At 36.7% G+C, this 144,179-nt stretch overlaps 5 protein-coding genes and 1 long non-coding RNA gene across 26 annotated transcripts; 1 reads left to right on the top strand and 5 right to left on the bottom strand.

The window, feature by feature from the left end:
- Nucleotides 1-2,554: 2,554 nt before the first annotated feature.
- LOC106080344 (uncharacterized) lies at nt 2,555-13,586 on the bottom strand. Of its 2 annotated transcripts, XM_056041503.1 has the most exons (7): nt 13,257-13,394; nt 12,560-12,687; nt 11,540-11,647; nt 10,929-11,121; nt 9,883-9,931; nt 8,432-8,485; nt 2,555-7,847 (listed from the first exon to the last, which is right to left on the bottom strand). In XM_056041503.1, exons 3-7 carry the CDS (start codon nt 11,545-11,547, stop codon nt 6,868-6,870), a joined length of 1,284 nt encoding a protein of 427 aa, XP_055897478.1. In that variant the 5' UTR covers nt 11,548-11,647; nt 12,560-12,687; nt 13,257-13,394; the 3' UTR covers nt 2,555-6,867. The 2 variants fall into 2 exon arrangements, with proteins under 2 accessions (XP_055897478.1, XP_055897477.1); XM_056041502.1 differs by lacking the exon at nt 11,540-11,647 and having other exon boundaries at nt 13,331-13,586.
- Nucleotides 13,587-22,985: 9,399 nt separating this feature from the next.
- Nucleotides 22,986-29,398, bottom strand: LOC129928129 (uncharacterized). Its single transcript, XR_008779745.1, has 2 exons — nt 26,778-29,398; nt 22,986-23,800 (listed from the first exon to the last, which is right to left on the bottom strand). It is a non-coding gene; the product is annotated as an uncharacterized LOC129928129 (long non-coding RNA).
- A 12,084-nt stretch (nt 29,399-41,482) lies between these two features.
- LOC106067841 (uncharacterized) lies at nt 41,483-53,223 on the bottom strand. Of its 5 annotated transcripts, none has more exons than XM_056040871.1 (8): nt 52,845-53,215; nt 48,870-48,939; nt 48,656-48,754; nt 47,800-47,927; nt 45,478-45,679; nt 43,845-43,893; nt 43,688-43,741; nt 41,483-43,075 (listed from the first exon to the last, which is right to left on the bottom strand). In XM_056040871.1, the coding sequence occupies exons 3-8, from the start codon at nt 48,752-48,754 to the stop codon at nt 42,093-42,095; spliced, it is 1,515 nt and encodes a 504-aa protein (XP_055896846.1). In that variant the 5' UTR covers nt 48,870-48,939; nt 52,845-53,215; the 3' UTR covers nt 41,483-42,092. The 5 variants fall into 5 exon arrangements, with proteins under 5 accessions (XP_055896846.1, XP_055896844.1, XP_055896848.1 ...); XM_056040869.1 differs by having other exon boundaries at nt 48,870-49,051; nt 52,845-53,214; XM_056040873.1 differs by lacking the exon at nt 47,800-47,927 and having other exon boundaries at nt 48,870-49,051; nt 52,845-53,223.
- A 9,702-nt stretch (nt 53,224-62,925) lies between these two features.
- LOC106072546 (choline transporter-like protein 2) lies at nt 62,926-98,788 on the bottom strand. 3 transcript variants are annotated; one of them, XM_056040867.1, is made up of 24 exons: nt 98,445-98,788; nt 97,528-97,689; nt 96,497-96,545; nt 95,171-95,244; nt 83,697-83,775; nt 83,502-83,589; nt 82,704-82,841; nt 78,786-78,849; nt 73,872-74,016; nt 72,832-72,915; nt 72,324-72,436; nt 71,742-71,873; nt 71,510-71,609; nt 69,818-69,910; nt 69,499-69,601; nt 68,510-68,559; nt 68,165-68,341; nt 67,832-67,960; nt 67,074-67,143; nt 66,911-66,984; nt 66,603-66,673; nt 66,342-66,436; nt 63,556-63,640; nt 62,926-63,431 (listed from the first exon to the last, which is right to left on the bottom strand). In XM_056040867.1, exons 2-24 carry the CDS (start codon nt 97,583-97,585, stop codon nt 63,244-63,246), a joined length of 2,259 nt encoding a protein of 752 aa, XP_055896842.1. In that variant the 5' UTR covers nt 97,586-97,689; nt 98,445-98,788; the 3' UTR covers nt 62,926-63,243. The 3 variants fall into 3 exon arrangements, with proteins under 3 accessions (XP_055896842.1, XP_055896841.1, XP_055896843.1); XM_056040866.1 differs by having other exon boundaries at nt 97,528-97,686; nt 98,445-98,787; XM_056040868.1 differs by lacking the exons at nt 96,497-96,545; nt 97,528-97,689; nt 98,445-98,788 and having other exon boundaries at nt 83,692-83,775; nt 95,171-95,186.
- A 2,386-nt stretch (nt 98,789-101,174) lies between these two features.
- Nucleotides 101,175-123,042, bottom strand: LOC106072545 (multivesicular body subunit 12B-like). Of its 3 annotated transcripts, none has more exons than XM_056040653.1 (10): nt 122,835-123,042; nt 119,623-119,701; nt 112,564-112,674; nt 112,176-112,266; nt 111,202-111,334; nt 110,663-110,752; nt 105,768-105,910; nt 105,275-105,336; nt 104,886-104,936; nt 101,175-103,938 (listed from the first exon to the last, which is right to left on the bottom strand). In XM_056040653.1, exons 2-10 carry the CDS (start codon nt 119,689-119,691, stop codon nt 103,855-103,857), a joined length of 834 nt encoding a protein of 277 aa, XP_055896628.1. In that variant the 5' UTR covers nt 119,692-119,701; nt 122,835-123,042; the 3' UTR covers nt 101,175-103,854. The 3 variants fall into 3 exon arrangements, with proteins under 3 accessions (XP_055896628.1, XP_055896630.1, XP_055896629.1); XM_056040655.1 differs by lacking the exon at nt 122,835-123,042 and adding an exon at nt 121,659-121,788; XM_056040654.1 differs by lacking the exon at nt 122,835-123,042 and adding an exon at nt 121,668-121,788.
- Nucleotides 123,043-126,835: 3,793 nt separating this feature from the next.
- On the top strand, nt 126,836-139,805 carry LOC106059585 (torsin-1A-interacting protein 2-like). 12 transcript variants are annotated; one of them, XM_056040649.1, is made up of 3 exons: nt 133,700-133,833; nt 135,811-135,944; nt 138,002-139,805. In XM_056040649.1, exons 2-3 carry the CDS (start codon nt 135,889-135,891, stop codon nt 138,684-138,686), a joined length of 741 nt encoding a protein of 246 aa, XP_055896624.1. In that variant the 5' UTR covers nt 133,700-133,833; nt 135,811-135,888; the 3' UTR covers nt 138,687-139,805. The 12 variants fall into 12 exon arrangements, with proteins under 12 accessions (XP_055896622.1, XP_055896617.1, XP_055896624.1 ...); XM_056040648.1 differs by lacking the exon at nt 133,700-133,833 and adding an exon at nt 133,987-134,191; XM_056040647.1 differs by lacking the exons at nt 133,700-133,833; nt 135,811-135,944 and adding an exon at nt 126,836-126,859 and having other exon boundaries at nt 137,405-139,805.
- The last annotated feature ends 4,374 nt before the right edge of the window (nt 139,806-144,179 follow it).

Raw genomic sequence — 144,179 nt, 5'->3', positions numbered from 1 at the left:
TTTGTCCATTTTCAATGGTGTTTTCCTCTGCTCCTAAAGCAGTTGGAACCATGTTCTCTGCAGATGTCTCCATGTCACCCCTAGAAGCCACTGAGTGTTGGGAGAAACCTGGCGAAGTCTCACTGTTACCAGGAGCCAATTAAACAAAACATGCATATTCTGGGGTACCTACAGTGCATTATGCTGCTAGTTAAAAAAAATTAGTTCAAAAACCAAATCTGTTATTTATCTGCACTTTATTAATGGAGCCCAGCGACTGGTAGAAATGTGTAACCACCCTTGGCTACGCTCATATACTTTGGTGACTGTGGTTTGCTTTAGATTTTATATCGAAAAGGGAAGTTTTATTGTCAAAACCTTCTGTGGAAAGAGAGGGGGGGGGGTAACTAAAAAATTTCTGGAGGGGCTTTTTAAACGCTCATAGTATTTGGTAGCTGCAGTTTGCTTGAGAATAATATTGAAGAGAGGGGTTTTAACATCAAAACTCTCTGTAGGGGAGTTTTAAACTCAAAACCATATGGAAGGGGTTTAAACTTAAAGCACTCTGTAGGGGGGTTAAAATCAAAACCTCCCTTGGTTGCGCTGGGGCGAGTGGTGGTTTAACATTAAAATCTCATCTAAACTCATCAAAATTAAAGCAAAAATCAGTCACGAAATCCCATCATATTTAGTCAGTGGCGTCACTAGGGTCGGTGTCACCCGGTGCGGTTAGATCAGGGTGTCCCCCCCCCACTAGCGGATCCAGAGCTTTTGAGTGGGGGGGGGGCGATTTTTTTTTCAAACCCTTACACTAACGCCAAGTAAACCCTAACCCTATGTATATACGCACATACACTATATATAAATATAAAAATATATAAATGATAATATAAAATTTTGTTTCTCAACCTTCTGCAAATAAAAAAAAATATACAGTGGTCTTTCTATTGACAGCCAGGAGGTTTACTTGCATTATTCACTGCAGAAATGTATTCTTCTGACATCTACAGCTCAATATTACAGCGCTACCCCACGCAGAAGATACGAAGTCTTTATCTTTCAATATTTTAACTTTTTAAACATTGATAATGTCATTTCACTGGGTTAATATTCTAAATTTGATTGACAACTATAATGAACAGAAAAATTTTAAATTATACCCATGTAAAATAATTTGAATTGTTTCACCCTCTCCCCATCGGTCAGGACGTCACGCCCTCATGAGAGAACGTCGGCCCCCTTCCCAAGGGGTGCCCCCCCCCATCACAGCTTGAGGAACTGCAGTAGTTCATGCGAGTTTGTAATTGACTTGTTGTCCTAAGATCATCCTCATCTTTAGAAAGACGTCTTGAAGCGGGCCTGTTTAGTTCACACAAAAAACGTCAATAGTACGATGGTACGTTAGAAATTGGTTTGTGTGCCGTAATAACGGGGTAGAATCACGTGGTTGAAGAGGCATTAATATGTTTTCATTAAAGAACCTTTGGAATCGATCTTGCTGCTAACGTGGAAAAGTTTTACTTGGACGATAAAACGATGTCACATAATTAATAATCTAATTTCTCTAAAAATTTAGTAATAAAGTCTCTTTCGCCTAATTAATACTAAAATATAAAATAACTACAATGCAAATACAATGTTTGTTCTTTAAAAAAAAAAAACTGCCTTTGCGTCCGTCTTGTTATTACGTAACTTTTTGGACATTTTTACCAAATAAAATAAAATATATATAATAAGGTCTAAAACAGAATATATACATTAGTACAGTAGATATGCCTAGACGTATTAGGGTATATATCTTGAGTTTTTTTTTTAAATCTGCTAGTTTTTGCCGATATTCAACTTTTCCATGCGGCTTTTATTTTCTAGTTTTTCCACAATATTCAATTTTTTTTTTACATTTGGGTGTCACTCGGTGCGGACCACCCCCCACCCCCTAGTGAAGCCACTGTATTTAGATAGTAGATAAAAAGATCAACACTACATATGGCCGATGCTTAACAGGCTGGGTTACAAATAAAGCTACAGATAACACTTTTAAACATTTTTTTTTGCTTTTGTGTAGCGCAACATCCATGCTTGTAGTGCTCTCAGACCGCTAAGGTCTAATTTCTTTTGTTGTCCAGTGGAAGGTAGGTAAACTAGGGGAAGGTTTCCGTGCTGCATTTAGGCGCTCAGTTTATTTGAACTCGAGCTCACTTGATAGGTAGCAAAGTGGTCGCAACTCAGCCACACATGCAGCATTTTTTTACTAGAAAAATAGAGATTTATTGACATACATTGGACATTAAACCTTTAATCTCTCAACTGATCAGTGTCCACCTTCAACCTTGCAACAATTAGCAACTGTGTCCATTCATAGGTAATAATAATACATATGTGAGCAGGTCAGGAGGCGCTGAAAGACCTTTTCTCTGCTCAACATTAAATTTTATAACAGTAGGCAGATGTTAGCGCTACTGGGTGGGTTTCATATGTGACACCTCAGTCTACGACCAAGGGGTTAGAGTCACCTAAGCAACCAGACAACTAGACTAAACTAGCTAAAGCAAAATAACGAAACTTTAGTTTAGGATAAATAAGACCAAACGAAACTTTATTTACACGAAATCAAATAATAATAAAATATTATATATACACTAAACACTACAACTGAACCCAGCAACTAACTAAAACCCTCTAAATCTACGCCACTACCAAACACCAACAAACTAACCAAACCAACTAACACAAACTGATAAAACCAACTATCTAACTAAATCACTACAACTACTACACTAGACCTAGATCTACACAAACACACTACAATAAACTAGTCTAGATCTACAATATTCTACTATTACAACCAACCCATAAATCATAAGTAAAACTAAAACAAGAACATCTTAGACTTAGTTAGTACCTCTATTACTCAGACTAAGTTCACTAACTCACTAAGCCGACTAAGGCAACACTACAAAAACAAAATAAAAATAACACTAGATAGATTTCCTAGATCTACAAAAGCAATAACAATAGTAGTAATAAATGCCGCAGAGGTTATAGTAGCAGAGTAATAGCAGCTTAAAGCAGCTATAACACAGCAGTTATATTCAGCAGCAATAATAGCCTGCAATACATAAATGCAAAACTATAAATACAAAATCATATATTCTACTAGATCTAGAGCATGAACAACATAATTCATATCAGGCAGGGCTGGGCGCCGCCATTTTTAATACAGCATGTTGGAAACAACTGCCAACTAGAAAATAAAACTAAATTAAAATATATCTAGCATATTTACACACGGTGTGACATAGATCTAGTAAAAGAAAACATAAAATATTTCTACACTTACAGGCCATCCCCGGTACAGAAATATAACAATAATTAAATTATCATACGCCAGATCACTAAGATCATCAACTGTCACATAGACAGTGATATACTTTACCAGGGGCGTAACTAGGGATTTGGGGGCCCGGGGGGCATTGACCTCTTTGGGGGCCCCTTGCATTTTGACATTCGACATATGACATGAGATAATGTACGCAAAAATATATAAGCCCCAAATCAAATTGGTTCAGTATATCAGTAAACTTAACAAAAAGTAATCATTAAGACTCTTTTAATGAATAATACCGTTGTTTATTAGTTAAATAATGCACAAGTGACAAATCTAAATTGATATCGCTTCACGTCGTGCATTCTGTGCAGCAAAGACATCTATAACATCAACTACATCGATACTTTCTAGTATTTGTGACTTCACTGACATTAAAACCATGATAAGCCTTTCTTGCGTCATTGTGCTCCTGAGATTCTTTTTGATGAGCTTGAGCTTTGAGAATGATCTCTCACATGACGTAATGGAAGTGGCCTGAGTTAGCGGTATTCGGAGGAGGTTGCAAAGTCTGAGCACACGTAATTCCCATATGAAGCCTGTTTTCTCAATATGTCTATTGGTGATTGTATTACTGTTTGTTGATGAAAAGTGCTCGTGCATCAATGACATCATTGAAAAAGCGATTTTACATTTATTTCATCATACAAACAGGAAAAGTAGCACAGTTTGTAACAAGCGTGTCTTCTAACACGTGTCTTGGTTCAAGAAGAAACCCAAAGATATCCATTTTCTTTCCAGCCTTTGGAATCTGCCCTTCATCTCCATATGAAATCTGTCCAGCACTTCTGTCGCAACACGTTTGAATTGCAGTTGTATTGACAGTCCTACATTAGAACTCAACTTCCCATCAAGTCTTTTCTTTCATATGGTTGTTTTGATTACAGGGAATCCATAGTATTCACTACCTTCTTTTGCTTTTTCGATGGATTGGGTTTTTGTCAGTTTCTCATCATTTTGCAGACAGCATGAAAGGGTTCTAATTTCTTTAGCAGATTCTCGAAACTTTTGTAGTTTCTTCCGAACTATATTAATTGGGCACAGGAGCTTTGACCAGAATTCAAGATAGGCAAAAAATTCGTAATTTTCCACTGCATGAAGAAGATTCTGTGCTAATATTATATGGCATAACGTCATTGTTGGTTGTTTATGTTTTATTCGAAAGCAAAAGGATTCAGAGTATACAAAAGTGGGAAAGATCCATATCTCGTTATGCTCGAGTATAGAAATACTCCGATAAGTGGACTGCCGTATTCACCATCACAACTGCTGACGAGTAGAAGACTCAGGGAATCATTCCAACTGATCCCAAACTATTGAAACCATCGGTAGCTGAAAATGCGGAGACATTACTCAACGAACGACAGACGAAAAGCTAAGTGAAATACGATGCAAAAGCAAGACTACCTAAAGATTATTCTGTCGGAGAGTTCGTCTAGGTCAAACATGGCAGAAAGCAGTTGTCATTAAAAAAAATTCAGCATCCAGATCTTACATCATAAAGACAAACAATGGAATAACATACAGAAGAAATCAACGCTTTTTAAATAAGAGTTTCGATGAAGACATTTCTGGGTACTATGATACCGATGAAGACAATGAACTGCAAACTGTTGCTACAAACGAAACAGACAGTTATACACCAACGTCTAGAGAACTTGTTCAGTCAAAACAACCAGAAGTGGACTAATTGTTAAAGTTCCTAGTAGACAGTGCCGGTCGCAGTGGGCGCCGCGCTTTCATAGGCCCAGCGCTAATTCCAAGTGTACATTATTAAATTAAACAATTGAAACGTATATAAAATAACAGGGTTTTCGCGACCTCCTGATTTTTCAGGGCCTCCAGGAAATCTCATGAAAAGGCAAAATATACGATAAAGTCCTGATTTTTTGTTGAATTTATTCAAATCTCCTGAAGAATAGACGAAATTGACGTTTTGGGGTGCCAATGAATAAAAAGTGGCATTGCGAGCTTTTATTTGATAAAAACTTATTGCAAAGACGAAAGTATGCCTATTTTCTAATTCAAAAAATAATAATTTTGACATTATGCTTATCCCTACCCAGACTAGGCCCACGCGATCCGTTTCGCATAGGGCCCCGCAAATGCTAGGGCCGGCCCTGCTAGTAGATATCACTATTAAGAACTTTAAAAGGAAGGGTGTGATAATAACTTCAATAGGAAGGATGTATTAATATTATATGATATTACCTCATTATTTTTTGATTATGTTTTGTGCGAAAGCAAAAGGATTAGATGGAAATAAAAAGAGAGAGTTTCCATTGGATTGAGGAAAGATGAATAAAGGGGTAATAACTCGAGTGTGAAGTTTAATTCTGAAATTATAGACGCCAAACCCGAATAATGGACAATTTTAGCATTGTTAAGAATAACTTTTATTTATACTCGATTCTGTAAATTTTGCTTCAAGGTTAATTAGTGTAGCCATATAATACTCGCCATTTAGATCTATTATTAGTAAAGGTAACAAGATACCTGGAATTCGCTGTATATCATGCAGTTTTATTCGTGGCAACAAAGTTTAAACTGGAAGAAGCATTTCATTTTTATAAACTGATCTCTGCGGCAAAAATATCTTTAAAATATCTAGGTTTAGTCTTTGTGATAAATTTAATCCATAAATGTTGATTAAAAAAAGACACCCGTTGACACTAATTATCAATCAAATATATTAATTTATGTATTTACAAATAAATTTCGGACACCCGTTTGGGGGCCCCCCTAGGTGGGGGCCCGGGGGGATTTTAAAATTCTCCCCCCCATCCCCCCCTTAGTTACGCCACTGTACTTTACTGACCGCTGGTCAACTGTACAAGATGTAGCATGGATTTAACTAATTATACTACCCGCCCTAACCCATATAACAAAAAGTGGAAGTACAAATATTAATTCTGGCCCTAACCTATAAAAATAGAAAAATAAAATTACATTAAAAATAGCTAAAATTACATATAAGAATAGCTCTGGGAGCGCAAGCTCACACATAGATCATAAACACTTCCTATATTCTGTACACCAAAAAAAGAACAACTGCTAAATATTTATAGTTGTATACCATTTATGAAAATATCCAATTATGATAGCATAATAAACACTACTAAAGTTACACTATGATAGTGTTTATAATTAATAGTAACAACTATTCGTTAGTCAGTACATAATTTCAATTAATATTTTTATGTTAAACAATAAAAACACAATCAACGACATCTTCATTACAGTAAAACAAGAAAAACCTAATAAACAAACCTTTGTTAACAATTTCTTTTCCTTGTTCGAGATACCAAACAAATACACAATTAGCAAAAGTTAATTTTTAAAAATTGATTCTTGGATTGTCTGGTAAAAGAAATAATTGTGCGAAATTTCATCTTGATCCTAGATTGGATACAAACTTTGACCAGAATGACAGAGTGAGTTTATATAAGTTTTGTAGAAAAAAAAAGTTGCAATTTGAATTAACAGAAAATCCTGGCTCAAAGTTATTTTCTAAAAGCTCCAACACTGCTATAGTTGTGTCCACAATCTAAGCACCCATTATGAATATGAGATGTAGCAAAGCCAACAAAATAGATGTGGGCCCCACTGCTTCCTGGACATGTGCATGTATCGTATGTTAACTTGGTTAAATCAAAGTTATCATTCATTGAGCCAACTTTAAAATTGCCTTCCCACTGACCTATAGAGACTTGCTTGATGCAACCATGAGGATGGGAGACTATAAATGTTAATCTGTTGTTAGATTTGTTCATGTATTTTGTGTAGACTTTGTTCCAAAGAGCTGTCCTTTTCTCTGTCATGGTGGAGAGTTTGTTACCAAGGACGACGTCACAAGTGACATATTTCATTCTGCACCTATCGCTTTCGACGTGAGCAAACTCAACCTTGACATTGTCCAAAATGAGCTTCGGGCTATTCCGCTCGTCGAAAAATAATCTGCAAGAGGTGTGTTGGCCCTCGATGTCATCAAAAACTACATGAGTAGCTGTGTGTATGGTGACCTCCCACCAGATGGTGCTGGGCTTGCTTGAGTGCTGACAGTTTTGACATGGGCATGTTTTGTAGTCTACATCATATTTGTTTCCGGTAACGGCGCCATGTCTTCTGCCTAATGAGTTGTAGCCACATCCTTCTTCGTAAATTAACACATCCAGTTGTCCGGTGCCGGACCTCAAGTTGACGTTACCTCCCATGTTGAAGAAAGGGTATTTTACGCTGGATTGTGGGAAAAACTCTGGTCTGTGCGGGCTGATCAGAGTTACACTCACTCTTACCGTCAGGTCAGCTACAGCTTTGATCAGTTCATAAAGTTCATTGTCCTGGTAATCGTCAGGTAAATGTTGTATGCTTAATTTGTTCAAAGGAATAAATCGTGTGTGACCTGGATTCTTCACACAGTTATTGTACAGTTTATGTAGGTTACTCTCTTGCTCACCTTCAGACATCTGGCATTCGTGTTGACCTGGTCATAATGTTAGGTTTCTTATTAGTTTAAATAAATACAATTTATTGTAATTAAAGTCTAATAAAAACTTAAATACATAACCTCTTTTCTGAAAAATATATAAAAACCCATCTTTTTATGAAAAAATAAATAAAAACCTGTATTCTCTAAAAAAATAATTAAAAACATTATATTCTGAAAAATATTACACTACAGGATGGTATAATTTTATTTTTCAAAGTTCATTTTTAATTTTTGAATTCTAAACTCGACAGACTAAGGGACAATAGAAAACTAAACAGCGACTTTTTCTCACGGGCTCTCTGACTCTTAGCGTCTCTCCAGCTCTCTTTTGTTCAGTTTGTCTTTTTATCTTTGTCTCACTCTATCCATGTCTCTCTCTCTCTCTCTCTCGTTCTCTCTTATGTTAATGTCTTACAATTCTTGTCTCTGTCTCGCCTTGACTCTCATTTTTTTTACTCCCAAGACGTCTGTCTCCTTTTCTGTTTCTCTGAGTACGAAATACTATTTTGTCTAAGAAAGATGACAAACTATATTGTGCAACACAGACTTGAAGCTCCATTTGATATTGATAGACTTACCATATGTATGACTTAAATCTTGCTGATTTACTTTCGTTGGAATGTTGGCACCATCTAGTGACAGAAAGTTTTGATCTTATCAGACAACAAAAGCTAACAATGACATTTCTTCTACATCTACTTTACCTACAAAACAGATGTGCAGATAATGTTCCAAAGCTCAAAGACAAACTGTTTGTATTTTTCCTTTATAAGTTTTTCAGGCTATTCTAATAATTTCACAAACCAACTGCAACGCTAGCAGAAACTATTAAATAATTAGATGATAGAGCACTACACAGTCACACTCTGGACAGTCAATGCAGCAACATGTTCTATTAGAAAAACAATCACAATAATATGATGATCAACTGTATGAGCTGAGATAATGATAAATACTTGACAAAAAAAAAGTAGAGAGCAATAATATCTAAAAAGAGCCATAACTTACAAATACAAATGTTTACAAACTAATTGAATAGTTAGAAAGGCTCATAGATACAGGCACATTTGTTATTCAATATACTAATACATGTTTGTACAAGTAACCTTTTTTTCCCTTGTTACAATCATGGAAGGGATTTTCTGAACCAGGAAAACCAAATGTTTATTATTTGCTATGCTAACATTTGTAGTAATATTAAGTCAGAATTCTTAACTTTACTGTGAAGTCTATCGTTCTATCCCATTGTTCTAATGTAACATACATTGCATTAGATCTTATGCTTCAAGCAATGTTCTCATATCTGTGGATTCACGCTAACACAGGAGTGTTGGAGTAGGCCAACTATGAATAGGGATGGCTGCCTGGTCGTGCGGTTTGCACAGCGCGCTGGACTGTCGTTCAGATTTATCGATAGTCACGGGTTCAAACTCTGCCCGCTCCTATCCCCCGACGTCTGCGGGTGGACTAGGAAGTAAACTATCTTCAACTCTGAAGGAACATCCGAAACATGTAAAACATTTTAAAAACATTTTACAGGGAAGGTTTTAAGAGTCAACCGAGAGGAAAAATCTGAAGCCGTTGTCACCGCATAGTACTGTATTCTGTTGAACCTGCGACACTGCTGATACAAAACTGCATTGGGTATTTGCAGTTGCAGATTAAAACTTCTGTTGTGGGCCGCATAGTTTCGATCATATATAAAATGTCCCTGCTTTCGTTTCATCATCTACAAGAGGAATCATAGTTGATCTACGACTGAAGGACGCCAGCAACAAAACAGGAAATTTTAACAAAGAGTTTTGGCTATAGATAATTGGTAATGTGAATTTTTATACACTTTAAAGAAATGGTAGTTAGAAGATACTAAATTTGATGAAGCTGCAAAAAACAAAACAAAAACAAACAAACAACAAAGGATCCAACAAAGAAAGAAACAAACAGGAGAGACCTACAAATACAATACAATTGGACGAGTCGAATTTTGTTGACAATATAGTAAAAGCAAAATCTATATTACTATCTTTACCTGATACATGACTATATTTGTCATGAGAACAATTCTTGACACTCTTGCCCTGGAACAATATACAAAATTAGTGCTACCAAAGGTTCAGTGGAGGCAATATTTAAATTGTATTCATAGGTCTAGAGGTGATCTTGTTTTTAGTTTAAGAAAACAAACTAATAATAATTAAATAATGTTGTTCAAGCGTTTTAGGTAAGTGTTTCTCAAAGTAGACTTAGATCTATGTTGCGAGCTCTCCTTGGGTGTCACGAAGTGCTGAAAGAAGGGCACATTGTATTTTTAGAGGTTGGGGATGGCGCCAATAATAAAACTTTGAAAAACATCGCAATAGGTCTACACTCTATAGTGCGTTGTAGATAGGTCTACACTCTAGAGTGCGTTGTATATAGGTCTACACTCTATAGTACGTTGTAGATAGGTCTACAGTCTATAGTGCGTTGTAGATAGGTCTACACTCTAGAGTGCGTTGTAGATAGGTCTACACTCTATAGTGCGTTGTAGATAGGTCTACACTCTATAGTGCGTTGTAGATAGGTCTACACTCTATAGTACGTTGTAGATAGGTCTACACTCTAAAGTGCGTTGTAGATAGGTCTACACTCTATAGTGCGTTGTAGACCTTTAATCTTGATGCTGAATATGAAATCCATCGGTTTCAATTATTTTAAAGAATGTTACATCTACTGGATTTTGCTTGTTTATATATTATAAAAAGAAGTTAGGTAGTGACACTATTTTGAAGTTATTATTTTGAGTTAGGCAATACATTCTATTGTTATATGAGAACATTCTATTATCGAGTAGGCCTACATTTTATTTACTGTATTACTTTGTAATGCTCAGAGCACCAATTATGCTCGCTACGCTTTTCTGTCAGACAGTATAAAAGTTCATAACTCTAATTATACGAAATGAAAAAAAAAAAGAAATTGAGAATGTTAATGTGATGTACATATTTTTTATTGCTAAGTAATTTCATATTTGTTGCTATATATTATTTGCTATTCTATAGTTTGTAGTAGTGCCTATATGTTGCTTAGACCTACGTTTTTTAAGCGCTCTATTTCCATTTTAGCGTGTTTGTTGTTTGGTTCAAGTTCCAAAACACGCTGGAAGTCTCTAACAGCTTCTTCTAGTTTCTCTAAGGCAAGCCTGGCTGTAGCACGTCTTAAGTAACTCTTAACAAATAATGGAGCCCCAGTAAGTGAGAGTGTACAGTCTGACTCACATTCCGCATACCTAAAGACAAATATATTGTTGACAAGGTAATAGTGATACAAACATTAACTAAATATAAAATAGACTTATAGGTAAGAGATCTAATATGCATTACAATTCTCATAAGAGAAATTTAGTTGGAAGTATTGGGGTCAGAGGTTTAAACAGGGTTTTAGGAAACACTATTATATATAAAGGACTAATCCCGATGTAGACTATAAGCAGTATGGAAATAGTCTCACAGATCCCCCCCCCCCCCCCACCAACCCTTGTCCAGAAGATATTGGCTTATGACATGCTATAAGAACAAGAAGACATGCTAGACAAAAAGCTAACATAATAATACCAATAATAAAAAGGTTAATAATAATAATAACATATGCTGTAGCTTGACATAATCTTAGCAATCCTGACCTGGTATGGGCGCGATGTGACGTACTTAAGCATCCAAGTATTTCATTGCGTGTTTATAAATAGCGTATCTAGAGGATACTGGCAGACTTTCTTGTTGATCAGTAGCCTAGCACGGTACCCGTGAGTCAGGGCTCTAGAAAGTAAGAAGGACTTAGAACTTAGAAGGACTATGAAACTTAAAATGATAAGTGTAACCAAATGAAGATTAACTATTTATAGATCTTTGTTTCACCTGTCTTTATACAAGTAATAATAAGTGTTAATTTTTGAATGGACTCAGTGAGCACCTGAGATGAAATCTGATTGGGAACAGAGCTGGAAGGACTAATCCTCAGTAATGCTCTGGCAAGAAACCGGGCCGTACCTGACTTAATGCCTCGTAGCCCCCATACATGTCGAGTGACTACTAAAACACGCCCTCCCTTAGCTCTCGGAGCTATGGACACTCGTATACGATTTGCGACACTGTTTTCACGCTCTCTCCACATTGACAGCATCGGGAGTCATAACCGGGCAAATTATGCCCCAATAGGACAGTATTTCGTCCTACATTGCGCTATAATTGCTTGGTCTGACCTCCTCAACCGCCACCACAGATCGTCGCGATCTGGGAGTAGCATGCGCTGTCAGACACCAAGTGCCCTGTCGAATTCCTCTCAGGACATCAACACTTCTCATGAGTGCTCAGATTTCTGCCGTAGCTAGTAAAAACGTGCTTCGAGGTGAGTGGCTGCCAAAGCTCCAGTGGGCAACGTATCAGTCATTGCACTGTGTTTACTAAGCCACTGATATAGACTTCTTGTTAGGTTATATGTAGATTTACTTCTAGACTTCTTGTTAGGTTATATGTAGATTTACTTCTAGACTTCTTGTTAGGTTATATGTAGATTTACTTATAGACTTCTTGTTAGGTTATATGTAGATTTACTTATAGACTTCTTGTTAGGTTATATGTAGATTTACTTATAGACTTCTTGTTAGGTTATATGTAGATTTACTTATAGACTTCTTGTTAGGCTATGTGTAGATTTATTAATAGACTTACTTGTTTAGCTTAAGAAAAGCCTGCGCTCTATTAGTAAGTAGAAGCGAATTAGTAGGATCCAACCTTAAACCTTTACTGTAAGCTTCAATGGCTTGTTCAAGTTGACCAAGCTTATAGAATTCATTTCCCTGGATGAAATCAATGATAAATAGAAAGGATGAAAACAAAAGAAATGTACAATTTAAGATATTCTGTTTAGATTTCATTGATGTGTATGTTTCTTGTTTACATGACAGACAAATGAGCCCGGCGTGGTTGTAGATGGAGCTGGTAGTCGAGTGGTATAGCGCATGACTTCCGAACGGAGGGGTAGAGAGTTCGAATCACGGTGAAGACAGGGCTTTTATACGATGGAATTATAGAGAAGCCCATGAGCCCAACTAACTTTTATAACCACTCTATATTCGATATAGGAAAAAGTCAAGGCGCTTCGTCGGTATTCTGGTCACGTGACACCCTTGTTGGCCGTAGACAAATTTGGGGTTTAAATATTCTGCCCCGTGGTTCGCAAAGTTTGAAAGGGAAACTTTATTTCTTTATGCCATTTTTAAACAGTCCCTATTCAAGCAATATTTGAGAGATCTCTTCAGTAAAAAAGGACCCAAAATATGGTTAGAAAATATTATTTTTAGATTTTAAACAAAAAATTAGATTAAGGTAAAAAAAGACGTTATTTATTTTAATGGTAATGGCTCACTTTGTAGATGTCAAACCGAAATGGTGATCCCACATCTAAAACCCCAACGAACAAATGTATTGGCAAACCTTCACCTTGTTTTTCTCTTCACACAGCAGAGTCTGCCAATCTTCTCTGTGCTCTGTGGGAAACATTTTGACCAGGTGGTCACTTTCTAGTTTGTCCACTTCCTCTTATAGCTGGTCACACAGTCTATAATGAAAGAGAAGCAATGTCAAACCTTGACATCTTAAATCTTTCAAGAAACCAACCTGCCCATTACGACTATTATCAGATCCACGTTACCAATACAATGTTGGCTTGCATGTTAGGACTTAACTCTTGTAACATAATATCGGGAATTTCATGTCAAGCGTAAATCCTGTGTAAGTTCTAAAATTGAAAAAGGGAAATTCAGCCAATATTGTTGGTAAACGGCCGGCCTTTCTCCCCTGACATTGACACTATATAAGATTCTAACTCCTCTTTATAAATGAAACGCTTTGAAGTCTACTGAAGTATCAGGAATGATTCATTTGGCAATATTTCAGTGAGACAGATCAATTTTCTTTATTTGTCAATAGTTGAATATGAGCTTGTCATTTCAAACCCTGATATAACATTTCATTTATGCTAATACACGCTGACTTCAAGCAATGCACAAACACTGGCTTAGAAATTACAAACGATGTACAGCAATACAAATCAATGGCTCGTCTTCTGTACCTACTAGCAATGGCCAATCTTATTGATTTCAATTCACAAGCAAAAAACATTTTTTTCACTAGCTCTATAGCTATAGATGTTAAATTTGTATATTTCTAATGACATTCTATTCTATTCTTATCTAATGTGTCACCCTTTTTGTCATGTAAATACAAATAAATATATGAAATATTGTTAATGTCATACTTTTTACAATTATATGATGGATTAGAGGATGAAAAAACAAGCGAATGAGATGACCTGGCGATGAAATGACCTGGCGATGAAATGATCAAGAATGAAATTACTGGGGGTGAAGTGACCGCAGATGAATAGACCTGGAACCGCAAAAAGACGAAGCTGTTATATTCTTTTAAATCTTCTTTTATTACTCTTCTTCTTTTGCTAAGGTGTTTAAAGCTAAATAACGGAAAAAGTAAAAAAACATTTTACCAAAAGAAAACAAAATTTAACTGTTAAAATTATATAAATCTTTAGAAAGATTACAGTATTTTACGTGAGCTGACAATATTAAGAAATGGACTGGCCTGTCATCAAATAACATTCTAATCGAGGCAACATACAACAAGGTATAAAAAATGACGGCTGATAGATCATCTATGGTACCCCAATGGTTAAACGGAAAAAGAGACATTGAAAATAAAGGGACGATAATACTTTTAAAAATTGGCCTCTACATATTGTTAAATTTGAGATTTACTCTTGCCATTTGCAGTTATCAAAATAGATATGAAGTTAATATGATTATTTTACATATAATTGAATATATCATCAAAATATTGATGAATTTTTTGTTTATACAGGTTTTTGCAGGCTTTCCCTTCTAAATGTAATACATCTTCTTGACTGGCTCCATGTTCATAACAAAAAAAAAAAAAACAAGTTTACAAAGACAGTTTGTGTGGAAACAACTCAAAATCGGCCCCCGAAGTGGTCCACCCAGGCAGGTAAAAAGGCAGGTTACAATATTTTCAGAAAGAACATCAGAATGAAAGAAAAATGACAGAGAAGAATGGAGAAAGAAGGTTAACAGATCTTGTGTGGTGCCTTAGTGGTCCAGCAGACGAAAGGATAGGTAAAAGTGAATGTGAAGTTAAATAAGAACCTTACCTAACTGATGTCTTATAATGAATATCTAATTGTGCTAATTGCTACAACTTGTCACCGTGATTTCGTAGTCAACCAGACGCTGACCCACTGACGTCACAATACTGCCAACATCTGCAATAATAAAGTTAGACCTCAGCTGATCCCAACTGATGTGTTACGGCCCTGACACTCAACACCGTCGACGATCGCCCATCTAACAATGACACTCAAGACTGTGCTATATATTTCTGAGACAACAAGCGACGCCCACACTGGCAAAGAATCGAGCTCCCTTACATACAACTTCAATACTGGCACCCTATAAACGAAATAAATACAAAATACAACATCTATTCCAAAACTAGAAACAGCGACAACCTTCACATATAACATACAATAAGAGATATCACCACGAAGTAACTCACCCTAAACAAAGGTCCGAAAATCCTACTGAATAATACAAGTCCAAGAAACTAGTACAGACTAATAATCTTTTACGGACTAACACACCGTCCCTTTCAACCAAATTCAGAGGGTGAACTGTCTCAGGACAACGAAAGACCAATAAATGTCACCGGACTTTGTGACGTAGCAAAAACAATTCAAAACAAAACTAGAAGGCACTCTCGCCCCGAGTTGGGGGAAAACAAAAGACACTTGTCTAAACTACGTGACACATACTAAATAGATTTTTCTTTTAAAAAAAATAAACATTTCTTTTTTGTGTACATGTAGTAATTAGTATGACAGAACTTATCTAACTTAGCAATACAAATAAAAACAAGGTTACAAAAGACAGTTTGTGTGGAAACACAAACTCAAAATCGGCCCCCGAAGTGGTCCACCCAGGCAGGTTTCAATATTTTCAGAAAGAACATCCGAATGAAATTACATCAAAGACAAATGAGAGATAAGAATGGAGAAAAAAGGTTAACAGATCTTGTGTAGTGCCCCAACGGTCCCGCAGATCAAAGGATAGGTGAAAGTGAATGTAAAGTTAGATGTGAACCTGGCCTAACTAGTTCCCCTTTCAGACCTTGTGGTCTATAGGGCAGATGATGTAAAGTTCATCTGTTTTTGTGGCCTACGGTTAACGAGGGTGTCATGTAGCTAGCACAACGACCAACAGCCTTTACTCTTCCCCAACTAATGTCAGGTACCCATTAGAGCTGAGTGGACTCAGAGGCGCCCAAAGATTCCAAAGTTGAAAATCCCAGTCTTCACCAGGATTCGAACCCGAGACTACCGGTTCGGCAGCCAAGCGCTTTACCGCTCAGCCACCGCGCCTTTCCTGGCCTAACTGATGTCTTATAATTGATTTAATTGTTTTGAAAAGGCTCAACCTCTTATTCGTATCTCAAATAAAAAAAAAATTTCACAAAAATTAATTTTACATGATTACTATTCTTTTTAAATTAGGTCTAACTTGTAATGCATACTAATTAGCTTTTTCTCTTAAAAAAACTGCTTGCATAACTGATTTTAAAAATTAGATTTTTCGCTTTCAGAAAAAAAAAAGTAGCCGTTGCATCAGAACTTTGAATGGTCTAAAATATTGTGATGTCCCATTTTCAATATCTTTTCTAGTTTACGAAATCTAAACGGGACGGACGGACAGACGGACAGACATTTCGCACAAAACTAATAGCGTCTTTTCCCCTTTCGGGGGCCGCTAAAAATTGATTTGACGAAAATCTAAAACCATTTGCATAAATGTGTTAAAAATATGGTAGATAGTCATCTGCCTCACTAAAGAGCCTCCTGTGTTTTTTACTAATAATAGTGAATAGTTGTAAAAGTGGAGTATTTTATGCAAAAAAAAATAAAAAATGCTTGCATAAGTGATTTAAAAAATTAGATTTCTCGATTTCAGAAAAGAAAAAAGCAGCCGTTGAATCAGAACTTTGAATGGTCTAAAATATTAAGATGTCGGATTTTCACTACCTTTTCTAGTTTTCGAGATTTAAACAAGACGGACGGACGGACAGACATTCCACACAAAACTAATAGCGTCTTTTCCCCTTTCGGGGGCCGCTAAAAAATAGAAGCTATTTTTTTAAAAATAATTTATTCTTTTTTTTTTTTTAACATGTCAGTGTTATGAATAAAGAATTGTTTGTAAGTAAAATAACACATTGCATATAGAAAAAAAATTCTTTAGGTTAGAAATTGGCTTTTTAATGGATCTAAATTATTTTTGGATTACAGTTTAGACAAATCTAAAAAAAACTTTTTAAATTTAAAGAATGCGTAACTCCGTAAGGCATTGAAAAAATAATATGGTTATTAGGCTATTATTATTTCCAGTTACTTGACTTTAAAATGCAAGTTTTTTTTTTGTTAAGCTTTACGTTTAGATTCTATTTACATTAGTTTAGAAAGAGATCTAATTTTCTTCTACTAATAACTTTTAATACTAAAGAAAGAGCAGAAAAAAATAAAATCTTCGCTAGAATCTTGACTTACATAACAATAATCATAACATATTAACATGTCTTTCATTTAGAAGATTAAGAATCGGTGCAGTTTCGGAACGATGTCTCTAACACAGCAGTTCCTTTTCTAAAAGTAGCTAATGTATCCAAAGGAGCGTCAAGAGCTGATACAGTTTAGAATCACCGGCCTCAAAGAATCTGCCAGAATAAAGCAGTGTGTTCTGCAGTGTGTTCTGCCAGTTGCCTAGTGCCAGTAGTGGTCGTTGGCTTTTGTTTTTTCCTCAGAGTTAACTCCCAAGTTTTTCCCACACGTAAAACTGCTAGGAAATAGGTGTACGCGCATATAGAATAAACTAACCTGATACAAAAAAATTTTGCCTGGTAAATGTAGATAACACTCTATTAATAGGCAACATTAAAGATTCCGTCCATATTGGAAAATTTTCAAAAATTGTCTTCCGGTTTGTTTGTTTTTTGACGGAAGTTCGCATGTTCAAATTTTTATACAAATGTTTGTTGTTATTACGAAATAAAATAATTTCATTGAAGGTTTAAAAATATTTAAAATACAAATTTATCTTGCTTGATTAAATCCTTGACCTTTACTTACTTAGACTTTGGTCCTCCCGAGCCGTTCGGCGCATTGGGCGGCAAGCTGTCTCCATAATGATCTGTCACTGGCAATGTCTGAAGCCTCCTCCCACCTGGTGTCCTCTGTTCTGAGGTCCTCCATGAAGGTGTGTCGCCAGGTAATACGAGGACGTCCCTGTTTGCGCTTTCCTCGTTTTGGCTTCCATGTTATCGCAAGTCTTGGTGTGCGTAATTCATCTTGACGTAGAACATGTCCCGCAAACCTCATGCGACGCTCAGTCACAACCTCACTAAGTGTTCGACTCCCAGTTCGGCATAGGATTTCCTTGTTTGAGATTCGGTCTGTGTTACTGACTCCCAAAATCCGTCTCAGCCATCTCTGTTGAGCCACATTTAGTCTTTTCTCAATTTTGACAGATGACTTCCACGTCTAACATGCATATGTAGCAGTTGGAATGACGATTGTGTTGAGAAGGTGTATTTTTGTCTCGAGTCCAATGGCTTGGCTAGTCCAAATAGGCTGCAGCCTTTGGAAAATGCTCCCTGCCTTTCCTATTCGGCACGCTACATCATGGTAAGCATCTCCATCATTTGTTATGATGCTGCCAAGGTACGTGAACTTGTCCAGCTCTTCAAGCTTTGACTCGCCAAGTCTGACGGGGACACCCTTTGCCTTATATCCCACTCGCATAATTTTAGTCTTATCCAAGTTTATGCGGAGGCCAATTTTGGGTGCCTCTCTGTCTAGACTCTCCGCCATTTCTTGAATGCATTTATTTGTAGCCCGAGTAGTGCAACATCATCAGCAAAGTCCAAGTCCGTCAATCGGAGTTGTTCATGCCATGGAATACCAAAGGCAGTCTGGTTCATTGCTCTCCTCATTATGTAGTCGATGGCTAGGAGGAAAAGGAAGGGAGATAAGATGCACCCCTGTCTCACACCTGTCTCGATTGTAAAAAACTCTGTTGTTCCCTCTTCTGTTTTAATGCAGCAACTAGACTGACTGTAAAGGTGTAGGATCTGGACGAATTTTTCTGGGATACCGTATTCTCTAACTATTTTCCATAGTGATTCTCGGTGGACACTATCAAACGCTTTTTTGAAGTCCACGAAACTGATCGTTAGCCGTTGTTGGTACTCAAGACTTTGTTCTATGATATTTCGTAAAACGAAAATCTGCTCTGTACATGATCTGCCTCTTCAGAAACCTGCTTGTTCTTCTCTGAGCCTTTCATCTACAGACTGTTGAAGCCGTCTCAACAAAACAGTCCTTGACCTTTAAAATGATGTTAATTATTTTAAATGTAATTAGAGTTAAATTAATGAAGAAAAGAACATAAAATGTGTTTACATATATAGTAAAAAAAGTAACATTGTTACAAGTGGTTGAACAACCCGATGAGTAGTGCGCTAGCAAAAATATGCGATACCGAGATAGCGGGCTAGTCTAAGGCGATACCGAGATAGCGGGCTACTCTAAGGCGATACCGAGATAGTGGGCTACTCTAAGGCGATACCGAGATAGTGGGCTACTCTAAGGCGATACCGAGATAGCGGGCTACTCTAAGGCGATACCGAGATAGTGGGCTACTCTAAGGCGATACCAAGATAGCGGGCTACTCTAAGGAGATACCGAGATAGCGGGCTACTCTAAGGCGACACCGAGATAGTGGGCTACTCTAAGGCGACACCGAGATAGTGGTCTACTCTAAGGCGATACCGAGATAGCTGGCTACTCTAAGGCGATACCGAGATAGCGGGCTACTCTAAGGCGATACCGAGATAGCGGGCTACTCTAAGGCGATACCGAGATAGCGGGCTACTCTAAGGCGATACCGAGATAGCGGGCTACTCTAAGGCGATACCGAGATAGCGGGCTACTCTAAGGCGATACCGAGATAGCGGGCTACTCTAAGGCGATACCGAGATAGCGGCTACTCTAAGGCGATACCGAGATAGCGGGCTACTCTAAGGAGATACCGAGATAGCGGGCTACTCTACGGCGATACCGAGATAGCGGGCTTCTCTAAGGCGATACCGAGATAGCGGGCTACTCTAAGGCGATAAGGAGATAGCGGGCTACTCTAAGGCGATACCGAGATAGCGGGCTACTCTAAGGAGATACCGAGATAGCGGGCTACTCTAAGGCGACACCGAGATAGCGGGTTACTCTAAGGCGACACCGAGATAGCGGGCTACTCTAAGGAGATACCGAGATAGCGGGCTACTCTAAGGCGACACCGAGATAGCGGGCTACTCTAAGGAGATACCGAGATAGCGGGCTACTCTAAAGAGATACCGAGATAGCGGGCTACTCTAAGGAGATACCGAGATAGCGGGCTACTCTAAGGAGATACCGAGATAGCGGGCTACTCTAAGGAGATACCGAGATAGCGGGCTACTCTAAGGAGATACCGAGATAGCGGGCTACTCTAAGGAGATACCGAGATAGTGGGCTACTCTAAGGAGACACCGAGATAGCGGGCTACTCTAAGGAGATACCGAGATAGTGGGCTACTCTAAGGGGACACCGAGATAGCGGGCTACTCTAAGGAGATACCGAGATAGCGGGATACTCTAAGGCGATACCGAGATAGCGGGCTACTCTAAGGAGATACCGAGATAGCGGGCTACTCTAAGGCGATACCGAGATAGTGAGCTACTCTAAGGAGACACCGAGATAGCGGGCTACTCTAAGGAGATACCGAGATAGCGGGCTACTCTAAGGCGATACCGAGATAGCGGGCTACTCTAAGGCGATACCGAGATAGTGGGCTACTCTAAGGAGATACCGAGATAGCGGGCTACTCTAAGGAGATACCGAGATAGCGGGCTACTCTAAGGCGATACCGAGATAGTGGGCTACTCTAAGGCGATACCGAGATAGCGGGCTACTCTAAGGCGATACCGAGATAGTGGGCTACTCTAAGGCGATACCGAGATAGTGGGCTACTCTAAGGCGATACCGAGATAGTGGGCTACTCTAAGGAGATACCGAGATAGTGGGCTACTCTAAGGCGATACCGAGATAGTGGGCTACTCTAAGGCGATACCGAGATAGCGGGCTACTCTAAGGCGATACCGAGATAGTGGGCTACTCTAAGGAGACACCGAGATAGCGGGCTACTCTAAGGAGATACCGAGATAGCGGCTACTCTAAGGCGATACCGAGATAGTGGGCTGCTCTAAGGCGATACCGAGATAGTGGGCTACTCTAAGGCGATACCGAGATAGCGGGCTACTCTAAGGCGATACCGAGATAGTGGGCTACTCTAAGGAGATACCGAGATAGTGGGCTACTCTAAGGCGATACCGAGATAGTGGGCTACTCTAAGGCGATACCGAGATAGCGGGCTACTCTAAGGCGATACCGAGATAGTGGGCTACTCTAAGGAGATACCGAGATAGTGGGCTACTCTAAGGCGATACCGAGATAGCTGGCTACTCTAAGGCGATACCGAGATAGTGGGCTACTCTAAGGCGATACCGAGATAGTGGGCTACTCTAAGGCGATACCGAGATAGTGGGCTACTCTAAGGCGATACCGAGATAGTGGGCTACTCTAAGGAGATACCGAGATAGTGGGCTACTCTAAGGCGATACCGAGATAGTGGGCTACTCTAAGGCGATACCGAGATAGTGGGCTACTCTAAGGAGATACCGAGATAGTGGGCTACTCAAAGGCGATACCGAGATAGCGGGCTACTCGAATCTCGGAACGATAAACTTCTTTTTTCTTTTTTAAATTTTAAATAAAATCCATTAAAAGTAAAAAAAAAATGTATTGTCATTCTTATAACGATGCGGACTTTTATGTTAGTTTTTCTTTTTTTTTTTAATGAAAAAAAAAGGTTTCAGCTATCTTTACTAATGCATTTTTTTTATAATTGTGAATATTTTTTTTACAAGCTCTATGGTCGTGTAATATGCGATCTAAACTGTCGAACGTTTTTCTCTGGAGCCGTGATCTAATAATGTTAAAAAACAGTAAAGTTAGTCTGTCAGACCTTGCAATCTATAAGGCAGATAATGTAAAGGTCATCTGTTTCTTTGGTTAACAGTTAACGAGCAGGGTGTCACGTGGCCAGCACAACGACCAACCACCTTTTCTTTCCTAAACCAAACTCAAGTACCATTAGAGCTGGGTGGACTCAGGGGCACCCTAGAAATCCCGAATGTCAAAGTCCCAGTCTTCACCGAGATTCGAACCCAGAACCTCACGTTCAGAAGCCAAGCGTTTAACCACTCAGCTACCGCATTCCCTGATCAAATGATGTCCGCCTCCATTTACCATAGTCTTTCTAGAATATTTTAATTTTTAAATCTTAATGCGAAATATGAAAATCATCTAACAAAACATTCTTCATTTTATCATTTATCAATATAAAAAATATTTATTTTATGGCCGCCGGAAGGTTTGGTTGTTTTTACCTAAATCAGCAGTTCAGCAAGTAGGCAGGCTGGGCTACATAGCTTTGATCTGCAGCCAGTCTAGGAGACGGAAACTTCGATATAACACCTACGTATATCTTTTGTTCACAGCAGTCTTAGGCGTCAGTGCTACTGTGGACTGCATTTAGTTTAAAGAGTGGTATTGGTATATCAGGTGTACACTGTATAGTAACATTGTTGACACAGCATATAGTTTTTACACGGCAGGTCCTTCGCCTTTGACATGAAAACTTTTTTAAGGTCCTATCTCCTCTACACAAATGAAACGCATCAATGACTACAAAAGTGTCGGGAATTGCTTCATTTGGCCTTTTTTTTTTTAAACAGATCAGTGAGTTTTCGGAATTCGGTATAAACGCAAGAGTATACTATTTAGACTTATCTTAAAATCAATATTTAAAAGATTCTACATATAAAGTCACAACTATCTTAGAAAAAAACAACTTTTCTACCAGTGGAAGATTTAAGTTTTCTTTTGTCTGTCTACGCCTGTCTTCTGCAAAATCTATAATTTTATAAATACATGTAGATTAAAATGTTCTTCTTAAAGAAATTTGTTGTTTTTACTGGATGCAAGTAAGTATTTGGTCTTCATCAAGTTTATAGAATACATTTTGAAGTAAGATTTAAGCAATAAAAATCCGGTAAGAAACCATTGTAATTTCATCATAGAAATGATTATAAACAAAAGAGCAAGGCTGTAATAAAGCTTCTCCTTCGTCATAAAATATGCATATTTATCATTTCCTATAAACTCGAAGATAATTGTAAAGTCCACACAAGTCATTTTTTACTTTGGTATTCGCCTTAGGTCTCTGAATTTTAAATAGACTTGCGTCAGTGCGAAATCGTATGTCAACTTTAACGCATTCTTTGCAAAAGGCATCTTTCAGCACTGTAGTGAACATAGACCTGAATAGTGTTGGAGCCAACACACAGCCCTACTTCAAAGTTTTAGACAACGTTTCGCCTTTGTTTTAAAATATTGTCTTGGTAAAGATAATTCTCTTTTTCTTAAATTTATTGTAGAGTCATTTAACTTTATGATAAATCACAATTCATAATGTTTTTTTAATATTATTTCTTCACTGATGAGAGAAGTATGTGATTTTCTTAAGGCAGACATTGAAAGTTCTCGTTTTTAAAGTGTCTAGGTAGAAATTTGTTGAGTTGTAAACAAAGCTGTTTTAGTCCTCTTTTATTCTTTTATTGTAGGCTAATGTCTTTGCTCTTCTTTTGTTGTAGGTGTTTCAAAGATTGAAAGTTAAATAACTGAAAAAGTAAAAAAAAAAAGAATTAAAAAAAAAGAAACAAAAATAAAGTGTTATAGTTGTATAAAACTTTAGAAGGAGTAGAGTATTTTTACGCAAGATGACAATATAGAAATGGACAGGCCTGTCATTAAATAACATTCAAACATAACGACGCCTCATGATCCAGTGGCGTAGCAAGGTACCTGTGGGCCAGGGTTCAAGTATGTATTGATGGGACCCTCTCCCCCCTCTCCTTTGACAAATATGTTGTGTGACAAAGAAATTGAGTAGTTTGTATGTATCGGTGCATTTACTAACAGACATTCCTATGCAAGTTCATGAACACAGCTGACAAACAAAATTTAAGACCATGTTTAAGTACCGTTGAGCACAGTGAACATAATGCGCAATCGGCAACTTTTGTTGAAATATGATACTGTCCACTCATATTGAAAAACCATCATTGCCTTGGTATGGTTAGTAATTTAAAGAAAAATGTCGATATTTTATTACTTAAGAGTATTAGTTCAGTCAATTCTGCAGACTCTTGGTTATCACAAATATGAAAACCTACAAATGACTCGCTGATTGCAATTTCTTTGGGTAGTTCGTCATTGGAGTTTACAAAACATGTTCAGAAAATATTGCAAATTGAATAATTTTTTAAATTCTCTTTGAGTGCTGTCAACCATGATAGTGTAAATGACGCAGATTGGATCTCCTTTACCGGGCTTTAGGTATTTTGATAAAATTGCATTGCCCAACAGCTCGAGGTAAAGGGTTGTGTTTTTTATTTTCTTAAGAATGTGTGTACTGCCTGGACATTTTCGTTGTTACTTGTGCCACCTAAACGATACTCTTTGCGATGACCACTAAACAAAAGGTTGTTGCATGCTTAAGTCAAAACTAACGTTCACTATGCGATGAGTTACTTTTAGTCACTAATTGTCAACTTCTTCAATGTGGTCCTTGTCACCCACCGTTCTCAGTCGTTCATGTTGTCTGTATGTTTGGCAAGATTGTTGATGAAGTGAAGTCATTAGTAGGCTTTTTTTTTTGGCGATTCGGTTGGAAAACAAACAACATTGATGCTGTCTCAGGGCATAAACCCGAGACCATCGAGACCATACGAACGACTTTCCAGTGCACGTACCAGACAAAGAAACAGCCATTCAAGTGAAAGACACTATTTCATGATAAATGTAGTTATAGCTGTATCTTAAATTTTATTGTTATTAACATCCTAGCCTATTCTGTCACGAGAAGTAGCATAAAAAGTCAACATCTTTAAGTAACGTTTCCCTAAGTAACAAACAGAATATGTTGTTTCTTTTGTTTGTTTAATATCTTTTTTAAAATCTAAATCTAGATTTATGGTAATAGAAAAACTTTAAAAAAAAAATAGAAGAAAGGTCATACTATCAACGGTTTTATTATTATAGAGGAAGAACGAATGGGAGTATGGGACCCAACCATCACCACCAACGTACCGTCACCACATTACAATAAACCTGATGAAAGCAGTTTCTTACTATGAATCTAGGTGAAAACATGGGTTAATGTTTAGATGTTAATATAAAGTTTTATATGACGTTTAGGATATTTTAAGAAAAAAAACTTTTAGAACCATTTTTTACAAAATTGAAGTGTAGAGCAGGACACAATTGGTCATTAGTCATGGGACCAGGCGATATGAAACCTCTACGCGCCATGCATTGCCGTATTTGTAGAGCTCAATTGGCCTTAAGCTATTTTAGATTGGGGCCCCATATAAGTCAATATATTGTGTGTAACTACTAAATATTTCTTGGAGGCCCTAAGCTAGAGATTATGTTGCATAGATGTAAATCCGGCCCTACCCCCATGGTTGTTACACCATCGTGTTTGGGCCCCCTATATGGTCGTGGGCCCTGGTTCATTGAACTCCTTCGCGCCATGGATGCTACGCCACTGGCCCCATCTGTAAAACAAAAAAAGAGACGTCAAAAATAAAACGACGATAATACTTTAAAAAAATCGGTCCACATATTGTTAAATTTGAGATGTTTAAAGGTAAAATGTACTCTTTGCTATTTCCAGTTACGGAAATGAATATAACGTTACTATGATTATTTTTACAAATAACTGAATATATCACCAAATATTGACGATTTTTTTTTTTTTACACAGAAATTTTGAAATTATCAATGATAAAACTTTTGCATGCTCTCTTCTAAATGTAATACATCGATGTCTTTATGACTGGCTCAATTTCCATACGAAAAAAATTAGACTTTGTGTTTACTTTTAACTAATTTAACTTTTTGTCTCATGTCAGTGTTATTAATAAAAAAATTGTTTGTAAGTTTAGTAACACAATGCATATAGAAAAAATATTTCAAATCTATAGATTAGAAAATGGCTTTTGAATGGATCTAATTTATATTTAGACTACAGTTTAGACAAATCTAAAAAACGTTCAAATTCAAAGAATACGCAGGACATTGAAAAAGTAATCTTATTAAAATTAAAATATTTAGTGCATTTTTAGTTACTGGACTTTAAAATGCACGTTTTTTTTTAAAACTTTAAATACGTCGTGACATAAAGAATAGATTTACAATAGTTTAGAAAGAGATCTAATTTTCTTCTACTAATAACTTTTAATACTAAAGAAAGAATAGAAAACATTAAAATTTTCGCTGGAATCTAGACTTACATATTAACATGTCTTCCATTTAGAAGATTAAGAATCGGTGCAGTTTCGGAACGATGTCTCTTACACAGCAGTTCCTTTTTTTCTAAAATTAGCTAATGTATCCAAAGCAGAGTCAAGAGCCAATACTGTTTTGGAATCACCGGCCTCAAAGAATCTGCCAAAATAAAACATTGTGTTCTGCCAGTTCAGCCAGTTAGTGGTCGTTAGATTTTTTTTTCTCAGGGTTAACTCCCCAAGTTTTTCCCATGTGTGGGTATAACAGCTAGAAAACATATACGCGCATATAGAATAAACTAACCTGATACAAAAGCAATGAGGAAAAAAACACATTTTACATGGTAAATGTAGATAACACTGTATTAATAGGCAACATTAAAGATTGCGTCCATATTGGAACATTTTCAGAAATGTCTTCCGCTTTTTTTTTTGACGGAAGTTCGCATGTTCAAAATTTTATAAAAATGTTTGTTGTTTTACGAAATTAAATAACTTCCTTGAAGGTTTAAAAAAAAATTTAAAATAAAAATTTATTTTGCTTAATTAAATCCGAGACCTTTAAAATGATTTTAATTATTTTAAATCATGTAGAGTTAAATTATCAAAGAAATAAACATAAAATGAGTTTACATATATAGTAAAAATTCTGATACCTTTACAAGTGGTTAACAGACCCGATGAGTAGTGCGCTAGCAAAAATATGCGATACCGAGATAGCGGGCTACTCTAAGGCGACAGTAATCGATCGAAACCCGGACCGCCCACTTTGTTTTTCTTTTTTTTAAATTTTAAATAAAATCCATTAAAAGTAAAAAAAAATGTATTAATTTTCTTACAATGATGCGGAAATTTATCTTAGTTTTTATTTTATTTTTTTAATGAAAAAAAAAAGGTTTCAGCTATCTTTACTAATGCATTTTTTGATAATTGTGAGTATTTTTTTTACAAGCTCTATGGTCGTGTAATATGCGATCTGGACTGTCGAACGTTTTTCTCTGGAGCCGTGATCTAATTATGTTAAAAAACAATAAAGTTACTCTGTTAGACCTTGCAATCTATAAGGCAGATAATGTTAAGGTCATCTGTTTCTTTGGTTAACAGTTAACGAGCAGGGTGTCACGTGGCCATCACAACGACCAACCACCTTTTCTTTCCTAAACCAAACTCAAGTACCATTAGAGCTGGGTGGACTCAGGGGCACCCTAGAAATCCCGAATGACAAAATTTCAGTCTTTACCGAGATTCGAACCTAGAACCTCATGTTCAGAAGCCAAGCGCTTAACCACTCAGCTACCGCATTCCCTGATCAAATGATGTCCGCCTCCATTTACCATAGTCTTTCTAGAATATTTTAATTTTTAAATCTTAATGCGAAATATGAAAATCATCTAACAAAACATTCTTCATTTTATCATTTATCAATATAAAAAATATTTATTTTATGGCCGCCGGAAGGTTTGGTTGTTTTTACCTAAATCAGCAGTTCAGCAAGTAGGCAGGCTGGGCTACATAGCTTTGATCTGCAGCCAGTCTAGGAGACGGAAACTTCGATATAACACCTACGTATATCTTTTGTTCACAGCAGTCTTAGGCGTCAGTGCTACTGTGGACTGCATTTAGTTTAAAGAGTGGTATTGGTATATCAGGTGTACACTGTATAGTAACATTGTTGACACAGCATATAGTTTTTACACGGCAGGTCCTTCGCCTTTGACATGAAAACTTTTTTAAGGTCCTATCTCCTCTACACAAATGAAACGCATCAATGACTACAAAAGTGTCGGGAATTGCTTCATTTGGCCTTTTTTTTTTTAAACAGATCAGTGAGTTTTCGGAATTCGGTATAAACGCAAGAGTATACTATTTAGACTTATCTTAAAATCAATATTTAAAAGATTCTACATATAAAGTCACAACTATCTTAGAAAAAAACAACTTTTCTACCAGTGGAAGATTTAAGTTTTCTTTTGTCTGTCTACGCCTGTCTTCTGCAAAATCTATAATTTTATAAATACATGTAGATTAAAATGTTCTTCTTAAAGAAATTTGTTGTTTTTACTGGATGCAAGTAAGTATTTGGTCTTCATCAAGTTTATAGAATACATTTTGAAGTAAGATTTAAGCAATAAAAATCCGGTAAGAAACCATTGTAATTTCATCATAGAAATGATTATAAACAAAAGAGCAAGGCTGTATATAAAGCTTCTCCTTCGTCATAAAATGTGCATATTTATCATTTCCTATAAACTCGAAGATGGTTGTAAAGTCCACACAAGTCATTTTTTACTTTGGTATTCGCCTTAGGTCTCTGAATTTTAAATAGACTTGCGTCAGTGCGTCAACGCATTCTTTGCAAAAGGCATCTTTCAGCACTGTAGTGAACATAGACCTGAATAGTGTTGGAGCCAACACACAGCCCTACTTCAAAGTTTTAGACAACGTTTCGCCTTTGTTTTAAAAGAAACAGAAGCCAAGCGCTTAACCACTCACTGAGTTCCCTGATCAAATAATGTCCGCCTCCATTTACCATTGTCTTTCTAGAATATTTTAATTTTTAAATCTTAAGGAATATCCGAAATATGAAAATAATCTAACAAGACATTCCTCATTTTATCATTTATTAATATAGTGGTTATTTATTTCATGGCTACCGGAAGCTTTGGTTGTTTTTACCTAAATCAGCAGTTCAGCAAGTAGGCAGGCTGGCCTCTGTAGCTTTGATCTGCAGCCAGTCTAGGAGACGGAAACTTCGATATAACACCTACGACTATCTGTTGTTTACAGCAGTCATTTAGCGTCTGTGCTACTGTGGACTGCATTTAGTTTAAAGAGTGGTATTGGTCTGCACGAGCCAATTATCACTTCAAAAATACTGTGCCAGGCTGGAGGCAATGCAGTAATTTACTTGCACCCCGAAATGAAATTCCCCCCCCCCCCCCCGCGCAGGGTGGGGTCAGAATTTAGTGACTGATATTTTGCTTTGATTTTGTTTTTTTTTTGGTGAGAATTTAATACTAAACCATCACTTGCACAGCCAAGGGGGTTTCGAGTTTAAAACCCCTACCAGCGGATCTTGAGTTTAAAACCCCCTACCAGGGGGGTTTTTAGAACCCCCTACCAGGGTTTTTTTTAGTTTAAAACCCCCTACCAGGGGGATTTGAGTTTAAAACCCCCTACCAGGGGGTTTTGCAGTTAAATGCTTCTCTTCTATAAAACAAAACAAAAAAATGCAAACGACAATCCCCAAATTCCAAGAGCACAGTTAAGGAAGATTTTGATTTTAAAGCTCCCTCCAAAATTTACAATAAACCCCCTCTTCAATAAAAAAAAGTAAATTACGCACTCAAAATGTTATGAGCGTAGCTAAATGGGTTTTGACTCAGTTTTGAGTTTAAACACCCCTTCAGCGGGGTTTGAAGGCAAAAAATACCTCTTTAATATTAAAAGCAAAGGAAATTATACACTCAAAATGTTATGAGCGTAGCTAAATGGGTTTCTATTTTAAACTCTTCTCCAGTGGGGTTTGAAGCTAAAAAATACCTCTACAATATAAAAAAAAAGCAAATTACACACTCTAAAATCTATGAGTGTAGCCAAAGGGGTTTTGAGTTTAAACCCCCCGCTAGCGGGGTTTGAAGCTAAAAAATACATCTTCAATGTAAGAAAAAAGCAAATTACACACTAAAATTATTTGAGCATAGCCAAGCCAATTGGGGGTTTTTAGTTTAAATCCCTCTCCTAAAGATGGCTTTTTTTTATTTACCCCCCTCTGATGGTTTTGAGTTTAAAATCCCCCTACAGAGCGTTTTGAGGTGGAAAACCTTCAATATTATTCTAAAGCAAACTACTGTTACTAAATTCTATGACCGTAGCTAAATGGGGTTTTGAATTTAAAAAAAACAAACTCCAGAGATTTTTTAGTTTAAAACCCCTAACAGATGATTTTGACGATAAAACTCTTCCCGTTTCGATATAAAATATAAAGCAAACTACAGTCACTTAATTCCAAGAACGTATTCAAGAGAGGTTACACATTTCTACCGGTGGCGGGGCTCCATTAATTTAGTGCAGTGAATAGTCATCTGCCGAAATTGAAAAACACTAAATGTGGCTCAATAAAGATAGCTAAGACAGATCTTAAGAGTCAGTTATAGAGATCGGGTCTAAATCAAGGAAATCCTATGCCGAATTAGGAGTCAACCCCTTAGTAAGATTGTGACAGAGCGTCGCATGAGGTTTGCCGGACATGTTCTCCGACAAAATGAATTACGCATAAGAGGAGTTGCGATGACATTCTAGTTCAACTTGGCGCCACACATTCATGGAGGTCCTCAGAGCAAGTGGAAAGTGGACATTACCAGTGACAGATTTTTGTGGAAACAGCTTGCCGCCAAATGCGCCGAACAGCGCGGGAGTGTCTAAGTCAGTAAGAATAGCACATTAGGTTTTTTAATAGCAGGAAAATGCACTGTAGATACCTCAGAATATGCATTTTGTTAGCTTTCAATACCAGAAATAGTGCTCGGCGGCGGGGCGGATTTTTCCACTAACTCCAGGAAGAACCTATACTAGGGCACAATAAACGTCTTCAGAAAGAATGAAGGGTCAGAATGTAATAAAGATTTTATACACACACACACAAACATACATATAAATAATTTTTTTTCGGGGAGGATTTCCCCCCCCCCCCCCAAAAAAAAAATCCTAGCTACACCCATGCGCTAATAGATCTGCGTGCGGTACTATCAGTGACGTTTTGTATAACGCAATTCAGTCTAAATTACAATAGCCTGTTGTCATTGTTTCATTAGAATATATATGTAATAAATCATATTACATTTTAAGAATGAGGATGTTGTATACTGAAATCTATAGATATTATATAGTGTTCGGATAATAATAATAAGGCTTGTTCGGATAATATGAATAGTTGTTTAATTGACATTAAATTTTAAAATTGACTTTTTGTTTTTCCTTTTTTTTTTTTTGTTACAGCCATGATTTATTTTTATTAGTCAGATACTTTTTGACCATTTTAGGCGACTATTTCGCCTTATATCTAATCTAGGCTAAAACTATGACCAAAACACTACACACACGACTATTTTGTCTAATCTGCGTTACCAAGAGAATCTTCAGCCATGGAACTATAGTAATCATCTAGTCAAATGTAGTGATCTACTAGTACTAGATCTAGATGTAGAGTCTAGTAGTAGAGAGAGTAGGCCTATCTGTCATATCGTGATCAGTAGGTGGCTGAAGTTTTATAAATCTATTCCATGACAAAAACCCTGGCTAGATTTAGATCTACTGTTCTAGACATCTAGATCTAACTAGAATTAAACTAGAAAACTGAAGTAGCTTTCTGGATCTAGAACTAGAATCTATATATTACTAATATTAGACCTAGTTGCGTCAAACGCTTAATTTTTGATTGTTGTTTTTAATAAATGCACATAAAATACATTGTATTTTGGCAATAAAAATACCCAGTTGGTAGTCAAGTAATTCTAATAATTAATTAATGAATGACTCTATCAGTATTTGTTTTAGATCTATCAGATTCATATGACTTATTATTTATACTTATTTTATATCATTCGTCCAAGAAAATCTAGCTCTAGATCTATTTCATTTTAGATTAGGCTATAGTTTTTTTTTTGTTTTTTTTTTGTCATTTTATTTAGGCTACAATATTATCAAGATTAACTTTTTCTTTGTTTCCCACGAGACGTGTATGCCTATAGCCTAGTCCTTTCGATAATAAAAAAAAAAAAACGATTAGAAATGCGTAGCTTGGAGTGTCAAAACTGTATTAGGCCTCCTATTTTTATTTCGTGCAATTTAGTATATCGTAACAAATACGCATTTAGCGGAACGGTAGACAGGTCTTCATCCAGATTTAGTGTAAATAAACCAAACACAGAAACACTGAAAGATTGTATTTTCGGAATTTAGATTCTATTTTTTGGAAAATAAGTGTCATTTTATAGGGTGATCGAAAAAAATAACTTTTGTGACGATCTCTTATTCAGGGAAATTGTATCTATTTTATCAGATTGTCAGAAAATGGATAAAGTTTTTACAGATCTAATAAAATATAGTGTGGGGAAGTTTTACTCTCAATGAAGGTCAATCCAAGTGGCTCTCGGAGTAAATTTCTTCTTTGGCATCCTCATCGATTTTTCAAAATGGTATGATGCGCGAAAAAAGATGCGCGACGGCACTTCGACTCTCTTTGTCTTTGTAAAAAACTCGAAGCTGGTGTTCCATTAGTAGGCTATAGTTCCATGCTTTAGCTAACTCGGGAAATATGCTATTAGCAATGTTTTAATTAACTATGTGTTGGTGGGTGATATGTTGGTTGATGTAGATTTGATATTTTGATGAAAGAATAATTTTTTAAAATGTGTTTAAAAATTATTGTGCTTATTACATTGCTCTTTTTAGCTTGCAAAATTTATGGAAACTGGAACCTGTGATTCTCAAAAAGGCTCGAACAATTTTCCTAGAACTTTGACAGATGATGTATATGTTTGGGAATAGAATAAGTAGCTAATTGGCCACACTGGGAAACTCTAGTTTAACAATTATAATTATTTGAAATATTATCTTTTGAAATTAAATTTGGTCTTGAAATTGTTAATCCTGAACAAACACGTCAGCGGGTTTTTCCCCATGTAGACTGTATTCATTTAAAGAGTTAAATCCATAAATAGACATTCAAGAACATTTTGCGCACCGTCTTCTAAGTCTGGATCTTTAGTCTTATCATTAGAACATTATAATCTCTGTAGATTTATACAGTCCCTTAAGAATTTGGGGGGGGGGGGGGTCGGGAGCCGGGACAGGGGCGGAATACAAAATGTTTTACTTTTAAAATCTGTCTTACATAAATTATTAAGAGCAATGCAATCGGTGCGACCCTTTATGACGCCACTGTGTTTATATATATATATTCTAGTCCAAACTCCAAACCTACGGAGTTATAGTAGTTATATATGGTAACTTCAAGATAATAATAATAAGGCTCGTCTTCGAGTCCGAAGATTGGTGAGGGGTGCAGTATTTCCCGTGGCTGCGCAGCCCCAGCTGTGACCTACATATTTTGCCACATCCACGGCAAGCATAACCATTGTCCGCAGGTGATCGATTTAAATTTTCTTTTCGCCGTCTGCGTTTGTCTTAGGCAGCGGATTTTCTTTTGGTCTCAAATGTGTATCCCGCGGCCTTCGTGAGTGACCTCCAGGTGTCTCGTTTGAGGCCGCATGCAACCAGGTGCTCTCTTTTATGTCAGCCAAGGAAAGTTGACGCCTAAACTGGTCTTTGAAGTGTTTCCGTGGGACGCCTCTGTTACGTCGACCACCTTTTTGCTCACAAAAAAAAAACTGCCTTTGGCATACGTTCGTCTCCCTTACGGGATACGTGCCCTACCCAGCGTAGCTGCCGGGCAATAAGAAGTCCCTCTATACTGTCCATACCGGCGTCAACAAGGACATCGCTGTTTGTAATGCGGCATGTCCATGATGGAGTGCAAGCATCTTTGGTGGAAGCGCTCAAGAAGTCTTAGTTGTTTTCTGTAGTGTCCATGTCTCAGAGCCATACAGAAGGGTTGAGACAACCACCACCTGGTAGATATTGATTTTTGTAGGCAGGTGGAGCGATTTGTTCCGCTAAACTCTCTCCTGAAGGCGTACAAAAGCGCTACTGGCCCTGGACAGACGGTTATCATTTTCCCTTGAAAGTGAGGCGTCATTTGACACTATACTACCTAGATATGTGAAGTGGTCTACCACGTTAAGGGGCTGTCCGTTTACGGTGATCCTTGGGGCGGAGTATGTTTTATTGGGCGACTTCTGGAACATGACTTCTGTTTTCTAGAGGTTTATAGATAGACCGAAAGAGGCGGCAGCGTATGCAAATTCGTTTACCGCGTTCTGTAGGTCATGTTCATTGTGAACTAGCAGGGCGCAATCATCGGCACAGAGAAGCTCCGTTATGACCATCTCCTTTGTTCTTGTATGGGAGTAATCGCTGCCTCATTTGACCCAGCATTACCGCAAAGAAGATAGCGAATAGAGTAGGAGCAAGTTCACAGCCCTGCTTCACGCCATTTTCTATTGGGAAGTGATCAGAAAGGAAACCATTGTGTCTGATTTGGCCTCTTTGTCCACATGAAACTGATTGAGAATTGATAGGAACGTAGGTAAGCATCCCAGCCTGGCCAAAATCTTACACAAACTATCGCGACTGATCGTGTCGAAAGCCTTGGTAAGGTCCACAAAGGCAGGGTATAGGTTTAAGTTCTGCTCTTTGCATTTTTCTTGTAGTTGTCGCAGAACAAATATCATGTCAAATGTACCTCTATCGGCTCAGAAACCACATTGGCTCTCAGACCTCAGATATGACCTCGTCCACTAAAAAGTGGGTTAGTCGGTCGAGCAAAACTCGAGCAAAGATCTTTCCTGCTACTGACAGAAGTGTAATGCCTCGATAGTTGGAGCAGTTAGACTTGTCACCCCTTTTTGTATAGGGATATGATAACGGAATCTCAAAGTTCAGGTGGGAACACACACTTCTCCCAGCATAGAGCGAACAAGTCTGTTAGCCTCAAGGTTAGGGCGACACCACCCATTTTAAATATTTCAGCAGGAAGTTCATCAGAGCCAGGTGCCTTGCGTTTTTTGAGTTTAGATATTGCTGTCTCAATTTCTTCAGATGTCGGTGGGTCGTTGAGTTACTCTCTCATATTTTTCTGAGGGACATTTGCCAGCGAGTCCTCCGATACGTGCCTTTTATCACCAAACAGCATGCTGTAGGGTTCTGTCCAGCGATTTAGTATGTCCGCCTTGATAGTAAATAGGGTAGAACCATCGGATGATCTTAGCGGTGCTGTAGTCTAGTAAGTTGGGCCATAGGCACATCGAAGCGACTCATAGAAACAGCATGTGTCACCAGTGACAGCATGTCTCTGTATGTTTACTAACAGCTCAAGCCACCAATTATTTTTTAGTTCCCTGACCTTTTACTGCAGATACTGAAATAATTAATTACATATTGATAAATAATAAAATGGAACAATGTTTTAATGGACGTTTTTCATATTTCGGATATTCCTTAAGATTTAAAAATTCTAAACTCCCCAAAGACGATGTGGAATTACGGCGAGCTTTATTCGATCACGGGTAAAAAAAAAAAGTTCGACAGTCCAGATGACTTACTACTTTACTACACGACCATACAGTCAGGAAAAAAAAATACTCATAATTATTCAAAACTTGAATCAGTTAATATAGTAACATTTTTTTTTATTAAAAAAATTGAGAAAAATTTACACAAACTCCCATAATAGAGATAAATACTGCTTCGCATTTAATTTAAAAAAAGAACTTATTAAAAACACAGCAATGTATGTACGTCATTTATAAAACATTTTTTTTTCTATTTATGGATTTAGTTTCAAAGTAAAAAAAGAAAAAAGAAGTGGACGTTCCGGGTTTCGAACGAATACCGTCGCCTTAGAGTAGCCCGCTATCTCGGTATCGCCTTAGAGTAGCCCGCTATCTCGGTGTCTCCTTAGAGTAGCCCGCTATCTCGGTATCGCCTTAGAGTAGCCCGCTATCTCGGTGTCGACTTAGAGTAGCCCACTATCTCGGTATCGCCTTAGAGTAGCCCGCTATCTCGGTGTCGCCTTAGAGTAGCCCGCTATCTCGGTATCGCCTTAGAGTAGCCCGCTATCTCGGTATCGCCTTAGAGTAGCCCACTATCTCGGTATCGCTTTAGAGTAGCCCGCTATCTCGGTATCGCCTTAGAGTAGCCCGCTATATCGGTATCGCCTTAGAGTAGCCCGCTATCTCGGTATCGCCTTAGAGTAGCCAGCTATCTCGGTATCGCCTTAGAGTAGCCCACTATCTCGGTATCGCCTTAGAGTAGACCACTATCTCGGTATCGCCTTAGAGTAGCCCACTATCTCGGTATCGCCTTAGAGTAGCCCACTATCTCGGTATCGCCTTAGAGTAAGTAGCCCGCTATCTCGGTATCGCCTTAGAGTAGCCCACTATCTCGGTATCGCTTTAGAGTAGCCCACTATCTCGGTATCGCCTTAGAGTAGCCCACTATCTCGGTAAAAAAAGAAAAAAGAAGTGGACGTTCCGGGTTTCGAACGAATACCGTCGCCTTAGAGTAGCCCGCTATCTCGGTATCGCCTTAGAGTAGCCCGCTATCTCGGTGTCTCCTTAGAGTAGCCCGCTATCTCGGTGTCGCCTTAGAGTAGCCCACTATCTCGGTATCGCCTTAGAGTAGCCCGCTATCTCGGTGTCGCCTTAGAGTAGCCCGCTATCTCGGTATCGCCTTAGAGTAGCCCGCTATCTCGGTATCGCCTTAGAGTAGCCCACTATCTCGGTATCGCCTTAGAGTAGCCCACTATCTCGGTATCGCCTTAGAGTAGCCCGCTATCTCGGTATCGCCTAGTTTTGCTAGCGCACTACTCATCGAGTCTGTCAACCACTTGTAGCAATGTAACATTTTTTACTATAAATTTAAACACATTTTATGTTCTTTTCTTCATTAATTTAATTCTAATAGGGTTTGTTGCTGAAAATAAAATTTATATATGTGTCAGCAGTGGCGTAACTAAGGGGGGGCGGAGGGGGGGGAGAATTTTAAAATCCCCCCGGGCCCCCACCTAGGGGGGGCCCCCAAATGGGTGTCCGAAATTTATTTGTAAATACATAAATTAATATATTGATTGACAAATAGTTTCGAAGGGTGTCTTTTTTTTTTCAACATTTATGGATTAAATTTTTCACAAAGACTAAACCTAGATCTAGGTCTATCAGTACGTTGACTTTGTTGACATTTTAAAAATATTTTTCCCACAGAGATCAAATTTTTTTTAAAGTTAGTTTTACATTTTAAACTTTGTTGCCACGAATAAAACTGCATGACATACAGCGAATTCCAGGTATCTTGTTACCTTTACTAATAATAGATCTAAATGGCGAGTATTTTATGGCTACACTAATTAACCTTGAAGCACAATTTAGAGAATCGAGTATAACAGATCCAAAAGTTATTCTTAATAATGCTAGAATAGTCCATTATTCGGGTTTGGCGTCTATAATTTCAGAATTAAACTTCACACTCGAGTTATTATCCCTCTATTCATCTTTCCTCAATCCAATGGAAACTCTATTTTTATTTCCATCTAGTCCTTTTGCTTTCGCACAAAACATAAACAACAAACAATGACGTAATATCATATAATATTAGCACATCCTTCCTTTTGAAGTTATTATCACACCCTTCCTTTTAAAGTTCTTAAATTTGCGGGGCCCTATGCGAAACGGATCGCGCGGGGCCTAGTCTGGGTAGGGATGAGCATAATGTCAAAATTATTTTTTTTAATTAGAAAATAGGCCTACTTTCGTCTTTGCAATACATTTTTATCAAATGAAAGCTCGCAATGCCACTTTTTTTTATAGGCAGCCCAAAATGTCAATTTCTTCTATTCTTCAGGAGATTTGAATAAATTCAAAAAAAGTTCAGGACTTTATCGTATATTTAGCCTTTTCATGAGATTTCCTGGAGGCCCTGGAAAATCAGGAGGTCGCGAAAACCCTGTTTTTTTATATACGTTATAGTGGTTTAATTTAATAATGTACACTTAGAATTAGCGCGGGTCCTATGAAAGCGCGGGGCCCACTGCGACCGCATAGGCTGCAGTGGCCTAAGGCCGGCCCTGTCTACTAGGAACTTTAACAATTCGTCCACTCCTGGTTGTCTTGACTGGCACAAGTTCTCTAGACGTTGGTCTATAACTGTCTGTTTCGTTTGTTCCAACAGTTTGCAGTTCATTGTCTTCATCGGTATCATAGTACCCAGAGATGTCTTCATCGAAACTCTTATTCAAAAAGCGTTGATTTCTTCTGTATGTTTTTCCGTTTGTCCGTTTGTCTTTATGATGTAAGATATGGGTGCTGAATGTTTTTTATGACAACTGCTTTCTGCCATGTTTGACCTAGACGAACTCTCCGACAGAATAATCTTTAGGTAGTCTTGCTTTTGCATTGTAATTCACTTTGCTTTTCATCTGTCGTTCGTTGAGTAATGTCTCTGCATTTTCAGCTACCGATTCAGTTGGAATGATTCCCTGAGTTTTCTACTCGTCAGCAGTTGTGATTGTGAATATGGCAGTCCACTTTTCGGAGTATTTCTATACTCGAGAATAACGAGATATGGATCTTTCCCACTTTTGTATGCTCTGAATCCTTTGCTTGCGCACAAAACATAAACAACCAACAATGACGTAATACCATATAATATTAGCACAGAATCTTCTTCATGCAGTGGAAAATTAAGAATTTTTTGCCTATCTTGAATTCTGGTCAAAGCTCTTGCGCCCAATTAATATAGTTCAGAAGAAACTACAAAAGTCTGGACTGCATATACGGGAAGCTGCTAAAGAAATTAGTACCCATTCATGCTTTCTGCAGAATGATGAGAAATTGACAAAAACCCAATCCATCGATAAAGCAAAAGAAGGTAGTGAATACTATGGATTCCCTGTAATCAAAACAACCAGAAGAAAGAAAAGACTTAATGGGAAGTTGAGTTCTAATGTAGGACTGTCAATAGAACTGCAATTCAAACGTGTTGCGACAGAAGTGCTGGACAGATTTCATATGGAGATGAAGGGCAGATTCCAAAGGCTGGAAAGAAAATGGATACCTTTGGGTTTCTTCTTGAACCTAGACACCTGTTAGATGAAGACCAGCTTATGACAAACTGTGCTACTTTTCCCTTTTTTGTATGATGAAATAAATGGCAAATCGCTTTTTCAATGATGTCAATGATGCACGAGCACTTTTCATCAACAAACCAGTAATACAATCACCAATAGACATATTGAAGAAACAGGCTTCATATGGTAATTACGTGTGCTCAAACTTTGCAACCTCCTCCGATTACTGCTAACTCAGGCCACTTCCATTACGTCATGTGAGAGATCATTCTCAAAGCTCAAGTTCATCAAAAGCTATCTCAGGAGCACAATGACACAAGAAAGGCTTATCATGGCTTTAATGTCAGTGAAGTCACAAATACTAGAAAGTATCGATGTAGTTGATGTTATAGATGTCTTTGCTGCACAGAATGCACGACGTGAAGCGATATCAATTTAGATTTGTCACTTGTGCATTATTTAACTAATAAACAAAGGTATTATTCATTAAAAGAGTCTTGATTACTTTTTGTTAAATTTACTGATATACTGAACCAATTTGATTTGGGGCTTATATATTTTTGCGTACATTATTCCATGTCATATGTCGAATGTCAAAATGCAAGGGGCCCCCAAAGAGGTCAATCCCCCCGGGCCCCCAAATCCCTAGTTACGCCCCTGTGTGTCAGACGCGAATAGCCCAATTTTCAGTAAAAGAAATTACAAAAAGTCATTTCTCTATAGAAGAAGTTACGAAGGCTATATAAAATACAACCACAGACCTATATATACTACAATAAATATAGGTTTTTGATTGCTAGTTACGATTTATTTAGGTAGGTGCTGTTTTACTATTACATACCAAGTATTAGAGTTTAGAAAAACCCAGGTTTGTTTCTTGTGCAACGCTATTAGCTAACACCTCATATCATCTCTCCATTAGTATATTTAGATCTATAATCTAATTCTAGTCTAGATCTATATATAAAAATATAATAGATCTAGTAATAGTATAGATTCTTTCTTGAGACTAGATTGCCGAGTCGAGCCTATGCTATGCCTATAGTCAGTTTTTATTAGAAAAAAGTCTAGATATTAATAAAGACTAAAGTTTTTAAATTATTAGATTATTAGAATTAATTAGATATAGACATAGACATAAGACATAGATCTAATAATACTGTAATACGTTTACTATACTCTATACTTAATCTACTAAACTAGAGATCTATCTATAGATCTATCTATAATATAGTCAATCTAGATCTATACAATATTCATTATAATACTTCTACTTATAATGACTTATTTAATAAGTTAGTACTTAGATCTATTATAGTTTATTAATAGATTTACTTTTCAATGCCTAGACCTAAAAATAAAATTGCAAATGATATCTATAATGACTGATTTTTTTTTATTTTAATAATAATAGGCCTATTAAATCTAGGTCTAGACTCTACTTAAATCTAGTCTAAAATAATGACTGTCTAAGACTCTAGATGATTGAGAAGTTCACATAGAGGTGTTTTTAATAATACGGCATGTCGGCTGAAAGTATATAAAGTTCTTTTTATTTTGTAAAAATAAAAAAGAGGCTCCTGTACTCAGTGATAGATTGTCTAACTTTCAACTAATAATAAATTAACAATTAACTAAATATACTAATGGAGAGATGATATGAGGTGTTAGCTAATAGCGTTGCACAAGAAACAAACCTGGGTTTTTCTAAACTCTAATACTTGGTATGTAATAGTAAAACAGCACCTACCTAAATAAATCGTAACTAGCAATCAAAAACCTATATTTATTGTAGTATATATAGGTCTGTGGTTGTATTTTATATAGCCTTCGTAACTTCTTCTATAGAGAAATGACTTTTGTAATTTCCTTAACTGAAAATTGGGCTATTCGCGTCTGACACATGTATAATTTTTATGTTCAGCAACAAACCCTATTAAAATCATTTTAAAGGTCAAGGATTTAATCAAGCAAAATTAATTTGTATTTTAAATATTTTAAAAACTTTAATGAAGTTATTTTATTTCGTAATAACAACAAACATTTGTATAAAAATTTGAACATGCCAACTTCTGTAAAAAAAAACCGGAAGACAATTTCTGAAAATTTTCCACTATGGACGCAATCTTTAATGTTGCCTATTAATAGAGTGTTATCTACATTTACCATGTAAAATGTGTTGTTTTTTTCTCTTTGCTTTTGTATCAGGTTAGTTTATTCTATGCGATAGTCCTTTCAAGAATGTTATAATCCTTTCAAGAATGTTATAATCCTTTCAAGAATGTTATAATCCTTTCAAGAATGTTATAATCCTTTCAAGAATGTTATAATCCTTTCAAGAATGTTATAATCCTTTCAAGAACGTGATAGTCTTTTTAAAACCCAATGATAGATCTAGATCTAGTTCTCTAGCAAAAGTTTAATTTATTTCTCTTTTACTTTGAAAAACACCCGAAGACGTGTAGTCCGTTCCAACATACATATTAACTTAAAATAGAAAATAGCCAAATTTAAATTTGTTTCTTTTTTATTACTTTGAAAAATTATAAAGTTCAAACTAGATTGTTTATCGTGTAGCCAACGAGCTACTTATTCTATTCTCAGCGATATACATCAATCAATTATTTCTAGGATAATCTATAAAGCTGTTTTAAAAATCCTAGTACTGGTTCCGCCCTCCACCCATCCTCCAGGTTCCATGAAGTTCTGACTTGAATAGAGGTACTGTGCAAAGTGCCACAAAGCCTATCAATTACAAAGTATATAGTTTGTTCATTCTTCTATATTCTGTACACCGAATACAACAAAAAGCATGCTATTTATGGATTCGCCTTCATTAATGAAAATGTCCCAACCATTTTGAAGAGCTCCACACTACTTTCTGAATAAATCCACACTGCTGTAGTTCAGTTTAGAATGCATTGCGCCGTTATGAACATGCCCAGTGCCTATTCCAACACAATGGATTCTGGCGCCACTACTCCCTGGGCATGTACTGGTTGTGTACGTAAACTTGGTACGATCAAATTTGTCGTTGTAGTCGCATTCTTCCACTCTGTAGTTGTCCACCCAACGACCGATGCTGACGTATTTAGAGCAGCCGTGAGGGTGGGAAACAATCAAGTTGACTTTATCACTGGTTCTCTGGGAGAACTTGTTCCACACTTCGTTACCGAGGTCAAACAAGCGTCTGACCAGGTCGTACAGCCTCGGTCCGAGCTTGGTATCGCACGTCACGTGTTTTAACCTGATGTTGTCGTTGCCGATGTTGACGTAATCCATCGTGACCTTGTCGATAATGACCTTGGGGCTGTCTTTGTCGTCGAAGAACAGTCTGCAGGTAGTTCGGCTGGCCTCAATGTCATCGAAGACGACATGCGTCGCCGTATTGACGAAGATCTCCCACCAGACTTTGCTGGCATTGCCTGACTGTTTGCATTTCTCACAGGGACAGGAAACGTAATCTGTGGTGAGCTGGTCTCCTGTCAATTGACTGGATCCACTTCCACGTGCATCGCACCCAAGTCCATCTCGGTACTCGTAGACGCTTATAAGCCCACTTCCGGATCTCGTGCTAGCGTTTCCTCCCTTGTTGTAAAAGGGATACTGGACATGGGTGTTTGGGAAAAACTGAGGTCTAAAGGGACTGACCATGTTGACACTCACTCTGACCGTCAGGTCAGCTGCTACTTTAATGAAGTTGTAAAGATCTTGATCACGATAATCTGCTGGTAGGTGATCAATCTTGAATTGCTTGATAGGGATAAAATCAAGATGGCCTGGATTTTTCTTGCATTTGTTAAATAATTTGTGTAGATCAGCCTCTTCACCTTCCGAGATTTGACATTCGTGTTCACCTGTCAACGTTTGAGATACTTTGAACTAATTTATATAAAGCAAATAATAATCAAAAACATTAACATGTGCGATGTGTGTAATACTCATTAATTCAGGTTGTTGTTGATGTGTTGTTGTTGTTTCAATGTGCTCTTCCATTTAGGCTTCCTCTTTCCATCCTCTGAGTGAGAAACAAGTTGATCATGTAAGAATCGTGAGAGACAGAGAGTCGGAGAGAGAGAGGGAGTGAAAAAGAGAGACAGAGAAATGAGAGAAACAGAAAGTGAGGCAGAGAGAGACAAAAGACATAAAGACAGAGATAGAGAGTGACAAAGAGTCAGAGAGAGACAGACAGAGAAAGAGAGAGAACGAGAGAGAGATTATTAACGGGGTGCATAAGATGGAATCATTAGGTGATGGACACAAAAGACAGTGTCTTGTATACTTGCTCAACACAAAAGTTGTAGCCTACGAGAAGACGTCACAGAAGTCAAGCACAACGACAATAGGAACATTTAAATAGAAATCTCAAGAGTTTTTAAAATTATGATTTATGTTACACACAGTCTATCAATGATTTCTTCTCCTGGACAATCTAGTGACCGATGTTACATACTGATGATGATACGTACCATAAGTGTGGCTTATATCTACAGTGTCGCCTGGTGGCTGGTCCTGTGTGTCTTCTGAAACAAAAAGTTGATTATATGTTCAATTTTAAAAAATGACTTTTCTTTCGTATTTTTCAATGTTAATGCTAGTAATTATAATAAATGAACATAATATTACTTGTGGATGGTTTCAATGATTCATCCTCTGGATACTGGAGTAACAGTTCCTAAGGATTGACACAATTTAAGTTTTATATTAGATTAGAATAGTTGGTCTATTTATAGAATTTGATCAATACAAAAGTTTATCAAAGTGAATTTCAGAATTTCACTGATAGTTAAATTAGGTATCAAATAAGTACATGACATAATCTACAAGACAAATTATTTGACAGAAAAATGATATAACTGATAGAAACAAGATATGACTGATTGAAACAAGATATGACTGACATAAACAAGATATGACTGACAGAATCAAGATATGCCTGATAGAAACAAGATATGACTGATAGAAACAAGATATGACTGACATATATATATAGTTCGTCCATCGTGGTTCGATGATGACCACTTTGTCATCCAGGGGGCTGAGGGCTTTGCACTGGGGTTTTATGCCTCCTCATGTGGCTGGTGAGACCTATGTGAGCCCGGAATGTTCGGCCGCACACTGGGCAGGTTATTCCAGCTGGAGCTAGTGTCGTTTGTCTTGCTTTTCTTTTCTGGCGTTTTTCTTCTGCCAGCGTTGTTCATTTTTCCTCAGCAACCTGTGTTCCAATTTTCACAGCGCGACGCCATGATGCTCTGTCATGTGCCTCTGTCTCCCAGGTGCCAGGGTCTATGCTGAACGCCTTCAGAGAAGCTTTGAGGGTATCCCTGAAGCGCTTTCTTTGCCCACCTTGCGAGCGCTTTCCTTCGCTTAGTTGGCCATACAAGAGTCGTTTAGGGATGCGGTGGTCTTCCATTCTGTAGACGTGACCTGCCCATCGCAGCTGGGACTGCATCAGGATTGTGTGGATGCTTTGCAGACACGCTCTTCGAAGGACTTCTGTATCTGGTATTTTGTCTTGCCATTTGACATTTAGTATTTTTCTGACTGACATAAACAAAATATGACTGATAGAAACAAGATATGACTGTTGAAGCAAGATATGACTGATAGAAACAAGATATGACTGACATAAACAAGATATGACTGACATAAACATGATATGACTGATATAAACAAGATATGACTGACATAAACAAGATATGACTGACAGTTATATCTTGTTTATGTCATAACAATATATCATATCTTGTTTATGTCATAACAAGATATGACTGACAGAAACAAGATATGACTGACAGAAACAAGATATGACTGATAGAAACCTGATATGACTGATAAATTATTTTTACGTATTATAACCACTCCTTTTTTTTTGTGTTTTTGTTGTTGTTTTTAAGGGTGGGAGTACTATTAGCAAGAAATAGTTTTTGAATGATGCATTTTTTACGAAAAAAAAGTCTTACATAATAAATTTAAAAAACAAAACGGCAAAATATAAAATCGGATTCTTAATAACTCTCTACACCACATGACAGACAGATGCAGAAACAGACAACACAAAACTAATTGCGGCTTTTCCCCTTGCAGTGGCCACTGAAAAAATGAACAAAATAAAAAAAAAAAAAAGAAGCGACGAATTGATCAATTGAATAATATAAGTTATAACGTCAAGTAACAACGCACTTTTAATTTTCATGATCTGATTGATGGGAAAAAATGTGCTGTTCATGTCTCTGTGACAATAAATGTTGAGCTTCACCTTTTCAATAAGTTGTATCAAGTGCAGTTTATCCTGAGCTTGTTTATTGTTTGGCTCTAGTATCAAAACACGCTTCAAGTCTACCTCGGCAGCATCCAGTTGACCCAGATTGAATCTGGCCGTGGCACGTCTCAAATAAGACTTGACATTCAGGGGATCATAGGAGAGTGATAATGTACAGTCTGTCTCACTCTCTGGGTATCTGAAAATATATAGAAGAGTGATAATGTGTACAGTCTGTCTCACTCTCTGGGTATCTGAAAATATATAGAAGAGTGATAATGTGTACTGTCTGTCTCACTCTCTGGGTATCTGAAAATAAATAGAAGAGTGATAATGTACAGTCTGTCTCACTCTCTGGGTATCTGAAAATATATAGGAGAGTGATAATGTACAGTCTGTCTCACTTTCTGGGTATCTGAAAATATATAGAAGAGTGATAATGTGTACAGTCTGTCTCACTCTCTGGGTATCTGAAAATATATAGGAGAGTGATAATGTGTACTGTCTGTCTCACTCTCTGGGTATCTGAAAATATATAGGAGAGTGATAATGTACAGTCTGTCTCACTCTCTGGGTATCTGAAAATATATAGGAGAGTGATAATGTGTACTGTCTGTCTCACTCTCTGGGTATCTGAAAATATATAGAAGAGTGATAATGTGAACAGTCTGTCTCACTCTTTGGGTATCTGAAAATATATAGGAGAGTGATAATGTGTACAGTCTGTCTCACTCTCTGGGTATCTGAAAATATATAGGAGAGTGATAATGTGTACTGTCTGTCTCACTCTCTGGGTATCTGAAAATATATAGGAGAGTGATAATGTACAGTCTGTCTCACTCTCTGGGTATCTGAAAATATATAGGAGAGTGATAATGTGTACTGTCTGTCTCTCTCTCTGGGTATCTGAAAATATAGAGGAGGATATAAATAGGTCAATTGTTTTTGTTATTGTTTTTTGTTGTTGTTTTTACATGTTTCGAATGTTTCTTCAGAATTGAGGATGATTACATCTTGGCCCGAAACCTCCCGTAGGGCGTTGATTGGTTGCGGCGGTTTGGACCCTCGAGACGACAGCCCAGAGCGCATACCATTATTGGGATCAGATTAACTACTTTTAAGTGATAACAGATTAACTTGTTATTTAGAGTGATAAGATGTTCGTTTAGTGTTATCAACAATGAAAATTATTCTGTACAAATCCTGAATCTCCTCGAATGACCATATGGAATGACGTTGGGCAGGTTTTGAACTTGAGACCATCTCCATGTCAGTCCAACATGCATACACCACATGACCATATACACCACATGACCAGGCAGAATTAATGGATTCTATGACATTGTTTGGTAAAAAAAAAAGCTAATCATGAGTAAATCAAGTTTTTAATCGCTTAAGACTTCATTATGCCCAAACTACGTCCCGCGAGCCATAACCGGCTCGTAACTATCCGGCCCATGGACAGTTAATAGTGAAGCCGCAGAGGTCAGTTCCAATGTTTCTACCTCGTTCGAATTGTTATGTCGCAGCGTTCAGTTGACTAGATCAATAAATGAGATGAACTGTGCAGTGGTTTCTCTTAAAGCAGCTCTCCATACAGTTTTCTTTCTATTGGGGTGTTATGGGGCCAATGTCTTGTTCGGACTTATTGATAAAGAATGCAGTTTTTAAGATGGTCAGCATTCTCTGGTGACACTCCACAAGGGCAGATTTCGCAAGTTCCCATTTTTAACCTTCCGTAGAGCATTCAGCTCCAATGGTAAAAAGTTTCAAAATGTTTTTTTCCTATTGCCCATTCTCGGATTAAGTTGAAACTTTACACAATTATTTATTGTACCTGTCAAATCATGAATCAATCAAAACAATTAACCAATTAGTTAATTAATTTTTTGTGATTAATTATTTTGTTAAATATCGAAATAAGGGGAATAAATGCTACTTAATGAGAGATGTGGATGTATATATGGATGTAAACTCCTTATAACGTTTTGACACGTTCTGTCTCACACTTCCTATTCTAGGATCAAATTAAAATATTGCATAAATATTCTTAGTCGATGACGAAACACGAATCGATCCAAAAATTAACCAATTAATTAATCAATTAGAACGAATTATGTATTTTGTTTTATATAGCAGAAAGGGAGCTAAACCCTGCCCCTTTCAGATTACTGACGTTAATAAGCTGTTCTTTCCCTTTGATAAGCTTTGTTTTGAAAAAAAATAATTTTCTTTTGCTTGTTTCAATGATACGGCCCGTCACACACTTCACTAATTTGGCCCTCGGAAAAAGTCTGGCATTTAAACATGGAAACTTACTTCTCTAGCTTTATATAGGCCTGAGCTCTGTTAGAAAGAAGAACAGCATTCGTTGGATCATACTGTAAACCTTTGCTGTATGACTCTATGGCTTGGTCAAACTGATTGTTTGTGTAGAAAAGATTTCCCTTGAAGGACAAAAAAACTATTTATAAATATGAAAATAAGACTCAAGTGTATTGGGCTACACACTTAGCCGTAATAAAGCCAGACATTTGGTTGGAAACGATTCTGCTGGAGATTGTGATAGCAACGTGACATCCTCATTATTATTTGGTTCAAGAAACAGATCAACTTGACGTTGACTGCCTCAATCCTAGGTAGTAAGATTGTAATATTTGAAGGTGAGTTTTTAATTCTAGTGATATAAAAACAGCGAGTTCATTTCACATTCATCTGTTTTTTGGTCCCCGACGTCTAAATATTGTAGGCTACAGCAGGGGCGGACTGGCCAAATGGGCATTTGAGCAAATGCCCAGTATGCCGGCACCGATGGGCCGCTTGCAATGATAGTAAATGACTTTATTTCTGTCTACCAAATATCTAATCAATGAAAGTTCCTCTCTACCACATCGACAACAAGATCCCTACATGCGCACGGAAACAATGATTTAGGTTCGATATTCTAAAGAAGGCTTTGCTCTTTGAGAAGATCATACGTAAGGAAGACACGTGACAATGAACTCCTTTCCAACTTATTTGTACACTCGTAACAGTTAACAAAACATTATTCTCAACTAAAATACCAGACACATTCTTTAATCTTCAGCAGATATCTAAACAAAAATAGCAACTATTTTACTTTAATTTATATTTAGTGAATAATTATATGCATATATTAGCAATGTTGTCAAACCTTAGTTTTCTCATGAATTGCTAGTTTTTGTCTCTCCTGTTTCCCCTCGTCTGCCAAGTGATCCCTTGAAAGATCTTGTTTTGTCTCTGTTTGGTCCATCTATAAATAATGACAGAATGATATATGTGGGAACTGTTTCTTTTGTAATGCGCTTTCTGTGTTACTAAAACCTATAAATAAGACCCAGCACGCCAAAAAGTTTAGATCTAAATACCTGCTACTTAACAGCTATGTTTCAAGAGTAGCAGAACACAATACAGTCAGCTGTTGACAATAATGGCAAGCTGTGTAGACAAGAAATGAGTGTGAGTCCTACGTACACGTCAGTTTGTTGATGTGTTGTTTGATGCTCGGTGTGTTGACTGTGACAGGGCTGTATTGATTACGTTGGAAGTGCTAGACAAAAAGCAAAGGTATCGAGATCAACGAACCGTGTCCGAGTGTTTCACCAACACAGTATAGAGGTTTGTGTCATGTGTAGATGAATTCTATCTAGTTGAGATGTTTATATAACTTCACAAATACACACATCTATAACGTACGACTATTAGAAGTATCAGTTGATTACATATGTTATAGTTTATTTATTGTTTTGTATTGATTACATATGTTATCGTTTATTTATTGTTTTGTATTGATTACATATGTTATCGTTTATTTATTGTTTTGTATTGATTACATATGTTATCGTTTATTTATTGTTTTGTATTGATTACATATGTTATAGTTTGTTTATTGTTTTGTAGTGATTACATATGTTATAGTTTATTTATTGTTTTGTATTGATTACATATGTTATCGTTTATTTATTGTTTTGTATTGATTACATAGGTTATAGTTTATTTATTGTTTTGTATTGATTACATATGTTATAGTTTGTTTATTGTTTTGTATTGATTACATAGGTTATAGTTTATTTATTGTTTTGTATTGATTACATAGGTTATAGTTTATTTATTGTTTTGTATTGATTACATATGTTATAGTTTGTTTATTGTTTTGTATTGATTACATATGTTATAGTTTATTTATTGTTTTGTATTGATTACATAGGTTATAGTTTATTTATTGTTTTGTATTGATTACATAGGTTATAGTTTATTTATTGTTTTGTAGTGATTACATATGTTATAGTTTATTTATTGTTTTGTATTGATTACATAGGTTATAGTTTATTTATTGTTTTGTATTGATTACATATGTTATAGTTTATTTATTGTTTTGTATTGATTACATAGGTTATAGTTTATTTATTGTTTTGTATTGATTACATATGTTATAGTTTATTTATTGTTTTGTATTGATTGCATATGTTATAGTTTATTTATTGTTTTGTATTGATTACATAGGTTATAGTTTATTTATTGTTTTGTATTGATTACATAGGTTATAGTTTATTTATTGTTTTGTATTGATTGCATATGTTATAGTTTATTTATTGTTTTGTAGTGATTACATAGGTTATAGTTTATTTATTGTTTTGTATTGATTACATAGGTTATAGTTTATTTATTGTTTTGTATTGATTATATAGGTTATAGTTTATTTATTGTTTTGTATTGATTACATATGTTATAGTTTATTTATTGTTTTGTATTCATTACGTATGTTATAGTTTATTTATTGTTTTGTATTGATTACATATGTTATAGTTTATTTATTGTTTTGTATTGATTACATAGGGTATAGTTTATTTATTGTTTTGTATTGATTGCATATGTTATAGTTTATTTATTGTTTTGTAGTGATTACATAGGTTATAGTTTATTTATTGTTTTGTATTGATTACATATGTTATAGTTTATTTATTGTTTTGTATTGATTACATATGTTATAGTTTATTTATTGTTTTGTATTGATTACATATGTTATAGTTTGTTTATTGTTTTGTATTGATTACATAGGTTATAGTTTATTTATTGTTTAGTATTGATTACATATGTTATAGTTTATTTATTGTTTTGTATTGATTACATATGTTATAGTTTGTTTATTGTTTTGTATTGATTACATATGTTATAGTTTATTTATTGTTTTGTATTGATTACATATGTTATAGTTTATTTATTGTTTTGTATTGATTACATATGTTATAGTTTGTTTATTGTTTTGTATTGATTACATATGTTATAGTTTATTTATTGTTTTGTATTGATTACATATGTTATAGTTTATTTATTGTTTTGTATTGATTACATATGTTATAGTTTGTTTATTGTTTTGTAGTGATTACATATGTTATAGTTTATTTATTGTTTTGTATTGATTACATAGGTTATAGTTTGTTTATTGTTTTGTATTGATTACATATGTTATAGTTTATTTATTGTTTTGTATTGATTACATATGTTATAGTTTATTTATTGTTTTGTATTGATTACATATGTTATAGTTTATTTATTGTTTTGTATTGATTACATATGTTATCGTTTATTTATTGTTTTGTATTGATTACATATGTTATAGTTTATTTATTGTTTTGTATTGATTACATATGTTATAGTTTATTTATTGTTTTGTATTGATTACATATGTTATCGTTTATTTATTGTTTTGTATTGATTACATATGTTATAGTTTATTTATTGTTTTGTATTGATTACATATGTTATAGTTTATTTATTGTTTTGTATTGATTACATAGGTTATAGTTTATTTATTGTTTTGTATTGATTACATATGTTATAGTTTATGTATTGTTTTGTATTGATTACATATGTTATAGTTTATTTATTGTTTTGTATTGATTACATAGGTTATAGTTTATTTATTGTTTTGTATTGATTACATATGTTATAGTTTATTTATTGTTTTGTATTGATTACATATGTTATAGTTTATTTATTGTTTTGTATTGATTACATAGGTTATAGTTTATTTATTGTTTTGTATTGATAGCGCTATCTCCGGATGGTTATGGAACTAGAAAGTTACTTGAGACAATATTGAGTGAGGTCAATGTGTGGTTTAAAAGCAGCTTTTGGAAGCACCAAAGAACAAGAAGTAAAGTAATCAAAATGTGGAACAAAAATGTTTCACCAACTACAACTGCTACCAACCCTCGCCTCCTTCCTACATAGTTTCTATTGCCTAGTGACCGAGTCTAAAGAAAACTGTAAAAGTATCTATTGCCTAGTGACCGAGTCTAAAGAAAACTGTAAAAGTATCTATTGCCTAGTGACCGAGTCTAAAGAAAACTGTAAAAGTATCTATTGCCTAGTGACCGAGTCTAAAGAAAACTGTAAAAGTATCTATTCCCTAGTGACCGAGTCTAGAGAAAACTGTTAAAAGTATCTATTGCCTAGTGACCGAGTCTAAAGAAAACTGTTAAAAGTATCTATTGCCTAGTGACCGAGTCTAAAGAAAACTGTTAAAAGTATCTATTGCCTAGTGACCGAGTCTAAAGAAAACTGTTAAAAGTATCTATTGCCTAGTGGAGTCTAAAGAAAACTGTTAAAAGTATCTATTGCCTAGTGACCGAGTCTAAAGAAAACTGTAAAAGTATCTATTGCCTAGTGACCGAGTCTAAAGAAAACTGTAAAAGTATCTATTCCCTAGTGACCGAGTCTAGAGAAAACTGTTAAAAGTATCTATTGCCTAGTGGAGTCTAAAGAAAACTGTAAAAAAAAAAAAACCGGTTGGTTACCCAATGTTTGATCTATAACGAACAAATATACAAACAAAGAATTACATAACTCTAAATAATTTAAATACGTCATTGTAAGTAGCTGTAAAAACCGTAAGAATTATAACAAACGAATATCCACATTTGATTAGAGTAACACCATGAGTAAAATCCCTAAACGTAGAGACACTTCAGGAGAGAAGAATAGAAGTAAAGTAGCTTTAATACATAAAACACTGAACCTATAATCTTCAAATAGAAAACCTAATAAAATACCCAGAAGGAACAAAAATAAAGGCACATTTCTTATTCCATATGCTAGGATACACTTGTACAAGTGGTCCTTCTTCACTAGCACTATTAGAGCATGTAATGGGTTGCATGAATCAGCCAGGAAAACCAACGACTTGGAAGACTTTAAGTCGTGGATTAACATGCATGACTTTTCGATTTCTAGATTAACACAGAGAGAATTGTAGGACGTAATTATCTTCTTATTTGAAGTAAAGTCTTTATTTTATAAGATAAGAATATAAAGAATTAAGTTTATTTATATATTCTTACCAGAAATGTAACATGAATCGATCAAGACACATTTAACTAACGTAACACATCCAGACTCTGGCAGCTATTGAGACTTGAACCAATAGATCAAGACACATTTAACTGACGTAACACTGCCATATAAAACTGCACACACACACACACATAAAGTCAAGGTCAATAATTAGAGAATTCCCCATTGTAATATTAACAGCAATGTTACTATAATTAGACTACGTCCTGGTTACCAACATAACTGTTAATCGCTATGAAAACAAAAGTGTGTTGCCCTAGATACCACAAGTGTGTACTTGAGAGAAACGTGTATAGAGTCACTGATTAAACTTTGAGATAAGCATTCTTGTATTTATCGCCATGTCATGGCAGTAGCATAAAACTAGCAACCTTAGTAACTCAAAGTTAACAGCTGACATTCTTTTTTAATTTTAAATCTTTATTGGTTGCTGGCTTGGCTTACATTGCATTATCTGCAAGAATTCCTAAATCTTCATTGGTGGCTGGCTTGGCTTACATTGCATTATCTGCAAGAATTCCTAAATCTTCATTGGTGGCTGGTTTGGCTTACATTGCATTATCTGCAAGAATTCCTAAATCTTCATTGGTTGCTGGCTTGGCTTACATTGCATTATCTGCAAGAATTCCTAAAATCTTCATTGGTTGCTGGTTTGGCTTACATTGCATTATCTGCAAGAATTCCTAAATCTTCATTGGTGGCTGGTTTGGCTTACATTGCATTATCTGCAAGAATTCCTAAATCTTCATTGGTTGCTGGCTTGGCTTACATTGCATTATCTGCAAGAATTCCTAAATCTTCATTGGTTGCTGGCTTGGCTTACATTGCATTATCTGCAAGAATTCCTAAATCTTCATTGGTGGCTGGCTTGGCTTACATTGCATTATCTGCAAGAATTCCTAAATCTTCATTGGTTGCTGGCTTGGCTTACATTGCATTATCTGCAAGAATTCCTAAATCTTCATTGGTGGCTGGCTTGGCTTACATTGCATTATCTGCAAGAATTCCTAAATCTTCATTGGTTGCTGGCTTGGCTTACATTGCATTATCTGCAAGAATTCCTAAAATCTTCATTGGTTGCTGGCTTGGCTTACATTGCATTATCTGCAAGAATTCCTAAAATCTTCATTGGTTGCTGGTTTGGCTTACATTGCATTATCTGCAAGAATTCCTAAATCTTCATTGGTTGCTGGTTTGGCTTACATTGCATTATCTGCAAGAATTCCTAAATCTTCATTGGTTGCTGGCTTGGCTTACATTGCATTATCTGCAAGAATTCCTAAATCTTCATTGGTTGCTGGCTTGGCTTACATTGCATTATCTGCAAGAATTCCTAAATCTTCATTGGTGGCTGGCTTGGCTTACATTGCATTATCTGCAAGAATTCCTAAATCTTCATTGGTTGCTGGCTTGGCTTACATTGCATTATCTGCAAGAATTCCTAAATCTTCATTGGTTGCTGGCTTGGCTTACATTGCATTATCTGCAAGAATTCCTAAATCTTCATTGGTTGCTGGCTTGGCTTACATTGCATTATCTGCAAGAATTCCTAAATCTTCATTGGTTGCTGGCTTGGCTTACATTGCATTATCTAAAATAGTATCTAATAACATTGCCACCTTGATTTAATCCTCGTTTGGTGCTTGCTATCAAAATGACGTTTTAATGCGTTCAGTTGAATAGACTCGTCTTATAGAACTTTGGTATGACGTATTCGAGTTTTTTCCATTCCACCTTTAACCATTAGAATAAAATCATGCCATCAAAAAGTTGTTTTATTTCATTTTCCTTATGTCATGGGTATTTCCATAATGAAAATATAACCTTCAGTAACATGGACTATAAAACGATGGGGTATTAGTAATTATAAACAGAGGTGCTTTTCAATTACGTCACGACGTGAGTAAGTGTTACTTGCGCCATGCACTTTGATGGACAGTAATTAAACTGTTTAAACATTTTTATAGTACAACAATTAAAATGTTCTGATTGTCTGCAACATCTAAATAAATCTATATTCGAATAGCAATTATATAAAAATGGACAAACTTTGTACAGTGTCATGTTTTACAACTTATAGGACAAAACAAAATCCAATCCATATTTTCGATCTGGCTACATCTGGCAAATCGCCAAGCTTGTTGAAATTCAACAGTTAAAGTAAGCAATATTAAAAAAAAAAATTAAAACAATGCAACAATAACCAGCCAATAATTATTTTAATGTCCTTTTTTATGTATTGAAGACGTATTTTTTAGCTTCAAACCCCGCTGAAGTGGGGTTTAAACTCAAAACCCCTTTGAGTGTGTAATTTGCTTTTTTATGTTAAAGAGGGGGTTTTATCGTAAATTTCGGAGGGGTTTTAAAATCAAAATCTTCTTTAACTGTGCTCTTGGAATTTGGGGATTGTAGTTTGCATTTTTTGTTATTTTGTTTTATAGAAGAGGGGGGATTTAACTGCAAAACCCCCTGGTAGGGGGTTTTAAACTCAAAACACCCTTGGCTGTGCTGGGGCAAGTGATGGTTTAGCATTAAAATCTCATCTAAAATAAACAAAATCAAAGCAAAACATCAGTAACTAAATGTGTCGTTGTGTAATTGTGTAGTTAAGGCTTTGCCTTTAAGCACTCATTTCATCTAATATATAAATAGGATTATTTAAAATGCTGTGTTATATTACTGACAGTAATTTAGGGCTTCTAGTGTTCCCCATCCTCTCTGAATGTGTTGTTGACAAATCTAATCTAATAATAGATGTAAGTAAGTAGAATTCTTTCTATCTGATGCAGTGATTGTTCTGTAGTCACAGATTAATAATAAATTACTGTAGACGTTACTATTTAATAATGATAATAACGAGACTGTCTTGATCAAGGTAGACATATATAACTAACTTTTATTTCCGTCCGATTCTTTGCTTTCGCATAAAACATAGACAACAAACAATGACGTAATATCTTCTAATATTAACACATCCTTCCTTTTGAAGCTATTATCACATCCTTCCTTTTAAAGTTCTTAATACTTATATTTACAAGGAATTTTGACAACTCGACCACTTCTGGTTGTCTTGACCGGCACAGCAAGTTCTCTAGATGTTGGTTCATAATTGTCTGTTTCTTTTGTTCAAACAGTTTGCTGTTCATTGTCTTCGTCGGTGTCATATTACCCAGAGATGTCTTCTTCGTAGCTCTTGTTTAAAAACCGTTGATTTCGTCTGTATGTTTTCCCATCATTTGTCTTTATGATGTAAGATCTGGGTGATGGATGTTTCTTAATGACGACTGCTTTCTGCCATGTTTGTCCTAGACGAACTCTCACCTTCTCCCCGACAGAGTAGTCTTTAGGTAACCTTGCTTTTGAATCGTATTTTACTTTGCTTTTCCTCTGTCGTTCGTTGAGTAATGTCTCTGCATTTTCAGCTATCGATGGTTTCAATAGTTTGGGATCATTTGGAATGATGTCCCTGAGTCTTCTACTCATCAGCAGTTGTGATGGCGAATAAAGCAGTCCGCTTATCGGAGTATTTCTATACTCGAGCATAGCGAGATATGGATCTTTCCCACTTTTGTATGCTTTGTTGAATATCTGCTTTACGATACCAACATACACCTCACTTTGTCCATTTAATTGAGGGTACCTGGGACTTGATGTTGTTATCTTGAAACCCCATTCAGAAGCAAACTCTCTATATTGATAGCTATTGAATGGGATATTGTCGCTCACTATTTCTTCTGGTATGCCATGTCTAGCAAAAATACCTTTCATTGCCCTGATAACACATTCTGCTGTTTTGTTCTCTAGTCGTTTATTTCAGGATATTTGGAGAAATAGTCCACAACAAGCAAATAGTCATTGTTTCGCCATTCAAACAAATCTGTCGCAACCTTTTTCCATGGTCTGTCTGGTACAGCATGAGGTAGCAATTTTTCCTTCACATTATTTCTTTTGAACGTTGCACATGTTGCTCATTTCATTATTGTCGAAAAAATATCTTTGGACAATCCTGGCCAAAACACACTCTGTTTTGCCTTGGATCTGGTTTTCTCAAGACCAAAATGACCTATGTGCAACTTGTCGAGAATTTCATTTCTCATACTTGAAGGAATTATAATTCTGTTCTCATAAAACAATATTCCATTCTCTTCATGAATAATGTCTTTAAATGACCAATACACTTTCACTGTTTCATGAACTTGAGTTTTTATCTTTGGCCAACCTTCTCTGACATAATTCATTACAAGTTTTAATTTAGCATCAGATTCAGTTTTCCTTCTAATTTCAATAATCTTCTGATCACTTCCCGGAAACTGTGCTGTTGCGCTATGAATTCTCATAACCATGTCCATCATTTGAATTTGATTGTTCTTGACCATTGATGTACGCACGCGATAACGTATCAGCTATTTGCATTTTTGAACCTGGAGTGTAAGTTACTGTTAATTGATATCTCAACAGTCTTAACATCATCAACTGAAGTCTTGGTGAAATCTTATGTAAAGGCTTCGTCACAATAGTTTGCAAAGGTTTGTGATCTGATTGTACAGTCACAGTTCTTCCAAAAATATAATGGTGAAAATGTTCAGCTGCAAACACTATAGCTAACATTTCCTTTTCTATTTGTGCATATCTACACTCTGTTTCTGTCAATGATCTTGACGTATACGCAACTGGTTTATCTTCTTGCATTAAACATGCTCCCAACCCTTTAGAAGAAGCGTCACGCTGAATAGTAACTGGCTTTTCAGAGTTAAACAATTGCAGAACTGGAGCTTCACTAAGTGTTTTCTTTATTAGTTGGAAAGCATTTTCTTGCTCTGCATTCCACTGCCACAATACATCTTTCTTTAGCAATTCACGCAATGGACTGGTAATTGTTGACATGTTTGGAATGAAACTTGACAGAAAGTTCAACATCCCTAGCAGTCTTTGAATTCCCTGTTCGATCTGTTGGTGCTGGCATCTCCATTATTGCTTTGATTTTAGCTGGATCTGGACGAATACCATCTGCTCCAATTTGTCTTCCGAGATAATTAATACCAGAAAGTTTATATTGTATCTTGTTCTTGTTGAACTTTACATTGTTCTTTCTAGCTCTCTCCAGAACGTTTTCAAAAATTTGATCATGTTCTTTTTCATCTTTTGCTGCAATCAGCATGTCATCTGACATGATATGTACACCTGAGATGTCTCCGAATACTTGATAAGCACGTTTCTGTAATACTTCACTAGCTGAGGATATACCAAAAGGCATTCTCAAGAATCTGTATCTTCCAAACGGAGTATTGAATGTACATAAATAAGAGCTTGGTTCATCCAACTCCACTTGCCAATATGCATCCTTTTGATCAAGTATACTAAACACTTTTGCTGCTCCCAGTGAACTATTGATTTGATGTTGGTATAGTGAAATGTTCTCTCATTATATATTTGTTCAGTTCTCGGGGATCTAAACACAACCTCAAAGAATTATCTTTCTTCTTTGCTATAACCAAGTTATGAACCCATTGTGTTGGTTCATCAACTTCTGTGATCACTCCATCTTGTTGCATTTGTGTGAGTTTTCTTTTTAATTCTTCATAGAGTGATGGTGCAACTCTGCGCGCACATTGAATAACTGGTTTTGCATCTGACGTCAGTTTAATGTGATACTTCATTTTGTATGTTCCAAGTCCTTCGAATACTTGCTTATATTTTTTCATTAACACTTGTGGAACTTCATTTTGTTGCTTGACATCGTGTACTTCGGCATTTCTCTTTGCCTCAATTAGTTTTAAAGCAATAGATGTCTTCAGTCCTAGTATAGGATTTATACTTTTCTTGATCACGTACAGATCATCTTTAACTTCTACATCGCCGACTTTAAATGTGACCGATGCAACTCCCTTCAGTTCTAATGCTTCATCCCCCAATGCTCGTATGGTGGTATTTGAATTCTTTAACTGAGTATCAATTTCTAAATTGTTCCACGTTGACTCTGATATCACATTAGCTTGTGCTCCTGTGTCAATCTTCATTTTGACTATTTTTCCCATAATATTGACATCAACCATCCAAACTTTGACATTGTTGTCAGTACCAATTGCCTCAAACCACAACTCATTTACTTGGCTTGACTGACTTTCATCTTCCAGTAAATCAACAGCCTTGAAGTGTTTCGACCGACATTTTACAGCGAAATGATTTCTTTTTTTACATTTTCGGCATGTCTGTCCGAATGCTGGGCTATTGTATTTTCCATGAGATCTACCACAAGATCTGCAATCTCTAATGATACTTGTTACATGATTCTTTGCCATTTTTCCCTGTGAGGTTTTGACTGGCTTTCTATCTTCTGTCTTCTTTAATATATATTAGCAGCATCCACATGTAGTCCTTTCATATCTATCATTTGGTTCTGGGTATGCTCGTCAGCACGAATTATGCTTGCTGCTTTCTCTAAAGTTAAGTCTACATCTCTCAGAAGTCTTTCTCTCACTCGATCCGACTGTATGCCACATACCAATCGATCTCTGATGAGTTCATCTCGAAGGTTGTCAAACTTGCATTCTTTTGCCAAATTCTTTAACTCAGTATAATACTGTGCAAACGTTTCTCCGTCTTTCTGCTTTCTTGAAAAGAATTTAAATCTGTCATACACAGTGTTGGACTTTGGCAAAAAATGATTCTGAAACCTTTCAATTACTTTGTCTACAGTCTCATCTTCACATACTTGAAAAGTATTGTAGATGTCTCGAGCGGGTTCACCGATCAGGTGTAACAATAAAGCTTTCTTCACTGGCTCGGGCTTCGTATTTTTTTCAGTGGCGACCATAAACAGTTCAAAACTTTGTCTCCATTTTTTCCATCTTTCAGATAGATTACCGTCTAGTGACAACGGTTTAGGAGGATCGAATAATTCCATTATTCGTACAGATTCTAGATTCTATGTCTAGATCTAGATCTAACAATATGAACTAACGACACCACAAATAAAATGTACTTTTAGCAATTTAGAAACCACTAGATCTAGAGATCTACCTGTTACCAGCACTTTAAAGCAATGTGACACTAGATTTGACACCTAATCTAACACCAGATCTGACACAAGATCTGAAACCAAATCTGACACCATGTTCTGTTGTCACAGATTAATAATACATTACTGTAGACGTTACTATTTAATAATGATAATAACGAGACTGTCTTGATCAAGGTAGACATATATAACTAACTTTTATTTCCGTCCGATTCTTTGCTTTCGAATAAAACATAGACAACAAACAATGACGTAATATCTTCTAATATTAACACAGTGATGTCAATATTATCCTGAGCATATTGCACAAGTAATAAAATCCAAGGTGTGGTAAAAGTAGTGGAAATCTTTTGAGAGATGAGAACGATTAGAATAATTATGATCTTGCCGCTGATAACTTGTCTCCTGAATGCCATCTTTCATTTTATCTATATTTGTCAATCGTTCTTTCTTGAATATGGCTGCGCCATTTTTAGCCTTGATATAACGTTTTATTGATTCTATAAACGCTGACTTTAACTCTCCTCTGTAGCCGATTTATATCCACTGGCGTCACCGCGGGGTGCGGGGCGTGCGGGCCGCACCGGGTGACACCCACCAGGGGATGACACCCAAGTCGGAATAATGCACTTTTCCAAAATGCAACTTTTTAAAATACAAATTACTACCTCGAATGTCTCTCACAGTTTAGTATCTACATGTCCCAAACCTTCTGAATTTAATTCTATTTGACTTGTAATCTTTCTATAAGGAGAAAAATAATACGTTGTAGACTCCAGAAGAAAGAGTTACTGAAGCTCAGAAATGTAGAAAAACGCTTGGCGAGCGGGGTTTCGCCTCGGACAACTCTGAGTGAGCTTAAGGTGCTCCCCCAAACATTTGATCAGTTGAGTGGCACACGTAACATTTGCTATTCTAAAATGTTGAGAAGACATAAGCCCCTCGCGCGCCATTCAACGCAAGCTCTCGCCACAGAAGTCAGTCTAAGGCGACTTTCACAGCCACTTACCAAATGGTGCCCACAAAATTCAAGACTTCTAAAAAGGTGTGACGCCATGATTTTCGGCTTTTATGTTAAGTCAAGATTTTGTTAAACGTGTTTCGTCTTGTCTATTGATATGTCTCAATGTCAATCAACGTTCAGTCGCTACTACCCTTAGACGGCGAATGTCTGTGTGGGAAAGATTTCACTAACGGTAACATTATCTCGGTATGTTATTCGTAGGATCCTTCTCAACCATCACTGCTCAGCCTCTTTTCAACCTTCCACGCCTCGAAGCGATGGTGGCCGTTGGGACAATGATTGTATTAGGTGAATTTTAATCTTCAGGTCTGTATGACCAATGTTTATGGGGGTACTGTGTAACCTGCACCCAATATGCATAACTTTGAAGGCGTATTTATCCTTCATCACGTGTAAACATTTAATCGTATTTCAAAGTAATGCCATGTCGTCTCCAAAATCCAACTCGGTTTGGTTTACGCCATGGGAACCCGAATGCAGCCTGTTCAATGTGTTTTTATGACATCGTCGATGGCTACAAGAGAGAGACATGGGGATAAGATACACCGTTATCTCATATCCGTCTCGATGTTTTCCTCAGTCTGTTGTGACACAACAGCTTAATTTGCTTTAGACATGTCGCTGAATCTGGATAACTTGTTGCGAGATCCCTTATTCTCTTGCTCTTTTCCAGAGTGACTACGAGGGACCCGATCAAACTAGTTTGTTTTACATCTACAAAACTGATCAACATCCTTTGTTGGTATTCCAGGCTTTGCTCCACGGTGTTTCGCAGCATATAAACCTGTTCAGTGCTTGATTCGCCTTTTCGGAAGCAGCTGAGAATCACTAGTATAATTTAAAACCTTTTCCCGTAAGGAGCTCTTACATAATTTCTAATTAAAATGTTCAACTCAATGCAGAGGCGTAGTGAGCAAAACGTGCGCATGGGGCAAGGAATTTATTGGCGCCTACCTCTCCCTTTTACCATGAACATACATAGGCAACTCTCGATGTGTGGCGCCATCCTGAGGGTAGCGCCGGGGCATCGTGCCCCCTAGCCCCCCCCCGTCACTAACCCTAATCCATCAATGAATTACCTTTACAGTTGTATTGAGCTTACCGCACCGGGTGACAGCGACTTTAGTGACGCCACTGTTCATAGCATCAATTGATATCGCCTATATTATACGCTTTGATTTATCCCCGTTCTAACATTGAATTATAAATTGAGGTTCTGAAGAATGTTCAAGGAAGAAATATGCAACACTGACCAAGAAGTCCAAATCAATCTACTATCAATAGCCTCAAATCAATCCACTATCAATAGCCTCAAATCAATCTACTATCAATAGCCTCAAATCAATCTACTATCAATAGCCTCAAATCAATCTACTATCAATAGCCTCAAATCAATCTACTATCAATGGCCTCAAATCAATCTACTATCAATAGCCTCAAATCAATCTACTATCAATAGCCTCAAATCAATCTAATATCAATAGCCTATGTTACTGAATTCGAAGAACATAATAATGAGTAGCTCTGTACATGTTATACTTTTATATGACATTAAATTATATTTTTATTTAATGTGTGTTATGAAAATTGTATTCTGTATCGGTTATCGTTCTTATGTTTACATGTGCTTGTAACTCGTCCGTGAGAATGTGTTCACGAAATGTGTAGTCATTCAGTGTATTCAAGCCATACTATACAGACATGGTTCTCGACTCTCTTATCTTTATGTTCATAACAATGTGTCACACTTTTTTTGTCATCTAAATAAAAATAAATACATGAAATATTGTTAATTTCATACTTTTTACAATTTATATTTGTTGGATGGATGAAGTTACCAGGAATGAAGTGGCCGGAGATGAAATGACCGCAAATGAAATGACCAGAGATGAAATGGCCGCGAACTATTCCGTCTACGTCACTCCTCAGCAGTAGCCCAGGGCCTTAAAGATAAATCTGCTGTCTCGTTTGTGGTGTCCTCTCAATAATTAATCACGAAAACGTTTTCTTTAAATCAAATCAGATATTTATGTATACAAATTTTTTTAATGGGTTAAATGTTGTATTCAATTTTGATTTAGTCATAAAATGTGTAAAAGCAATAGCATGTCAACAAACAGATAAATTCGTGTAAACCATTTACATAAAGGCTGATAAAGCTCATTAATAGTACACAAACATTTCCAATTGTTGCAATGTACACTACAGTGCTGAATTTTGAAACCATGGACTTGTATATATTATAAAATAAAAAAGTCTATGTTTGAAACCTATAAAAGTTCTAGATCAGACTAGTTACAGTAATATGATAGTTGAGAGGTTGGATTTTGATTGATAATGTGACCTATGCCCTTGACTGAGCTCTAGGCTGTGGGAGTGGTCTTCCCCTTCGTTCAGGAGTCACTCGAGCTGTGTGAGCAGGTCTGCTTGAAGGTGAGTTCCCAACATTGCGTTTCCCTAATATTTTCATCAGGCCCTTGCTCATAAAATAAGGTTTCTCTGCTGTCCCATCATTCATTTCAAGATCCTCCACTTGATAAGAAAGTTTTAAAAAAATATATATAGGTTTTATAACTTATAGATAATATAAAATTTAACCTTCTTTACTTAGCTATTATACCTCTTAAAAAGATTGTTGGATTAAAAAATTACTTACAAAAACAAAGAAATAAAGTATCCACTGCCATGTTGTAGACACCAAAGAATACACAAGTCATTAAATAAGTGCTGACTGTTTGAATCTATAAAGAAACATTCAAATATGATTTTTTAAAATGAATTTACAATTTCAAAACAATATTTGAAATAATAATTTTAGATTTATAAAAGTACTAGCTTTACCCACTGACTCCTCCCATCCCAGGCTATATATTGCTAATTTTGCTATTGCTATAGTCCCTCTTTCTTACTCATAACAATCTAATAATATTAAGGCCCTCCCAAACACACTCACTTCTGGTCTGTAAAGTCTATATCACTCCCCCCCCCCATTTACGCACCGACCCCTCCCCCCGAAACCCACCCCCCTAAAAAAAAACACTTGAATTTTCATTACTGTTACATCTCGCTTTATAACGCTATCCCTTCCAAAACATACTTTTTTGACTGCGAGTTCGATTACCAGTATCACTTATTTCCCCACACACATTCCGTGTCTTTAAAAATAGTTCTCCACATAATCTCTAAGTATTCTTCGAACAACTGAAGAGCACACTATTTTTCCTTGGCACAGTCTGCCAAAGAGCTGACAGCTCAGCAGCAATAAAGCTGGCTAGAAGAAAGAGAAGAATCGAAGTGTTTGAAAGTCTCTCTGGTGTTTTCAAAGTGTTCAAAAACATCTTAACTGTACCAGGATCGAGGTTATAAATTCCATTTTAATTTATATATAGATTGAATTATTCCGAAAAACCCTATTTAAAAATATAAATGAAAATAAAAAAGATACTTGAACCCTTGACCCTCAGATTAAAAGTATGATGCTCTGCCGACTGAGCTAACCATGTGTTTTTAATATGTGAGCACATAAAGCATAAAAACTAAAATGCTTAAAAATGGGAATAGTGTAGTGCTCAATACGTCGGCTGAAAAACAACAACAAAACACGTAGGGTTGAAATCGCAAATTTAAAAAATAGTGTTTTTTTTTGGTAAATTAAACTGCGGTTTCGATCATGAAAATATCTTCGTTGTTGTAGACCACAAATGAATGAGAACAGGTTCAAGTGATGTATCACATCCAGTGGGAGATTTAGTGCTTAGTGAGTGAGGGCTTTTAAAAATATATAGCCTATAAGATTAAAAAAAAAAGTAATGATGCTTGCACGGTAATTTGTATTTACTTTATTTTATACAAAATGCCAATGTGATGATTCGTTAGTTTTAATAATCATTACTAAATACATTCTTTTCTTTCATATTCATTTATGTCTTTAGGACGTAGGACGTAATCATCTTCTTTTTTGAAGTAACGTCTGTATTATATAAGATAAGATAAGATTTATTAAAGGTTTCTTGATCTTGATATTTGGATTTCATTGTTGCTGAATATGTTTGATCAATAATGCATTAATCTTGTCATCATTATAGGATACCTTGTCACTATTAGATGAGATTTTAGGTTTGATGTCATACCGCAAGGTTAGATTCTTTTTTTTTATTTTTAACATTTTAAATTATTTTAAGTTTCCAAATGATATACTCACATGATAAAAAATGACATAATCACAATGACATAATCACAATAACATAATCACAATGACATACTCACAATGACATACTCTCAATGACATACTCACAATGACATACTCACAATGACATACTCTCAATGACATACTCACAATGACATACTCACAATGACATACTCACGATGACATAATCACAATAACATACTCACAATGACATACTCACAATAACATACTCACAATGACATACTCACAATGACATACTCTCAATGACATACTCACAATGACATACTCACAATGACATACTCACGATGACATAATCACAATAACATACTCACAATGACATAATCACAATAACATACTCACAATGACATACTCTCAATGACATACTCTCAATGACATACTTGTCACACATTAGTTTTAGAACCACTGTGACACAAGCTGAACTTGTAGTGATTTAGTAATCATGTAACTACTTCGTGCCAATGCACGAGGACATTTTGGGTCTGCAACTGACCACGGGCTGATTTCAGTTAGTTGATCTTGGACTCTTGTAGAGAGAGGAGTGTAATAATCTCCTCGAGTATAATATTTGAGTATAAAATAATTACTATTAAGTAAGCAGAGTTATTTCTTTGGATGTATAATTTGTGATGGCTGAAGTCGCCAATATCTTTTGTGAATTATTTAATGTGAATAAAAACCATGTCTGCTACCAGTGAAGTCTATTAATGATTCTAAATGTTGTGGTCGGAGAGTTCAGTATGTTAGTGTTCTTACGCACCAGCAAATCTAGTGCGCGTGTGAAAGTATTTTATTAAGAAAACAAAGACCATTATAGTAGTACCAGAAGAGGTATCTACAACACACAGAGGCAGAGACCAATTCAAGACCATTATAGTAGTACCAGAAGAGGTATCTACAACACACAGAGGCAGAGACCAATTCAAGACCATTATAGTAGTACCAGAAGAGGTATCTACAACACACAGAGGCAGAGACCAATTCAAGACCATTATAGTAGTACCAGAAGAGGTATCTACAACACACAGAGGCAGAGACCAATTCAAGACCATTATAGTAGTACCAGAAGAGGTATCTACAACACACAGAGGCAGAGACCAAGTCAAGACCGTCCAGGCCTGTACCAGGTCGTGACAATACTCACAATAACATACAATGACATACTCACAATGTCATAATCAAAATGACATACTCACAATGACATACTCACAATGAGATAATCTGAATGACATACTTACAATGACAGGTGCAAGGTAATAATTTAAATTAGGTCGCACTACATAGTTGTCAAAGAAATTGATGCTGCCTTTAAACCAAAAGAAGGACATAGTGACTGTTGAAGGAAGATTAATATTAATAATAAAATCATTTCTAGGGTATTCATTGGACTGATATTTTATTAAAAGCTAAACACTTGTTTTGTAATGGTAATAACTAAAAAGCTTTTATAAGAATTATTTTTAGTTTGTTTATTTACTGATGTTAATAAAGTCTCTTACAAACTGCTCCAGTGACCAAAACTCTACTGAGAAACAGAAGAAAGTCTGTCACTTTGTCAAGGACTATAACTCTGTTTTAAAGAAACAATATAGGTTCATTCAAAATTCACAATACAATTCAATAATTTTTGTTTTAAAATGAAATAGAATAAAATATGTTATTACATCATTTTTTGTTCAAAGTAATGTCCGAAACTGAATGTCAGATATTGAATATCGAATATTGATTAGATAATTATTAATGAATGATAAAGAATGTTTGAAATTAATTAGATATTGAATGTCTGATAATGAATGCATGAGTTTACCTTAAAGAATTTCTCATAATTAAAAAAAATGCATCCTTAGCAGAAATACAAAAGTTTTTCCCACGAATAGCAATCTGAAAAAAAAAATGTATACATTATTTATGTTTTTTTATCATTTTACAAAGTATCATAATTATTGCTTATTTTAAACAAAGGTACTAACCAAAATATAGGCATTTTTGTTAATAAATTTCATAAATTTCTCAAGGCACCAAAAACAACATTTTAAACATCTGTTGAGAAAATAATATGAGATTTTATTGATGAAAATGAAATAAAGCTTTTATATTAAAACAAAATATAATATAGTATAATTTTTAAGGTCTCAATGCTTCGTTTTACTGAAACTAATTTTTTTTGTTGAAACAAAAGAAGCAGACATCATTTTAAGAAGCTTATATCAACTCACTATTTCCATCAGTCTGTCTGTCTGGTAAAAAGTTTGTACAGGTTATTTCTCCCACACCCATTCTCGGATCATTGAAACTTTACACAATTATTCATTGGTGTAGACTGTAGAGTAAGACAATACATGAATCAATAAAAAAAAAACACAATTATTCAAATAATTACTGGTAATAAATTATCTTGTTTGATGTTAAGAAGGGAAAGTAATCCTTCAGTATTCACAGATATCACTAAATATTTTGGGTTTTGTCCCCTTAGCTAAAACTTAAAACAATTATCTATTATACCAAACAATATAAATCAATAAAAAGTTAACCTTTAAATAATTAATTACTTATCAAATAAGGGAAATAGCTTCTACATTATAGAGATATTTAGTTGTAAGTGTTGAGTTCTTCCACTTAGATTATCTTTTCTTTAAAAAAAAAAGATTTTTATATCTTGTTTAGGGTTATCAATAAAGTATTGGTTTTAAAGAATCATTCATCTAAACAAAAATTTTAGCTTGTTTACATTAAAATAAATTTGGCCACTTTGTTTTGAGAATCTTTCAGTTTGTAGTCCAAGTATTCAAGAAAGATTCTTATCAGTTGAATAATAGCAATAATGAGTGAGCCAAAGGCCAGGGACCCAAGATGATACCTGAAATTAATTGTAATGAAAATATTTAATCAGTTTTTTGTGTATATTATAAAGAGAAAAATACAAGTACAGATTAAAATGTGATAAATGCTCACTGATTGATATTTTTACACATTGCTTTTATGCTATTTCAAATGTGAAATTCCCTGTAAGATCCTAGTGAAAGTAGTCATGCTATGAATAAATAAAGAATGCAGAACTCACCTAAATGATCTAAATAAAGACATTGCAACAGGGAATGCTGGGATATCTTTAGGTTTCTCCCAACTCCAATAGTATGAGCCAAATGAACCTGCTAGAGTCATGTGACTTAAAGCTACTATAAAATTAAGTGTCCATAGTAGCATGAAGACCATAAACACCTCCATAGGAATGACATATCTGTAATATCAAAAACAAAATGATAGTGTTACTAATAGATCCTGCCTCATAGAGTATGCAATTTATGTTGGTTTTTTTAGGGAACATTACCAAATCAAAAGTTTGCAGTTAACTTTTTAATTATTTGAATAAATAATTTACTTCCCTATTCAAATACATAAAACTCACTCATTTCCACCATATTTCACAAATTCACACAATGTTCCGAGAGTTGAGTTCTTCAAAAAAATAATGTTGAGTACATTAAAACAAACAAATTTAGTTAAAAATAAACTAATTTGATGATAAAAAAATTAATTGTATGGAAAATATAAATCAGTTGAATTGTTTTACAAAAAATAATTTGCAAGAATGTCAACAGCTTGTCATTTTTTTAAATTCTGACAATGAAATAACCTTTAAGGTTGTTATAGACATGAGTTTCACAAATACATGTAAAATTTAAGGTGAAGTTAAGTTGATAAAACATGACACATACTACACTAGAGAGTTGGAAATTTAAAATATTTTAAAGAATTTATTTTGTGCTAGTTATTTTACTTATGACATGGTTGCAACACTGTTATGGAGTTTATATGTGTGTTCTGATCTAACCATGAGAAATGGTGGGCTGATGGTTTGTTTGTGTTGGGTAAAAAAGATTCTGATGAAATCACAACATTTGTCTGTTGTAGTGAGGTGAACCTGCAAGAGACTTGCGACAGAAATGATCAGTATATTTAATGTATTTTATTTTGTTTAAATTATCGTTTCATTTGTGTTTCTAAATATACATATATACTTTCAAGTTGAATCTGTGTATATTTATAACTAAAAGTTATACTGTTTTGTTTTAAAAGAGTTACATACCAACCACTTAGCATCAACACACACTTATTGGTGTAAAAAAAAAAAGATGATAAATCCAAAGACTTCATGGAAAAAAAAATTAAGTTTTCAGCTGTGCAAATGATTTGAAAACTTAATAAAAATGATTTTGCTACTGGAATAGTTGAAATTAATAAAAATTAATTTTTTAGAGCAATAATCTAATGTTTCTTTGGCAATGTCCTAATTAGTTAACTAAACATTTCTTTAGATTGTTTAACAATTATCTTTAATGCAAATTTAATTATTGAAAATTTCTAGTCTCTTGAATGAAGTCTCTATAATCTTACATCAGGCTGACATGGAACTCTAGAGAGGTAGTAGTTGATATTGTTGGTGCTGGTATTTGTTGCATTGCTGTAATATTGGGAATGACCCATTGAAGCAATGTATCTGGATTTTTTGTTAAGAATGTTATGCAATTGATGTTGATAATAATTAGGTAGTTCTTTTTTATCATTTTGCGCTTCATAATCAGTCTATTTCAACAAACCTTAATTGAAATAAATCAATGTTAAGTTAATAGATCCAAAAATTGAAATTGACAACTGACTGTGTATAGATTCAATATATTTTTCATGACATAAATGGATTTTTGGTTAAGGATACATGACGCTGGCTACCCAATACACAAGAAAAATAACTTGCAGAAGAAAAGGAACAAGTGGCCAAAATAGTGTTGAAAACATGTAACCAATAGCTCTGTAGAGGAGAAACAGAAGCATTATAACAAAATTGGACTTGCCTTCTAAAAAAAACATTTAAATACTATCCTCAATATTGTGTAATCCCAGGAAGATTTTTAAGAGTACAAAAAACTGAGTAAATAGATGGAAACTATAAAGCGAATGAAGCTAGCACAAAGATGGTCTAATTTTTAAGGCTTTCAACATTTCCTTCGCTTTAATATATCCCTTATTCTGATGAACCATTGGGGCATCACACAAGATCTTTTGACCGACTTTCACCGTCCATTTTTTTATGTTATTTTCCCATCCCTTTCTCTGTCTGCCTCTTCTTCTTTTACCTGGCACTTTTCCCTGAAGGAACTTTGTGAACCCTGTGATATGGCTATAAAGTTTAGTTGTTGTTTTTTTTCAGTCATTAGCAGGTTATCATGGGGTCCAATTACTGAATTAATCATGTTTATAATCTCTTCTTTGTGATTTGGTCTTATAAGTGATACCTAGGATCTTTCTGTAGCATCTCAATTCCATTGCTAGGATCCTCCTCTCTAGTTTTGCAAGCATAGAAGAATGTGGCCATGACCAGAGAGCACATTTTGATGTCGAGGACTATAAAGCTTGTCTTTCCCAATTGTTTTAAGGTTTACAAGTGCTTCTGTAGACTGCAATTCTGACCAGTAGTTCAGATTAGATTCCTTCATTTGAGACAATAGCTCCAAGGTATTTAAAGCTACTTTTAAAATTCTGTTGACTATTGGTCATGATTTGTGTTTTTTTGGCATTGATATGCTTACCATATGCTGCAGAAGTCCTGTATATGTACATCCTCAAGTCAACTAGCTCATCTTCTGCCCCTGCCAGACAATCTGTCATCCGTGAAGTGCAAGTTAATATTTCTTCATCCTCTAATGCTTACAGAACCTCTAGAGCATCTTCCATTATCCTGTCAAGGAAGATGTTGAAAAGAATTGGTGAAAGTAGGCAGCCTTGTCTCACTCCAACTGTGATTTTAAACCAGTCTTCAATGTTGTTGCTGAAGTACACTGCACTAGTGGCCTGCTTCTGGATTAGTTTTATTACTTAGCCTTCATTTCTATGTGTAGGAAATAAATTGAAAGAGATTCTGTCCAAGGCAAAAGACAAAGAGGAATGGCGAAAGATGGTCAACAGATCTTGTGTGGTGCATTTAGTCTGAATCAAAAGTGAGACTTGCTAGCTCAATCTTTATGTGACTATTTGCAAAATCATTTCAAACAATAGTCTTCATCATTTCACACAAGTGAAAAATTCATCATTTTAAGTTGGTAGATTAGATGAGAAATGTGGACCTCAGGAAGATGTTTTGTGCCTTACCACTAGTCAATTTTATGAAAAAACTGAAAACAAACTGGTTAATCCACTTCAAAAGATTGTCAAACATTGAAGCAGACATGAATGTTTATATTAACTGATGATAGAATTCATGGGAAAACAAACATTGTATTCTTTGTTTAAAAAAAAAAGATTCATTACAAAGGGTTTACTAGTCTTCACAAGACATAATTCTGTTAAGCTATCTGACTCAGTAAAAAATAAAAACTATTTTTGTTAATAACATGTAGAGTAAGTCTCAAACCTGCTGGCTTCTTTAATAAGTTCAATAGCTATACAGACTCTTTTGACCAGGAATAAAAACAAGAAAAGTAGAAGAATGAGCAAAGTACTTGTAGCACAACCTGAAATAAACAGGAACAACAACTCTGTCTTCAACTTCATACCAAATGTTTAGAAAATAAATTGATCTGGAAATGATTAGGACAGCATTTTTGCTAAAGATATTCAGATTTTCCTTGAAGAATTCCACTTACCAAATGCAAGCCATGTTTTTTTCAAAGACAAATAGTAATTAAAATTCATGGCAAAAGCTTGTGAAATGCCATATTCTTCGGTAGCATTTAATGCCTTCAGTCTGTAGTATTCATTATAACAATAATAACAAGCTGGGAAAAATAAAAAGACTTGTTTGTATTACTATTTAAAACTCAACATAATATTGATGTTTATGATTGAATATTTAAAAAGTCACAGGTAAAGGGTGGGTGTGTGATTAAGCCAATTCAACTTTGTGTTTGTGGTAAACTGAACTGATTAGTTGGCTAACCACATCATTCCCGTGTTATTTTTAATCTGTAAATATGAATTTACCCCATCTTAAGCCATTTATATGTAAAGTTTTTGTTCTTTTAAAAGTAGATATGTATAAAAAAATCAAATAGCCTAATAAGCCATAAACATATCATTCAAATCATATTTAGTTGTTTTTTTCCACTAAATATACCAGCAACATCAACTAACATGGTCTATCTATGATTCAACTCTTACAATTGATTTATTTATGAGAATATCAGAATCGTTTAGCAAAACAATTTCTCAGTATCCATAAAACTTACCAAAAGATAATAATCCATAAATGCAAACTAAAGTGGCCCACACCATGATGCCAGCCAGCCATCTTAATAAGAACATCCACAGCATACAAAGTAGTAAAGAAACGAAACATCCTCTAGAAAAACAAAAATTAGGTCATCATCATTGTACTTCAAGGCATAAAACATACTTTTAGCTTATTGTGTTCAACATATTACATTTATTACAGAAAAAAATTAAAGATTTAAAAAACTAGATCAAGTCCCTATGATGCTACTTTTAAAACAAATGAATTATCCTTAACTTACACTAGTATCATGCACCATGATGCTACTTTTTAAAAAAATAATTATCCTTAACTTACACTAGTATCATCCACCATGATGCTACTTTTAAAACAAATTAATTATCCTTAACTTACACTAGTATCATCCACCATGATGCTACTTTAAAAAAAAATTATCCTTAACTTACACTAGTATCATCCACCATGATGCTACTTTAAAAAAAAAATAATTATCCTTAACTTACACTAGTATCATCCACCATGATGCTAAAATATCTTTAAATACCAGGTCTACGAATTCCTTGACTTGATAAAATAGCGACAGATAACTGAAAAAAAAGGACAGACCAATGACATAGTGACAGATAACTGAAAAAAAAAAAGGACAGCTCAATGACATAGCGACAGATAACTGAAAAAAAAGGACAGACCAATGACATAGCGACAGATAACTGAAAAAAAAGGACAGACCAATGACATAGCGACAGATAACTGAAAAAAAAGGACAGACCAATGACATAGCGACAGATAACTGAAAAAAAAGGACAGACCAATTACATAGTGACAGATAACTGAAAAAAAAGGACAGACCAATGACATAGCGACAGATAACTGAAAAAAAAGGACAGACTAATGACATAGCGAAGTCATAAGTTGAGTGTTATAATTAACAAATTTCCAAAATACTTGACCGTCATTCAGCCAGGAAAACCAATGACTTGACAAAGTTTAAGTCATTGATTAACATGCATGACTAGATTGACATATGAAATGCGTAGGACGTAATTATCTTCTTTTTTTTTTTTTTTTTTTTGAAGTAACGTCTGTAATATATAAGATAAGATAATATTTTCACGTCTGCTAAATCAGGAATCTTCATCCCAACAGCAACATATATATGCGAGACATGGAAGTCATCTGCCAAAATTAAGTAGGCTCAACAAAAATGGCTAATACGTTTTTAGGGGGTCAGTTATAGAGATCGGGTCTCAAACAAGAAAATCTGCCAAACTAGAGTCGACCACTTAGTGAAGCTGTGATAGAGCGTCGCATGAGGTTTGCGATGACATGGAGACCAATTTGAGGAAAGGGCAAACAGGGACGTCCTCGTACAACTTGGCGCCACACTTTCATGAAGGACCGCAGAGCAGTGGACACCAGGTGGGAAGAGGCTTCAGACATTGCCAGTGACAGATCTTTATGGAGACAGCTTGCCGCCCAATTCGCCGAACGGCGCTGAAGGATTGAAGTTAGTTAAGAAAGTAAATGAGGAACCGTAACTTACTAGCTGGCATCACTGAGTTTTCTCCCTGTAACACTGCTGTTCCCAGAATCAGTGATAGCATAACTCTTGTTATTGTACTGATATGTTATGTCTGCTGCTAGGTTGACAATGTCCACAAATATGGATGGTACACAGTAGTTCATTACTGCAATGTAATCAGTGCATTGGTAAACAGTAATTAACAAGGCAAATATGCCGAGTATATATTTTCCATACAGTCTCTAAATAACAATATAATAATGCTTCCATCTTCTATACCAAAGCAATGAAAAATAGTGAAATTATAGAGCTTCATCAAAATACCCGCAAGTATCGTAATACTCTAGTTGACCTTCCACTGATATGTCACTGTTTCTCATTATAAGATGTATTGCTCATGTTCATGTGGATTTCGCTATGCAATGCATTGGGTCTACTTATGTTCATGTGTTTGTAAATATGAGATGTATAGCTTATGTTCATGTGTTTGTAACTATGAGATGTATAGCTTATGCTCCATTTTAGCGTGTTTCTAAGAGATGTATTACTTATGTTCATGTGTTTGTAACTATGAGATGTATAGCTTATGTTCATGTGTTTGTAACTATGAGATGTATAGCTTATGTTCCATGTTAGCGTGTTTCTAAGAGATGTATTACTTATATTTGTGTGTTTCTAAGAGATGTATTGCTTATGTTTGTGTGTTTCTAAGAGATGTATAGCTTATGTTCCATGTTAGCGTGTTTCTAAGAGATGTATTACTTATATTTGTGTGTTTCTAAGAGATGTATTGCTTATGTTTGTGTGTTTCTAAGAGATGTATTGCTTATGTTTGTGTGTTTCTAAGAGATGTATTGCTTATGTTAGCGTGTTTCTAAGAGATGTATTGCTTATGTTAGCGTGTTTCTAAGAGATGTATTGCTTATGTTAGCGTGTTTCTAAGAGATGTATTGCTTATGTTTGTGTGTTTCTAAGAGATGTATTGCTTATGTTCGTGTGTTTCTAAGAGATGTATTGCTTACATTTGTGTGTTTCTAAGAGATGTATTGCTTATGTTAGCGTGTTTCTAAGAGATGTATTGCTTATGTTAGCGTGTTTCTAAGAGATGTATTGCTTATGTTTGTGTGTTTCTAAGAGATGTATTGCTTATGTTTGTGTGTTTCTAAGAGATGTATTGCTTATGTTCGTGTGTTTCTAGGCGATGTATTGCTTATGTTTGTGTGTTTCTAGGCGATGTATTGCTTATGTTCGTGTGTTTCTAAGAGATGTATTGCTTATGTTTGTGTGTTTCTAAGAGATGTATTGCTTATGTTCGTGTGTTTCTAAGAGATGTATTGCTTATGTTCGTGTGTTTCTAAGAGATGTATTGCTTATATTTGTGTGTTTCTAAGAGATGTATTGCTTATATTTGTGTGTTTCTAAGAGATGTATTGCTTATGTTCGTGTGTTTCTAAGAGATGTATTGCTTATATTTGTGTGTTTCTAAGAGATGTATTGCTTATATTTGTGTGTTTCTAAGAGATGTATTGCTTATATTTGTGTGTTTCTAAGAGATGTATTGCTTATGTTCGTGTGTTTCTAAGAGATGTATTGCTTATGTTCGTGTGTTTCTAAGAGATGTATTGCTTATATTTGTGTGTTTCTAAGAGATGTATTGCTTATATTTGTGTGTTTCTAAGAGATGTATTGCTTATGTTAGCGTGTTTCTAAGAGATGTATTGCTTATGTTTGTGTGTTTCTAGGCGATGTATTGCTTATGTTCGTGTGTTTCTAAGAGATGTATTGCTTATGTTCGTGTGTTTCTAAGAGATGTATTGCTTATGTTCGTGTGTTTCTAAGAGATGTATTGCTTATGTTCGTGTGTTTCTAAGAGATGTATTGCTTATATTTGTGTGTTTCTAAGAGATGTATTGCTTATATTTGTGTGTTTCTAAGAGATGTATTGCTTATGTTTGTGTGTTTCTAAGAGATGTATTGCTTATATTTGTGTGTTTCTAAGAGATGTATTGCTTATATTTGTGTGTTTCTAAGAGATGTATTGCTTATGTTCGTGTGTTTCTAAGAGATGTATTGCTTATGTTCGTGTGTTTCTAAGAGATGTATTGCTTATATTTGTGTGTTTCTAAGAGATGTATTGCTTATATTTGTGTGTTTCTAAGAGATATATTGCTTATATTTGTGTGGTTCTAAGAGATGTATTGCTTATATTTGTGTGTTTCTAAGAGATGTATTGCTTATGTTTGTGTGTTTCTAAGAGATGTATTGCTTATATTTGTGTGTTTCTAAGAGATGTATTGCTTATATTTGTGTGTTTCTAAGAGATGTATTGCTTATATTTGTGTGTTTCTAAGAGATGTATTGCTTATATTTGTGTGTTTCTAAGAGATGTATTGCTTATATTTGTGTGTTTCTAAGAGATGTATTGCTTATATTTGTGTGTTTCTAAGAGATGTATTGCTTATGTTTGTGTGTTTCTAAGAGATGTATTGCTTATATTTGTGTGTTTCTAAGAGATGTATTGCTTATATTTGTGTGTTTCTAAGAGATGTATTGCTTATGTTTGTGTGTTTCTAAGAGATGTATTGCTTATATTTGTGTGTTTCTAAGAGATGTATTGCTTATGTTTGTGTGTTTCTAAGAGATGTATTGCTTATATTTGTGTGTTTCTAAGAGATGTATTGCTTATGTTTGTGTGTTTCTAAGAGATGTATTGCTTATGTTTGTGTGTTTCTAAGAGATGTATTGCTTATATTTGTGTGTTTCTAAGAGATGTATCGCTTGTGTTTGTGTGTTTCTAGGCGATGCATTGCTTATGTTCGTGTGTTTCTTGTGACAAGTCAAAAAACTCGCTGTCAGAGTCACTCAAATTTATCACAGCATTAATTATTATTTTTCATTATTTATTTATTTTATTTTAATTATTTCCCCATCCTACCCCTAAATTATTCACCCGCCACACCTTTTCCGCTCCAGGCTAGACTTAGTTGACCTCATTGGAGATAGCTAGGCCACGTCTTTCAATTTATCTCCCCTTGACCGGGGCAAAGATACGCACAGACTCTTTGATCTTATCGGCAGGATGTCTGACAGCCGCAGTGGACACCACCTTGTGTGGAATGCAAGTCACCCCCCCCCCCTTTCTCCTATGTCTCTCTTTGATCTAGGAGACCACGAGGACAAACACGCCCATTGACCTCCCAAAGTGCGAATCCCATCTCAAGTCTACTTCACCCTTGATAATTTTACTATCGCACTAATACTGCGCTTAGAAAGGAGATATGAGTTATCTCCCCTGTAATGAATTATCTCCCCTTTACTCATTTTACTCATTTTACTCTAATGAGAGTTGCGCCGCTTGAACGGACACCCTCTCCATTCAAGCGCGCTCCATTGTTCTCGACCCACGGTCATATGTAAACAAATCGTCTGGGTCGCTGACCACCGCCCATCCCCCCCCCCCCTTCTCTTTCACTGTGTTGTTTATTTCAGATTATTATTTCCCCTTCTATGTACATTTTTATATTAGTATTTCCCCTTTTATGTACATTTATATAATGCTACTATCTGCCATCTATTTTCCAAATCCCATTTGTCATCCTCTCCTCATTGTGCTCTAAAGCAATTTCACCAATCTGACGAATGCACCTCAGTCGAGGGCATCGATAAGATGTATGAGAGACATGTCCTAACTTATCTTTATTTATCCGCAACCTCCCTCAGGTGTCTGTCTATTGCCTATTTACCTGCCTATTTATTTTTTGGATCAACGATCTATTTACCTGCATCTGTGCTTAGTGCTATTCAGCGCTGCACTTGCCTACTGAGATCTACTCAACTCTACCACTTGGCGCTATCGGCATTGCCCGCCTATTCGACAGCCCACCTGTCAAGCTATTAGGTGCGACGTCCCTATAGATTCAGATCTGTGTGAGACGTCATAGCTACGCCAACCCTCTGCAACTCACTGGACATATCCTGTCAACTACGCTGCCCACGGCAGATCAGCTCTGCCCGCAGTAACCTTGTGCCCACGGTAGCCGGCCTCCCGCCCTACTGTGCCCACTACAGATACTAGAACTTGGGATTGAGACTCCACAAGAACTATATCACCGGCGTCCCTCTATCCGCTAGAGCGCCACCTCCAGCTGCAGAACCTCAAGCCAGGACCCAGCCAGCTGCGACATCAACAGGACAACCAGCTAAGTCAGAGGACAAAGTGACATACTCTCTTATTAAATGCAAGAGTGATGATTAAATCTAGTATTATTTAGAGATAGAAGCAAACCCTCCCCCTTTTTATTCTTATATGTATATTTATGTAAATAATATTCTTCATTTTTAACTTTTGTATCTATCTTTCATTGCTTTGTCTCGTTGCGTGTCTGCTCCCGATTCATATGCTGATAGGTTGGTGTGTGATAGCTTTAAAAATAATCATCCCCTAGACATAAAACGCGCCAAACACACGTCACATTACCCCACCTGTCACATTTCTAAGAGATGTATTGCTTATATTTGTGTGTTTCTAAGAGATGTATTGCTTATATTTGTGTGTTTCTAAGAGATGTATTGCTTATATTTGTGTGTTTCTAAGAGATGTATTGCTTATATTTGTGTGTTTCTAAGAGATGTATTGCTTATATTTGTGTGTTTCTAGGCGATGTATTGCTTATGTTCGTGTGTTTCTAAGAGATGTATTGCTTATATTTGTGTGTTTCTAGGCGATGTATTGCTTATGTTCGTGTGTTTCTAAGAGATGTATTGCTTATGTTTGTGTGTTTCTAAGAAATGTATTGTTTACGTTCGTGTTGCCTAAGTTTTGCTTATGTTGGTGTTTCTGACTAAGAAATGTATTGCTTATATGTCTCGTGTACAGATGCCCAAGCTCTAGAAAAATAAGATAATTAATATCAAGTGCAATCAGTTCACACTAACCGGAAGTTGTTTTGACATAATAAGCAGCACAGTCACCGTCCTTGACATATTTTTGAACCGTTTTCTGTATTGGAAAAAGACCTCGACTAAAATTCGTTGCCCTAAATAATTGAAAGACTAATTAAGCATTACACTAACAAATACAGAACTTACAGTTTCACACAAGTACAGAAACTTATTCCTTTATATTTCCAGCTATCATCAGGCAATGGTCGATATCATGGGCGTAGCCAGGATTTTTTACGGAGGGGGGGGTATGGGGGTGATATATATATATATATATTTGTGTGTGTATATAATTAATCTTTATTACATTCTGACTCTTCATTCTTTCGGAAGACGTTTATTATACCCTAGAATATGTTCTTTATGGAGTTAGTGAAAAATTTGTAGACTACCCGCCGTTGCCAGCAATGAGGTCTGGGGAGCGCCCGTCACTATTTCCAGTATTGAAAGCCTAAAAAATGCATATTCTGAGGTATCTACAGTGCATTATTCTGCAATTTAAAAGTTTTATTTCAAAACCTGTGCTATTCTTACTGACTTAGATCCTCCCGCGCCGTTCGGTTCATTGGGCGGCAAGCTGTTTCAACAAAATTCTGTCACTGGCAATGTCTGAAGCCTTTTCCCACTTGCTCTGAGGACCTCTATGAAAGTGTGGCGTGAAGTTGTATTAGGATATTCCTATTAGCGATTTCCTCGTAGTGGCCTCCTTGTCATTGCAACTTTTATTATGCGTAATTCATTTTGTCGGAATACATGTCCCGCAAACCTCAAGCGACGCTCTGTCACAACCTTACCAAGGGGTCGGCATAGCATTTCCTTGATTGAGACCCGATCTCTATAGCTGACTCCTAAAATCCGTCTTAGCCATCTTTGTAGAGCCACATTTAGTCTCTTTCAATTTAGGCATCCACTGCACTTTATTAATGGAGTCCAGCCACTGGTAGAAATTTTGTAACCTCTCTTTTTTAACAACGCTCATAGAATTTGGTGACTGTAGTTTGCTTTAGAATAATATTGAAGAGGGGGTTTTCAACCTCAAAACTCTCTGTAGGGGGATTTTAAACTCAAAAAATCTGAAGTGGTTTTAAACTAAAAAAAAAAAATCTGGAGGAGGGGGGTTTAAACTCAAAACCTCCTTTGGCTTGGCTAAGCTCAAAGAATTTTAGTGTGTAATTTACTTTTTTTTTTATATTGAAGAAGTATTTTTTAGCATCAAACCCCGATGAAGGGGAGTTTAAACTCAAAACCTTCTTTGGCTACGCTCATAGCATTTTGAGTGTGTAGTTTGCTTTTTTATATCGATGAGGTATTTTTTTTTAGCGTCAAACCCCGCTGAAGAGGGGTTTAAATTTAAAATCCCTTTGGTTACGCTCAAAAATTTTAGAGTGTGTAATTTGCTTTTTTATATTGAAGAGAAGTTTTATAGTAAATTTCGGAGGGGGTTTTAAAATTAAAATCTTCCTTAGCTATGCTCTTGGAATTTGGGGATTGTTGTTTGCATTATTTTTTGTTTGTTTTGTTTTATAGAAGAGGGGAATTTAACTGAAAAACCCCCTTGGCTGCGCTGGGGCAAGTTATGGTTTAATATTAAAATCTCACCTAAAATAAAAAAAATCAAAGCGGGGGAGGGGGGGATTTCATATCGGGAGAGCCCCCCCCCCTGGCTACGCCCATGGTCGATATATTAGCAACAGGTCAACCTGCGGTCCTTATCCGACCCCTTATGTGGTGCTATCCAGCCCCTAGGCCCATGAGTCCACAGAGGATCTGATATTTGTGTGATAACGCGACCTGTGACATGGTTTTTTGAAATGTATATGGCCCCTAGGTCGAAAAAGGTTGGCCACCCCTGCATTATTACTATAAGCACAGATAAAACTTCAGTCTTGATGAGCATAGGAGATACTACAAGACAGTAATACCATGTGTCTGATCGTATTTTAAGTAAAGAGTATAGAGGTTATTCAAAATGATATTCTTTAATTTATGAATGGACATTTAAACAGGTGATTTTGGAGATTTTTTTTCCTTTGGTTTTCTGACCATTCATAACTGTGTTTTATATGTTTCGGGCCCTGCAGAAATGAAAGTAATTAAGTTCCAGTTCAAACTACTGCGGGCAGGGCAGCAGGGGATGACTGTGGAATTTGTTGAAAATTGGGGCCATCGTATTGACAGAGCTAAGAGCATACTTCTTGTCCAGGAAGCCTATCATTGCTTACACCTATGAGCTGTGCTCTGTGCACAAGAACAGTAGAAAGCAGCGGGCTCCTAGCCCAGACATCCTGCAGTAGATAGCAGCGGGCTCCTAGCCCAGACATCCTGCAGTAGATAGCAGCGGGCTCCTAGCCCAGACATCATGCAGTAGATAGCAGCGGGCTCCTAGCCCAGACATCCTGCAGTAGATAGCAGCGTGCTCCTAGCCCAGACATCCTGCAGTAGATAGCAGCGTGCTCCTAGCCCAGACATTCTGCAGTAGATAGCAGCAGGCTCCTAGCCCAGACATAGTGCAGTAGATACCAGCGGGCTCCTAGCCCAGACACCCTGCAGTAGATAGCAGTGGGCTCCTAGCCCAGACACCCTGCAGTAGATAGCAGTGGGCTCCTAGCCCAGACAACCTGCAGTAGATACCAGCGGGCTCCTAGCCCAGACATCCTGCAGTAAATAGCGGGTTCCTAGCCCAGATATTCTGCATTAGATAGCTGCAGGCTCCTAGCCCAGACATCCTGCAGTAGATAGCAGCAGGCTCCTAGCCCAGACATCCTGCAGTAGATACCAGCGGGCTCCTAGCCCAGACACCCTGCAGTAGATAGCAGTGGGCTCCTAGCCCAGACAACCTGCAGTAGATAGCAGCAGGCTCCTAGCCCAGACATCCTGCAGTAAATAGCAGCGGGTTCCTAGCCCAGTTATTCTGCAGTAGATAGCAGCAGGCTCCTAGCCCAGACATCCAGCTGTAGATAGCAGTGAGCTCCTAGCCCAGACATCCTGCAGTAGATAGCAGCAGGCTCCTAGCCCAGACATCCTGCAGTAGATAGCAGCAGGCTCCTAGCCAAGACACCCTGCAGTAGATAGCAGCGGGCTCCTAGCCCAGACATCCAGCTGTAGATAGCAGTGGGCTCCTAGCCCAGACATCCTGCAGTAGATAGCAGCATGCTCCTAGCCCAGACATCCTGCAGTAGATAGCAGCGGGCTCCTAGCCCAGACATTCTGCAGTAGATAGCAGCGGGCTCCTAGCCCAGACATTCTGCAGTAGATAGCAGCGGGCTCCTAGCCCAGACATCCAGCTGTAGATAGTAGCGGGCTCCTAGCCCAGACATCCAGCTGTAGATAGCAGCGGGCTCCTAGCCCAGACATTCTGCAGTAGATAGCAGCGGGCTCCTAGCCCAGACATTCTGCAGTAGATAGCAGCGGGCTCCTAGCCCAGACATCCTGCAGTAGATAGCAGCGGGCTCCTAGCCCAGACATCCAGCTGTAGATAGCAGCGGGCTCCTAGCCCAGACATCCTGCAGTAGATAGCAGCAGGCTCCTAGCCCAGACATCCAGCTGTAGATAGCAGCGGGCTCCTAGCCCAGACATCCAGCTGTCGATAGCAGATGGCAGGTTCAAAGTGATGATTGTCTGAAGCGCCACACGGTAAGAAATGAATAAACTAAAAGTTACTTAGAGACTCCATAAGAACTTATAATTAAAGTTATCTTCAAAACGTTAGAAAGACAAGAATCAATGCTGACAACTTAGCAATATAGTAATAACTCAGTCCTTCAAAAGCTCTTGATTTGAAATCTTATGATAAATGAGTCCTTTAAAAGCTCTTGATTTGAAATCTTATGATAAATGAGTCCTTTAAAAGCTCTTGATTTGAAATCTATGTCGTTAGAAAGTCCTGCCTTACAGACATTGTCCTCTACTCACCGCGGCGGACTGGGGATCAACGTTGTACTTGCAAATCATTTTCTCTCTTTCGGAGGCCAACACTTTGTTGACAGCGGTCTCCAAGGCAACCGTTTGAATGAAAGACCAGTACTCTGAAGGACATGTTTTTACACAGATCTGAAACAATGAAACGTTATTATGCTTTGTTGTTTTACATCTTTTATTTCGTTTTATTTTAAATTCTTTGCCAAACATTTTTCAAAAACACTTCTGCTGACTAGATAACATTTTCCACAAGATATCTTTAAAGTTTGAAGAACATAATATATTTTGTTCAGAGTTATTCTGTTGCTAATTTTAATAACCCTACAATATTATAATAACTATTAAATAAAATATCATTAGATTTGTTGTATTACAATTTCACAAAAAATAAAAATAATACTAGCAATGCTACGATAGATTATTGTTTAGGAAAGAGTAGTGTAGAAAGTCTGATTGGGGGGGGGGGCACTATGAGCTAACCACACCAGGTGACTTCCACCTTACCGACGCCTTCTGCGTGAAAACCACCTTTAATAAGAGTAGTTAATAGAATCGATAAGACATCAGTTCATTAATTTTTTACATTTCTATCCCTCCCGTTAAAAAAAGGCACGTAGTTGTTAGTTGTTGACCTTGTTTAAAAAAAATTTAAAGCCTCAATAAAAAAAGAAATACAAATGTAGACATACCAAATTAATTACGATTCATTTTAATACTTGAGATTCTGCAATATTTTTGGTCACCAACTACCGTATTACTACATAAAGAAACACATGTGAAGTATCGACTTACCCGTGTTGTTGGACAAGCCAATGAGACTACAGCTAGGCCAGTCTCTGCACACTTCAGTATATCAAACATAAATAAATATTTCTTCTCTCTGTGAAAGTAACAAATAAACATTTAGAACAGAACAATTTGAACAGCGTCAAGGCGTAGGCCTGTCTTTAAAGGAGACTCTCGTGAAATATTCTCAAACTACCTTACTTGTAGGTGTCAACGCCACAAATATTTCCAGAGCTGTCCGTTGGATAAATAAGTTTGACTGGGTCACCCCGGACATAGCCTGTTAAAATAAAAAAGTAGAAGTCTTCATATAGCAGTTTATAGTCTAGATGTTCAAATGTTTCTATGGTAACTGTTTACGTGGGTATCACGTGAACAGTGCACGGGAGTCTAATGTGAGCTAGCCATTGGATTTGTTCAGTGCACGGGAGTCTAATGTGAGCTAGCCATTGGATTTGTTCAGTGCACGGGAGTCTAATGTGAGCTAGCCATTGGATTTGTTCAGTGCACGGGGGTCTAATGTGAGCTAGCCATTGGATTTGTTCAGTGCACGGGAGTCTAATGTGAGCTAGCCATTGGATTTGTTCAGTGCACGGGGGTCTAATGTGAGCTAGCCATTGGATTTGTTCAGTGCACGGGGGTCTAATGTGAGCTAGCCATTGGATTTGTTCAGTGCACGGGGGTCTAATGTGAGCTAGCCATTGGATTTGTTCAGTGCACGGGAGTCTAATGTGAGCTAGCCATTGGATTTGTTCAGTGCACGGGGGTCTAATGTGAGCTAGCCATTGGATTTGTTCAGTGCACGGGAGTCTAATGTGAGCTAGCCATTGGATTTGTTCAGTGCACGGGAGTCTAATGTGAGCTAGCCATTGGATTTGTTCAGTGCACGGGAGTCTAATGTGAGCTAGCCATTGGATTTGCTCAGTGCACGGGGGTCTAATGTGAGCTAGCCATTGGATTTGTTCAGTGCACGGGAGTCTAATGTGAGCTAGCCATTGGATTTGTTCAGTGCACGGGTGTCTAATGTCAGCTAGCCATTGGATTTGTTCAGTGCACGGGAGTCTAATGTGAGCTAGCCATTGGATTTGTTCAGTGCACGGGGGTCTAATGTGAGCTAGCCATTGGATTTGTTCAGTGCACGGGAGTCTAATGTGAGCTAGCCATTGGATTTGTTCAGTGCACGGGTGTCTAATGTCAGCTAGCCATTGGATTTGTTCAGTGCACGGGGGTCTAATGTGAGCTAGCCATTGGATTTGTTCAGTGCACGGGAGTCTAATGTGAGCTAGCCATTGGATTTGTTCAGTGCACGGGAGTCTAATGTGAGCTAGCCATTGGATTTGTTCAGTGCACGGGGGTCTAATGTGAGCTAGCCATTGGATTTGTTCAGTGCACGGGAGTCTAATGTGAGCTAGCCATTGGATTTGTTCAGTGCACGGGAGTCTAATGTGAGCTAGCCATTGGATTTGTTCAGTGCACGGGAGTCTAATGTGAGCTAGCCATTGGATTTGTTCAGTGCACGGGGGTCTAATGTGAGCTAGCCATTGGATTTGTTCAGTGCACGGGAGTCTAATGTGAGCTAGCCATTGGATTTGTTCAGTGCACGGGAGTCTAATGTGAGCTAGCCATTGGATTTGTTCAGTGCACGGGGGTCTAATGTGAGCTAGCCATTGGATTTGTTCAGTGCACGGGGGTCTAATGTGAGCTAGCCATTGGATTTGTTCAGTGCACGGGGGTCTAATGTGAGCTAGCCATTGGATTTGTTCAGTGCACGGGGGTCTAATGTGAGCTAGCCATTGGATTTGTTCAGTGCACGGGAGTCTAATGTGAGCTAGCCATTGGATTTGTTCAGTGCACGGGGGTCTAATGTGAGCTAGCCATTGGATTTGTTCAGTGCACGGGAGTCTAATGTGAGCTAGCCATTGGATTTGTTCAGTGCACGGGAGTCTAATGTGAGCTAGCCATTGGATTTGTTCAGTGCACGGGAGTCTAATGTGAGCTAGCCATTGGATTTGTTCAGTGCACGGGGGTCTAATGTGAGCTAGCCATTGGATTTGTTCAGTGCACGGGAGTCTAATGTGAGCTAGCCATTGGATTTGTTCAGTGCACGGGTGTCTAATGTCAGCTAGCCATTGGATTTGTTCAGTGCACGGGAGTCTAATGTGAGCTAGCCATTGGATTTGTTCAGTGCACGGGGGTCTAATGTGAGCTAGCCATTGGATTTGTTCAGTGCACGGGAGTCTAATGTGAGCTAGCCATTGGATTTGTTCAGTGCACGGGTGTCTAATGTCAGCTAGCCATTGGATTTGTTCAGTGCACGGGGGTCTAATGTGAGCTAGCCATTGGATTTGTTCAGTGCACGGGAGTCTAATGTGAGCTAGCCATTGGATTTGTTCAGTGCACGGGAGTCTAATGTGAGCTAGCCATTGGATTTGTTCAGTGCACGGGGGTCTAATGTGAGCTAGCCATTGGATTTGTTCAGTGCACGGGAGTCTAATGTGAGCTAGCCATTGGATTTGTTCAGTGCACGGGAGTCTAATGTGAGCTAGCCATTGGATTTGTTCAGTGCACGGGAGTCTAATGTGAGCTAGCCATTGGATTTGTTCAGTGCACGGGGGTCTAATGTGAGCTAGCCATTGGATTTGTTCAGTGCACGGGAGTCTAATGTGAGCTAGCCATTGGATTTGTTCAGTGCACGGGAGTCTAATGTGAGCTAGCCATTGGATTTGTTCAGTGCACGGGAGTCTAATGTGAGCTAGCCATTGGATTTGTTCAGTGCACGGGAGTCTAATGTGAGCTAGCCATTGGATTTGTTCAGTGCACGGGAGTCTTGTGTGAGCTAGCCATTGGATTTGTTCAGTGCACGGGAGTCTAATGTGAGCTAGCCTTTGGATTTGTTCAGTGCACGGGGGTCTAATGTGAGCTAGCCATTGGATTTGTTCAGTGCACGGGAGTCTAATGTGAGCTAGCCATTGGATTTGTTCAGTGCACGGGAGTCTAATGTGAGCTAGCCATTGGATTTGTTCAGTGCACGGGAGTCTAATGTGAGCTAGCCATTGGATTTGTTCAGTGCACGGGGGTCTAATGTGAGCTAGCCATTGGATTTGTTCAGTGCACGGGTGTCTAATGTGAGCTAGCCATTGGATTTGTTCAGTGCACGGGGGTCTAATGTGAGCTAGCCATTGGATTTGTTCAGTGCACGGGAGTCTAATGTGAGCTAGCCATTGGATTTGTTCAGTGCACGGGTGTCTAATGTCAGCTAGCCATTGGATTTGTTCAGTGCACGGGGGTCTAATGTGAGCTAGCCATTGGATTTGTTCAGTGCACGGGAGTCTAATGTGAGCTAGCCATTGGATTTGTTCAGTGCACGGGAGTCTAATGTGAGCTAGCCATTGGATTTGTTCAGTGCACGGGGGTCTAATGTGAACTAGCCATTGGATTTGTTCAGTGCACGGGAGTCTAATGTGAGCTAGCCATTGGATTTGTTCAGTGCACGGGAGTCTAATGTGAGCTAGCCATTGGATTTGTTCAGTGCACGGGTGTCTAATGTCAGCTAGTCATTGGATTTGTTCAGTGCACGGGAGTCTAATGTGAGCTAGCCATTGGATTTGTTCAGTGCACGGGAGTCTAATGTGAGCTAGCCATTGGATTTGTTCAGTGCACGGGAGTCTTGTGTGAGCTAGCCATTGGATTTGTTCAGTGCACGGGAGTCTAATGTGAGCTAGCCTTTGGATTTGTTCAGTGCACGGGGGTCTAATGTGAGCTAGCCATTGGATTTGTTCAGTGCACGGGAGTCTAATGTGAGCTAGCCATTGGATTTGTTCAGTGCACGGGAGTCTAATGTGAGCTAGCCATTGGATTTGTTCAGTGCACGGGAGTCTAATGTGAGCTAGCCATTGGATTTGTTCAGTGCACGGGGGTCTAATGTGAGCTAGCCATTGGATTTGTTCAGTGCACGGGTGTCTAATGTCAGCTAGCCATTGGATTTGTTCAGTGCACGGGGGTCTAATGTGAGCTAGCCATTGGATTTGTTCAGTGCACGGGAGTCTAATGTGAGCTAGCCATTGGATTTGTTCAGTGCACGGGAGTCTAATGTGAGCTAGCCATTGGATTTGTTCAGTGCACGGGAGTCTAATGTGAGCTAGCCATTGGATTTGTTCAGTGCACGGGAGTCTAATGTGAGCTAGCCATTGGATTTGTTCAGTGCACGGGAGTCTAATGTGAGCTAGCCATTGGATTTGTTCAGTGCACGGGAGTCTAACGTGAGCTAGCCATTGGATTTGTTCAGTGCACGGGGGTCTAATGTGAGCTAGCCATTGGATTTGTTCAGTGCACGGGAGTCTAATGTGAGCTAGCCATTGGATTTGTTCAGTGCACGGGAGTCTAATGTGAGCTAGCCATTGGATTTGTTCAGTGCACGGGAGTCTAATGTGAGCTAGCCATTGGATTTGTTCAGTGCACGGGAGTCTAATGTGAGCTAGCCATTGGATTTGTTCAGTGCACGGGAGTCTAATGTGAGCTAGCCATTGGATTTGTTCAGTGCACGGGAGTCTAATGTGAGCTAGCCTTTGGATTTGTTCAGTGCACGGGGGTCTAATGTGAGCTAGCCATTGGATTTGTTCAGTGCACGGGAGTCTAATGTGAGCTAGCCATTGGTTTTGTTCAGTGCACGGGAGTCTAATGTGAGCTAGCCATTGGATTTGTTCAGTGCACGGGAGTCTAATGTGAGCTAGCCATTGGATTTGTTCAGTGCACGGGGGTCTAATGTGAGCTAGCCATTGGATTTGTTCAGTGCACGGGGGTCTAATGTGAGCTAGCCATTGGATTTGTTCAGTGCACGGGGGTCTAATGTGAGCTAGCCATTGGATTTGTTCAGTGCACGGGGGTCTAATGTGAGCTAGCCATTGGATTTGGTCGACTCAAGGACGCTGAAAAACGTCATTTTCTCCAGAGACTACCAGACGACAGTGGGAGTTATAGCGCAAGCTCACTATTTCGATAGCCGAGCGCTATTCCGCCTGACCATCTCAAATACAACTCACTTAAGTCTATCAATAATGAATAGAAGTCTCTTGGAAATCCAAGTCAGTAGATTGGGACATTGATTCTCAAATCTATCAATGCTATTTAACTGTTTATTATGGGCAATGATGTTGTCTTTTAAAGAACTAATTATTTATTAGCTTTTGTATAATATATGGGCCATGAATAACCGTTACATTTGGGACAAAAAACAATGTGACTGAGTTCACATACAAACCCAAACCTTCATTGCATCCACAGGTTCCCGGTCATTTCATCCCCAGCCACTTCATCCCCGGTCATTTCATCCCCAGCCACTTCATCCCCGGTCATTTCATCCCCAGCCACTTCATCCCCGGTCATTTCATCCCCAGCCACTTCATCCCCGGTCATTTCATCCCCAGCTACTTCATCCCCGGTCATTTCATCCCGGTCACTTTATCCCCGGTCATTTCATCCCCTGATCATTTCATCCCCGGTCATTTCATCCCCAGCCACTTCATCCCCGGTCATTTCATCCCCAGCCACTTCATCCCCGGTCATTTCATCCCCAGCTACTTCATCCCCGGTCATTTCATCCCGGTCACTTTATCCCCGGTCATTTCATCCCCTGATCATTTCATCCCCGGTCATTTCATCCCCAGCCACTTCATCCCCGGTCATTTCATCCCCAGCCACTTCATCCCCGGTCATTTCATCCCCAGCTACTTCATCCCCAGCTACTTCATCCCCGGTCATTTCATCCCCAGCTACTTCATCCCCGGTCATTTCATCCCCAGCTACTTCATCCCCGGTCATTTCATCCCCAGCTACTTCATCCCCGGTCATTTCATCCCCAGCTACTTCATCCCCGGTCATTTCATCCCCAGCTACTTCATCCCCGGTCATTTCATCCCCAGCTACTTCATTCCCGGTCATTTCATCCCCAGCTACTTCATCCCCGGTCATTTCATCCCCAGCTACTTCATCCCCAGCTACTTCATCCCCGGTCATTTCATCCCCAGCTACTTCATCCCCGGTCATTTCATCCCCAGCTACTTCATCCCCGGTCATTTCATCCCCAGCTACTTCATCCCCAGCTACTTCATCCCCGGTCATTTCATCCCCAGCTACTTCATCCCCAGCTACTTCATCCCCAGCTACTTCATCCCCGGTCATTTCATCCCCAGCTACTTCATCCCCGGTCATTTCATCCCCAGCCACTTCATCCCCGGTCATTTCATCCCCAGCTACTTCATCCCCGGTCATTTCATCCCCAGCTACTTCATCCCCGGTCATTTCATCCCCAGCTACTTCATCCCCGGTCATTTCATCCCCAGCTACTTCATCCCCGGTCATTTCATCCCCAGCTACTTCATCCCCAGCTACTTCATCCCCGGTCATTTCATCCCCAGCTACTTCATCCCCGGTCATTTCATCCCCAGCTACTTCATCCCCGGTCATTTCATCCCCAGCTACTTCATCCCCGGTCATTTCATCCCCAGCTACTTCATCCCCGGTCATTTCATCCCCAGCTACTTCATCCCCGGTCATTTCATCCCCAGCTACTTCATCCCCGGTCATTTCATCCCCAGCTACTTCATCCCCGGTCATTTCATCCCCAGCTACTTCATCCCCGGTCATTTCATCCCCAGCTACTTCATCCCCGGTCATTTCATCCCCAGCTACTTCATCCCCGGTCATTTCATCCCCAGCCACTTCATCCCCGGTCATTTCATCCCCAGCTACTTCATCCCCGGTCATTTCATCCCCAGCTACTTCATCCCCGGTCATTTCATCCCCAGCTACTTCATCCCCGGTCACTTCATCCCCAGCTACTTCATCCCCGGTCATTTCATCCCCAGCTACTTCATCCCCAGCTACTTCATCCCCAGCTACTTCATCCCCAGCTACTTCATCCCCGGTCATTTCATCCCCAGCTACTTCATCCCCGGTCACTTCATCCCCAGCTACTTCATCCCCGGTCATTTCATCCCGGTCACTTTATCCCCGGTCATTTCATCCCCAGCTACTTCATCCCCGGTCATTTCATCCCCAGCTACTTCATCCCCAGCTACTTCATCCCCGGTCATTTCATCCCCAGCTACTTCATCCCCGGTCATTTCATCCCCAGCTACTTCATCCCCGGTCATTTCATCCCCAGCTACTTCATCCCCGGTCATTTCATCCCCAGCTACTTCATCCCCAGCTACTTCATCCCCGGTCATTTCATCCCCAGCTACTTCATCCCCGGTCATTTCATCCCCAGCTACTTCATCCCCGGTCATTTCATCCCCAGCTACTTCATCCCCGGTCATTTCATCCCCAGCTACTTCATCCCCGGTCATTTCATCCCCAGCCACTTCATCCCCGGTCATTTCATCCCCAGCCACTTCATCCCCGGTCATTTCATCCCCAGCTACTTCATCCCCGGTCATTTCATCCCCAGCTACTTCATCCCCGGTCACTTCATCCCCAGCTACTTCATCCCCGGTCATTTCATCCCCAGCTACTTCATCCCCGGTCATTTCATCCCCAGCTACTTCATCCCCAGCTACTTCATCCCCGGTCATTTCATCCCCAGCTACTTCATCCCCGGTCATTTCATCCCCAGCTACTTCATCCCCAGCTACTTCATCCCCGGTCATTTCATCCCCAGCTACTTCATCCCCGGTCATTTCATCCCCAGCTACTTCATCCCCGGTCATTTCATCCCCAGCTACTTCATCCCCGGTCATTTCATCCCCAGCTACTTCATCCCCGGTCATTTCATCCCGGTCACTTTATCCCCGGTCATTTCATCCCCTGATCATTTCATCCCCGGTCATTTCATCCCGGTCATTTCATCCCCAGCCACTTCATCCCCGGTCATTTCATCCCGGTCATTTCATCCCGGTCACTTTATCCCCGGTCATTTCATCCCCTGGTCATTTCATCCCCGGTCATTTCATCCCGGTCATTTCATCCCCAGCCACTTCATCCCCTGTCATTTCATCCCGGTCATTTCATCCCGGTCACTTTATCCCCGGTCATTTCATCCCCTGGTCATTTCATCCTCGGTCATTTCATCCCCTGGTCATTTCATCATCTGATCATTTTATCAGACAAATAGTAATTGTAAGAATCGTGAAATAAACAATATTTAATATATTCCTTTTTATTGACATGACAAAAAGTGTAATGCATTAGATACGAATTAAATTAAAGGCCATTAAAAACGATAAAAATGTAACAAGTATAAATATAGAGGTCATGTAAAAAGTGTTTTAGTCTTTATCTACGCTAATCAGATAGAGTGGGGTGGGAAAATTTAGATCAGATCGACGCCTAATGGCAGAAAGAGAGAGACAACCTACATGCAAGATTTGTTCCAGTGAGCACTCAATCAATTTTAAAGGCTATAGAAACCTAATCATGACGGAAATATAGTATAAATAGGTATTGATGTCCACATAAATATACCAGTGTTGATATCTAAAGTGAATATCAATAAACAAATTTACATAGACATGTAGAAATGAAATATCGATAGAAATATGAAATAAATACCGATAAAGTTCTATAACACAATGTACTATGTTATTGTTTAAAAGGAATTAAAGCAAACTTATATAGGCGACATGATATCCTGAGGATGGGTGAAGTCAGACTTTATTAGAAAAAATAAAACCTTATTTCAAGGCTAAAACTGACGCGCCCATTTTCAAGAAAGAGCAATTGAAAAATAAAATAAAGTTCAAGATGGTCGCCAGGAGTTATCAGCGGCATGATCATAAGTCTTCTAATCGTTCTCACCTCTAAAATGATTTTCACTACTTCCACCAAACCTTGGCCTTTGATCATTACGTCATGCGCAGGATGATATAATATTATATCCCCCACATCCAATAGTAGCGTTTTAGCTAAGTACACACACAGATTTACAATATATTATAAGATTTCTCATCAAGAATGTAAAGTGGAAGGGGAAACACTATAAACACATTAGTAACAAGTCAAAAATATCAAACAACATTCTACACAATCATATTTATGTATTAGATGAAATGAGGGCTTAAAATCAAAGCCTTAAAAGCACAATTAAACAATGAATAAGAAAACAAAATATTTGGGGATGACGTGACCAAGGATGAAGTGACCAAGGATGAAATGACTTGTCACCGCATTCACAACATTGACCATGAGTCCACCAATAAAAGTCTATAATTTTCATTAGAGTAAAATATGGGTGAGCCAAACGTTAGAGATTTCTGTTGTAGTCTTTTCGTGGATACATTCTGGTCATCCATCTTCCCATAAATAAACATGACCCATCAAAAGGCACTTAACACCGGCACTCTCAAAGACATAGCATCAGCTACTCTATAATCATACCCATCAGATGCCATTTTCTGCTAAACCGATGGGTCGCTGTTGATGGAGCCCGATAGATCTTGACATGGGGCCCTAATAGATTACCCGGACAGGACTGAACCAGCTCTCTGCTCCATGGATCTTAAACTTACAGGCATAACTAGGGAATTGGAGGTTATTAAAGCCCAAATGCCCAACAAAGAAACCAGCGCGACCACGGTCGTACTGGTAATGGACTCTCGCTCCAGTCTCTTAGCCATGGATTGCGGTGGGGGACGATCATAGTAGAAGAGGCAGAGTCGGCGCCGCAGATAACATCCGCCGATTTATTGAAGCTGTCTTTTTTATGCAGTGGACGCCCTCACATTGCGGCGTCAGGGGCCTCGCAAGAGCGGGTGCAACTACGAATCTCGAGGCACCAAAAACGTTTCTACAGGCAACGGCAGAAATCCGAGCACTCATTCATGAGAAGTGGTTAAAATCCTGGGAGGAGCCCGACAGGGTTTGTGATTTCTGGCATCATCTGCGTCGGCCAGAACGCGACAATCCGCGGTGATGATTGAGGAGGTTAGACCAAACAATCATTGCGCAGTTTAGGACGGATGATTGTCCTGTTGGGTCATACTTTGCCTGGTTCCGTCCGAACTACGACTCCCGATGCCGTCACTGTGGAGAAAGCATCGAAACAGTGTCGCATTTTGTGTCCCCAGCTCCGAGAGCTAAGGGGGGACGTGTCTATACAGTCACTCGACTTGAATGGAGGCTACGAGATACTACGCTGTACGGCCCTGTTTCTCGTCAGAGCACTATGGGAAGACTAGTCCTTCCTGTTCTGTTCCAAATCGGAGTTCAAGTCCTCCATGTTAATTTGATCATGTCGCTAGCTGAGATACTAAGCAAATCTCTTTGGATGGTGCTCATAACTTGTGAATAGGAACGACAACTGGAGTGAACCCATACAACAATTGGATAGCGTCCCTTCTTTGTCGTTTTATTTTTGTTCTAATGTAAGATTCATAAATAAAGCAGAAACGGACTCTAGATCTCTATGTAGATCTTTATGCTATAAAGTGGGTCTACCAATGTTATTTATTGTTAAGATAGGATCCAGTGTCTTTTTATTCTCTTGTTTTATTACTATAGGATAAATTGGTATGTGGAAACAATTGGAAGAGTTCATTTTAATAATAAAACTACTTCTTCCCTAGTGCTATTAGAGCATGGCATGGGTTGCCTGAGTCAGCCAGGAAAACCAATGACTTGGCACAGTTTAAGTCATTGATTAACATGCATGTGGGAAGCGTGGTCAAGAGGTCAAGTGCGCTTGAACTTGGCTTGGCTTGGCTACCTAGATGGGGGCTCGAGGGTGTCAGACTCGGGCAGAGCTGTGTTTACTGAGTGCCTAAAGGCAGCACGGAAAACCAACTCCTAGATACCCCCTCCCTCCCCCCCCCCCCACTGGTGCACAAAAGAGATTGGATCAAAAGCGCTCTGAGCATGCTATAAGCATGAAAGTAGCGCTATATAAAAGCTATAATAATAATGACTAGAATGACCCAGGAACACGCGTAGGTCGCCATGATTTTTTTTTTTGGTTGTTGTTGAAGCATTTTATAAGCTAAGATTTACTTAGGAACCTGTATTTTATTTTGTTGTTGAAGTATTCTATAAGCTAAGATTTACTTAGGAACCTGTATTTTATTTTGTTGTTGAAGTATTTTATAAGCTAAGATCTACTTAGGAACCTGTATTTTATTTTGTTGTTGAAGTATTTTATAAGCTAAGATTTACTTAGGAACCTGTATTTTATTTTGTTGTTGAAGTATTCTATAAGCTAAGATTTACTTAGGAACCTGTATTTTATTTTGTTGTTGAAGTATTTTATAAGCTAAGATCTACTTAGGAACCTGTATTTTATTTTGTTGTTGAAGTATTTTATAAGCTAAGATTTACTTAGGAACCTGTATTTTATTTTGTTGTTGAAGTATTTTATAAGCTAAGATTTACTTAGGAACCTGTATTTTATTTTGTTGTTGAAGTATTTTATAAGCTAAGCTTTACTTAGGAACCTGTATTTTATTTTGAAACGTCCAAACCTCTTGATCCCCACACGTCTTTCTATTGCCCAAATGTATATTTTTTTAAAATCAAAATAGTTTGGGAGTTTTTGTAGATATCTTAGAAAGAAACTGGAACATGAATGTTGCTTGCGTCATTAGCAAAGGACCAAACTTTGTGTTGCCTTGTAGAACTAGTTGATGATTATAGTGTCCTTGTCCTCCAACACTTGCTCTCTAGATGGCCTCGGTGTAGTATTGACTTACCAACAAGTGACACGGCAATCATCCCTGCCAGAAAGATGACAAACAGAATACAACAGACCACATCTGTACACGACCTGCAGGAGGAGACAATCAATACAAGAAAGCGCCGTGCCAGACAATGTCAACATTAGCTTAATGGAAACAATTTTTTTCTAATTTATACTTAAACCCGCAATACGTAACTAAGCCAAGTGAATAATTATTGAAGCACAACCAAGGGTCAACGTTTGTATAATTGGCCTGTTCAAGAAAAACAGTCAAACAAAATGTATCGAATAGGTCAGTGACACGCGTGCCTTTACGTTCTATGGCCCCTGTCATAAACAAAGTTCTATGGCCCCCTGTCCGAAACAAAGTTCTATGGCCCCCTGTCATAAACAAAGTTCTATGGCCCCCTGTCAGAAACAAAGTTCTATGGCCCCCTGTCAGAAACAAAGTTCTATGACAGCCTGTCCGAAACCAAGTTTTTTTCCCTCTGTCCGAAACAAAGTTGGGTAACACTGGACACTGGTATGAAGCATTTAGTAAAACATTTAGCTCCCTTGGAGAAGCAGAATGTTAGAGGAGTTTATCAGAGGAGTTTATAATAGAACGGGTGTTAATCCAGTACAGTGATTACGAATTAGATGGCAAATGAAAAGAGCTTCAAAATATAAACACATACAGAGACATGTAGCTTCAGAGAGGAGGAAGTTAAATTCTAGACATTTTCTGACAAACAGTGTGGCTATCGATAGGGTACGTTGGGTGCAGACACCCAACACGAGGTGAAACCAAAGGGAATCAATTATTAAAGACTTTCATAAATTAACAAGTTTCGGAACGCTTAAAACTTAAAGAGAACTTTGATTGGAATATCTATATTGCGAAGAGTTGACATCAACCCTAGTGACGTCTTTATACAAAAATAAAAAAAATTCATATTAATAATAATGAATTAGCATACAGGCCTTGATCTAATTACAGCACGAGACTAATTTGCAGCACAGAGTACTTCAGTAAAAAGGTTAAAAAATAACAACAACCTAACCCTGTGCTATGACATTGCTAATAGGTCGGAGTCGGAGGTCTGTATTCGTGCCCTGGTCAGTGCTTTCCTTTATTTAATCCTATTCACGTCACTATTTCCTCATGACCTATTTGATCCTATTGCTTCTATTTCTAATATCTCAAAACTTCAGATGTGTCAATTAGCCTATATGCATAAAAGTTTAATATTTGGGATGTTTACATTAATGTTTTTTTTAAATAGGCCTACATATTTTCATTTTAAGAACATCTTTAGAATAGATTATTATATAAAATGTTTTAATATGCATGTCATACCTTTTTTTAATTGGTCCCTTAAAATTGGGATCAAAGGGCCTTGCTTCTCCTAAAGTAAAAATGTAATAAATATATAATATTAGGTTAGAAAACGTATTGACTAAATTGGTATGTTAAATAGCAATGACTAGTACACAAGTGTATGAAGTAGCCCCCGTTTTTTACAAAGCCTATATATAAACTCACTCTGTAAATAACAAGTCGTTAATCAATAAAAGAAAGAATAATAAACCAATTAGTTTATCAATTAGTCGTGATTTATTAATATTTAATGCAGAAAACGTGTCAAGCTTAGGGGTGATAAGTCATGTGTAGAGAATTATAAGTCTTTGCTAAACATTATATATTATTATAAAACCTTTATAAGCACTGGAATAGCTCAGTGGCTAGCACGTGGGCCTTTCATCGTGGAGACTCAAGACCTTGAGTTCGAATTCAGACTAAAGCTTCTTTTTAAAAATTGCTTTTGAAATTGCAGCACGGAAACCTTCTCTCTCATACCCGCCGCCTACAATCAATGGATCTAGTACATTCTTTAGCTACTTGTAGAGCAGTTACTTTTCTTTCACCAATTTGAATTCGTGCTAACATGTATGCAGCCTTGTTCCTAATATTTGATCCGTGCTAGCGCTAGGGTTACTCCTCTTATTACGACGGGAGATAAGGAAATACAATCATGAAGAGAAATACATTTTCTATTTTCTGACGTGTAGTATTTCCAAGACCAAGTAGGCTAAAACATTTTTTTTAAATTCCGCTTCAAAATATAAAAACAAAAAAAAACAATTTAAAAAAAATACTTTTTTTTAAAGACAATACCTTCTTTATACAACTTATAGAGCGAATATTTGACTCTTAATTGCTAATGATTGTTACATTTTAAAAAATGAACATTAATATTAACATTAAAATTTCTAGGAAAATCGTTAGAGCCTTTTTCTAGATTCATGTCCAGATTCCCCCAGATTTCGTGATACAGAGTTATTGTAAAAATGACGAGGTAAGATATAGTCCATTAAAAAAAAAGTTACCGTATTTCTTCACGTCGTCTGCTGAGGAAATGTTTTCACTTCCGCCACAACAAGGCATGTTCCTGTTTGGATGGCTTCAATGTTCTATCAGACTTTAAAAGTTCTATTGTAGAGATTACTTCTCCAAGTTGTAAACATCAAATATCGTTCCATCATGATCTGCTAGCATAATATTTCACTCATAAATAAACCCAACTTTCTTCCATAGAAAGTAGAATATAAAATCAACACAACGCTGTGAATAAGTTAATAGGCTAAGCCATAATTTTAGGTACGAAAACTACAAAGATCTTTCGCCCCCTCCCTCGCCCATTCAAACCTACCAACTTGTTTATCAGGAATTAATATCAACATTTTTAATTGACCTCCGAAATAACCCTTCACGTATCAATAGTCCACTCTCTGTAAACCTTTTAATTTAATCGACACAATTTCTCTACAATGATCCTGTGCAATCGATGTTAATAACCCTCTTCTCATTGAATTGAAGGTGTGACAAACATTCAAGAATGGCAATACTCGGACTCGGTGAACCCAACACAGAGCTGAGAGTGAGACTGACAATGAGTAATTGGGAGACTCATTATTGTGCTTTTAGTATCACAGTTTGAGAACCACTCTTTAGATCGAGTAACATGTTTATTACAGATTTACAGGCTACAGAAAAGAAAGCAAATACGGTATGTCTATTAATAATAGCACATTGAAAATTAGGCGGCAATTAAAAATTAGGACAAGATTAACCTAATGTCAAACTTTACATTTTGCTGTGGCAGTTTGTTGTTAGCAACTATATGCCTATTTGATACTATAGTTTAATGTTTTAGTAAGTAATTGAAAACAATATCATCATCCAATAACAAATAAAGCCACATAATAATGAAATGTCTAGGAGATGTTTGTGTTAACAGACTTACCGTGGGGGTTGATATGCTCTCCTACTCCTTACTTAGCCTGTCATTAGCAGTGACCAAGTTTTATAATTCATTGAAATGTTGCCTTCTTCATAGTCTCGAAAGATCCAATGAACACACAGAATGCTGAATCCTACACACAAAACAGAACGCAGTGTTGATCTCGTCATGGCATCTAGCTTTGCATTCCTAGCAAGCGATCGATAACAAACTCTACCTGGCTTCGATCGGTTCTCTGAGACAGCCTTATAGGTGTACAATTGACGTGGTCCTCAGCATGGCATGGGATTATTAGCAATGAAACTTCATTATATTAGGATTTATTTATCTGGTGATACATTTTTATGATTTGATGATAGGTCTATATATTTGTGATAGATATTATAACATAGACTTACGTTTATAAATTTTAATCATTTTATAATCGTTGAATCGTTTATTAGCCTGGTACTTTATGTAGTGTCTTTACACACAGGACGATTAAAAAAAACCTCTTACGGAGAAAGACTTGCTGATATAGCAGCATCAGTTCAAAAACAAGCAATAGCAGGCCTGGTTGCTTTCAATCTAATCCTACTTTGTGAAGCTGGTAGTGGTATAATCGGAATGGATCTAACTGGACCCGATATGATCCTATCCACAGATTGAAAGCGATCCGATAGAATCATCTTGAAAAGATATTTGTCATTATGGGAATCTGATTGGTACTTGATGTTCAAATGAAATAGGAGGGGATCTTATAGGTTCGGGTGGTATCTGATCAGATCGAATCAGATTTAGTCTCACTGGATCTGAATGAATCGAATCATTGAAAAAAAAAAAAGATCAGTAGGGGGATCAAACCCACGACAATTGCGTTTTAACTCTCCTTCGCTGCCAGTTTAGGAAATTTCCAGACTGAAATATTATATGACTATTTCCAGACAGGAACATTATATGACTATTTCCAGACAGGAACATTATATGACTGACTATTTCCAGACAGGAACATTATATGACTGACTATTTCCAGACAGGAACATTATATGACTGACTATTTCCAGACAGGAACATTATATGACTATTTCCAGACAGGAACATAATATGACTATTTCCAGACAGGAACATTATTTGACTATTTCCAGACAGGAACATTATATGACTGACTATTTCCAGACAGGAGCATTATATGACTATTTCCAGACAGGAACATTATATGACTATTTCCAGACAGGAACATTATATGACTATTTCCAGACAGGAACATTATATGACTATTTCCAGACAGGAACATTATATGACTATTTCCAGACAGGAACATTATATGACTATTTCCAGACAGGAACATTATTTGACTAACTATTTCCAGACAGGAACATTATTTGACTGACTATTTCCAGACAGGAACATTATATGACTATTTCCAGACAGGAACATTATATGACTGACTATTTCCAGACAGGAACATTATATGACTGACTATTTCCAGACAGGAACATTATATGACTATTTCCAGACAGGAACATAATATGACTATTTCCAGACAGGAACATTATATGACTGACTATTTCCAGACAGGAACATTATATGACTGACTATTTCCAGACAGGAACATTATATGACTGACTATTTCCAGACAGGAGCATTATATGACTGACTATTTCCAGACAGGAACATTATATGACTGACTATTTCCAGACAGGAACATTATATGACTATTTCCAGACAGGAACATTATATGACTATTTCCAGACAGGAACATTATATGACTATTTCCAGACAGGAACATTATATGACTATTTCCAGACAGGAACATTATATGACTATTTCCAGACAGGAACATTATATGACTATTTCCAGACAGGAACATTATTTGACTAACTATTTCCAGACAGGAACATTATTTGACTGACTATTTCCAGACAGGAACATTATATGACTATTTCCAGACAGGAACATTATATGACTGACTATTTCCAGACAGGAACATTATATGACTGACTATTTCCAGACAGGAACATTATGACTATTTCCAGACAGGAACATTATATGACTATTTCCAGACAGGAACATTATATGACTATTTCCAGACAGGAACATTATATGACTGACTATTCCCAGACAGGAACATTATATGACTATTTCCAGACAGGAACATTATATGACTATTTCCAGACAGGAACATTATATGACTATTTCCAGACAGGAACATTATTTGACTAACTATTTCCAGACAGGAACATTATTTGACTGACTATTTCCAGACAGGAACATTATATGACTATTTCCAGACAGGAACATTATATGACTGACTATTTCCAGACAGGAACATTATGACTATTTCCAGACAGGAACATTATATGACTATTTCCAGACAGGAACATTATATGACTATTTCCAGACAGGAACATTATATGACTGACTATTCCCAGACAGGAACATTATATGACTATTTCCAGACAGGAACATTATATGACTATTTCCAGACAGGAACTATGACTGACCAGCTTTTTCCTACAACCACTTCCATCAAGCAAGTCCTACACATTCTAAAGTTATATCAGTCATGATTGTATAATTTATACAACAGAGGTTGTATCATATTATCACTGAGAATGGAACGATTATATCATAGAGGTTGTGCCAGAGATACAACTAAGATATAACTAAGGCTAAATTACAGAAGTTGTATTGAAGTATTGACCTCACTTTCAGTATATTTTTATTGATAAACCAACAACAAGCCAATGTAAATCTGGTACTAAGTTTCCTTTATTTATAAGAATATATATACAATTGTCAATATGATCAGATGGAACAAATTGAATTTTTCAACAACAAAAAATTTTTTGTTGATATTTTTTCAATAACAGCAACAACTAGATCAGTATTCTTCAAGGTATCTAAATGTCTGTATCTAATTGTCTCTCTCTATTCATGTCAATAAATGTAATGGCAACTAATTGTTAAGTGAATGAAGACATCTTGTCACATCCTAAAGTCTTCCAATAACAAGTGGAAAAGAAACATTACAAGTAAAGAAGAATCACAACAATTCAAAGTCTTCAGTCATTGGAAGAGAAATAGAACAGAAAATATGAAACTAGATCAACCTATCCTACTGCTCAAGACTGAAGAGAAACAGCACAGCATCTATCTATATATATAATTCAATTCATGGCTCAAGAGTTAGGACACCAAGTAATGGAAAGATCATTCTCTTATTTCTGCAAGTCAGGCGGACAAGAGTTACCCCACATAATTTTAGATTTAGAGGAAAAAAAAAAAGAGGGGGGAGAACAAGTAGTATTCACCCGTCACTAAATAACAGGGCTGGACTTAACCATTGTGACCAAGAAGTCATGGAAAGAGAACAAGTAATCTACTCTGTATTCACCGTCACTAAATAGCAGGGCCAGACTTAACCACTGTGGGGCCCAACGCGAAATGAATTTTGCGGAGCCCAGTTTGGGTAGGGATATGGATAATTTGTGAAGTTTGTATTAGAAAATATATTCTTCTTTGCATTTTATTCTTTCTTTACTACGCATAAAATTTCTACACGAGCCATGCATGTAGCGAAGTCATACAGTATATCATAAGAATTCTTTTTCCTACATAGATCACGCTCAATAGCAAGAATTACCAAATGTTTGAATCTATCTTTGAGAATTGTTGACCTCAAGTAATTCTTCATTTGTTTGAGGTGCAAGAAGCTTCTTTCACTACATTCCACAATTACGGTATTGCATAATGCCGTTTTTATTTATTGCGCGTAGGATTGGCGTTTTCCATTTTGAATGACATGGACACCCAAAATGACAATTTTAGTCCATATATTTCACAAGATTTGTATGAGTTTTCAAAAGATTTAAATAATTTCCGAATATTTCAAGGACCTTTTTGTATATTTTGCAATTTCAGGAGATTTCCAGGAGCTCCTGGTAAATCAGGAGGCTGAGGGAAATCTGTTATAAGATATAAAATGGTTTAATTTAATAATTTATACACCTAGAATTTTTCTATGAAAGTGGGGGGCACATTGTTATTTGAATGATAAAAGATACTCCTCCCCAGCCAACCAAGGGATCTGGGGCAGTGGTTAGCTCCACCTAAGGGTTACAGGGCAGAACCTTGGTGTTTAACATTTTTTCCTGTATTGACTATGCTGGGGGCAGGGGAGTATTGAACTTTAACAAGGAATAATTTTGTCTAGGGGGATGGGACAACAGATTCTATAGTCATTCATGTGAACTGATTCAGCTCTTAAGTCACTGAACTATTTGTTAAACACCAAAATTTAATGTTGAATAGTTCATGATAATTTCAAATTAACCCTATCCTGAAACTCCTCTCCACCCGCCCACCCCCACCAACTGTGTCCTTCAAATACACTCTAAACTCAATGTTTATATTAAGTCAAATGATTTACAAAAAACAAAACAAAGCAACCAACAATCTGATGATCTACACAGATACAAACTGAAAACAAATTGAATGTAAAATATCAAAATGATTACTCTGTCAAACTTGTACAGACACATTTCAGTTAATGATTGAATGTCAATAATTATAAAGGGTTTAATGACAAAAGTGAATTAAAAAATAATGTAAAATAAATGTTTAAATTATATTACAAATTTAGCTGCAGTGAAAATGTAGCAAAAGTTACTTTATATTTCAAGAGTACATTACACAAGTATAGTGTGTGGACAGTACAATGATTCCAGGCTAGGGTTAAAACAGAGCTGTGGGGAAACAAATTGAAAACACTGGCTTAACCAAACTGCCTAAGCAACAACCTACGCTAGGGCTGCACATTGGTTTGAAACAGTTTGATTTACATTTTAGCCTATTTAGATGTTGTTGTTTTTTTAGGTAATTACAAATAATTACTTTTCCTCAAGTTTTAAATGAATTGAATTAAAAAATGCCTGAAAATAAATTGCTAATGTATTTCATATTTAAAATTAAAAAAAAAGGAAGATAATAAATAGCCTTATGTGTGTGTATGTGTTTGGGCAATGGCTTGGTATGAGACATTTGTACATAAACTTAGTCAACTAAATAAAAATGGCACTCTGTAAATCATTTATAAAATATTTGATTAATTAAAAAAAATTAAACATGAACTCATTAAAAATGTAAAGAATGAGTTTAGTTTATCAATGTGTATTCTAATCAAATCAATTTGGGGGAGGGGGGGGGGGTATTATTATATCATTTGCATTTCAAATATTTTCACTTTAATTCCAAAATAATTTCTAAAACTAAAAAGTGCTTTGAGAATACCAAGAAAAAATACAAAAACAAATACCAGAGTATTGCTAGGAATAAAATTAAAGCTGAAAAGAACAAAAAATGTGTGTATCACATGATGTCAATGTTGACCTTTTGATCTGTGCCTATAAAACCTTGTGCTGTCTTGGTATTTTTACGTTTGCAGTTTGTGTAAGGGAGGGAAGTCTTGGTGTTGATGTTTAGCCACTGAGTATTCAACATTAAAGTCATAGGGATACTGAAATAGAGAAAATAGCAGTCGTTGAAACTAATGGAATTAAACAAGTTATTAGAGTGTATTCAAGACACATAAAGAAGTGCACTTTTTCTGTCAAACAACATTCTAAAGTGGGATTTGTTTGGTTTTGTTTTAAATCATAACTAATAACTTAAAAAATTAATTAATTTTCTTTTCTTTAAAAGTAGATTATCATATTCAGTAAGTAATCACATTTTTAAATTCTCATCCTAATATTTCTCATCAACAAATGACATGACTCAAACTAATTAAAAATTTTAAGAGATTTATTTTAATCTTAAAATTACTTTTGCCAATTTACATGTAACTTGCTAACTTATTTTGTATACATTAATATCTTTCAGGGGGAAAATTTCATAAATAGGACATTTTTAAATCAAAGCAGGACATCTTGGCATGGCCATTTTTGCTTGAGTCGTTTTGACATAAAATGTTTTAGTCACATTATATATGTTCAATTTAATGTTCTAAAAAGAATAACATGTATCTATATTTTGTATGTGTTTTTGTTCAAGTTTATGTTTTTTTTAATGTAAAAAAACAATGGTTATTTTTTGTTTATTAGATATGGGAGATCAAAAGATGTGTGTGTGGTGCTGGGACCATCAAGACAACATGTCCTGAGTCCATGCTACACAACATGGCAGCCATTGTTAGTAATATGCATTCATGAAATAGTCAAAATTATTAGAACTTTTTTTCCGAAGGAGGACATATACTATATATAATATAGTTTGGTATAGGAAAAAGCCATGTATATTATAAATAAAAAGATTTGTTTTATAAATTATCGTGAACTTCTCTCACTAAAACGGCTGTACCAAAACATTGAGTACCCTTTTTAAATTATAATTTAGTTTTCTTTTTAAAACCAATCTACAAAGCCAATACAACAGATGATAAAATAACAGAACAAAAACACAAACCTGTTCATCAAGATCTTTGTAACTTTTAAGTTTTAAATCAGGGATTGTCACCTGCACAATAATAAAACAGAAGAGCTTCACATACAAAAATATTACTAGTCTAATAAATATTTTATTTGTCAGTTATTTCAGTTTTATTTTTAGATCTAGTGTCAAATGTATCTCAATTTTAAAACAAAAGTTAACAGTCAATATCAGTAGATTACTTATACTGTTTAAAAATCGATAATATATTTATTTATTATTACTTAATTCAGCTAAACAGATCATGTCAAAAATATGCAGACATTTAGCAAGGAAGAAAAATGAGACAAAGAAAAAGTTTAAATCTTAAGGATAGTACCTGATGAAATCAGACTAAGAAATAGTTTTAAAATAAAGGAAAGTACCTGCTGAAATTCTAGAATCAGTTTATACTTCTGGTTCATCTTCCACTCTATACCTGATATAGCTGAAAATAAAGAGAAATTCTTACTCTTTTCTGTGAACTTAACACTTAATATTCTTTGTACTAGATGGAACACTCTCTTAAACACTGGTAAACAAGTTTTAAAGCAAGACTGAAATAGGCTCTACTAATTCAAAATATTTTATATTAAATCTTGACTGATACCAAGATTTGTACATTGTACACTTATAATAAATATCTGATAACAGTAAGGGTAGTTAATGAACAGAGCACACTATAATTAGACACCAAACTGATAAGAAACTAATCAAGAAATACAATTAATTTTATGTGGACAAATTACATAAATATTTATTTAGCTTTGGAAAAAAAAAGAAAAAAAAAACTATTTAGGAAAACTGACTTGCTCTAGTTAGAACAGATCATGTAAGAAATACTTCTAGTTAATGGCTACAGTGTGATTTCAGACTTACGATTGATATGACTGGTAGCTAGACTATTTGAGGATTGTTCGGGTGGACCAGTTCTCGACAATGTACCTGGACTTGTCATCGCTGGCTTAACACCGACAGCAGGACTGATAGCATAAGGCAGAGTAGAAGTTGTTGGCTGAGGGCTGAAAAAAAAAAAAAAAAGGAATTGTAAAATAAAAAATGTCTCAATAGTAGCAAAAAGTAGTTTTAATTTCTAATTCTATCCTTGACCTACAGCAAAACAAATTTGAATGCCAACAGTCAATCTCACTAAAATGTATTCAGGAAACAGTGTTGAAAGTATACATTTTATGTTCAATTATGTTTAATTTTGTTTCAATGTAAGTTCATATCTTATAGATTACAGACTAGGGGTGCACCGCATAGTACTTTTTGATATCCGGCCGGAGCCGGATATAACCGGATAGTAAAATTAGATATTCGGCCGGAGCCGGATACCTACATGACTCAAACAGCTCGTTTTACTGAAGTTTTTGCAAATCTTCTATATAACATACCTATATTCATATTATTTTGTTATTTACTTTCTTACTTTAAACTCTATCACTGATTGAGCATTTTTTTTTGCAGATATGCTTATCATAAACTAATCTTTGTAACATGAGATGGTGTGTGCGTATGTATGAGGCCGCTAATTGTAAATGTGGGATAACTCATGCAGAATATATAAACTTATATGTAACTAAGGTAAAGGTAAAGTTCAATCTTGGTTTTATAGCGTAAATCTCTCTTAAGTACAGTCTAAGTTGTATAGTGGGTGGATGTTTGTGTTCATGTATATGACACCATCAACTTGTCATTAGGCTTGTGTTTTAAAGGCCACAAACCTCTTCTGGTTTGTACCTAATACAGATAGTGGCTATGTAAATATCTTAAGTAATTTCAGTAATAACGAGGAGTGACTTAACACTCTTAAATTATTATTAAGAATATTGTGATTCAATCAAGACACGCATAACACAAGAGTAAGATTTAAAGTTAACACGTTAGAAAAAGTAATTCAACAGTAATATTTATTTATTTATTTACAAAAGAATACATAATGCTTTGTACTTTGACGACCGTTGGTACACTAGCTTCTTCTTGTGCCACCAATTCATCAAAACAGTCCCACAAACTGGATTCAGCTAACCTGGCCTTTTTTGTTGGCGGTTCAACTGCTTCAGAGAAGAGGTGTGCTTGTGTTACACTTTCTGTGACAGAATTTTGGTGACGTGTTGCACAAATTAGGACTCCTGCCTTTGCTTCAGTGCATGCATTCTCATTTAGTACAAGAGATTTAAAACGAGGGTCAAGCAATGTTGCTATGCTGTACAGACGGTTGTTGTCTAAGTTTTCAAACCTGCTGTTCAAGCATTCGAGTAATGTACTTTTCATATTTTTAATTCCTTTATCATTACCCTCACGCTGCAGGAATGTCTTCAGAACATGTACTAATGGAATTACAATGGAAATAGAAGCTGCAGCTGCACTTACTTCACTGGTAACTTCCTCAAAAGGTTGTAGAAGAACAGCCACTTTCTCACCAACAGACCACTGGCTTGGAGATAAATTGCTTAATTTTTCATTTTCTGCACAGTACAGTGTTATGGCTCGACGTTGCTCCAACAGCCTCTTTAACATAAGGAAGGTCGAGTTCCAGCGGGTAGTGACGTCTTGAATCAACTGATGTTGTGGAAGGTCCAGTTCGCTCTGTATGTTATGTAAACGGTCAGATGCCGAGGACGAATGTTTAAAATGGCATACTATTTTTCGTGCTGCAATAATCATATCCACTACACATCGCTGACTCAAAACACCGTCGTGTACACAAAGTTGTATTGTATGTGCAAAGCAACCAACACCATTTACCATCACGAAAGCATTTGGTGATGTTTGCTGCATTGTCACGTAGAACCAAATGACAGTTTTCTCGAGGTATGTTCCAATTTTCAAGTGATGTTTCGAATGCTGACAGCAAATTTGCAGCCGTATGCTGGCCATTAAATTTTGTACAATGCAAAACATAGCTGCTTCGGTCAAATGACTCATTCAACCAATGGGCAGTTAAACCAAAATATGATTCGGTGGTATTATCAGCTGTCTAAGTGTCCGTTGAGAAAGCGATGCTTTTAGCATCAGATAGCATTTCACGAAGCTTTGAGGAAATATTGTCGTAGATATCTGGAATAACACTTTCTGTAAAATATTTGCGACTAGGCACAGTGTATCTTTTCTCCAGTACTTGTAAAAGTCCAATAAATCCAGGCTTCTCAACTACTTGGTAAGGTTCCATGTCAGTTGCAATCATCTTTGCTATGGCCAAGTGAATGCGTTTAGCATTATCACTATTAATATCCCACAATTTAGCTTTGTCTAAGACCTCTTTAATCCCTGGTTGCTGCTTGTGTGTGAGGCTTGACGAATCACTGGAGCTCGTAGACGTACTGGCACAGGCAGTGATATTACTTAATGCTGATTTCAATGCAGTCATTTCGTTGAATAAGTCTGGGTGTTTCGAGCGTAGATGACTAATCAGAGTGGTGGTTGAGAAGTCTTTAGGTTTGCCTGGTTTACCACGTGACATTACTATTTTACAAGCATTGCAAACTGCTTTAGAGTTGTCCATTGTTTTGACATTAAAGTAACGCCATATAAGTGATGACTTTTTATCAGCCATTATCATTATTATTTAATTTACTAAATGCCCTTGCAAGCCACTTTTATACCCGTGGCTTGTGTAACAAAATACTTGTAGGGGTGTGTCCTGTAGTTCAGCGCTCTAATTGACATTTCTCTTCAAGTAAACAAACTTAGTGTCATCATCTAGTGACCTCTAGACAGTGTCAATATGTCTTAACAATTTGGTTTGTGGTCCAGACCCTTGATTGACAACCTATCTCATAATAAACAAACTCATACTAGATTAACCTTATAGAGATTTGGCTTGTAGTCCCGCCCCTAATAAAAATTCTACTCCAAGTAAACAAACTCAGTTCCCTCATAAGATGTGACCTCTAGACAGTGTCAACACGTTGACATCTGGCTTAATGTGGTCAGTTGCCTATCTGTGAACTCAATGTTATGGACTAAACAAACAAAAGGAGGTGGGGGTTGCTCATCTCTACATCTGGAGATATACCCACACATCTAGACAGATTATCAGTGTGACGTAGTTAAGGAATATTACGTGTTTACAAGTCCACTCAAAGGTCAAGACAAGCTTTTAAAATGTGCCAGACATCGCTGCTACGTATGTAATACGAATTTATAATGTAAAGTCTAGTCTACCCCCCCCCATAACAAACCTAGTTCCCTCGTGTGACCTCTAGAGAGTGCTTACGTCCATCGTATCTGACTTGGGGTCACCTGTCAATCAACGAACTCAATGTGATGGGCTAAACAAATAAAAGGGGGAGGGAGTTGTTCATCTAGAAATCTACCTGGTTACCTTAGAGGTGTGGCTCTTGTAGTCCAGCCCCCCCCCCCCCCCAATAAAGATTAACTACTAAGTAAACAAACTAGTTCCCTCGAAAGGTGTGGCCACTAGAGAGTGTCAATACGCTGACATTAAACCTACGTCCATCGTATTTAACTTGTGGTTACCCGCCCATAAAAAACTCAATGTGCTGGACTAAACAAATAAAAGGGGGTGGGAGTTGTTCATCTCTACCTCTGGAGATATACCCGCACAGCTAGACAGACGTCTGGTCAGCATGACGTAGTCAAGGAATGTAGCATTTTAACATGTTAACTAACTTACTCAAAGGTCAAGACAATTGAAAAAAGTGCCAGCCATTGTTGCTCTGTATGTAAAGCGCATTTATGATGTAAAGTTTCATCTCTATTTATATTAAGTTATTAACACGCCTTGTCTTTATAATAAACGATGTTTGGTGCATATTCATAATGGCTCTATTTTTAAGCACATTATTTTGTTTTCATATAAACATTAATACATTCTATAACAGACAGTAATGGAACGAGGTTCACTTTATGCATATTAAATTATATACTTTTTACTATCCGGTAGTGATATCCGACCGGAGCTGAATAGCACCGGATAGTAAAAAATGCCGGATATTCGGCAGAAGCCGGAGCCGGAGGGACTATCCGGTGCACCCCTATTACAGACGTTACTTCAAAAGAGAAGATAATGTAAGGCCATTTTGTCATGCTACGTACACATTACCTTCTACCACCTACATCCAATATTTATACAAAAGTAGGAATATGTTTGCTAATATGGTTATAACCTAAACTAATAACTTTTCAGGAACAATAACACTTTTTTTTTTACTTAACATAATCTTTAACCCTACCTGTCCTTAGCCAACTAAAACCAACCATCCATTATGCCTAAGCTCCTGAAGGCTATGCCCTCTTTACTATCTTTAATGAAAATCTTTTTTCTTTCTTTTCAATCTCTCACTCTTGATTTCAATGGAAGTAAAAAAACATTCTTCTTAATCAAATTCTGACCCTAAGAGTCTAAATCAACTAAAATTTGGATCATCTTAAGCTTATTACAAGCCTAGAACTACCTTTTACATGCCTGGTTCATTTTATTGCAAATTTTCATGTAAAACCACACCAATTTAAAGTAATCACATAGGGGCAGCCTTATGCAAAGCTATAAGTGTGGTTTTATTACAATTGGTTGGTTATTTTTAGATTCTCATTTTTTTTTCATGAAATAGGCAAGTACTGACACTGGCATAGAGACAATTTGTAAATTACAAAAAAACTGGTACACCAGCCAGATAGTGTTAATAGGTCAGAGAAAATAAATGACAAACATTTACATCAGTACAATTTAATCTGAACAATAAATACATGCTGCATCCAAAACACATGTAGTATATAACTTCTAGAGATAATGTTGTAAGACTTACAGGCTGTACAGAGGTGGTGCTGATGTCATCTGGAAATTACTCTGTGGCAGGGAACCCATTTTGTAACACAAGTACATGCCATTGATGTCACTACAAATATATATAAAAATAAAGTAACATTTGTTTAGAAAAACAGCATAACTAAAAATCATATCCCTCATCATAATAATCTATCATTATAAAATTCTTATTTAAAAATTCTTATTTAAAAATTGATTTTGATTTAATTATCAAAACCTCAGCAAGAATATTTTGTTTGTTTCTGTGATTTAAAATCAGCATTTTGAATTATTTATTTTATATGTTATGTAAATACCCATAGACAGGCCTAATTTCTTTTTATCAAAACCTCAGCAAGAATATTTTATTTGTTTCTGTGTTTCAAAAAAAGCATTTTGAATTATTTATTTTATATGTAAGTACACATAGATAATTTCTTTAACTGGAAACAAACTAAAAAAAAAAAAAATTGTTTAAATTAATTGTATTTTTATTATCATAGTAAAAGTAACTAAAAGTGTAACATATACAATACCAACCCAACAGCAGTGTAGCCTTGGGGAGGTTTTCTTTGATTTCTGTTGAGAAAAATGAGGTCAGTGATGGCATCCTTGGTTAATGAAGGTGCCATCCATCGAACACAAATTAATTTCTTCTGGGACGCTTTCTCTTCTATAAAAAATATATCATAAATAAAGGTCTGCTTGAGAAATGCAATATTTGGTGTTTTGAGATGACATATCACCAACTTGTTTTGTAGCTTCTAGACAACTGAGGTGTGGTTGATTATGACACAAGAAAACTAAAAATCATCTTGCTCTTTATTTGACAATATGTCATGATAATCTTTTTCTTTCATTGCTCTAACAATTATAGAATTTAAAAAAAATTACTTCTTTATATCAAATTTGGAAAAGCTTAACTATTTCATACATTTTTATATTTAATTTGTAATTTTATTTCATGATTAATATTTAATAGTGTATATAACACTCAATTGTTAATAAAATGTCCTTCAGAAGAATAAATCTTTTGTTATTAAATCTCACTCACATGCAAAACAAGGTTTTCATCATGCACAAATCAGTTTTGGAAAGTGTTTTTTAAATTTATGATTCAAAACACTTTAAAAATATATTATTTAGTACTATACATATCGAAATGTAAAGCACTGTTTTATGAACCTAAATAACTTTCATTATATAAATAGCTTAGGACTAGAAACTATTAACTGTGTGTTAGTATCTTTGTGTGTGTGTAAAACCTCCATATTCCCACCTCAGGGTTTAATAACTGGGAAGACATGACATATCATTGTTCTTGTTTCAAAACATCACAAAAGTTTTAATTTATTTTGACATCTGAGAGGGCCAGAATTTCAGTCTCTTAGATTAACACTTCCACATCTCTTCCCAGAGCCCAACATTTGACCAATAAAAAAAAAACTCAACCTTTATTTGAGATGTCACTCATTGAATCCACATGTTACAAGATATTGATGAATATTACTCACTTGTATCAACAGTGAATTCTAGAACAGTAAACCCTGCTGGAACACTGTCTTTTTCATTGATTGTTGCTACATCCACCAAAACATCTTGAGTCTGAAAAGCATATTCTAACATTATACATAAATAAGCATAAACACCAGCAGAAAAAACAGTGTGTAATGTAACAGTTTGTATTCCATCATTAGTATGATGCATCAATTTAATAATATTACATTGAATACCTGCAATGGTATAGTTAGCAGCATCAATTTAATAATATTGCATTGGATATTCTACCAGGGCTAATATAGTTAGTAATATGCATCAATTAAATAATTTTGCACTAAATGATTTACAAGCCCTAGTGTAGGTTAGACTGTATATTTTCCAATGACTAAGAATGAGACTTACTGGTGATGGTGCCTGTCTTTCAATACACAAATAACGCATTGACCTTTTACCAAAAAATCCTTTCTCTCTCCATAAATCTGCATCCTCTGAGCTTTCATATGTTCTAGTAATCTAAAACACGAAGAAGAAAACTTCAATAGTTATTTATCAGCAACAATATCAGATAAATATTATAGTCAAGAATAAAATGGTGTTGGTACCAGATTTTTCTGATAGTCTTCTAAATCTCACCTATCTAGTATAAATAACAATAGCTCTGAGTGCAGTATTTCACATGACCATGAAAACCCAGTCAAGACTTGCTTATTTTATTACATGTAATCCAAAGTTAAGTTTTTGTTTTCATCACATATACCCGTTTTCAGCAATAGCTTTTCTTTTAGCCTTCGATGCCTGCCTAATGACCTCTAAGCCATCTGCAGCCAGAAGCTTTCCTCTATGCCAGTAAGGACAAAATGGCATCAAAGTTGATCTTTACAGTGATTCAAAGAGGCAACTCTGTTACACAGTCCTCCTTAAAACTCACAAAAAAAATCATCCACCATTAGGATTGATTGATTGTTGATTTGAGGCACATCGGCACAATTTAGGCCATGTCGTGCCTGCAGTCCCTTAAGGACTACTCTCTCTCTAAACAACAAGGGCCAGATTCTATACAGTCATATAATTAAAATTAAGGTCTATTCACAGTTAAAATAGTAAAGGTAGTAAAAATTTAAATATTTGGTAAAAATCTAATGTAAATAGTGCATGTTCACAAATTCAGAAATCAGATCTTCGTAGATAGCCCCACTTCCCGAATAAAGCCCAGTACCTTCCCAGGGTCGACATTATTAAATAGTGTTTTTAGATTAGTGGCTCTAAAATGTTTCGCCCTGACATCCTGGTATCTGGGGCAATCAACGAGGATATGTTCCACGGTGAGGCGAGAGTCACAGTACTCGCAAAGTGGGGGCTCCTCTCTCTTCAGTACAAAAGAGTGCGTGATGTAGGTGTGGCCAATCCTAAGTCTGGACATGGTTGTGCTACCACGCCTTGTCAGACCCTTAGATGTGGGCCGCCACCTGACATCCGCCACAATCTGCCTGAGTTTACTGTGAGTCTCAGCCTCCCATCGGTTCTGCCACTCTCGATAGGTGGCAGAGGCAATACTTTGTCTCAGGTCCGAGTAGGGAATTTGGGTTCCTGACACCGCATGATTTAGGGCTCTCTTTGCTTCTCTGTCTGCGGCTTCGTTTCCCTCAATGCCAACATGGGAGGGGACCCAGATGAAGGTGACATCCCTACGGTCGGCTGTTATTAGGTCCAACAGCTTCAGGCTCTTATGTACCAATGGGATGTCAGTCTTCATCCGCCCCAAAGCTTGCAATGCAGATTTGGAGTCGGAGCAGATTATAAATTTACTCCTTTCTGATGCTTTTACGGCCATAAGTGCAAGCAATATTGCGTGCAATTCGGCCGTAAAGATGGAGCAGCCATCGGGGAGTCTACGGGAGATTGTTTTGTTCCGAAAGGAGCAGGCACATGCGACCTTTCCCTCCATTTTGGATCCGTCTGTGTAGATGGTGCCACAATCTCCGTAGCTCTCCTGCAGTTCCCTAAAGTGGACTTGTAGTATGCTTGGGTCTGTATTTTCTTTTTTGAAATTAAGGAGGGATAAATTTAATTTAGGTTTATTCATTAGCCAAGGAGGATTCTGAGGGGTTTCTATTTTAGAGATTTGGTCAATGGGTGGGGTTAAATTTTGGATGGGTTCTCTCATTCGAAGGCCCAACGGCTGTATGACGTTAGGCCTTCGATTGTATAATTCTACCTCTGTGGGGTTAAATATGGAGTCAAAAGCAGGGTTTGTGGGGTTGGATTTTAGCTTGACTATATACTGCATTGCAAGCTTTTTCATTCTTATATCCATGGGGAGTTCTCCAGCCTCCACATGGAGACTTGGGATAGGTGATGTACGAAACGCGCCGAGACAGAGACGCAGGGCAGCATTTTGTATTGGTTCCAGTATTTTTAGGTACGACTTCCTTGCTGCTCCATATATTATGGATCCGTAGTCTAGCTTGGATCGAATTAGACTCCGATAGAGCAGCAGCAAGGTATCTCTGTCAGCTCCCCAGTCCGTATGGCTGAGTACTCCTAGTATGTTTAATGACTTTTGGCATTTCTTCTTAAGTTCCTTAATGTGGGGGAGAAAATTAAATTTGGAATCTAAGGTGAGGCCTAAAAATTTTGTAGTTTTCACGACAGGGATCTTCTTTTTGTGTATAAATAGTTCAGGGTCTGGGTGGAGCCCCCTTAGATTACAAAAATGCATACTAACTGTTTTGGAGTCAGAGAATTTGAAACCATTATAGTTTGCCCAACCCTGAATTTTGTTTAAACATAACTGTAATTTCCTTTCTAAGGTGTTCATGTTTTTCCCATAAGTAAGAATGACAAAGTCATCAACATACAAAGAGCACTCTATGCCAGGGGACAGCGCATTTATGATGCTATTTATTTTAATGTTGAACAGGGTGACTGACAGAATGCTGCCCTGGGGTACACCCATTTCCTGGTCATGAGTGTCAGAAGCGGAGTTGCCCACTCGGACCTGAAATTTTCGATCTTTCAGGAATTCCTCCACAAAACGGGGGAGGTGTCCCTTAAGCCCCATAAGTGCCAGGTCACGTAGAATGCCATGTTTCCAGGTTGTGTCATAGGCCTTTTCTATATCGAAGAATACAGCTACTAGATGTTCTCTTCTGAGTAATGCATTTCTAATATAAGCTTCCAGCCTTACCAGGTGGTCAGTTGTTGTCCGCCCCTGCCGGAATCCGCACTGGTAGTTTGAGATCACTTTATTCCTTTCCAGGTACCAGACCAGCCTACTGTTAATCATTCTTTCCATGGTTTTGCAGATGCAGCTTGTTAGTGCTATTGGTCGATAGTTAGCTGGGTCAGAGCCGTCTCTTCCCGGTTTAGGTATCGGTATAACTGTGGCTTTCCTCCAGCTGTTTGGGAAAGCGCCTGTTTGCCACACACAGTTATAGACCCCTAGTAGGACTGCCAATGAGGGTTCGGGAAGGTGCTTGAGGAACTGGTAATGGATTTCGTCTTCTCCAGGCGCTGTGTCATGTGACTTGTCCAGCGATTCCCTCAGTTCCTCAAGCGAGAACGGTTTGTTGTAGTCTTCATTGTTCTCTGACCTGAAATCAATGGGGTGTCTTTCCTCCCTGGTTTTGACTTTTTGGAACTCTGGCGTGTAGTGTGCAGTGGATGATTTTTCTGCTATTGAGGATGCAAGGCAGTCAGCTATTTCTCTGGGGGACGTGACAGTTCGTCCTTGGTTTTTCAAATGCCCTATTGCATTTGATTCTTTCCCTTTGATTCGCCTTACTGCCTTCCAAACCGCTCTAGCAGAAGTTTTGGCATCCAGACTGCCGACAAAACTTCTCCAGGAATTCCTTTTGGCTGACCGTATGGTTTGTCTAGCCTTTGCTCTAGCTATCCTGAATAGCTTTAGGTTTTCCTGGGAAGGATTCTTTATAAATGCAGCCAGTCGTTTTTTCCTATCACCAATAGCACTTTTGCAAGCTGTATCAAACCATGGTTTGCAAGGCCGTTTTGGATTTGCAGAGGTTAGGGGTACAACTTTCCTGGCTATACTTAGTAGCTTGCTAGCAAAGGTATCAGCTGGGTTCTGTTCATGGAGGATATTTTCTGTGATATCCTCAGAGCATCTTTTTTGGAATTGTTCCCAATCGGCCTTATTCAGTTTCCACCGCTGAGGTCGTCCCAATGAAGGGAGATTGTTAGTAATGATGATTGGGAAGTGATCACTTCCCCGTAGATCATTGCTAACTGACCATTTAAAATCGTCCAGAAGTCCGGGGACGCATACGGTGAGGTCAATGCATGTGAATGATCCAGTTCCTGGGTGCAAGTAGGTCGGTGATGCATCATTAAGTATGCATAAATCATGTTGGAGGAAGATATCCTCCAGCATACGACCTCTTGTGTTGGTATTGTTGGATCCCCACATGGTGTTATGGGCATTGAAATCCCCAAGGATTAAATAAGGCCGGGGGAGTTGTTTCAATAGGTCCTCCATGTCTGTTCGGTTTAATGGAGCGCCTGGTGGTAGATACAGGCTGCAGCAAGTGATAACCTTGTGAAGGGTTATCCTAGCTGCTACGGCCTGTAGTGTGGTCTGTAGTTCTACCCTCTCATGGGGGATGCTATCCTTCACAAGGATACAGACTCCACCTGATGCTCTCTCTGCATCCTCAACATTCTTGGTGTAAGCACGGTAGCTTCGGAAGCTGATGCAATCTTTTAGAAATGTTTCCTGTAAGCAGACAGCTACAGGAGTCTCAGAGTCCATCAGTAGCTGCATTTCCTCGTAATTGGCCTTGAGGCCTCTACAATTCCACTGTACAATTCTGGAATCCATGGCTTATTCTAGATGACCTACTTGGAGCTATTTGGCCTTGGGAGGCCCCCGGAGGGGTTTCCCTTTATTCCAGTGACCTTGGTATTTTTATTCTTGGGTTTGGATGGAGAGGAGGACAATCCCCTTTTGGGGGAAGTCTTTCTCTCTGGAGAGGGGAGATCCCTCTGGTTAGAGCGGAGGTTATTTCCTCCTCTCTCACCTCGGGCATCCTCTCCGCTTTGATTTCTCCCCTTAGGGAGTTGGTCAACCTCTAACTCAGTAGAGGTTGGGGTGTCTGGCTGGGTTCTCTGAGGAGAACCTGTGTCAGACATGATGTCTCCGGGTTCTCCCGGAGTATTGGTTTTGACATGCTGCTCAGTCTCCATGCTCTCATCAGCGAGCACAGAGAACCTGTTCTTTAGCATGACAACAGGGCTTTCTTGTTTCTTCAGAGGTGTGTTCTTTGGCGGTGTTTTCTTCTGAGTTGGGGGAGGAGGAGGGGGTGGTGGGGTCAATGTGTCCGTCTGTGTGGCTATGGATCTTCCTTTCTTAGCAACAGCCTGGGCGTAGGTCTTTGTCAAGCCGAATTGGCCCTTGGGTAGGGCCAGTACAGCCGATTTCGCCTGGCTAAAGGTACATCCGTTTCTTGCCTTGTACTCCTGCACGGCAACCTCCTGTTTCCACACAGGGCAGTCCTTGGAGTAGGCTGAGTGGCCAGCTTGACAGTTTGGGCATTTGAACTGGGCTGTGCAGCCCTTGTCCTCATGACCCTCTCCAGCACATCTGGCACACACAGTGTTCCTCTTACAGACTGCCGCGCCGTGTCCATAACCCTGGCACTTAAAGCACCTCATGGGGTTAGGTATGTAGGGCCTCACTGGAACTCGTAGGTATCCTGCCTTCACATACTCTGGCGGTGTCCTAGTTCCGAATGTGAGGATAATAGTGGCGGTTTTGACCTCCTCACCCTCCCTGCGCCTGGTAATGCGCCGGGCATGGGTGACTCCTTCAATGCCCTCCACTATTTCCTTCTCGGAACATTCCAGTAGGTCCCTAGAGCTGATTACACCTCTGCTGGTGTTCAGACTCTTGTGTGGCATGACTTCCACTTGGAGATCACAGAGTCTTCTGCATCTTAAAAGCCCATCAGAGTGTGTCTTGCTGTCTACTTCTACAAGGAGTTCCATTGTTTTGTGTAGCTTAGACACACTCTTGGGCTCTCCCACTACTGACTTGAGTCCCTTATAGATAATAAAAGGGCTCAACTTGGTCAGGCTTTTTCCCTCCTCTGTGCATCTAACCACCAGAAATGATGGCCAGGTGGCACAGCTTTTTGGGACCTCCTCTTTTTTATCGTCAATTCGTCGTTTCTTGCCCAGACATAGGTCTGGGGCAAGTAGTTTTGTGTGTGTTTTTTTGTCCATATATATTTTGGTTAATTCGGCACCTGTGCTCCCCACCCGCCATCGAGTCCAACAAGGGGACGGGCCATTCGGATGTCCAGAATGAGCCCGCCAGGGCTACACAGGTGCTATACTCAGTCAGCTGCTACATCGGACATGTGTCCGATACAGCAGCTCCCTGATTGACCCTCCAGCCACCGCCCTCCAGCATAGGTCGACGACCTATGCTGGTAGCTCGGCATGACCAGCCGGTTGACCCAGAGCGGGCCATCTGGGTCTCAGGTCTAGGGGAACTTGGAGCCAAAGTATTGTGTTGTTGTGGTTTATCCTCAGATAGCCACCACTCAAACACCAGGATCTCTTTATCCCCCCTTACCCGTCGCAGTCCACGGCAAACGGACTGGTCTAGGACGTAGTGAGAATTTAAAGTTAAGGAGACAGTGTGATGATCAATGAAGGCAGACTTAGGAAAAGAGGAGGCAGACACAATGATAGAAAAGAAGTAGGGCACTTTTGAGCTCCAAAAGTGCTAAGGAAAGAGGAGCGCAGTTTAACGTCCACCATTAGGAATAGGTGTACAACCCAACATAGCTGTCAAAAGATAAGTAGTGCTTCCTCTATACATTCCACACTGGCCTCCAGCAAATTATAATTATTGGAAGGTAGCACAAGCCCATTATAGAGCAAAGGCACTTTTGAGAGAGGCAATAGGAGATCCTTGGGTGTCACCTATAGAGCACTGAGATCTTAGAGACATACAAAAGTGTGGTGAGAATCACTGCTTTTTTTTTTGGTATGTGGTAAGATTTTTAGGGCGCCCCGAGTACACCCAACTCTAATGGGTACCTGATGTTAGTTGGGGAACGTAAAGGCAGTTGGTAGTTGTGCTGACCACATGACATACTGCTCGTTAAGCCCTGGCCATAGAATCTGATGACCTTAACATCATATGCCCCATAGATCGCAATGTCTGAAAGAGAAACTCAGGGCAGACTTGCTAGTGAGAAGTCTGAAGGCTTTGCTCGTATCCTTAAACATTGTTCTTATGTTACCCCAGTCAGCACAGAAGTAGATTATTTGATATCTAGATAGAATATAATATTTGTTGGAGCATTGTAATAGCACTAGACAAAAGGATCTGAGTGTAATTACAGAAGAATTTTATAATACGAATTGAGTTTTTTTTTCTAAATGTTTACTTAATGCATTAGCTTCACACATTGGATAAAAGATACATACCACAGTGTGATTAGCTGGACATTTACTTGGATCACTCACAATACAAACTCGAGTGATAGGTAATTCCATAGTCAGTTATCTAAGAGGAAAAAAAATGTTGACATACACAGAACAAATTTCAAAATTATATATTTTTTTAATTTTAAGTTTATTTAGCCTATTTTCAAATACTTTGGTAACAAAACATATGTATTCATTTAAGAACAGACTCTTATTTACAAATAATAATATTATTATTACACATATTATTATTGTTAAAATTTACATAGAGTTCGATGATCTGCAAAAGCTGCATAAAAAATGAAAATGTAAGTCTTGAATTTCAGACAAAAAATCTCAAAGGATTTTCTTCTATACGACAATTAGTCATGACCTCCAATTTCAAGTTCATTGCAACTTTTCTCCACCTCCCATAGGATCTCCCCAGTTTTTGTTTTATTTTTCTAAACTGAAACAATACTTTGACATCTTATTCCTAGGTCATGTTGCTCTGACCCTCAGTGAACCTGTATCTCCACCCTTTCCCTTAGGTGTTGAATATTGTCTCAATTTTTAAAGTGAAAAGTATGACAAGTGCAAGAAATAGGTATGTCGCTACTTTTAAAGAAAACAATTTATCATGAGATACCACCGTTCTATTGTTCATTAGGAAGCACTATTTGCTGAGACATTTCCTGAAGAACTTTTCAAAGCAATGGAATTGGTGATTAAGATTATCAACTCCATTTGCCATTGTCAATTCAAGAACTTCTCAAAGAGTAGAGAGTGAGTATGCAGATTATCTGCTACATTAGAAGGTAATGTTGGTTATCAAGAGGAAACATTTTAAAACATCTCACTTTACTTTTAATGCTAAAATAAAAGCATTGCTTCTTGAAAAAAGAATTATTAACTATGAAGTGTTAACTATCGGTGGATCCAAACATTGTATTTCATATATATATTTTGAATTTTACATTTGATCTGTATACATATTTACATATATTGGTGTTTTATTTAGCTTTAATCTGGAATTAGACTAATAGATAAATACTATACACTAGATCTAGTATCTATACATATATACATATTGTTTTGTTTTTTTGCTATATAACCCTCTTTATATAACTTGGACCAGCCAGTAAATTTGAGTATCACTTTTGTCTCCCCCCCCCCCCTCCCCCAATCACCTTAACAAACAGTTTTCTGTACACTATCTGACAATATTCTGCTTTTCAGTTATTTTTAAATATTTGATAGTATGATAGGCTCTGATATTTTTGAGCTAGATAGAGTCCTTTTTACATCCTGCTTCGTCCCCTCCACCTTTAAAAACTTTAACATCTCACTACCCTTTCCAACCATATACTTTATTACTCCTGAAATTGATTACCCATATCACTTATTCCCTCCCTTTCCTCTTAAAAATAAATAAATTATATGGCTTTTATATAGCGCTACTTTCATGCTTAACTTATAGCATGCTCAGAGCGCTTTGGTCCAATCTCAGTTGTGGAACAGTGGGGGTGGGGGGGTATCTAGGAGAAGGTTTTTCCATGCTGCCTTCAGGCGCTCAGTAAACAGGCTTAGGCTTAGGAAATAGTCCTACTTGAATTCAGGTAAAACTTTCATCAATTTTTAAACTCATCAAAATATTTCAAAAGCTCTCTGATGCTTTTTGGCATGAAGTTTTTTTTATAATTATATTAAACACCCTTAGGCTTAGGAAATAGTCCTATATTAAGTATATTATATAAATACAATCTCTGGGTATTCATCAATTCTCATTAATTAACTCATACTCATATAAAAAAAATATCAAAATATTTCAAAAGCTCTCTCAGACTATCTGTCTGTGTCTCTAATTACTCTAATTTAATACTTTAATTAATAATTATTAATACGTCTAAGGTGACTAACTCAGACTAAGGCGTCTAAGGTCTAAGACTAAAAACTCTAACTCTAAGTCCTAAGTCTAAGTCTAGGTTAGTAGGTACTCATAGTTAAGTACTTTTTAAACTAATATATAAAAAATATTTATTAATAATTTATATTACATTACTCACTGCCCGGATCATTACTGTGATTACAATATATTCAATATTGAATAAGTCAAGACTCAAGTCAAGTATATTTCATATTATGACTATATTAGTATATTAACTATATTCTATATTAGTATATATAGATCTAACTAATAAACTTAATAAACTAAATAACATTATGTAGGGATGTTAGAATATCCGGTGACACGCCCCTTTTATTAAGTCAAAAAACTGTTTCGACTTTTTTCTGACATTTTTTTTACATACCTTAAAGGTGCACTTTGTTAACCTATTAATTGAATACTTCTCTGTAAAAGAGTTATAGTTTTTGATTGACCAATAAAAATGGCTTCCGGGAATGAAATTACGCTTTCCCACGTGGAGTAGAAGGTTTCGTTTTATTAGACTTAAATAAAGGTTCGATTTCCCTTGTGTATAGTTTAAAAAGCTCAACATTCCCACGCCTTTTGACTCTCCAGTATTGTAGAGCATTTTTCTGGCTAAATTTCAGTGCTTTACTTTTCACATAATACTGTGCACTTTGGATGCTATTAATTTTTTAATATTTAGCAGTTGAATCTAATGCTGGAGGCCATTGTTAACCTTTGTAATTTTAGCCTTCTTGTTTACATGCCAAGATAACAGTGATTGGTCAGATTGGTCATGTGACATCAAACAATTTTCTGATAGGTTGAATTATTATAGCAGTTTAAAAAAAATTTAGACTGAAATGATGTCAAAATGGCTGACATTGATTTATTTCTGCAGTTACTCATTTTGAAATAGATGTAGAATTAGATCTAATGAGTATATAATATGCAGCTTAGTGTTCAGATATTTTAATAACAATAAACTTTCATTTGAAACATGTTTTTGGACTAGTTGATTAATATATAAGAAATGGCAAGCATATTTATTCAACACATTCAAATCTCCTCACATCGTGCCCATTGGTTGCTATGATAAGGACAAGCACACATAGAAAATTTATTTTCTTTCAACCAGGAATCATACATACATAATTCATATAAATTTAGAAGGCTCTTTCAAATCTACAACATATCAGACAACAAGATTCTTAAAATAATTTTTCTGAAAAAAATTGTAACATCCCTACATTATGATTAAACATTTAACTTATTTTAACATGATTAACAATGAATAATTATAATATTACTATATAATTACCTCTCTCTCTCTCTAGACTAGATAAATTATCTAGATTCTAAAAATATATAGATCTAGATTTAATTAGATAAGTCTATATTAATATAGATCTAATTTATAAATTTTAGATTTAGATCTAAATCTAGATCTATTATATCTATGTATAGATCATATCATACAATTCATACATAAGCCTAAGAAAAAGAAGACTAAAACCCAGTGATTAAGTGATTACAAAAGAAGCATTCATAAGTAATGACTAGCAGTTTAAAAATAGGAACAAATTCACTACCCTAATCTATATAACGTTATATATATAATTCTCTTCATGGCTCAAAAGTTTGGACAAGAAGTAAAGGAAAGATCACTCTTTTATTTCTGCAAGTCGGACTAGAGTTACTCTACGAAAACAAAAGAGGGGGGGGGGGGGAGAAAAAGTAGTATTCACCCGTCACAAAATAGTAGGGCCGGACCGTTGTGACCAAGAAGTCATGGAAAGATGTCTTTTTTATTTCTACCCCACGTAGTTTTAGCGGCGAAAAATGAGAGGGGGGGGAGGAGAACAAGTAATCTACTCTGTATTCACCCGTAACTAAATAGCAGGGCCGGACTTAACCATTGTGGGCCCAATGCGAAACGGATTTCTCGGGGCCCAGTTTAGGCAGGGATAAGTGAAAATTAAGAGTTTGTATTTGAAAATATATTCGTCTTTGCATTTTATTCATTCTTTACTACGCACAGAATTACTACACGAGCCTTGCATGTAGCGATCATAAGAATTCTGTTTCTTACGTAGATCACGCATCAATAGCAAGAATTACCATAGGCGTTTTCCTAATTGAATGACACCCGAAAATGACAATTATTTGTCTATATATTTCAGGAGATTGGTATGAGTTTTCTAAAGATTTCAACAATTTCCGGATATTTCCAGGACTTTTTCGTATATTTTGCAATTTCAGGAGATTTCCAGGAGCTCCTGGTAAATCGACAGGAGGCCGCGGGAAATCTGTTATAATCAGGTTATAAAATGGTTTAATTTAATAATTTATACACCTAGAATTAGCGCGGGTCCTATGAAAGTGCGGGGCCTACTGCGGTCGCATAGGTTGCAGTGGCCTAATGCCGGCCCTACAAAATAGCAACGTATGCTACGCCGGTCGACTAGTAATTTTTATTTGAACTAAATCTATTTAGTAGGCCTATAGTTCCATGATCTAGACCAGGGGTGGGTAACCTTTTCCTATCGAGGGCCGCATTTAAAACAATTTAGGAGTGGGGGTCGCATATGTATATTTAATATATTTTACAACTTAGAAAAATAGATGTCTTAATTTACCCTAACCCTGACCCTGTATTAATCATTTACATTTTTTACACTACCAATTGGGGAATTAGGCCTACAATAAGAGTTAGCAGTTTTTGAAACTAATTTTACGAATATTTAAAAAATTTTGGTATTGTCTTTTTACATCGCAACAGCTCAGTTGTACGGTTGTGCTTAATGTGAAGTATTTAACTGTTTACATTCGTGCATGTTCCGAAACTGTGGATCTAGCTTACTAGTTGGTATCTTTGTGACCGCTGATAAATTGCAGTCAGTCTGCAATATAGTCCGCATCGACCTGTTATTGTACTTCTTTATTTTTAAACAAAAACATTATTGCTTACAGACGTATGTGTTATTGTGGACCCAAATAAGGTGAAGTTCAGAATGAAAGTTTTTTTTAAGTGTGGAAATATATATACAGCTTCTGGCACACATACAATTTCCACGGAACAACTGACTGGAATTTCTCTTTCAGGTCATAATTTACTTAGAAGTATTTCCTTTGGGGCTGAATCAGCTTCAGCACTAAATGGTGAAAAATTGGTTCCAAGTTCTTGATGTCTTAAAATTTTCTTCCAAATTCCACAATGAAGGAATCCAATAAGTCTTGTAATTTTCAACATATAATAGAAATAAATTCACTTTCAGCAAAGGAAAATGATAAAACCTGTTTTCACACTTGCTTCTAGTAATGGGAAAGCTTTGTTTGAAAAGATTCACATACATTTTATGTGCACGCAACCCGTTGAATTGATGGTAATAGAATACATAAAGTCTGTCTTCAACTTTTATAGAAGAAAATATTAGTAACGTAACGTATACTGCTGTGGTACCGAAAAAACGGAATGTTAAGTTTCCAAATCTTTATATAGTTCTTTGCACTGCTTGTGGTTAAGTCCCCTAGCTCTGGCAGTTCTTTATAGCAATCAATAAATACTGGTCTGAGTTTGTGAACGTTCTAAGTGTGTAAATGCAGCTTCGGGCACCTATAAAACTCCCGCGGAAGAATTGACTGGAACTTCTATTTCTGGCCATAATTTACATTCTCTGGAGCTGAATTAGCTTCTGTGCTAAATAGTGATCTAATGGGATTGAAAACAGGTTCTTGACGTCATAAAACTTGCTTTCCACAAATAAGGAATCTAAACAAGTCTTGTACTTATAACCATTTCACTAGAAATAGTTTCACATTTCAGGAAAGGAAAATGACAAAACATTTTTTTTTCACTTGCTTGCCTGGAGAAATGGGAAAGTTTTGTTTGAAAAGATTTAACATGCTCTTAAATTTCATATGCAAACAACCAACCAATTTTTAATATTATAATTATAATTATAAAAAACTTGCAATATGTCTTCCACTCTTCATTAGAAATATTAGTTACAAAGTCGCAGTCATCATCATCATAATCATCATCAAACTCCATTTGAGTGAGGGCTTGAGAGGCTTAAATCCTCTCTTGCAAAAGCCTTGGACAGAAACCCTGCTGTCGTGCGTAGTGCATACATGTCACCATACAGATCGAGAATTTTTTGGTTTCCCAGACCTGTCGAGAAGAAGATCAGCAAGTCTGGGGCAGTCAAACAGAATATTAGGCACGGTTTCCTCTTCTTCCCCGCAGTCGGGGCACCGTGAATCGAAATTTGTCCATAGCCGTGAGAAATATGAACCAACATGACAGTGGCCTGTCCTGCACTGTGCTATAATAGCTTTCTCAGACCTGGACAGCTTCCACCACGGGGAAGTGTGGTCAGGGCGCATCATGCGCTCCAAGACTCCACGGGTTTTTTGGAACTTGTCCCAACACCCAAACCACTTTTCCATTTCTGTTTTTTTAATTATAGCCAGAGCAAGATGAAACCTTACAGCTTGTTCAGTAGGTGGAATTTGCCCTCCCTAGTGGGCCAAGGAGTCTGCAATAGTGTTGCCAGTCACACCTATGTGACTCGGTACCCACTGCATTATTACAGGGGTTCCATAGCGTTTCTTTATGTTGTGTGAGGCCATGATGACAGTGTTGATATTGGGGGCCATGGTCCGGGGCTTTGCAAAGCCTGTAGTACAGATTTTGAGTCAGTGACCACAACAATCTGTGTTGCCCTTAAATGTCCCTCACCGAGTTGAGAGTCAATGAACTTTTAAGGCTTCACAGACTGCCATGATCTCCGCATCAAAACTACAAACACTACCACATGGTCCAAAGATTTTAACTTGAGTAAAAGCCAAGAAAGCCGATGTAGGCTCCATAGCCTGCTCTTCCAGAATCTATCCATTCCGATTTTTCTAGAATCCACAATGATTTTAATTAGAATATAAATATAGATATAGTTGTAAACAAGGAGACTAAGACAGTTGGTGTGGAAACACTAACTCAAAATCGGTCCCCGAAGTTGTCATGTGCTAATATGTTTATATTACGTCATTGTTTGTTGTGAATGTTTTGTGCGAAAGTAATTAACAGGAAGTGAACCAATAAAAAAGATAGTCTTCTTATGTCTATTTGTATAAACACAAAGTCTCTGTTTATTATTATTGTTATTATTAATTAATGTCTACAGTATTTTATTTATTTATGTGACAACAGAACAGGTCCACCTTGAGTCTTCACCAGATTCGAGCATAAATATATCTAGATCTGGGCTCTATTTAGTCTTATACAGACTGTTAAGTGTAGGCCTCTATAATGAGGATATGTCAAAACTGCGCGCTTTAAAAGTGGTTTGTTATTTTTTAAACTTATAACTAAAACGAAGTTCGTATCAAAATTCATTTTTAAAAACAAAATTTGAATCAGTATTCTATTCAATGAGTTAGTTAATTAATGGAAAATATATTTTATATTGATCCATTAACACTTTTACCATTATGACCTTAGATGCAAATTTTTTGTTCCAATGCGCGAATCTATGAATGAAGCTTGAGTTATTAATGAAGAGGTCCTTGACCTTTAAAAAAAAGTTACCTCCCCTGAAGTTTTTCATTTAAAAGTGGTGTAATTTTTTGAAAAATCAGCTTGCATATATAATTTTTAAAATTAGATGGTTCACTTTCGGAAAAGAAAAAAGTAGCCGTTGCATCAGTACTTTGAATGATCTAAAATATCATGATGTCCGATTTTCATTTTCTCTTCTAGTTTTTGAGATCTAAATGGGATGGACGGGTGGACAGACAGGCCACACAAAACTAATAGCGTCTTTTCCCCTTTCGGGGGCCGCTAAAAATCTAGTTATACTGTAAAAAATCTAGATATAATTTAAAAATCTAGATAAGATCTAAATCTAGCTATTATGTCGGTTAACGAGGTTTAATAAACATTATTATACAGAGTTGTTTCAAATTTCATTTGAAGTAAAAAGTCCACTACGTCACACGGCATATGTAACGTGTTCAAGTTACACAAATAACAAACTAGTGTTTGAAAGGGAAGACTATTACGTTAAACACAAGCGGTGTTGCACTGACGCGCTAGTGTGCAAATGTACATGACTTGTTTCAAAATGTGGCCATGATGCTCAACATCTCTACTAGCTACTAGATTATAACTAGAATGTCTTCTATGTCGACATATGCAGCTTCAATACCTTGAAGCATTTCATCCATAATTTTTTGGTAAATTTCTGGCGCTGATTTGATTCCAAAAGGTAACCATCTATATCTTTCTAGAGGTGTGTTGAAAGTTGTGAGAAAAGATGATTCTCTTTCAAGCTTTATTTGCTTAAACCTGGTGTGGCGAGGTTTTTAATATTTTAAAATGATTTTTGGTTCGTTTACTCTAGGGTAAGTAATTTTGAGTTTTCCCCGCTCACATAAGTAAATTTTGAACTGGCACACTACGAGCAACAATTAAAACAAATGAACGGACTATAGGTGGAATATAAAAACAATTAAATTTAACAACAACAATATAACTACTAGCTTGGGTAGTGTGTTAACAATGATTTTGATGGATTAATTTCATCATTGATTGCATATGAAGGAGTGGATAAGTGTTTCTATTTTTATTTCTTATCTTTCTCTGCTGGTTGGTTGGTCGCTGGACTGGCCTGGTAGATGCAGGAAGAACTCGGAGCTGATCTTCTTGTAGCGAAAGGTGGGAAGGGTATTCTCAGGGCCGTAGTTAGTGGGCAGTAGGTATTGGGCAGCGGACAGCTGGAGCCTGGATTGGGAAGTTTACGCTGGGAAGTAGGCGCTGATCACTGGGCAAGTACCTGGGCACTGGACTGTAGGCAATGGGTAGTGGGCACTGAGCTTAAAGCCGTTTGCAGTGGGCGCTACTGAGATTCCTTCTCGCTGACAGGGGGGGGGGGGGTTCTGGCGTTGTCGGCTCAGGTTTGGTGACGCTGCAGATCCAGTCGAAGCTGATGATCTAACAGGTGCAGACAGTGCAGATCTAGTGGTGAATAGACTGCAAGTCTAGTGTACATGATATTGCACCACCAATAATAACCAGGCTGAAAAGAAAGAAGCACTTAGAAACTTTCTCATGGCAATAGGTAGGAACTCTCTTATGTCATGCAATCAATCAGATTGTGCATGTGAGGCATAGAGCTCATCCCGTTCAATGAATACATTTAACAAAAGTAAAACAGGGGAAATAGCTACATTTAGCAATACGTGAGGCTGTAAGCCATGATGTTAAAATCATACAAGTAAACCACAGGTTTAAACTTGGAACTTCAATATTATATAAAACAAAAAAATGAGGGATATAACCCAAGAAAAATGTTTAAAAGTGAACAAGAATATATGGTAATAAAACCAACATAAAAGAAGAGAGTTGCATACATCTCTAGTGGGCAATGTTATATAAATCATTTATAGTTAAAGGGGTAAATATGTAGATATAAAGGGGGAGGGAATGATATGATCATAGATCAAATCTTATTCACAACATAGTTTGGTTGAACGTTAGTAAAATTACAATGACTGTAAACGCCTTTGACAAATGCAGTATATCACATGCCGTCACTAAAATAAACTGACATGTTATACAGCAAAACATATACATGGATCTAGTAAGAGAGTATATGATTCGGAATCTTGTAAAAGATCCGATCGCTCCAGTAGATATAGATTAAATCAGCTCAACGCTTTGTTAAGGAAAATAATTGAATAATTAAAATAGGCGTAGACATAGCCCATTGATAATAAACAATGTGTTGACGATAAAATAAAAGGTTACATACTTACATAGTATTAATGAATGCACAAAATAATACACATATAAATAACTTATATAAACAAGAGGAACCTACCACGGTTGTTTAAACTATAGGCGGCTTTACGAGGGAAACTAAGTTCCAGCCTTGCCTATTAAATACAGAAATCTGTCTGGCGGGTGTGAGCGTCTATTAGAGTTCAAGTCCATTCTTATATAGATTAGGACTTGAACTCATTAGCATAGCCAGTAGTGCCGGGTCCAATGGATTCGGGGTATTTTGAATTTTATTTTAAAATAACATTCATGCTTGACCCAATGGGATTAAAGCTTCTAAATTCCTAACTTACCCGCGTCCAGTAGAATTGAACTAATTTGAACTTCTATTAAGCTAACCCAAGGGGCCCTATCTAACTTGTGATCAGGTCAGGAGTTACTAAGATGGCAATTAGGAAAGTTATCTTTTCCCTAGTAACTGCTTGGACATGAAGATGTCACTACCTGACTCTATTGTTGTGCGGACGTTATTCTTTTTATGGGCGGATGTGCCCATGCCTGAGGAGAATGGGATGAGGCAGATATTAATCTCGCTGCCCAGCTCGCTGGACGCGGGGATGGGGGTAGTTAGTTGGACGAACGTCATACTGGATGAGTTTTATCACTTTAACACACCTGGTCAAGTTGATCAGGGGATGGGTAATAAAAGAAAAAAAAAATTCCAACAGCAAACTTTTCTTTCGAACGTTTTTAAAGCACAAATGAAACGTTTTTATGCAAGCGTTTACGTATCGTCACACCTGACGTGGCATCGAGGACAGATAATATCTTCGAACCTGGAATGTTAGTGATCACACAATCACACCTTCAATAGTTTTCATCGGGTGATGTTCCCGTCTGATTGCTTTATTGAGATCTTTTGGATCAATACATATTCTAACTTTGTCATTCCTGAACAAAACAACCATGGAGCTAACCCATTCAGTAGGTTCATGTTCATGTACTGGAGTAATAAATCCATCAGCTTGCATTTCTTAAAGTTTTTCTTCAACGATGCTGCTAAGTGACGTGGTGAATGGATAACTCTTTAAGCATTTTCCTGTAACTGAATCTTGTATTCTCCTGGCAGAGTTCCAGTTGTTTTCAGCATTTCAGGAAATTCTCTTTGTAACTCGTCTTCTGCCTTGGATTCTATGCTGTTTGTTAGTTGTGGTAGTCCTTAGCATTCTGCTGTGTCACCATTCAAAATGTTCTCTTGGCTAATGTCCACTATCTCAAACCGTGCTTTATTATTTTTCAAAAGGTAGCACCACTGCTCCTACAGTCTTAATGACCTGATTACTGTAAGACTTGATTGACTTAGCTGAATAAACAAGTTTTACTTTGTCTTTGAGCTTTTCAAACTATGACTTGACAAGAATATTACATCTTGCACCAGTGTTAATACGGGAAATTAATGTCTTGCCATGTACGACTAGTTTTAAAGTCCACCTGTCTTCAACGACATTAACGTTCTCGATTTTACCCTTTTTATACTGGCTACTTGCAGTACTAATAGGTACAATATTTTCAACACTGTGGCTGTCAACTTCTACCAGATTAACGTTGCGTCTTTTTCTGCACATTTGAATCCAGTGGTTCTTCTTCTTGTAGAAATTGCATGTGGTTCCTATTGCTGGACATTTTCTCTTTATTTGGTTTTTGCAGCATTTACTACATAATTTATCTGAGTTGTCTTTAACCCTTAAAACGCATGTGGTAGTTTTAGCCTCTAAACATCAGAATTGTTATTCTATTTTGTATGCACTCATTGTAAAACATCTCAGCACTTTAAGGGTTAACATTAGACTTCTGATTGAGTACTTTGTCTCTTGATTGCTAGAACTTCTTGGTCCCTAAATAATTTCACATGGCTTTGCGAAATCTCTATTTCTATAGTCTTGCTAAGGGTCAACTTCTGTCCCTGATCAAGTAGTCTCACTTGTACCTTTTCGTGTACGACTTCGCTAATGATCAAATCAATAAGCGTATCATCTGGATTGTAATACTCACAGTCCATAATGAGAAGCTTTAGGTCTTAAACAAAATTATCAATTCTTTCTCCTTCTTCCTACTTTCTCTGATGTGCTCTAAATCTAGACACTCTTTTATTTTGTCTTGGCCTTATGTAGTCTTCTATTTTCTTTAATAGCAATTGCGGATCTCCCTCTTCACTATTAGTAGTATTTAGAGTTTTGTAAACCTCACGGCCTTGTTGACCTATCCACATTCCCAGCCATCCGGCTTTTTGTTTACTATCGGCACCAGCTAACGGTCCTTTGAAACAAAAGCTCACCTGCTGTTGAAATCTTAAAAACTCTTGATATAGATCTTTAGCATATCAATTCAAGATTGGTTGCTCAAAATAAAAATAAGCCATTATTAGATAAATAAAAACCTTTGTCTGGACAGCTTTTTAAGTTTTACTCTGACACCATGTAAAATATTCGTGTTACACAAACAACAAACTAGTGTTTAAGAGGGAAGACATTTTAGGAACTCCATTTATTACGTAAAACACAAGCAGTGTTGCACTGACGTGCTAGTGTGCAAATGTACATATAATACTATTATGTTACAGCCTAGTTAGACTAAAAAATGTCTTCATCAATACGAGCAAGTTGTCGAGTGTTCATAGAGATTGGTGCACCGAGTGATTTCTTTTAGCATTTCATTTAAAGAATTAATTCCATGTGACGTCAAAGGAAAAGAACCCACTACGTCACACGGCCTACTTATACTTTTAAGCATTATATTTAAAGAATTCATTCATATGACTTCAAAGGAAAAAAAATTCCATTACGTCACAATGGGTTAGTACCAAAAAATGTCTTTATGAAAACGAGAGATTTAACGAGGGTCCATAGACATTGGAGCAATGAGTTTTTGTGCGTTTTGTCTGTCATTCTGTCGGTCCGTCATGTTAATATTAAAAGAAAATAAAAGCTATTGAAAATTTGATTAACCTTTAATTTTCCTACCGAAACATTGCAATAGATTTTTCCGGATGATTTTATATATAGTGAGAGAAAAAGAGAATTCCATATAAATCAAATACCGTTAATCTTTGGGATGGTCTCGTATGAAAATTAGATGTACAATAGCCTTGTGTAGAGACTTTATACCATACTTTGGTGTTATGAAGTTGTTTTCCTTAAATTAAAAATAGGAACATGATATAAACGATAATTAGATTTTGTAACATTTTGGCTAGAAAATTAAATGTAGTGTAAGAGAGAAGTGAGATTTTACATAAATAGAGTGAAAATATTTTTCATAAAAAATCCGGAACAACCTATTTTCGTAAATGAGAAGAAGATTAATTGTTTTATTTATTAGAAGAGGGATTTCAAACATTTATTTGTGTTCTAAAAAGTGATTTTCAATAATCGTTTCTAGTAAATTACTTTAAAATCCTTAGCAACCTATTGTCGATATTTTTGAAAAAAAGTCATTAGACATTCATTTGTTTTAAGATAAAATACGGAACAATTTGATATCGATAATTAAACTATAGTGACGTAATATCAAAGTATATAAGTTTAATATTAGTCAATTATGTGATTTTAAACAATTATTTGACATAATTTATTTTTTATAAAACAATATCCGGAACAACTTTATAGTTAATGAAATATAAGTCAGTATAGATATTTTCATCTAGCATTTATATGCTATTTACATTAAAAAAAAATGAAACAACATATTATTGATCATTTTATGTTTTTTCAACATTTAAGTATGGAAATTAAATGAATATAAGTTAGAAGAGCAAATAAACATTCGTTGGCATTGGTTTGTTTTTTCACAAAAAACATCCAGAACAATATATTATGTATACTTAAAAAGGAATGACCATTGAAGGTGAAATCAGATTTTCAATAGTTTTTAGTGTTGTTGTTTTTTTTTATACGTGACGGACAGACCGACCGACAGACAAAACGCGCTAAAATAAGCGTCTTTTATTCTGATGAGGGAACTTTTATTCTGATGAGGGAACTAAACAAAAAATAAATAAAATCTGATTATGTTAGGAATACTGAGGGAAATGCTTAGTTCCATGTCACGCATTCACCTGTCACGCTACTGTACGAAAACCGCTGCACAAAAAGTCCATTTTAAAAAAATGTGCGTGATATTTACATACAAAGTTCATTCTTAGCCTTTATAAACAAACATAAATGTTTTATTTTAATTTTAGCAGCTAGTTGACCAGAAAAAAAAACACCTTTAACTAATATTTATATTTGTTGTGAACATTTCTTGTACATTTTATAACTATACCAGACTTAGTGATACTGAAAATACACACAAAAAAATTGTCTTTCTTTGTTAACATATTGTAACATTATCTCCCTTACATTTACGTATTGTTTTAGAATTGGTGTATTTTCATGAAAAGAAATCGCTTGCATAATTAATTTTATAAATTGAACGGTTTGCTTTTAGAAAACCAAAAGTAGACGTTGCACCTAAACTTTTCAAGCCGCGTCAAATGGTGAAATAATATTTTAAATTTCTCATCTAGATCTAGCTTTTGAGATCTGACGGACATTCATTTTGAATGATTTTGCAGAAACCTAATATCGGCTTTTCCCCTTAGTGAACTTGTTGATCTAGAGTCTAGAGCCATTTATTATTACAGTTTGTTTTTTCTTTCCCTATCAGAAAATCTTTAATCCTCTGATGCAAAAGACCATGAATGCCAAAATATATAATCTAGATTCTGTGTTTTGATATAGATCTAGCTAGAGTAGATTTCTAGTCTCTAGTTTTAGTCGAGTTCTAGATAGATATGTCTATGTAGGTCAGTTGCAGAAAGAAAAAAAAAGATCTAGATCTACCTGAAGTACCTGGTACACATATTGTCTTGAAACTCTTTTTGTTTCAAGTACTTGAAGTATTATTTAGTATAGAATATAGACTAGAGGTCTAGATTCTAGATCTACATTCTAGATCTTGATAGATCTTATATTATATAGATCTAGATGTAGATTTATCTAGTATAATCTGGGAATAGATACTAAGATAGATCACTAGACTAGTGTCCTAGTGACTAGAAGTAGAAATCTAGATCACTAGATGATACTAGATCTCTATATAGATCTAGTGACAGTCTAGTCTAGTCTATATTTTAAAATATTTATAATAATATTACTAATATTAGTATATATAGATCTATAATTAATATAATATATATTTAATATAATATATAGTATATTTAGTATCTATATAGATCTTGTAAACTTAAACTTATAATATAATCTTTATAACTATATAGTTAATATAGACTCTATAATATTAATATAGAATCTAGATCTATTATAATATATGATTATTATGATATCATTTATTAGATTTAATTAGATCTATCATTTATATCATAATGTTAATAATGTTATAAATCTACGTTATTGAACTTATTGTCGTTATAGTAATAGTTATAGCTCTAACTCTAGAGTACTTAAGTTATAACTTATAGAATATATAGAGTATGGTAGTTAATTAATATCTCATCTCATTCTCAAGTCATCTGTCTCTAACTCATGTCTAGATTCTAGTACTTAGATCTAGATGTAGTCTAGATAATAAGATATATACACTTAGATCTAGATCTATAACTATGAATATTTATATTAAATTAATAATAGAATAATACTTAATGGTGACATACTATACATAGTCTAGATTCTAGAGTGACTACACTAAGTCTAGACTAGTCTAGAGTGACTAGAGTCTAGAGTAATATATTATATACTATGTCTATGTAATTGCTAATATATTACTATATTATTATTAATACTAGATATTAAGACTAGACTTGACTAGAGAGTCTAGACTACTCTAGAGTCTAGACTAATAGTAATAGTATAGTATAGTAAATAAATAGTCTAGTAGTAAGATCTGTAGTTTTTATCGACCTAGATCTATACTTATACTACTGACTAACAAAGACTTTATTTTTTTCTTTTTTACAAGAATTGGGTTTTAACCTCAAAAACTAGTAGTTTCAGTAGTAGTCTAGAGACAGAGTGAGTAAGTCTGTGTCTATATTGTGTATTACATAGTATATATATATAGAGAGAGAGAGTCTAGCTAGTAAGCTATAGTATAGACATCTAGATAGTAGATATTCTAAATAATTAATATCATGGGTGTAGCCAGGAGGAGGGTTTGGGTTCAAACTGGGGGGGCGATTTTGTGACTGATTTTTTGCTTTTTTTGTTTATTTTAGATGAGATTTAAATGTTAAACCATCACTTGCCCAAGCGCAGCCAAAGGGGGTTTTGAGTTTCAAATCCCCCTTCATGGGGTTTTGAGGTTAAAACCCACTTCTTGTATAAAAGGAAAAATAATACAAATGACAGTCACCAAAACTCCAAAAAGTAAAATGACAATTTTTAAAATATTGTTCTACTGTTCAATTACACTCAACTAGAAATCATTGAACAGTTGATCTTTGTTTCAAATTTAGAGTCAAATATAGAGCAGTACAAAGTTCATAGTGATGTTTTTATAGAATTTTTTCCACTGCTGAGAAGAGAAAAAATCAATGCAGTGTCCATGTCTTATTTTGGAAGGTGCCTGCTGCCCTGTGCGCTCTTTTATGTGAGTTAAAGCAAGTTGGCACCTAAGCTGGTCTTTAAAGTGCTTCATGGAGGCCCTATATTATGTTGATATAGTTATTCTAATAATGTTTTCTAGCAAATCTGATCAGTAATACCAATGCATCATTGACATTATAAAGAGAATATCAGTATGTTAGGTAAAAGCTGTATTTACAGACCAGGTGTTTTAGGAGACTTAGTTTTGCCAGTCTTCGATCAACTTATTTAAGTTAGTCTGTGCGAGCATATCATGTGCTGAATATTCATCTCATCTGTCCCTTGACTTTTGTTGTGGGGGTGCTGTGATAGCAAAGTGTTCGCATAACCAAATCCCTCCACTTATCCCGATCAGCAGCTGTTCTTAGCAGGATATTGAGAGGCTGGTCCATTCTTTTACATTGTCCAACCAACTTTTTTGGACTACCCTTTCTCATGCTCACTGCATTGTAATTATGCTCATAGAGCACAAAATATGAGTCTCTCATTAGCCACTGTAGATTTGTTCTTGTTGACCTAAATTATCTCAGTGTCAATGACCACTTTCCAGAATGGCTTGTGACCCTGAACTCTAAGTAGGAAATGTGAAACTTTCTTTTTTGTCACCAACACTTTGTAGAGACAATGTTATTGTGTATATCTGTATCTCTAGATTCAGTTAGAGTTAAAAAAAAAACACCTGACCTTGTGTAAGTTTATTATTGTTTGTTCCAAGATATTGTCTATATAGATAATGTGTAGGATTCCAAATCTAGACGGATATTTTTATCCTTTAATTGATAATACAATGAACTGATAAATGGGTAAATTACTGCTTGCTTTGAATGCTGAAACATTTTAGACATTGAGATACACTACAGTTTACCCATGCTTCTTTTAGAATTTTTATCTTCATTTGGAGTCTGTAAAACTGTGTTCAGTGCTTACATAAATTTTTTAAGGGCAGTGTTTAAAACCTGTAATATCTTTATTAGATATTCATTTTAAAGTTGTTGTTTTTTCAGATAGACATTTCAAGATGAAGAAATTTTGCTTGTTAAGGGAAGAATGAGAGTGATTTAAATTTTAAATTTTTAGTAAAATTTGTCATATTTGGTTACAGAGGGTTATGTTGAATAACAAAATTTGCAAATTTGTTCTGATTTTCTTTTCTTTTCTATTTTCTCCAATGTTTAGTAGAACATAATCTTTAAAATATTTTTGGAGTAACCATTTGAGGGTAGTTGCACAGTCTTAAATGCTGTAAATCCAAACCTTATCAAGATTCTTGTAGATCTATAAGTATGTCACCACATGCACCAGTAAAAAGTTTCTTAGCAGCTATGTTGAACTCCTTGTCAAATTACAGAGCTAAGTCAAACAAAATAAAGTATTCTTAGGATCTATATTGCTCCTTTGTCTCTGTGAATAGTATAAATAATGGTATTAAGTTTAAAAAAAATTTTTTTAAATTTTTTTTTTCAGTATTTTTACATTATAACATACATCAATACTGAAAATGACAGGCCCAAGGAGAAGTCCAAGACAGGCAAAATTGCAACCAAAGAATTATAAGGAAAGTGACGATGAAGACACAGATAGTGAGGAAGAGGAAAGTGAGGATCTTTTTACAAGGTCACCAATTGGACCTCACTATGGTCAATCAAGATCACCTGATGATAACAACAGAAGTAAAAACTCTCCCGCAAGCAGCTTTCTAAATTTTAGCCAAACATCTTCACCAGGTTCATCATCTCCACCGTCTTTTAATACAAGTCCTGGTGGTAAAAAAATGTATCCAAATTTGTCGGATGAAATCGATGGCTCACCCTCATTACATAAATCAACACCTTCGCTGTATCCCACTCTGAGTGATTCCGAAACTACTACACCTAGAAGTCGAGCTAGAGAGACTGTTTATAATGAAAGAAGAGGATTTAACCTATCTCCTAAAGATTTAAATAATAGTAACAAACAGGACATTTTTGAGACAAAAGGGAATGTTTCAAAAAACAAAGAAAGCTTAGTATACATCACACTGTTTTTTTTTTTATTCATTTCTTTAATTGTCTATTTGTATAGGGGTACTGGTATGTCAGAACCTAGCAAGACTTCAGACAATGATGGGACATCATATAGGAAATATATACAAGATATTGAAAACTTGAGTCAGCAGTTCCCAAAGCAAAAAAAGCGTTTGTGGACTACCGTTAAGGCATCTGCCCATCACATACTAAATGAGACTCACTCTGACTACCCCAGTGTGATAATGATGGCTACAGATATTCACACCAATAATCTAGCATTATGTCTTGCTAAACTAATCACTTCTAAGTTTCAATCGGCTGGTGGAAACCCTCAGCACCCATCAGTGGTTGATGTGGACACTCTAAAATACATGCAAAACAATGAACAAAAGAAATCACTGGATGACCGCCTATATGAGGTGCTTAGCAAGCACAAATCTGTCATCATAGACAACCTTCAGATGCTTTCTGCTGAGGCTGCTCTTCTGCTTCATTCTTACTGTGACAATGACAATGCCCCCTATAAGGATGTCATGATTGTTCTGATGTTTTACATTGATTCATCTGTTCATCTCCTGGATCCTGATCGACCCAACAGTGTGGAGGGTTATGTGGAAAATCTCTGGATCAAAGATCTAGACATAGATAAAGTTAGTGCTATATTAAGTCGTGTAGCTAATAATATTGTTGTGGTCAGTGATGAAGAAACTTTACCAAAAACTTTGTGTTCTGATGTGTGAATCTATTTGCTGTCTACTTGCTGGTTGTTGTTGTTTTGCTACACTAGTTAAAACTTTTTTGTTTCCTTAAGGTTTTTATAAGGACAACACAAAAAAATATTCTCATTGGTATTAATGGTTTCTACAGCAAGAAGTAAGATTTTCTACTTCTAAATATACATCTAATATATTATATATTAATTTGAGACAATGTTTTCCTGACATTTAATAACTAAAAATAGCCTTGTATACTAAAATTAATTGGTCTTGCTTATGGTTTATGTTAGTGATCTATAATAAAAAAAATATTGTCATGCTTTTTCATATTTTTTTTTTTTGTTTTATATAACTTTAACTTGACAGGTCTATGATTTGTGTATTTTAAATTTCAGAAAAATTTGACTATCAGAAAGTTTTTTTTTTGTTTCTGAGGAATTAGTCAAATGAGGTTTAAAAAAAATTCAAATATAAGCCTTTCATGTATTTTTTTTGTATTATTATAACTTATAATGTATTACATGAGTACAATGTGTGAGTTACTACCATTACTTGTCATGAAAATATTTTCTCTGACTTAACAGTTCTACATTTAGTAGTTCTACATTACATTGTAACAGTTCTACATTTAGTAGTTCTACATTACATTGTCATTTAGTAGTACTACATTACATTGTCATTTAGTAGTTCTACATTACATTGTCATTTAGTAGTTCTACATTACATTGTCATTTAGTAGTTCTACATTACATTGTCATTTAGTAGTTCTACATTACATTGTCATTTAGTAGTTCTACATTACATTGTCATTTAGTAGTACTACATTACATTGTCATTTAGTAGTTCTACATTACATTGTCATTTAGTAGTTCTACATTACATTGTCATTTAGTAGTTCTACATTACATTGTCATTTAGTAGTTCTACATTACATTGTCATTTAGTAGTTCTACATTACATTGTCATTTAGTAGTTCTACATTACATTGCCATCACACGTGCCACGTCTCAGTATTTTATATTCTTGTTGATTTGATGTTAAATATATCTACATAAAACTCAAGCCTTAATATTACTTTTATGCTGATTTGTTATTCAATACATTTTATGTACAAATAGTAAAAATAAAACTGTTGAACTGTCACATGTATCTAGTTCATGAACTGTATCACTGTAACTCTCTTTGGTTTGATCTATTTTCCATTGTAGTCTTAACCAAAGTTTAATAGCTACATATATTCATTGTATGGTACTCAAAATGTTTGACCTTCAAGCTTACTTGAGTAGTTTCAAGACTCCCAGCAGATCCTAACATCAGATATGGCTGTTTATGTAGGTCTGAGCTACATATCAATTGCCGTGTAAAATAATGCACTCCTCCCTTATATTAGGATACAAGTAGTTAATATTTTTATTAGTATCATCATGACTTTATGGATCTTGTCATTAAGCAGATGTAGAAATCATAGAAGCAGTCAGATCTGGGGTATAAACTTTCCAATCTCCTGAAGTTGAGTATAGCCTCTCAAGTGTATTGCAAACTTAGGACAAAGTTGTTGTTTGTTTTAAAATATGAATCGAGTTTTGTCGGAAGGGGGGGGGGGTAATTTAAAAATATATAATTGGAATAAAAAACGCTTAACACAACACATACACCACCATATGTAGGTTACTGTTATGGTTTCTCTAAAAAGATATTGATCTTAAATCTTTAAATATGATCTCATGACATTCAACACTTCAACTTTAAACCAGTGGCGTCACTAGGGTCGGTACGGCGCCTTCGACGGTCACGGTTGGTATCACTTGTTGCAGATAGTTCACGGTGCCACCCCACCCCCATCTTTTTTTTTAATCATTTAAAAACAAATACTGGTAAAATTTTTCGTTGGTTTGTTCTTTTTATCGCACCATAAACAAAATAAGTGACCTACATTCATTGACTGTTGCAGAAGTTGCACAACTGTAATGAGTGTTGATTCAATTTTAAACAAATTAGATTTCGTTATTTGGACACTGTATCGAAAGGTATGTATTATAATGTCACGTTTTTTAATATTAAAAACTTAGTATCAAATATTTTTTTCCCTTATTAGATTTTTCCAAGCTCATTGTCATACATTCAAGGTCAACCCACTAAGACATGTTCGTAAACGTTACAGTGTCAAATCTAAACAATTTAAAAAATGTTACTAAATTAAAGTTTCCTTTCTTGGATTTCAAACTTCCAAATGTATCAACACATGTAACTCCATCTTTTACTAATTAGTTTTCAGAAGACAGAATTGTCTCAAAGTCGTGTCTGTTCTATCATTGAGTTCAACTAGTTTATTCAATTCAATTTTCAAACAATTGAAAGCAAAGTTTGTTAGAGACTCTTTGCACTTCCAATAGCAGATACATTGTACAAAATCAATCAATAGCCTACTTCCCAGATTTTTGGCTTCTTCAAGATGAACTCTTGCTGTCTGTAGATGTCTTCTTGGTTTTGGTATTTCTACGGTTCTAATATTGAAACGGAAATCAACAATTCCTCATGATCATCGGTTACGAAAAAGAATTTTGCATTTGCAATCGCCTGTATTATGTATTCGAAATTAATGCTGGATTGATGTGAGATGAGATTTTAAAAATATCATTTTGAGCTAACGTTTCACGATTGTGGTCAAGAAAATACTTAAGCGCCTAGGCCTTTTTTTTTCTTTTTCAGTCAGCGTCTGAAATAAATATTTTCGTTTCATTTACATCAGTGTGTGAAAGTCTCAATGGTTTCTTACATGGTTTTTGATTCTACAGAATTTACATTGGAACTTAACTTGACCACTTCTGGTTGTCTCGACTGACAAAACTTGTTCTAAAGACGTAGGTCTGTAACTGTTTGTTTCGTTTGTCTTCACCTGTGTCATAGTAACCAGAGTAGTCTTCATTTGTATCATAGTAACCAGAGTAGTCTTCACCTGTATCATAGTAACCAGAGTAGTCTTCACCTGTATCATAGTAACCAGAGTAGTCTTCATCTGTATCATAGTAACCAGAGTAGTCTTCATCTGTATCATAGTAACCAGAGTAGTCTTCATCTGTATCATAGTAACCAGAGTAGTCTTCACCTGTATCATAGTAACCAGAGTAGTCTTCACCTGTGTCATAGTAACCAGCCATTCGTGGATCAGGTTGAAGCTTTGCACAATTAATCATTGGCAAAGAAAAGACATGAATTAAAACCAAGTATAATTATCTAATTCCAAGGGGACCAAACACGAGAAATTAATTCTACAGTATTCACAGATATGGCTAATTATGTATCATAGTAACCAGAGAAGTCTTCACCTCCCTACAGATAGCTTTGAGGTTTAAAAAAACCCTCTTCAATATTATTCTAAAGCAAACTACAGTCACCAAATTATATGAGCGTAGCTAAAGGGGGGGGGGGCTTTGAGTTTGATTAAAAAAACTCCAGAGATTTTTAGTTTCAATCTCCCAACAGATGGTTTTGACGATAAAACCTTCCTTTATGACAATAATAATAATAATTTTATTTATAAAGCGCTGTTAACAAAAAAATTGTACCGGTAGGCTCAAGGCTCTGTAATAACATTACAAACACAAGTACTATTCGTGCTGCGTTGTTCTGTATACGTTGCAGTTTGGCTATTTTGTCATCAGGTATTCCTGCTAGCACGGCGTTACAGTAGTCAAGGCGGGAGAGTATGAATGCCACAGCTAGCGTTTTTGTTGACTCCGTTGTTAAATATGGTCGGATATGGCCTAATCTACGCAGCTGCAGATAAAGACCCTTGCAGAGATGACTTATGTGTGGGTCGAAAGATAGTGTTGAGTCGAAGAAAACTCCAAGATTCCGCACTACATGGACATAAGGAAGCTGGCAGTTCGTAATAAAAATAGAATCTGTGCTTTCAACTTTTGAGACGTTGTTCCGAGTGCCAATCTTAATTATTTCTGTCTTATCTTCGTTCATCTTAAGCTTATATTCAACCATCCAATTACTCACCCTTGCAACGGTAATACTGATTTTCTCTGCCAGATGCGACACCTCTGAGGGTACTGAGGAATCGTATAACTGTGAGTCATCGGCAAAGTAATTGTATAGGATGCCGGTTGGCCGTATGACACCGCTGAGCGGATATGTATACATAGTGAACAGTACTGGGCCTAGAACTGATCCCTGGGGTACTCCGTACTTCAAGAGTAAGCTTGTTGATTCTGTTCTGTTAAAAACGACACTTTGGGTGCGTTCAGTCAGGTAGGATCCAAGCCATTTTAGGACGATTCCTGTTAAACCAAAAGTGGCAGAGAATCTGGCCATCATAATTTTATGGTCTAGCGTATCAAAGGCTGCGGACAAGTCCAGCATTGAAAGAATTGATAGGTGGCCTTTGTCGGAATTGTGAAGTAAGTCATTTAGTACTCTGACCACTGCTGTCTCTGTGCTTCGGCACTTCCTATATGCAGATTGAAATTCTTCTAAGAGACAGTACTGTTCAAGATGATAAAGAATTTGCGCTAACACGATGCGCTCCAGAAGCTTTGACAGGAAGGGAAGATTTGAAACCGGGCGATAGTTTTTTAGACATTCCGGGTCAAGACTGGATTTTTTAATAAGGGCCTTACAAGTGCATGCTTAAATTGCTGTGGTGCAATGCCTGAAGTCAGTGAAGAGTTCACAATGTTAGTAATTGTGGGTACATCTAAACATTCAAGGAGCAAGGAAGTTGGAATGGAATCAAGGTCACATGACTTATTTGGCATCTTTAAAAAAATACTTTTGAAATAATCTTCAGATACAAGCTGAAACTCGCAAACAGGAGAATTTTGAAAGATTGGAGAGTGGTCAAGCTGTGATGAGAGGGATGGTATGTCATTTCTAATCTGCTCAATCTTGCCAATGAAGAATCTATGGAAGGAATCAGGGAGTTCAGATACTGGGATAGATGACGGCAAACGTTCGTTATTTGCTCCCCCTAACATTGCAGCGGTGATCCTAAATAGCTCCTTTGAAGAATTAGAAGTTTCGATTTTTTGTCGAATATGACTAGCTTTTGCGTCTCTAATCATACGTTAACCTTGTTTTTTTCTAGGATATATATTTGTCGATGTATCGTCAGACCTGTCTTTTGGAATGTACGTTCGGCACGTCGGCGAAGAAGTTTGGCATTCTTTATGTCTTCCGTCATCCAGGGTGCAGATGGCTCAACTGAGACTGTACGAGTGTCCAGCAACCTTTTCAAGCAAGAACTGTAATTGCTGAGAACGTCTGTGTTGCTCTGTTGCAACAGCAAAGAGGCCACGTCCATTTTAAAGGAGGCAATGTGTATGGCTTTAAGTTTATGGGAAGTCAAGTTTTTCTTTGGTCTTTTTGCTTTTGATAGGGGCATTTCAAAGTTTACGAGAAAATGATCAAGCCACGGTCTAAAACACTGATTTTGATAAAATGATATAAAATCTAAAGCAACATCAAATTCCCTGAGCGTAGCCAAGAGGGGTTACAAATTTGTACCAG

The sequence above is a fragment of the Biomphalaria glabrata genome, chromosome 9, assembly GCF_947242115.1.
Source record: "Biomphalaria glabrata chromosome 9, xgBioGlab47.1, whole genome shotgun sequence".
Classification (NCBI taxonomy): Eukaryota; Metazoa; Mollusca; class Gastropoda; family Planorbidae; genus Biomphalaria; species Biomphalaria glabrata.
Note: the sequence above shows the minus strand (reverse complement) of the source record. Positions and strands in the feature narration are given on the sequence as shown.

Bases quoted from the DNA above. Each gene is read 5' to 3' on its own strand.
- LOC106080344 (XM_056041502.1), bottom strand. From the start codon at position 13,390: ATGTTTCCCACAGAGCACAGAGAAGATTGGCAGACTCTGCTGTGTGAA. The intron at 11,122-12,559 runs GTAAGTCTATTA...ATTTGTCTTTAG, and splicing joins GCTTTTCTTAAGCTAAACAA to GTATGCGGAATGTGAGTCAG. The intron at 8,486-9,882 runs GTAAAGATAGTA...TTCTGTCACTAG, and splicing joins CAAATATAGTCATGTATCAG to ATGGTGCCAACATTCCAACG.
- LOC106067841 (XM_056040871.1), bottom strand. From the start codon at position 48,754: ATGGACCAAACAGAGACAAAACAAGATCTTTCAAGGGATCACTTGGCA. The intron at 47,928-48,655 runs GTTTGACAACAT...TTGTCCTTCAAG, and splicing joins CAATTCATGAGAAAACTAAG to GGAAATCTTTTCTACACAAA. The intron at 43,742-43,844 runs GTAATATTATGT...TTTTTGTTTCAG, and splicing joins ATCATTGAAACCATCCACAA to AAGACACACAGGACCAGCCA.
- LOC106072546 (XM_056040867.1), bottom strand. From the start codon at position 97,585: ATGCCTTGTTGTGGCGGAAGTGAAAACATTTCCTCAGCAGACGACGTG. The intron at 71,874-72,323 runs GTAAGTTTTATG...TATTTTTCCCAG, and splicing joins TTATGGATTATTATCTTTTG to CTTGTTATTATTGTTATAAT. The intron at 69,911-71,509 runs GTTTGAGACTTA...TCTCCTCTACAG, and splicing joins CTTATTAAAGAAGCCAGCAG to AGCTATTGGTTACATGTTTT.
- LOC106072545 (XM_056040653.1), bottom strand. From the start codon at position 119,691: ATGGAATTACCTATCACTCGAGTTTGTATTGTGAGTGATCCAAGTAAA. The intron at 110,753-111,201 runs GTTGGTATTGTA...ATATATTTGTAG, and splicing joins CAAGGCTACACTGCTGTTGG to TGACATCAATGGCATGTACT. The intron at 105,911-110,662 runs GTAAGTCTTACA...TTTTTTTTTCAG, and splicing joins GCACCACCTCTGTACAGCCT to CCCTCAGCCAACAACTTCTA.
- LOC106059585 (XM_056040647.1), top strand. From the start codon at position 137,439: ATGACAGGCCCAAGGAGAAGTCCAAGACAGGCAAAATTGCAACCAAAG.